At 45.6% G+C, this 143,904-nt stretch overlaps 2 protein-coding genes and 1 long non-coding RNA gene across 3 annotated transcripts; 2 read left to right on the forward strand and 1 right to left on the reverse strand.

Moving 5' to 3' along the window:
* Positions 1–17,558: 17,558 nt before the first annotated feature.
* Positions 17,559–59,350, forward strand: LOC139055401 (3-oxoacyl-[acyl-carrier-protein] reductase FabG-like). Its single transcript, XM_070532857.1, has 9 exons — positions 17,559–17,670; positions 19,561–19,703; positions 30,860–30,952; positions 32,914–33,052; positions 41,027–41,067; positions 42,092–42,161; positions 44,241–44,277; positions 52,083–52,146; positions 59,085–59,350. Exons 1-9 carry the CDS (start codon positions 17,619–17,621, stop codon positions 59,295–59,297), a joined length of 852 nt encoding a protein of 283 aa, XP_070388958.1. The 5' UTR covers positions 17,559–17,618; the 3' UTR covers positions 59,298–59,350.
* A 26,432-nt stretch (positions 59,351–85,782) lies between these two features.
* On the reverse strand, positions 85,783–92,213 carry LOC139055400 (uncharacterized). The gene is made up of 3 exons (XR_011511726.1): positions 91,829–92,213; positions 90,619–90,711; positions 85,783–86,208 (listed from the first exon to the last, which is right to left on the reverse strand). It is a non-coding gene; the product is annotated as an uncharacterized lncRNA (long non-coding RNA).
* A 7,772-nt stretch (positions 92,214–99,985) lies between these two features.
* Positions 99,986–101,082, forward strand: LOC135903587 (uncharacterized). Its single transcript, XM_070534694.1, has one exon. It carries the CDS (start codon positions 99,986–99,988, stop codon positions 100,979–100,981), a length of 996 nt encoding a protein of 331 aa, XP_070390795.1. The 3' UTR covers positions 100,982–101,082.
* Positions 101,083–143,904: the final 42,822 nt, after the last annotated feature.

The following is a 143,904-nucleotide window of genomic DNA, read 5'->3' on the forward strand; positions in this document are numbered from 1 at the left end:
ATCGATTGGAGTTCGCCTAACCTGAGACAAGCAGAACGGCCACCGAGAAAGGCTTTAACTATATTGTGCAATCGTTTACCCAATCCCATCTCCGAGAGGATGTCCAATATGGTCCTGTGCTTGATGCGATCAAAGGCCTTTTCTACATCGAGGCCTAGAAGAGCTCTAGTATGCAGCGGGCTAGCAAGAATAAGATGATGTTTGATTAAAAGCATTGCATCTTGAGTCGGAAGTCCAGGACGGAAACCGATCAGGTTATGCGGAAGAAGATTTCTGTTTTCTACATACTTAGTAAGTCTATTGAGTATGACATGCTCCATGGTTTTGCCCAGACATGATGTTAACGATATGGGTCTTAGGTTATCTAGATTTAGTTGCTTGCCTGGTTTGGGAATAAGAATTGTGTTAGCAATTCTCCATTCCTTTGGATAATCACCATTTTTCCAGAGTTCGTTGAAATACTCTGTTAAATATGTTATAGATTCATCGTCCAAATTTTTCAACAGCCTATTGGAAATGCCATCTGGACCGGCAGCAGATCTACTGTTGAGGTCGTACAGGGTTGCGCGAACTTCGCTTTCTGTGAAGTCTTGATCCATAGGCTTACAGTCTTCACCTGTATATTCAGGCGGGTCTGTACTCTCATTGCTATCCTTAAGCGGTAAATACTTAGCTGCAAGCCGATCCAGAATGGCCTCCTCCGTTGTGTCCTGACTCTCACGATGGACAAGTCGTGCTACTGCTGTTCTCCTATTAGATTTCGTGTCATTCTCATGAAGCAAATGTCTAAGTAAATTCCAATTTCCACCACGTCTCATTCGACCATCTATGGAATTGCAAAGCTCATCCCATTGTTGTTTCTGTAAATTTCTGGAGTGTTCTTCAATCTCCCTATTCAACAATGATATGCGCTTCCTGAGTCTCCTGTTCAGACGTTGTGTTTTCCATCTTTTTAACATAGATTGTTTGGCTTCAATCAAGTGCGCCATCCTACTGTCCATGATTTCGATATCCTCATCTGTGGTAATATTCTTCGTTGCCGCCTTTACATCTTCCCTGAGCTGAGTGGTCCAAGTTTGGAGTGTTTTCTTTTCTCCTGTCTCTGTCTCAGCTCTGCTTTTCCTTGCTTTCCGGAAAAGATCCCAGTCAATGTAGGTAAAATGCTTTATCTCATTACTTGGTGTTTCCAATAGTATTTGCAATATGTAATGATCGCTACCCAGCTCAATATTGGAGTTATTCCAGCCAGCGTTCGCTAAATTTGATACAAAAGTAAGGTCTGGGGTGGAGTCCCTGCATGTAGATGTACCACACCTAGTGGGATAAGCTGGGTTTGTGATGAGGGAGAGATTAAGATCTGTAGCTAGGTGCCAGGGTCCATCCCCTTTCTTAGTATTCCAGCGATATCCCCATGTTTGATGTGGGGCGTTGAAATCTCCTCTAATAATGAGTGGAGCGTGCTTAGTAATAGCCATAGTCTTATTAAGAAGTGCCCTGAAACTCTGTTTCATGTCGCTAGGGCTGCTATAAACATTAAGACAAAAGAGGCTTTGCGGTTTCCTTCTATACCTTTTCAAAATTATTTCCACAAGTATGTATTCTAATTTGTTTAGTCCAAGGTGAAAATCATGTTCTATGTAAGGTATTTTCTTATCTACGAGCGTGGCTAGCCCCCTACCCGGCTCTTTGCCCCTGCATGTCGCTTTGTATCCGGAGAGGCTAATGTCATCCGCCAAGGTTTCCTGCAGCATAATTATTTTCGGTTTGTCTGCAGAGTTTTTTATAAACTGCATGAGAGGTGCTTTTTTGTGATAAAATCCTCGGCAATTCCATTGCCACACGGCAAAGCTCCCCCTGCTAGCCATTGCTTATAGAACCCGCCTTACTGCTACCCGCTAGAGTACGCTTCGTAGAACCCCCCGACGCGCCAGGGAGTGATCTGACGCTTTCTGCTTCTGAGGGTAAGTATTCGTCGTCCTCACCTAGCGGTTCTACTTTGGTAAGCCTCTTTTCAGCCGTCAGTCTCCATTTCCATAACTTATCAACTTTGAAGGTAGTTTTGTCTATGGCATCTCTAAGTTGTTTAATCGCCTCCTTGATCTCTTCCAAAGCAGAGCACACTGTCGTTTCTACTGGACTTATTGCCCGCTTCTTTGGAGCTGGTGTGTTTTCTTCATCCTGACTGTTGTCATTATTCACCGGTTTGGCTATTGCTACTTCTGTGGAGCTAGTCTGCGAGTTCTTGCGATGTTCTACAACCTGCTTAGTAAGTTCTTCATTTGCCTTTCTCAGATACGTTACTTCTTTAATTAGCTGTTCTACCCTGGCATCATTATCTCAGACCGGCCGCCCCGCACCGCTCTCCGCGGTCCTCACAGTACCTTTCACTTTGTCGGCCCAGGTTGTTCCAGATGTCGTCTTGTCGCCAGGCGTCTGCCCTCCTCCTTCGAAGCGCACCTGCACTTCACGTGATCTGGAGCGGCTTGTGCCCTTCGACGGCGAGCGGCGTCTTGACCTTGTGGGGCTCTTTGAGCGCGTGCGCCCCCTGGTGCCCGTTTGGGCATCCCATTGCAGCTGAGGTGGTGTCGCCCCCGATGCAGATCTGTTGCGTTCTCATCGTCGAATTCGCACCACGTATGGAATTTGGTACCGCTGTCGGCAAGTCTTGTCCCCAGTTGGGTGGTCCCCTCCACAGAATTTGCAGTTAGGCACACACATGTGATTGTCCTCCGGGTTTTGAGTTCCACATCCTCTGCACTGTACCATGTCCGGTGTTGGACATACATCTGATCGATGTCCAATCTTTCCGCAAGCATAGCAGACATCAAACTGCTTCCTATACAGGTAACACCTTACAAGGGTCGACCCGTATCTGACATAATTGGGCACCTTGAGCCCATCAAACAGAACAATGACCGAGCCCGTGGATTTAATACGTTTGGCTGCCAATGCCAGTGGGTTAAAGTCATGCACAATGTTCTGCGTTATCGTGGCCTGATTGTCTCTGAGGTCAACTCTCCGAATCACCCCTTTACACGTGGTATGCGGAGCTGTCTCGTAGGCGTTCACTTCATATTCGGTTTCCACTATAACTATTGACCTGATTCGCACATACCTGGCAGCATGACTGGGGTCTGGTGTACTAACCACCACGATGTTTTGCGTGAAGTTAGGGCAAACGACATCCTCTCGGGCTTGCTGCGGAGTGAGGCCCGATGCTTCAATAATCGCCATGCCTATCACTGTGGTGCTCACTTTGCTCAAGTTGAGACCTCCTCGTGGACGGATGACGATCTTGCTGTGCTCCTCGGGCAATTGGGGCATCCTTGATGCCTTGACAATCCGATTTCTGAACATAGTGGTTGTAGGTCCCTTGTTCTTGCTGCTGTTGCCTTGCTCTTGCTAGCTCTGCGGCGATGTTTTCCCATCGCCAGCAATCCTTGTGGTGGAGCGAAATTTTCGGCTTGTCACAATTTGCCACCCTAGATCTTCTTCATTCTCTTGTAATCCGGTAGCGTCTTCATCTTCCATGCGCGTGCCCGCCATCGCGGCCCGGCGGGGCCAGTAGGCCTACTTAGGTCTTGCGCCAAGAAAGGCCAGTAAAAGTCCAAAAATGGAAGTCCCACCTTAAAGAAAGGTGTCCGCGAATTCCCGGTGACTTCACAAATCCAGTGATGCGCTTGAATCCGTGATGGTGGCAAAGACGGCTGCACAAACATTCAAAAACGACAGAGCCGGTGTGAGGGACGTCCGCACCTCGGCTTCTTCCTTGCCTTTCCTCTGTAAGAATGTATGCTGAAGATGTTTTTTTTCCAGTTTTCTCTCTCTTCACAGTTCCTTGCTGCCTAATATGTTTGACGCTTACAAGGATTTCTCAAGTAATATAGGCACTGTAGAGGATCCGATTCCACCGCCGCCGCCGTGAGCGTCTGCACAGCGAGCGGATGTTTATGTTCGCGGCGCCAGCCTCCTCGGCGTGGAAGGCACGTACAATAAAGTTTCAGTTTCACCGCCACTCGACTGCTCACCGGTTGCTCTCAAAGTTCGTTCTCTTCTTTCTGCGCGCGTCTGTCTATAGCGGACTCATTTCGCGCCTCTATAGGTACGAACGAGAGGCCACACCTTCTTTCACTGCTTAGGTGCTTCTTGGCATTCCTCATACCAGCAGGAAATGCGCCGCTTGGAAGAAGAACCTCTAATCGGTGGTATAAAAGCTGATGCGGCCTCAGGTATAAATCTCTTACATAGGACATTGCATCATCAATAGTGAGCGCATGAACTTGATCTCAGTGCAACTGCATGAACTCCCGAAACCACGTCCAATCACCTGAATCAACTTTGCATCTGGTAAATTGTGAGAAGTATTCAACTTCTCTTCTTAGATTGAAACGATCGGAAAGAGATCACTTCCGCAAAGGTTCCTCATGATATTCCACTTTAGGTACGGCATGAGTGTACCTGATACTATGCTTGTGTCTATGGAGGTGAATGTCTTATTTGCAACGCTATAGAATGTAGGTCCTTGCGCATTAACTAAGTATGCACCCGAGAAAGAAGAAGAAAATTTCCAATTAGGCGGCCTCTCTCATCACAATGGGAGTCTGCCCCCAGGGTGCTATAGGCATTTACGTCTCGAACGACTTTACAGGGCTCGGAAAGTTCACCGATGAGGCTCTGAAATTCAGTTCTGTGAAGTTGACGGCTAGGAGAGATGTAGCAGGAAGTGATCGCGACCAGCTTATAAAACAGCAGTGCTTGGACAGCTAGTGCCTCAAAGGTCATTTGAAGTTGTATTTGCTGGCTTGCTACAATTTTGTTTAGTATTATGACCGCACCACCCGATGAGGCGAGAGCATCGCCGCGGTCATTCCGTGCAATGGCATATTGTCTAAGCAAACTTTTCTCACTAGTATTGTGTGAAAACTTAATGTCACATCCATCATTGTCACGTGATGAGTTTAATTCCAATTTAGCTAAGATTGATTTATTATCGTTACTACTTAATAGCATGGAATCAACTGAGGGGTATATCTTTAGGACGTATTTCCGGAGGCGGAATAACATGCGAGCCTGAATGAACGTGTCATTTAACAGATCAGATCAGCGCATGCGTGGTCGGGGACCGCATTCCCTGTTGGTGACATTAGAATGAATTTTGCAACGTTATCGCTTTAATAGAAGCAGAGAATGTTTTACTTAAGGTAAGGTATACATTAAGGTAGAAAACAACGTAGCGGCAGTGGTTTTGTATGAGAACAAGTGTTCTGGCTTGAGTGACCGTTTAGAGCATTTTATAAAGATGCGTCCTTAACTTCCACGTCTGTCGTGTTCCCGTTGCACCAGAAAACTGCAAATAAGTAAAAACTTGATGCCATGATTGTCAGTAAATATCACGCTAATATGAATAGAAAGAGATGCTGCTTGAAACAAATGCAAGGAAACCTTATGGTCTCTATCTTAAACTCTTACGAGAGCTCTCCGGCGATACCGCCGGAGAGCTCTCGTAGTCACCATGCCATAAGCGTGCTCAAAAGTCAAGTCAGCATCCCGCCTCGCTCTAGCATTGTCACTTCCGTCGACACCAAAACACCTGCCGACGTAGAAGGCGTCATGGAGGGTGACCAACGTCTACCGCTAGACCGTGGAATTTGCGTCTCGAGAGGGATCGCTCGACTACACGAAGAAAAAACTAAAGTGTTGCTGACACATTTCAGCCAGGAGTTCAAACACATCAACAAGGGCACTGCAATCGCGTACATCGAGGAAATTCTGTAAACCAGTAATGTGTTTGTTCTCTCCAGTTCTGCCGCATCTACGCCGACGCCCATAGTTCCCGAACCAGACTTCGACGTAAATCCAAGTCTCCCCATGAGCAAGCACCAACGACTCAGAAGTCTTCTCCGACGATAAAAGGACTGCTTTTCGACGTCATCGAGGATTTGACAAGCACCAGTCGCAAAGCACCGCATAATACCCGAAGAGTGCGTTCAACCGCTCTGCCAGAGCCCTTAACGAGTTTCGACGCGAGAACGTGAAGCTATTAGGCAAAAAGTCGACGAAATACCCCGCGACGACATCATCCAGCCGTCGAAAAGCCCGTGGGCATCTCCTGTTGGACTGGTGAAGAAAAAGGATGGAACCCTACGTTTCTGCGTCGATTATCGTCGACTGAACAAGATCACGAAGATAAACGTATACCCCCTTCCACGGATAGACGACGCATTGGATCAGCTCTGCAATGCTATATACTTCTTGTCGATGAACTTCAAGTCTGACGACTGCAAATAGAAGTCGAAGAGCGAGATTGCGAAAAGACTGCTTTCATCACGCCAGACGGCCTCTACGAGTTCAAGGTCATGCCATTCGAACTGTGCACTGCACCTGCAACGTTCCAGTGCGTCATGGACACGGTGTTAGCATGATTGAAGTGGCAGACCTGTCTTGTTTAGTTGGGTGACGTCGTCGTCTTCGCCGGAAATTTCGACGATCACCTTAGGCGGCTTGCGACAGTAGTAGAGGCCATCAAATCATCAGGGCTCACTCTGAAGCCAGAAAAGTGCCGCTTCGCTTACGATAAGCTTTGGTTAATAGGCCACGTCATCAGCAAATACGCAGTACGCCCCGACCCGCAGAAAACAGCTGCCATCGCAAAGTTCCCGCAGCCCATCGACAAGAAGGCAGTGCGTAGATTTATTGGCTTGTGTGCTTACTTCAGGCGCTTTGTCAAGGACTTTTCACACATCGCTGAGCCGCGCACGCATCTAACCAAATCTGGGGTAGAGTTCAAGTGGCGAACGCCGCAGGCCGACGCATTTCAAGAACTAAAACGACGCATGCAGTCACCGCCGGTACTTGCACATTTCGACGAAGACGCCGATACCAAAATCCACACTGACAATAGTAGCCTAGGCCTCGGTGCCGTCCTATTCCAGAAGAAAGACGGGCATGAACGGGTGATATCTTATGCTAGCCGGTCGCTGTCAAAAGCGGAAAGCAATTATTCTACGACTGAAAAGGAATGCCTCGCCATCATTTGGGATACAGCGAAATTCCGCCCTTACCTATATGACAGGCCATTGAAAGTCACCAGCGACCATCACGCGTTGTGTGGGCCAGCTAAGTTAAAGGACCCTTTAGGGGCGGCTGGCGATGTGGAGCCTCAGACTGCACGAATATGACGTCACGGTAATGTACAAGTCCGGCCGAAAGCACTCAGACACCTACTGCCTATCACGCGCCCCCTTCGATCACCCGCCGGAAGACGACGAGGATGACGACGCCTTCCTCGTAATAATGAGCGGAGAAGCTTTCACTAAACAGCAACGAGTAGAGCTGGAGCTAAAAGGCCTCGTCGAGTATTTGGAAGAAACACCGTCGTAGTACCTAGGGCATTTAAGCGCGGATTGTCTTCGTTCACATTACAAAACCATCTACTCGTGAAGAAGAACTTCTCACCAGTCCGCGCCAGCTACCTCGTTGTTCCGTCAGCGCTGCGTCCAGAAGTAGTGTACGCCCGACATGACGATCCAACCGCTGTGCACCTTTGATTCTCCCGAACGCTGTCGAGAACACAGCAAAGGCATTACTGGCCGCGTTTGACCGCCGACGTCGCCCATTACGTCAAGACATGCCGAGACTGTCAGCGACGCAAGACACCACCGACAAGGCCAGCAGGATTACTACAGCCGATCAAACCTCCTTTTCGACCATTTCAGCAGATCGGGATGGATTTGTTGGGACCGTTTCCAGCGTCAACATCCGGAGATAAGTGGATCGTCGTAGCGACAGACTATCTCACCCGCTTCGCTGAAACTAAAGTTCTACCGAAGGGCAGCGCAGCCGAAGTGCCAAAATGTTTCGTCGAGAACATTCTGCTGCGACATGGTGCCCCAGAAGTCCTCATCACCGACAGAGGAGCAGAGCTTACAGCACAGCTCACCCAAGCCATTCTGCAGTACAGCCATACAAGCCACAGGAGGACAACTGCCTACCACCGGCAGACGAATGGTCTCACGGAGTGCCTGAACAAGACCCTCACCAACATGCTAGTAATGTAGGCCGACGTCGAGCACAATACTTGGGACGCGGTCCTGCCGTACGTATCCTTTGTTTACAGCACGGCGGTGCAAGAAACAACACAGATCACGCCGCTTAAGGTGGTTTACGGCAGGAACCCGACGACGTCTCCCGACGCCATGCTGCCTCACGTCACCGACGAAGAGTATCTTGACGTCGCGACCTGTCTCCAGCACGTCGAAGAAGGCCGACAGCTCACCCGCCTACGGATAAAGGATCAGCAGCGTACCGACAGCCGACACTACAACCTCCGAAGACGCCTCGTCGAGTACCAGCCCGGTGACCGTGTTTGGGTTTGTGCCCCTATACGCTGACGAGGACTGAGCGAGAAGGTTTTGCGTCGCTATTTCGGACCGTACAAGATCATCCGACGTATTGGCGCACTGCAGTATGAGGTCGTGCCAGACGGCATTTCGCTATCACAGCGGCGCCGCTCACGACCTGAAAAATAGTCCACGTTGTGCGACTCAAGCCGTACTACCAGCGTTAATGAACTTTGCGACTTCGCCTAACTGACCTTTGGACTTTGTTTCTTTTCGTTGTTTTGTCACTTTTGTTTAATAAGTCTCCTTTTGTGTTTCGCTCTTTTGTATTTGTAGAATCGGGAAGATGCCTTTTAAGAGGGAGGTAATGACACGTGCACTTATTTATCTTTATCGGGCGACCACTTCTCACCCCCTAACAAATGTTATCGCACAGCGCAGGACGTGCCTGCATGTAAAAGAAATTTCTGGAGTGTTATCGATGGTGCCATCCGCTGTCTTCCTCCGCAACTTGTGTAATCTGATTGCATGTATGCGCGACGAGAATAGTGTGGAACTTTGTGGAAGACACGCGGGTCCCAGCGGTTATTCGACGACTGATCTATAAAAGCCGACGTGCTCGACTCGCTGATCAGATTTCCGACGATCGCCGAATGTGTTCGCCTCTATCGTTGTGCTTTAATAGTAGCCTCTCTTTGTGGGCCCAGGTTCGCCCAATAAAAGCTAGTTCTGTCTTTCACCGTATTACTACTGTGTTCTTTACCGTCACTACCACGTGACAGTATATTGTTTTACAAATCACAATGGTGACTAATTTCGATATTCTTTCCTGCCCGTCTTTCGCGTAATATCAAGAGAATTAACATGCGTAGTCTTATTTGAAGATGAATTCGAAATCGTTTATTTGTTGAACTTGCCCGGTAGTATTTCCGAACTGTTTTATTGACAGCGTGTTGTTTGAAATCGACCTCTCTATGGCTTGTTACAGTTAGGGGTATGGTTAGGCATTTACCGGAAAGGACTCGGAACTTTCGACCTTCTGGCTGTCAGTTAGACAGCCACTTGTTGTACTTCGCAAGGTGTGAACTGTGGTAGCTAGAAAATACAGTATTACTGAGAATTTTCATTTTGATTATGTGTCCTGGCATGTTTGTATTGCAGCACTAATTTCAGATATAAAAGTTGAGGCTCCATGAATACCCATTCCGTCATTGAATTTCTACTTAATGGTTAAGTGGGTAGACTGCATCTAGCTAGAACGCCTCGTGTTTTGGGAAGTTCTGTTTGAAACTTGAGTTTGCGTGGGTTAGTGCTGTCACTGCAAGCCCAACATTTATTTTATTCTCCCAGAAAGGACACGTGCATTTTTGAGGAGCAGTTTGACCTGTCAGTACACTAATACTGTATTGGTAAGATCTATTAAAGGTTTTGGTTTCTTTAGTAAATGTCATAATTTGCTATATATGTGTATAATACGTTCAGAACATTAGGCGGGAAGTTTTTTGGCACCAACGAATATTACAACAGTTGTCGAACCACGGATTTCTGTAGACTCAACATTTGTGCAAAAGGCTTGTCTTCATCAGGCCGCTAGTCTTCAGAGCACTAAAAGCTAACATATGCCTTGGTATCATGGCAAAATTAATTTCCGGGGTTGCAGCTTTTAGGGCAACATGAATGAATACGACACCACGCAAAGTTTTACTTCTTTTAAGAAATATGTCAGCTTAGTTCTCGTTACCATGTAGCTTGAGCTGGTCAGTGCAAAGACACTATGCAGGACAGGAAGAGAAAACAAAGCATCAGTGCTCTTTCTCATACACCACGTCCACACTTGAACGAAGACGTTTCCCAGCAATAACAATTATGTCTGGTTTGCGCCAACTGACTCCCATCCTATGCCAGCAGATTTCCTAACTTCGTCACGGTGCATAGTTTTTCGCGCCATCGACTGCATATTTCTCTACGTATCATGCCTATAATATTCTGTTGCTCGATCGTTGTTTAGTAGTCCTCAGATTGCGTTAGCACAACGCAGTGACAGAAGTGCGTGCCATAACTGTTCCGACGAATTTTTCTTCTATAATCTTTTCATCCAGGACTCCTGTAATTGTCTTAAGTAACAAATTCCGTTGCTCTCTTGCCCTAAAAACATACCTAATGTCTTCTTGCAGTCCTTTGAAGGGGCAAAATGTGCACCCCAGATGGTAGGGCATGCTCAGATAAATTCAGCGGGACGAATTTAGATGAAAAGAAGCTGTTTGGGTGCCTGAGCCTGACGACAATAAAATTAACCTTAGTTTTTCTAGAAAAGAATGTCACCACAAAAAAATATACAGGCGATTGTTCAAATGGAAGCAGTCCTTTTCTGGATTTTGTTGAAACCTCATTTTGGTTGAATCCCAAAGAAAAAGTGTTGTGGCTACGGCTCTATAAATATTTTCTCGCAGACTGCAGGCGAATAATATCAATTCAGACTAATTACCATGGAGGATCCCCGCTGCCATATGACCTAGAAAAGTTTGAAAACGCAACATTGCACATATAATCCAATGTTCCATGCACGGGATTCGGCCATCCTTTTGCCATGAAAGTTTCGGAAATTTGGGGAAATAGCTTTGGCCTCATTGGCTCTAAAAATTAACGAGAAGCACTCATGTTTCGAAATGTTAGTAAATTAGCTGTATTTTAGGAGATGCTTGAGAGGCTTGATTTTGTTCAAACATTCCCGAAATCAGGCATATTCACATGAAGCAATTGAATCTGGAAAAAAAAGCGTGTTACATTAATTGTTTCGTTATGGAATTTCAAGTCGAGGTATGGACAGAATAAAGGGTACCGCCGGCACCTGTCACCTGTGGCGTCGACGAAGACTTGAGGTTCCTTTCCTTTACGTCAAAATATACTATAGGTTACTTCAAGAAGCACAGAGTGACAAAACGGCAACATTTAGGTAAACAAAGCACAAACTTAAAACTTTTGAAGAAGATGGGGAGGACATGTTGATATTTCCGTGACACAACAAACTATATGTGAAAGCCGGAGCTGTTTTGGTGCAAGGTATGCTCTCTACGTATTTTTACTGCTCTATCAACTTGCCATCCTGACCATACCTTTGGCTTGCTTCTTCTGCGTCGTAATTGTACAACAGGAGTGGTTCAAGCTTTTTTTCAAGAGGGTCTCATTGTTTCAGGGAACAGTTAAATCTGCAAGGGGCTATTGGAGCAGTGAAACAGGAAAGCTATAGTCCCCAGTATGGCGGTCATGAAAGCACTACCTAAATGCAGAAAGTGTTATTTCTGAATGCGATAATGTGCGCGTAAAATCTTTGCCTGTTTCAAGCAAACTGTCTATTGACCTTGGTCCTTTTTATCGGAACCTTTTCATGTCATAAGGCTATGAACATGTACCAAGAAGGCTGAGTCTGAACTATTTGTTTTGACAAGAGCACTTGTAATACCATTTCTTAATTAGAAATCCTTTTTATTTTATCTATCAGAGTAAAAGTGTTGCTAATGGGGGTAATAATTGAAGAGTCTTGGTCGAATGGTGTTTGTTTCTTTCTTGAAGAAAAGCAGAAGGCATCTGCAGTCAATCAATCTTTTCGCTAGTCAGTCTATTTCTAGTGTCTATACATGCGAGTTCTCTTTTTTGGTAAAGTATAATAAACATTCAGTTTTATTCAAACTTCATTGGCTTGTTGAGTCGTTTGCACGAGATTGTACGCATGTTTTGTACATGTCATATACAGAACACTAGTGCACCAGGATGAAACAGTGCAGAAGACATCGCGCAATGGAACAGTGCAGAAGACATTGACACAAGGAGGAAACGGGCAACCACAGCATCTTCAGTGGGTTATATGTCCTGCGATGTGCATTAATTTCTGCCCTGTTTCAAGCTATGTCTGTCTTTGCAGTAAATTGGCTTTAGTAGAGATCAACACAAACGTACAAGTAATTTTACTGCTACTACTATATCTGAAATATTGAAAGGTGTCAGTGTTGTATGTACAACTCGATTAGTCCATCGAACTAAACTTATTTCAATGAACCAAACACGTTTCCTGTTGGCTAGAGATAAACACCAGAATTATTGTTCACAAAATATTGAAATATTGCAGACAGTATTTTCACCTGTTGATATGAAGCAACAGAAAGCTGAGCAACTTCACATTGATTCATATACGGAAATGCAGCCATAGAAAATATGGACACAAGATGAATGAAAACAATGGTCTTTATATTTTTCTTCTCACTCTTTTTGTCTTTTTATGTGTATACATTTCTTTACCATGGTCTCTCCACAATTCATAGCCCCGTTCGTGCAATGTCGAACTAATGGCATGTAGTGCAATTGCATGAATGGAGCTCAATTTAGAGAATTTACGGTTTACAGAATCGCTGTTTCTTTTTCAGCAAATCCGAGCTTTCCTGCTATCACAACTTCGGAGCTCACCTTTTTCCGTTCTTGGGATATTCATTTTTAAAGACTGTACGTTCCACGGAACTCCGTCTTTCATTTAGGAGAAAGTGTCCATGGCGACCGTTCTACCTTCAACTTTCTCCGTAAAGTTAAATTTTTACAGGCTTGGCAGTGATGGTGCAAAGGCTTGATTAACAGTGTTTTGGCTAGCTTCTGAAAACCATAAAGCAAGCACACACAGACACGCACACACAAAAAACACATAGTAACGCCTATTTGCTCTGTCCCACGATTTATTTCCCAAATAAATATCATTCCAGAACAGGTAGGCTAGTCCTCCTCTAGGGCCGGTGACACCCACCACGGCATCCACAACACATCTCTCATATGCGACTTTTTGCGATATTCTACAAAACGGGTGAAAATGGTCATTCACGTTCTGTATTCTATACTGCTTTAATATATCTGCAAGTTTGCTTCATGGTAGCCCTGTTACAGAGAAATGGAAAAATTATTTGTGCGCTCCTACTGGTGGTTCCTTCGAAATGGCCAAGTGTAACATTTAACGAGGCTACAATGTAGCTTGAACACGTACACTTATTCTGGGTTGTTTTGCAAGTGATGTGCCCTGATTTTCCGCAGCGCTCCATTTACAACAGCTGTGGAGCTTCTGCCAGACCCTCAACCGTACGCTGTTGTATCATTTCTGAATGTTTGCGCCGTGAAACCATGGGACAACGGCCTTCTAGCAGCAGTAACTGCTTTGAAGGACGCCCAGAGTTGTGTTCTATGTGATACGGGAATCACCTACACAGCGCAGTTTTCTAACGTGGACACTATGCCCGGTTGTGCCACGCACACGGGCTCTTCTTCAGCAGTTTGTATCTTCAGGGTACAGATAGAAAAATGTGAACACGTGCGTTGCGGCACATATGGTTGGTCGTAGACTGCTATTCGGCTTATTTTTGCCTTGGCAAGTGGCCCAGCACTCTGACCCATGTTTGGTGCAAAAACACAGGGACAATGGCACTTGGTGATGACGTCCGTGCCATTGTGCAGACATCATAACATAAATTTTGGCTAGTTGCGAAAAAAGAAATTAAAATATTTGCAGGACGCTTACGGGCTTCGCCTTTAAGAGTGGGACGCCACATAACGCCAGTAAATGATCTATGCGGATGACACCAGTTTATTCATTTCAAACAATTCTTTCGAAAATTTTGCTAATGAACCTAATAGTGCGTTGTCTAAAATAAATAAATGGGCTCCATGTGCTCCACACATGGGCTCCACCCTAACTTAAGCACTTAACCGTCACAAATAAAAGCTGTATTATTTCACCCCCGTCACAGACAAATCCAATTGCCGCACATTGTGTTAAACAACACCAATATCGAAAAAGCAAAGTCAATTCAATCATTAGGTGTATAATTTGCAGAAAATATGACATGTGATGAACACGTGAAGTATGTGGTTAACCAATTATCAAGGACTGTTGGCATCATTCACCGCCACTGCTATTATTTCCCTACATCAGGTAACGTACTTTTATGTAATTCGTTATTTTCTTCTACTAAACTAGACTGCTAGACTAAACTATGCCTCTATGTTTACATAGAGGCATAGTTTGAAGCTATGTTTCCGGCTGTCCACAGGAACAGCTGCAGACCTTAGCAAAGTGTTAACATTGCAGAAAAAGTTCTTATGCCTGACATACAAAGTTCCGTATCGTTCCCATGCTGCAAACCTATTCATAAAGCACGACACTTTTCCTAATACATCATTATACAGCTACAAAGTATGCCGCCTTTATAAACTAAAAATATTAAAATATAATGTTGCTTCTACTAACCTGACCCCATTGCAGAACAACACCACTACCTATAACCTACGATATTTGGAACCCTGGTACGCCACCACCTGCCGAACAAACTTCGGGAGACAAACGTTAAAATGTTCATTGCCGACGGTTATAAATCACATTTTGAGGGAAACAAATAACGACATACCAACAATTTCATCAATGCGATTGGGTGCCATGTTTGTATAGTAATGATATCTTTTTTTTTTCTTTTTTTTGTCCTGCCCTGTTTTCTTCGCTTGCTTGGTTTTCTATTTTTGCTTGAAGATCAGTCAAACTCTGCATATATGTGTATCGCCTTCGCCGCACGCCACTTTGCCGCTCTGTATGCTGGGAGGTCAGAACTGTTCAAGCTGTTTTTATAGATTTTTTACCTGTTCTCCTCGTAACATTTCTTTGCTTCGGATTGAATTTCAATTTCAATTCAAAAATCCCTGACCGCTTCTCACGCTTCCCGGTAGCTGCAGCTTATGTGACCGTAATGTTTCTCGGGAAAGGCTGGCGGCGAACGCTATGATGAAGACTAGTATTCTGGCAGAAACGCGGCCAGATGTGCGCCGATCCCAGAGGTATTGCACAGCAGCGGCAAAAAATATATCATTTTCATGTTTCTGTTTTATTTCAACACATTATTTGTAGTTAGGCAGCGCTACGTTATGAAGCTTCTGGATTCTTCTTTTTATTGCGCTAACAATGGTCAGAGCTCTTTAGACAACGCACATTGCCGAAACTTCTGCAAATCCCAGGGCGGGTCGTAACTGTCGGCCAACGTAGTCGGTCATTCTGTACGGTACTTCACGCGTATCTGAGCTTGAATGCAAAAAAGAGGGTTGTCACTGCAGCTCGTGTAAAGCTCAACGTTTGCCTTCGGCAGGTGGCGCTTGTTGGCAATCATCGCGACTGTTAGTTTAGAAGGACCGCAATGGCTTGAATTTCCGAATCTTACCACTCCTGAATGATCCATAAAGTGAACCAGCCTGCTTTCATAATGAATACCTCAGCAACCATGCAGGTGAAAGCGTACCGGCAAAGCGAAACCCCGCTGTCGCACGCATGTAAACAAAGCTTCTGGTTATGGCGTCAAAACATTTTTTTTTTCATCAATGCAAGAAATGGAGCATGTGCCGACAGGAGGGCACGCAGTTCACGCGGCGCGGATGAGCACATCCCAAGGGCCAAGCGGGCGCTTACTGGCGCACGTCTTGTAGGTTCAAACCGCCATTACTCGTGAGTCACGGCAAACGCAAGAAGCCTGGGCCGTGTGCCGGTACGCGTATGTGTTGTTTGGCCATTTATCCGTGTTTGAGGAATGGAGGGGCTTCCAACCTCGACAGACTCGGCCTCCTTCTTAAGATAATGAACCATTGGGGACATATATATTCGGACAAAAAGCTCAGTGCCGTGCAAAGCCCGGAAACCAACCGCTATCGACATGTGTCACAGCTCACTGCCGTCGTTAGCTTCGTCCGCTGCCGTCGTTGCCCGGCCGTTGCGCGGAGCGCCCATGTAGCGTTCCCGACGCGGACAGTAAAATGACCACGAGCGCCTCACTTCGCAGAGCAACGGTCGAAGTCCTGGCGGGTGCAGGGTGCTTATAGCCAGTACTTTCTCAACACCTCCCCCCCCCCCGCCCCTGTCGAGGGACGCATTCATCGTCCAAGTTCACTTCGTGTCTCTGGTCGAGATGTGTGTGAAATTGTATGTGTAATCTGCATGATTTTAAATTGAGTGGTCCGCTGAGTGTCTAGACTGTATATTATTCCGTTCCCGTCTGGGCTACTAGAATGCGCTGTACTTCCACGATGAACAACCTTCAATTCTACATGCTTGCAAACGTATCCGTTACTACTTTCACTGTCCCCTTGACCAACTAGCAGTCACAGCTCCTGTGGTAACTTAGGTTGCCCAAAAAAGCATATAATGTAGATTTCTTTTAGGAAGTAATTTCTTTTGCAGGAAGTAAATTATTTGCTGTAATACAGGTCGATAGATCAGTCAATTGAAGTCAATACAATAAATCGTACTGTTCTCAGCTAAGAATATATCAGTTTAACGAATTTTTCTCGAAATGGGGACTCTTAAGGAACGCTTCTCTACTGAAGTTTCTAATGGGCGCTATAAAATACTGCGGAATCCTGCGTATTTAAGGGCAAAGTTGTGCAGCGTATCACAGCGGAACAACTTTTATGTAATGTTTCTTTTTCTCCTGACTTCGTTTCTATGCTCATCCGATAACTTTGAAAACGCGGCACACGAGTAAACCCTTTTCATAAAAAATTGTTTGCGATAACTGCTCTCTGCAAGAGAAGAAATAACAATACGCTTTTAAAAAAATAAAAGCCGAGATGGACGATGCCCATTTCTTGGGCATTTGGTGTGCGATGACCCAAGTGCGACAAATTCCCATTCTCAAGCGGCATCATCTTCTACTGCGCCGCAAAAGAAATTTATTTGTGTGAACATGCAATAGCAACTTTGAAATGGAAGTGAAGTTTGCAGAGTTCAAAAAATAGAAAACCCGAAGCCGCCTGTATCAGAAAAGTAAAATTTTACCCTAGTAAGGTTTTACTTTTCTCCATGATTGCAATGATATACACGTCCTGTTGCTGCCTTGTAGGCTGCAGTGTGTACGTGTGCGTCAGTACTATAACTGCAACATAGTTCGCTGTGTAACCTGCTAGAAAGCGACCTGACCACGGAGAAAACAAGTCTAAAACGCTAAAGCCAGTAAAATATTAGGTCGAAAGCTCAAGCCAGTTTTGACCACTACCATGAGCAGGAAAAACAGCCAAATCGGTTTTCTTTTTTTTCTCCCCTTTTTATAACGAAAGGGAAGCTTTCTGATTTCAATCCCAGGGGGCGTGGTAGCAAGCAAGCGTTTTCCTCCATAAAGGAACCGCCTCGTTGCTGACGCACCTGCTCGCCAACAAAGGCTGCGTCAGCAGAAAAACTGCTCTACGTTGGAACCACCTGCAGCTGCTCTCGACCTACTAATGAATGCTGTCTCAATGCCCAATATGCGTGGCAAAGTTGCACTCATCACTGGTATGTGATTTCTGAATTTACGAAATGCCCTTTCTTGTCTGAGCAGGTTCTACTACTCCGACCATTTCTAACGATATGGTTCGATATATAACGATATATAAAGCCTTCGTGGGCATAACTCAATGAAAATATTCTATCATTCAGTATTCGGTGACTATAGAAGCAGTGTGCTAAGCCGGAAATGGGGAGATTGCGAAATCAATTTGATGGGGGTGCTCAAGACTGACGAACACTCCACAGCTGTGCGCAAGCGTAGAGTGGCACAATTTACATACGAGCAGCGCTTCCTCTTGTGTGTGTTCTGCAATGCAACATTTTCTAAATTTGCCATCGTGCTTTTTTGGTTGGTAAAGAGAGCTCTTTCAGTGTGCATAATTATACGCAGACACAACCGATCGCTATGCACGCCATCATAACTATGCTCCATCACGAGATATTGAAAGATAGTACGGCATGCCTACATGTATATGTCGAATAAATGCCACTCCGCATTTTGTAATCATGAATACCTGCCACGGGGGCACGATATTGGCCGATAAACGACAACTCATCTGTGCGCCATGTGCTCTGACGGCAGCCTGAACGTGTGCTTGCTCAATTTATGCTTTACTCAGGGTGTTTTAAATAACACGGATCCACTTCAAGAAAGCCTGTACACGATATGTGATAGCAATGAAGTATTTTGACTGCGCAGTTGGTCATCTGCTTTTTGTTATATTTAGCGAAGCTTATGCTGCTCAGTGGTAGAAAGATTTCGACGAAGTGCGATGCACGCAAGGGTGAACTTGTGATCTCATTATTCAATATTTCGCTGACTTCATTGCATAACTGTAGCTTTTGTGACGCAAATGTCTTCAAACTCCAAATAAAACGCATAATACCTCAAACTTTGCAGCGCGATTTTCTGCCAGCCTAAAGCTACACTATTTTGCATGACCAAACATTGCATGACACACAAAAATTCGACGCAGAGAGAAGCGACGCAGATAAGGTTAACAATAAATAAAATGGCGACCCCGACATAACATCTACGATCTAGGTCGCCATTACCCGCCGCAACCCAGCACTCTCTTAATTTTAAAAACGTCGCGCTCTCTCTGTGAGCAGGCACAAGCGTCATAGCGCTATGTCCTATGGCCGTGCCACGTGAGCATGCAATTCAAAAAATGTTATGCGAAGCATGTCGTATTTAATCGGTGTCACCGTTGCTTATAGCTGATTATTAGATATCTACGTGTAGTGGCACCAATTTGCTCGGAGCACGTTTGAGGACGCAAGCGACAACGCAGTACCCGAGTGCCTCGTCACGTGGTACTTATTTAGCCCAAGTGGACTTATTTCAAGTTCTCGAAATAAAACTCTCAACACGAATATTCGAGGTCGGCGAATCCGTAGAGGTGCTTCTCAAGACCCGGTCGCCGTGTCTTGGAAAAAACGTTGCGTTGAATAGGACATTCAAAAAAAAGTTTTATAGGTATCTGTTAGAAGATGCCGTTATAGCGAGGCACAAGGCGAAAAATAGAAATCGGACACAGACATCAGTACTTGCTTGCCCAATTTGAGACTATTATTCAAAGATATTCATCTACTTCCTAATGAGCTCCCCACAACATATCGTACTAGCAGTCCAAAATGAAGGTTATGTAATTGCATCGAATGTGTTTGCTTAGCGATTAGGTACTTTTTAACGACTTAACACACGTTAATATGTTTCATACAAAGAGCGCTCCTTTCTGCACCACACTCTGGTATATCTTTTTGTGTACTCTTCTGCCATGTAAATATGTTCGAAAGGAAAATATGACAGTACCATTACTCCTACCTATACTTCTTGTACACCTTATGTTTCAGAACGACTTTGAGTGCTCTTTTTCTTCGCTCGCATCACAGGTGCATCTTCTGGAATCGGCAAGGCAACGGCTACGCACTTCGTCAGCCTTGGCTGCCGCTCTCTTTCGATCACTGCGAGGAACGCGACGGCTTTGGACGGCGTTGCAGCACAGTGCGTGGGGAACAGCGATCGCGGAGTGGAAGTAGGTTGCTGATTCATTATGAAGGCATCCTGGTTCACTTTATTGCTAAGTAAGTGTGTGGTAATTATCACCATTACAAGCCATCGTCCTCCTGCTAAAGCGAAGCAGCGATGAGTGCCGTCAAGGGCCATCTGCCGAAGGCCAAAATTGAGCTTTGCATGAGTCATGGTGACAACCCTCTTTCGACCTTCAATCTTAGGCACGCGTGAAGTACACTCTAGAATGAGCGACTACGTTCACGGAGGATTATGACTCGCGCTAAGATCAGTGGCAATTTCAGGCAACTTGCGTTTTATAAAGTGTTCGGACAATTGTCAGTGCAATAAAAATAGAAACCCAGAAGCTACGTAATGCTGCGCTGCCTACCTACACGTCCTTGGTAGGGGCGAACGAATTGGTCTGCAGTCCTGTGGTTGTCGTTGTGTCTCACGCAAATGATCAAGCCGCGATAGTGCCTTTTAATAAATTGTTTTCAGGAAGATATTGCGCATTTGCAGCACGTATAACAAGAGAAAGGAAGCAGGACAGCCATCTTATGTTCAAACCAGTGTCCTTTTTGTCTTGCTGCCTCTTTGTTGCTTGTGAAATCACTGTCCCATTCCATAGTAAGCTTCCAGAGGCCCTATAACGTAAAACTATTCCGAGGTGCTTTTATTCCAACCTCCTGACGTCAAATTCGCGAAACCGCCGACGCAAGCATCGGGCGGTCACCCGCAGGGCTGTCTGAACCGACCAATGGAACATTCTCTTAGTTTATAGGTCACTTTTCTTTGCTTTGAGAACGAACCACATTGCCTACGTTGAGCGGTTTTTCGTTTGTAATTGCCTGCCAGGAGGTGAGGAGCACGCTTAAATGGAAAATGTGTCGATGGGGTCGAGTCAGCGCACTGATAATAGCTAGGCGAACGAAGAGGACGGCGCCGGCGTCTCCGATTGGTCCACTTTCCCTTACTTAGCTTGCAGTGGCTGGGCGAAAATCGTGGCGGCATGCAACGGAAGCTTATTAATAAGGCTAAAATGGATCCTCAGCAAAGAAGCGTTGGCAGAAGGAGATTGTAAACGTGCCGAAAGTGCTCGAAAACGTTACATGGCCACTCAATAGGCTTTATTATACGCAAATAAACCCATGCTTTCCGGCAGGTGCGAGTAGCCCGTGCCTGAGCGTCCGGTGGCAACCATCTTTTATTCCTTTCCGAACGGGCAGCCTGCGGCTATTCAGAAGAAAATTCAGTTTTGTTCGGCATATTAATGCATCTTTAACGCGTGCACGTCACGTTGACGTGTCGCCTTTTTGTGGTTTTCTGACGTCGCGTGATAGGCAGATGAAGTAGGTGCAGCGCGAAAACTTTTCACCAATAGCCGAGGGCTAACGGCGAAAAAGTGTCGAATCAGAAAGGACTACATATTGCTTTTGTTCGGTCAAATCATGCATAATAAGTGTGTACACGTCATATCAGATGGGGAGCTATCCCAGATTTCGTGACGTCGCGTGATAGACACGTGAAATGAGGTTGGCCCAAAAAAGTTTTTGACCAATCGTTGACGGCTGATTGCAGAATTGGAATAGACAAGTTTGGAATAGTTGTACGTTATAGCGCCACAGCGTGCAATTTTTCTTCCATTATTTCATGAATCAGTTTTTGAAACACCTATAACGTGCGCAAGTAATCAATGCATCTCAGGACTACCTATCTATTCTTCTTCGGGAAGAGATGTAGGGTTACTTTACCTGAACACCACTGTGACAAAGCTGCGATTGATTCGTAGGAGATTTGAGGAGCACGTGGACCACTTAGTGGTGAATCAGTTGTTAAGTCTTCATATGTGGATAGCATACGTCCCCAATGGCGAAATATTTTCAGCTAAACCAAAACTGCCTCTATGATTTCTCTTGTATTTGTTCAATAAACACGGGTCAAGGTGTTGTGACCACTCACCACGGCAACATAAGCCGTTAGCAGCATGCCGCCATCCACCAACGCGTTCACACTTTTTCCATTGTGTCCCGAAGAAACAATCTGCTTGTGAACTATCCGTGTGCGTGGCACCATCATTTATAGTGTCCACGGTAAGAAACTGCCTCCATTATATAATTCACACGTTACTGAGTATATTACCCTGGGTGTCCTTCAATGGTATTGCTGCGTCAGACCATTGTGCCATGGTTTGTCTATGGAAACAGCCAGTAATGATAGAGTATCGTACGCTTGATGGCCTGGCGGAGGTTTCACAGCTGTTGAGACTGGAGTAATGCGGAATATCAGCACACAGCACTTGCAAAACAGTCCGGAGTAAAGGTACTTGCTGAAATTATATGTGTACGCCATTGAACGTGTCACATAAGCTTTGAAAATGGATAACCAGAAGGAGCCCACAAATCATTTTTCTTCTACGCCATTGTAGTGCGACGATGGACCAGAAATCGCGGAATTTTGAAAACAAGATAGAGTGTGTAAATGCTCATCTGTTTCCTCTTTTTTGCTGAATGGAATAGATGTATTTGTCCTACTGTAGGGCCCACCGACGCCTCACCACTGGGTGCTTTGATTAACGCTCTCAGCAGGCTGCGAAGGAAGAAAGTAATTAAGATGGGTGGCGCATGCTTGCACTGCAAGTACGGCTTACTCTAGTGTGTTTCCAGTCCATTTTCGAAGGCATCACCTTCACTAAGAAACTGCCGATAGAAGGAGTTATCCGCATTCTTGACCTCAAGCTCCTCCTCAGCAGCAGCCACATTTGCTGGAAATACTCACCCCCCCCCCCCCCCGCTCCAAGAAGCACCTGCTTCCCTGCACGTCGGTTCGTCGGACCTGTTCAGCGTGTCATTGCACTAGGAGCCCTCAATAATTCCCTTACCCGCTCCTGCTATCATCAAACTCACAGAAGTTTTAACAGCGAAATCCAGTGTCTTAGAGCAAGCGACTACCAGGAAGACTTATTTCGTTCACTGGCAGAAGTACCTGTTCAAGAAATCAGAACCGCCAGGGATAAGGCACGGCCTGAACTCGACAAATGAAAACTAGCTATTATCCCATACGTGCATCACATTTCCCACGGGAACAAAATATCAGCCGGGTGTCCAGGTGGTTCGTGTTGTCTTCTCAACCCTCAACAAGCTAGGCTCCTTATGCATAAAAGTGAACGCTAGTCAATCCCACAACGGCACCTTCTGTAAGAATCACACCTCGCGCCCTATGCAGCGCAGCAAGGAAGCTGTCTACGAAATCTGCACCACATGTGGAAAAAAGCCTATTTCGGGCAGACCGGATGGTGTCTAAACGACCGGTTGCGAGAACATGCGTAGAGTCAAAGCAAGAATGGCAGCAATCTCGCCATCCACTGTGCCAATTGCCGCTGCCAAGCCAGTGCTTCAAGACGCAAAGGTTCTGCGTCTATACCGAAACGGTCGACCACGTGAAATCTTTGAAACATTTGCGACGTTGCGCAAAGGCCCGATTTGCCTCAACTCCCCTTCAAGAAGCCTCCTCACCAACAAGGAATACAGATATCTACTTGACTAATTATTACGTTTTTATTCGTTTTTACCACCAGACCCATGTGCGACGGGACATTTAACCCCCCTAACCGCCACCCCTCGTTTCCCTTACCTTTTGCACTCCTTTTTCAAGCTACATATTTCTCTACCCACAATAAAAACACCGTTGGCCGTCAGCGCCCGTCCAGTGTTTCTCCCGTCTGCCCGGGTTTCAACGCTCTTTTTTCTACCATGGATGCATACCAACGAGCTCGCGTCCAGACCCTTTCAAGCCACCGTTCTGGAAGCCTGCACCGCTAGTTGCCGCAGCTGCCGCTCCGCGAGTCGCCTTCGCCGTTCTGCTGAAGTAAATATAGAAACGACGGAATGGCTAGCGGGCCGCCGTTATGAATTCCTACAGCGGTGACCTGCGAAATTGCGCCTTCCACCGAGCGACTGCCTGCCATGGCTAACATGCTGGAGGCCCAGTTCCGCTCACCGCTACCGCCGTTCCAGTCCCGCTACATCCGCGCATGTTTCGCGCAGTTTCATGCGGTAACGCAGATTAACTACACCACGATCCACGAGCCGTTCATCTGCAGTGCCACCAGCAGCCTAATATAGCGTAAGGACTTGCGGCGGAATTTTGGAATTGCTAGTCCCCTTCACTTTCAATGGAATTGCACTACTTGGACTATCCACGGACCCTTTTGACACTTGGTTTCACTGACTAAGTTATCTAAGTAGGCCTACTGGCCCCGCCGGGCCGCGATGGCGGGCACGCGCATGGAAGATGAAGACGCTACCGGATTAGAAGAGAATGAAGAAGATCTAGGGTGGCAAATTGTGACAAGCCGAAAATTTCGCTCCACCACAAGGATTGCTGGCGATGGGAAAAATCGCCGCAGAGCCAGCAAGAGCAAGGCAACAGCAGCAAGAACAAGGGACCTACAACCACTATGTTCAGAAATCGGATTGTCAAGGCACCAAGGATGCCCCAATTGCCCGAGGAGCACAGCAAGATCGTCATCCGTCAACGAGGAGGTCTCAACTTGAGCAAAGTGAGCACCACAGCGATAGGCATGGCGATTATTGAAGCATCGGGCCTCACTCCGCAACAAGCCCGAGAGGATGTCGTTTGCCCTAACTTCACGCAAAACATCGTGGTGGTTAGTACACCAGACCCCAGTCATGCTGCCAGGTATGTGCGAATCAGGTCAATAGTTATAGTGGGAACCGAATATGAAGTGAACGCCTACGAGACAGCTCCGCATACCACGTGTAAAGGGGTGATTCGGAGAGTTGACCTCAGAGACAATCAGGCCACGATAACGCAGAACATTGTGCATGACTTTAACCCACTGGCATTGGCAGCCAAACGTATTAAATCCACGGGCTCGGTCATTGTTCTGTTTGATGGGCTCAAGGTGCCCAATTATGTCAGATACGGGTCGACCCTTGTAAGGTGTTACCTGTATAGGAAGCAGTTTGATGTCTGCTATGCTTGCGGAAAGATTGGACATCGATCAGATGTATGTCCAACACCGGACATGGTACAGGCAGAGGATGTGGAACTCAAAACCCGGAGGGCAATCACATGTGTGTGCCTAACTGCAAATTCTGTGGAGGGGACCACCCAACTGGGGACAAGACTTGCCGACAGCGGTACCAAATTCCATACGTGGTGCGAATTCGACGACGAGAACGCAACAGATCTGCATCGGGGGCGACACCACCTCAGCTGCAATGGGATGCCCAAACGGGCACCAGGGGGCGCACGCGCTCAAGGAGCCCCACAAGGTCAAGACGCCGCTCGCCGTCGAAGGGCAGAAGCCGCTCCAGATCACGTGAAGTGCAGGTGCGCTTCGAAGGAGGAGGGCAGACGCCTGGCGACAAGACGACATCTGGAACAACCTGGGCCGACAAAGTGAAAGGTACTGTGAGGACCGCGGAGAGCGGTGCGGGGCGGCCGGTCGGAGATAATGATGCCAGGGTAGAACAGCTAATTAAAGAAGTAACGTATCTGAGAAAGGCAAATGAAGAACTTACTAAGCAGGTTGTAGAACTTCGCAAGAACTCGCAGACTAGCTCCACAGAAGTAGCAATAGCCAAACCGGTGAATAATGACAACAGTCAGGATGAAGAAAACACACCAGCTCCAAAGAAGCGGGCAATAAGTCCAGTAGAAACGACAGTGTGCTCTGCTTTGGAAGAGATCAAGGAGGCGATTAAGCAACTTAGAGATGCCATAGACAAAACTACCTTCAAAGTTGATAAGTTATGGAAATGGAGACTGACGGCTGAAAAGAGGCTTACCAAAGTAGAAGCGCTAGGTGAGGACGACGAATACTTACCCTCAGAAGCAGAAAGCGGCAGATCACTCCCTGGCGCGTCGGGGGGTTCTACGAAGCGTACTCTAGCGGGTAGCAGTAAGGCGGGTTCTATAAGCAATGGCTAGCAGGGGGAGCTTTACCGTGTGGCAATGGAATTGCCGAGGATTTTATCACAAAAAAGCACCTCTCATGCAGTTTATAAAAAACTCTGCAGACAAACCGAAAATAATTATGCTGCAGGAAACCTTGGCGGATGACATTAGCCTCTCCGGATACAAAGCGACATGCAGGGGCAAAGAGCCGGGTAGGGGGCTAGCCACGCTCGTAGATAAGAAAATACCTTACATAGAACATGATTTGCACCTTGGACTAAACAAATTAGAATACTTACTTGTGGAAATAATTTTGAAAAGGTATAGAAGCAAACCGCAAAGCCTCTTTTGTCTTAATGTTTATAGCAGCCCTAGCGACATGAAACAGAGTTTCAGGGCACTTCTTAATAAGACTATGGCTATTACTAAGCACGCTCCACTCATTATTGGAGGAGATTTCAACGCCCCACATCAAACATGGGGATATCGCTGGAATACTAAGAAAGGGGATGGACTCTGGCACCTAGCTACAGATCTTAATCTCTCCCTCATCACAAACCCAGCTTATCCCACTAGGTGTGGTACATCTAAATGCAGGGACTCCACCCCAGACCTTACTTTTGTATCAAATTTAGCGAACGCTGGCTGGAATAACTCCAATATTGACCTGGGTAGCGATCATTACATATTGCAAATACTATTGGAAACACCAAGTAATGAGATAAAGCATTTTACCTACATTGACTGGGATCTTTTCCGGAAAGCAAGGAAAAGCAGAGCTGAGACAGAGACAGGAGAAAAGAAAACACGCCAAACTTGGACCACTCAGCTCAGGGCAGATGTAAAGGCGGCAACGAAGAATATTACCACAGATGAGGATATCGAAATCATGGACAGTAGGATGGCGCACTTGATTGAAGCCAAACAATCTATGTTAAAAAGATGGAAAACACAACGTCTGAACAGGAGACTCAGGAAGCGCATATCATTGTTGAATAGGGAGATTGAAGAACACTCCAGAAATTTACAGAAACAACAATGGGATGAGCTTTGCAATTCCATAGATGGTCGAATCAGACGTGGTGGAAATTGGAATTTACTTAGGCATTTGCTTCATGAGAATGACACGAAATCTAATAGGAGAACAGCAGTAGCACGACTCGTCCATCGTGAGAGTCAGGACACAACGGAGGAGGCCATTCTGGATCTACTTGCAGCTAAGTATTTACCGCTTAAGGATAGCAATGAGAGTACAGACCTGCCTGAATATACAGGGGAAGACTGTAAGCCTATGGATCAAGACTTCACAGAAAGCGAAGTTCGCGCAGCCCTGTACGACCTCAACAGTAGATCTGCTGCCGGTCCAGATGACATTTCCAATAGGCTGTTGAAAAATTTGGACGATGAATCTATAACATATTTAACAGTGTATTTCAACGAACTCTGGAAAAATGGTGATTATCCAAAGGAATGGAGAATTGCTAACACAATTCTTATTCCCAAACCAGGCAAGCAACTAAATCTAGATAACCTAAGACCCATATCGTTAACATCATGTCTGGGCAAAACCATGGAGCATGTCTTACTCAATAGACTTACTAAGTATGTAGAAAACAGAAATCTTCTTCCGCATAACCTGATCGTTTTCCGTCCTGGACTTTCGACTCAAGATGCAATGCTTTTAATCAAACATCATCTTATTCTTGCTAGCCCGCTGCATACTAGAGCTCTTCTAGGCCTCGATGTAGAAAAGGCCTTTGATCGCATCAAGCACAGGGCCATATTGGACATCCTCTCGGAGATGGGATTGGGTAAACGATTGCACAATATAGTTAAAGCCTTTCTCGGTGGCCGTTCTGCTTGTCTCAGGTTAGGCGAACTCCAATCGACAACTCTGGAACTTGGGAATCGTGGGACACCACAAGGGTCCGTCCTATCTCCCATGTTATTTAATTTGGCAATGTCAAAAGTGGCTCGAGGTCTCGCGCAGATTGAGGGTATCCACTTTGCTATATATGCAGATGATGTAACAATCTGGAGTGCCGAAGGTAATATGGGACAAACAGAGACCAAACTACAGGAAAGCATTTATGTGGTAGAAACAACACTTGAGAGTATGGGACTGAACTGCTCTGCCAAGAAATCAGAACTATTGGTACTACGGAGCAGTAAGCGTGGGCGCAAACCGAACGGATATATCCCAGAGGAAGAACCCCGCATTGACATATATGCCAAGAATGGAGAACCAATCAGGCAGGTGGAGACTATTAGAGTGCTAGGCCTTCTCCTACAAGCGAATGGATCTAATTGCAGGATGATACAACACATCTCTAACAAGTCAGAAGAAGTCATTAGGCTTCTTCGTAGAGTTACCAACAAGCATAAGGGGCTAGGAGAACACAGTGCCATAAGATTGGTACATGCATTCGCCTTTTGCCACTTTTCGTACGTGGCTGGCATGCTACAATGGACACAGGCTGATAAGAACAAGCTAAACGCTTTAATCAGACGACTTATAAAGACTGCACTAGGACTTCCCATCAGCACGGCTAACGATAGCTTATTGCGCCTAGGGCTGCATAACACACTAGAAGAGATAGCTGAGGCTCAGTAGGTGGCCCACCAGGAGAGACTAATGGGGACACGACCTGGGAGGGCGCTACTTGAAGAAATTGGCGTAGAAATTAACAATCACACCAACGAAGGAGAATTATTAACACAATTGCAAGCGGGACTACGAGAAACAATAAAAACGACCCCGTTCCCTAGGAACATGCACCCGACACATAACCTTGAGAGACGGAAGGCAAGGGCGAAGGCACTCCTTCAAGACATAGATCAAAATAAGCAGCAGGCGGTGTTCGTTGACGCTGCCTGGGTTAAAAATAAGGATGCGTATACCTCCATTGTTGTAGACACTCAAGGTAACATACGGGATGCCATCACCGTCTATACCAAGGACCCAACAGTAGCAGAACAAGTAGCAATCGCCTTAGCCATTCGGGCTAATCGGTGGACACATATTTACAGCGACTCTAGAACAGCCATACGCAACTTTACCAACGGATATGTGACACGGATAGCAACAAAATTTCTAGAGAAGGTCAACAGTGAGAGGATTGAAATCCGCTGGTTTCCTGCACATCTGGGGGTTGTGGACGGAGCTCGGAGAAACCTCAATGAGGTGGCAAATGAAGCAGCACGAGGACTTTCTAGCCGTGCTCTTCAAGACCGAGCAACTGACACTTCACCCGGGGAACACAGGGATCGATTATTAACATACAACGAAATCACGAAGCATTATTATTTAAGCAGAAGGGAGTACCCATTGCCACACGGTAAGCTTTGCAGAGCCCAAGCTGTCACATTACGTTTGCTACAGACTAGAACATACCCAAGTCCAGATTTTATTAACAGGATCTATCCTGAGAGGGAAATTCAAATCAACTGTAATAAGTGCAATGGCATCATTACTCTTGACCACATGCTTTGGCAGTGCCCTCCGGTCTTCACAGACTGTGACAAGGAAGAAGAATGGTGGCGGCAAATGCTGCACAGCGAATCACTCTCTGACCAATTACGGGCAGTCCAGAAGGCCCGCGATGTGGCTGAAGGGCTCGGCCTGACAGTCCCAACGTGGGAGCGGCCGCGTCAACCTATGGTTGACCTTCAGGACCAAATAAAGTTCTTCATACCATCATACCATACGGTGACCTGTACTGCCCACTGACGCTGCACGGCGCCTGCTCGACACCTGCACCGCAAGTGCACGGCGCCTGCTCGTGGCGCAAGCACGGGACGCGCTAGCCCGTTCTAGATGCCTGCAACGCTGGTTCCGCCATCCGCCGCTCATCTTGCCACCTACACCCTTCTGCTGAATTAGGTGTAGGAACCTACTATTGCTAACCTACTAAATTTACAGGAATTCATCGTGTTTAGAGCACATGAGCCTACACACTGTTTGGTGATATTGCGCCCAGTATTGTCGGCTTTGATGGTTTCGCGCAGTATTCCGATGCTACAGTTTTCTTAGCCATACTACTGGCGATATCCCAGGGAAATTAGGTGCTTATTTCGAGGAAGGGCAACGCGTAAATGGCTTTGCCCGCTTTAGAAATTTCCCAATTTCTAGTTTAACCATACTTTGATGTGAATACAAACAGAGAAAGAGGCAGCATCAGGGTTGAGCCTTCGAATTACCACTGCCCGCCTTTGGAACCACTATTTTGGAACAGAAATAGTAACCTGAGCCACGCTATGTTATTGTGTTAAATGTGCTTACGTACATTCCAGCTTTCGGAATAACAGAACGATGTTGGAAAGGTCTGTCTGTTGATATTACTGGCGCCTAGTGCTAATGCTTTGAAATATGGAGAGCATTACTGTCCCAGCCTTCATATCCGCGCGCTCGCGTATGTACTCCCTTCTTCATCTCCAAAACAGAAATCTAAGAACGAGCTAGCCATCTGTGATGTAGTCAGAAACGTGCCTAAGAGAGAAATTCTCAATCGCATATTGAGAGATGTGACGTGCTGATGCCGTGGTGGGTGTCACCGATGGAAGGAAGATCTATCCTATATGTGCCAGGGTAAGAATCATTTGGCAAAGTAAACCGTCGGTAGAGCACAGAGGCGTGTTTCGTTTTGTGTGGATCATTGTGTGTTTGCTTTTTGGTTTTAAGAAGCTAACCAACACACTGGTTCATCAAGCTGGTCTGTAGTGTGTGTCCCTCTTTCATCCGTGAGGTTGCGCATTATTGCATACAGTATACCATAGGCTGGGATCTAATCATACCTACTCAGCATATACTTGTAGCTCATTATTCCTTTTCCTTGGTATTGCAGCTTCTTTATTCAATTGTTTTGCAAGTAGTCACCTGTACATGTTGTGTATATTGCTGATGATGGTTTAACACTTTAAAATGTTACATTTGTTGTTCTCACTTGTGTTAACAATTTCTCGTTAACAGAACTTCCCTTCTTGTTGAAGAACTGGTATCATTATTCTAGGATTAAAATCAAAGATTACTGGTTTTGTATTATTAAACAAATTTTGAGATCCTGCTTGTCTTTGCATGCACCGGAGCCTGATCAACAAATGAACCATATAAGAGCACATTGGCGCATGAGCTAATATTAGTAACTGTTTTTCACGTACTTCGTGTATCATGCTGCAGAATGGTACTTTGAATGTCGGCAGGGGAGAATAATTTAGCAAAGTTGCACAATGCAGTGACTGGAAACATGTCTTCTTTAGATACTCGTGACCACGTGTGACATTCGGAATGGGGAAGCCATTTCTGCCATTATCAAACATACAGCAGAACACCTCGGGAGAATTGATATTGTGGTGAGTTTGTTTCATCCGTAAAAATGAATGCCGGCTCGTCTTTCCTCTGTTTTTCAGGAACAGTACTTTAGTTGGTGGCCTCGCAGCCAAAATTTCACGAAGTTCTTAGTTTGAAGTAAGGATGTATGGAATACCATGACGATGCACCAGTGACGTCACGTGCGGGTGTTGTCGCTCACAGACGTCGGACGACAGCGCCTGTTCCCTCTTGTAATCTCTCTCTTTAAAACCAGCCGCCAGCGACAACACCCGCACGTGACGTCACTGCAATAACCCTATAAAACTAACACGCCGAGGATGACGAGGCCGCCTTTGACGAAGATAGGTCCACCTATCGAAACGTTGGCCAGCCTGTCTGAGGTACTTCAACCCTGTTTAAAAAAGTTTATACCACAGTGCGCTTGTATGGTGTATTTCCTGTCGTCCTTCGTCCGGGTTGCACTGCCCACCCATAGGAACATGCTCTCTATAAGAGTTCCCATAAGTTACTATAAGCCAACTGAGATAACAGCAGTCATGGAGGTATTGCGTAATGAACATTGCAGAAAGCATACGCGAATATTTTAGAAAATATCCATAAAGACGTCACAGCTACACTAATTCCCCCCAAATAATGAGGCAGATACATATCAGAAAATGCGTCAGGCAAGAAGGCACAATCTCTGCTATGCTATTCACTGCAAGCAGTCAAGCTGTTAGACTGGGAAGGGTTAGGAGCAAGAATGAATGGCAAATAAATCAGCTACCTGGGGTTTGCCCACGATATTGTCCTGTTCTACAACTCAGGAGATTAGGTGAAACAAATGATTAAGGACCATCACCGACAAAGTGCATGAGCAGGGTTAAAGACTAATATACAGTTGGTAAAGGTAACTTGCAACTGCCTCGCAAGAGAACAATAATTTATACATGGCAGCGAGACTCCATAATTTGAGCAAGAGTACATTTATGTAAAGCAAATACTCGTAGCTGACCCTGATAAGAAGGACATAAATAGGTTAATAAAAACGGCTTGGGGACACTACAGCAGGCATTGCCAAGTTATGAAGTACAGCTTAACTCCATCCTTGAAAACAAAAGCGTACAGTGATTACGTTATACCCGTAGAAACATGTGGGACACTAATTTCTAGGTTAACCAAAAAGCTTGGGAAGAATGTAAGGGCTGCGCGAAGAGGAACGTAACGTAAGGGACAGGATAGAGCGGAGCGGATTGGAGAGCACAAACAGTTGTATTCTATGCTCCAGTGGGCATTAGGATCAAGAAATACAGCTGGGCACGCCTTGCAATCCATGGGGCAGTGAAGTGCAGCCGAGGACGGTGTAGAATTAGTTGGTGTGGCTAAATTAGTAAATGTTGAGGCGTGAAATATAACAAGCAGCACAAGACAGGTGTAATTAGCCTTCGTCCTGCAGTGAACATAAATTGGCTGATGGTGGTGATGGCTACTAAGTTTCATTTCTCTTGTTACGATTGGGGCTCGTCCGAGGCTAGAAAACTTAAATTTTCATTATATGACCATGGTGGTGAGAAACGCATAGAAGAATTAGTTTGCTGAAAGTATCATGTGGATATCGGGAAGCAGATGTTCTAATTTTTGAAATGGTGACAAGCTTTCTCTTCGTCAGAATAAAATGCGCGATTCAGTACCCCGAATGTCAGCTTATTTGCCTTTTTTACACGAGCAGTTACGTTGTAAAAACCTTCATTGCTCTGCGAACTTCACATTGAAAGACCAAAGAATTGGCAATTTGGCTTCTATCAAGCAACACGGCCACGCAATGTGCCGTACTACAGCATTCTGGTCGGCTCCATAACAAAAGCAATTGATTATATTTAAGTCTCCCTGCCGCACTAATGACTTATTTATCCAATCACCACACTCTGTTTCAGCACACCACTGAGATAGAAGAACCAGAATGGTTTTAAAGCTTTATGCCTGCTGTTCTGTTTTCCTTTAGGTCAACTGTGCTGGGTCAGCGACAATCGGTCGGGTAGGAAAAATTCCGCTCGAGGAATTTGATGCCGAACTTAACACAAATCTTCGCTCCGTGTTCCACATAACGCAGCAAGTATTGCCCTACCTCAAGGAGACTAAAGGTCTGTGTGTTTTTTCTCACTTTGGCGTTACTGAATTATATTAACCCAGATGCAGGAATGGACATTATTTTTGTTCTTTTAGAAGGATAAAATATTCAAGCTTTGTACCAGACGTCTCGTTCGGCTTGTGCAAGAAGGTAATGTTCCCACTTTTGAGATATCATAGGCGCATCCCTTAACATGATATTTCACTCATCTAAAGTTGAGTAAATGACGCTAGTCAAAACAGTATAAGTTTGTGCATGTTATCAGCGTCATGCTAGCGATTTTTTTCGGTTTTAATGTGATGCCTGTTACCCCAAAATGGTAGGTAAAACTATGCACGATGCCACGTTTGTGATGACTCAACAGCTGCTAATAATCTAGGCCGTTGTTGGTGTACATAATCATTGTCTTGCGCAAGTCATAATGTGGAGGCAAATGTGTGATGGCACACTTGTAATCTCGTAAACACGTCTGTCATGACCGTTACGCCGTCATACCAGAGTAACGAACACAAAAGCATTAAAAGAAAGCGCAAGTTGAAGTAGCTGCGATCTTAGAAGCAAAGTACTGCCGTTCGGTGCGCCCTAGTCGTAGCGGCTTTCGTCGCATATGCGCACCTATTTTTTTTCTTGCAGCGCAAAGTGACCATGAGCGCACAAGAATGAAGACACTATACCGGCTGTGTCATATGCTGTCCGTCTGAGCGCTCGCTCTGTGTGCTCATCGTGTTCCTACATGCCTTTTACGCTGAAAACAAAATGCCTCCCAGCTAGTTACACTGAACGCGTTCACTTATTCAAGCAAGTTTTGCTGTGACGCCATGTTGACGTTGATTTAACTGTCCTCTACCGAGTATATGTGTTTCATAATAAGAATGGTTTGTTAGTAGACTAGGCCTGAATTCCATAGCAAGTACAATAAAGTGCGAATGGAATACACGGACGACCGAGTAGACAGACAACCAAAACTTCCAACGACATTTTATTGAGCCAAGCGTCTTTACCACGTCCGTCTTGCCGGCCTCGACGACTGCTTTCACTTTGATGTGCACGTCATGATAAACATTGCGTACTAAAAGCTGTCGCACTTTTTTTTTAATAGTTACGTATTTGTCTAAGTGTATGACGTCTGCTGATGTCTAATCAATTGCTACGTCAATGCAACGTTCAATGTATCTTGACCTTGTTAGCATAAAAAACATACTCATGATTACATAAAATAGAACCGCATAAATTGTGCTTGAAACAAGCAATGATTTTTTTAGTGCAGCTAGGAACAAGTGAATCATTCTGACGTGGCATTCCGATTGCAAGCGACTAGCTTTTTTCAGGTCTTTCGTCTGCTTCCGTGGAATTGGAAATTGGTTGTGGTCAGGCTTTCACTGCAGATAGGAAGGCGCCGATACAATGGAGATGTTCACTCGCGCAAACCATTTTTTCGGCACGTTCATTGGTTAATGCCACTCAATAATGTCATAGCTCATTGACGCGCACGCACTTTCCACCTGCACTAACGCTACGGATTTTCTGGTTAATGGCTCGGTTCACTCGGAATTACACAGTGAAAAAAAATGCCGACTACCCTGTAATCGAGAGTAGATGTAAGCCGAAAATAGCAACCGGCAATGCAGATTGGTTGGAGATGGTACTAGCCACAATCTTAAAACGGGTGTAGCGCGTGTTCGCAGTGGCAGGCCCCGGTAGACCACACCACACGACGTCATGCTGTACACTAGTCTACATTGACGCTGCCGTACTAGAAGAAGAAAACCGGCTAAAGCCGTCACAGCAGGCAGCAAAAGACGCCGGGAAGGCCGCGCACTGCCGAGCTAGAAAAAGAAAGTCCCCCGGAGGAGGCGCCACGCACCATGGCGCAAACACTTGAGGTGACGCAAAATCCGCACCACGGAACCCACGGGCCGCTGGCGTTCAAAAGAGCCCAGGCAACTTTGGTAAAGTGCGAAAACATGACAATGCTGCCCTGTATCTGGCTTTTGAACGTCGCTATTTGAAATGACAAATAAAACTGCAGCGTGCAAGAAGCTACAGCTTGAGTGATGTTGCGAACAAACATTAGGAAGAACTCGGAAGCAATAATTTTTGCAGCTTCTTTGAGTAGCAACTAGCATATGTAAACAGGTCGTGTCGAAGAATTTTCGGGCTAGAGACCACATTTTCTTAAGTTTTGACTGGTTGTCCAGTTGATCTCGTTTTGTTCTCGCACCTAACCAGGATATTCTCGTTTGTGTACCCGGATAATGACTCTGGTTTTTAGCTCAAAGTAAATTAAAGATTGGCCATAACCGAAACTGAAAGCATTTCATGCTTAAAACAAACGCTACCTATATATGCACACCGCAACAAGTATACGATTTCATGCACATCATTCCTTTAGTAGTGTGAATAGCTTCCTAGAAGCGTTCACCTATTCGCTTAAATTGACAATCTGCGTCGATGCCTTCTGCGCAGTTTTATTTGGTCGTCTTCTCAAACACGTTGTACAGACAAAGTTACTGCATATGCTGCAAAAGTTCTGAATAAACTCAGCCCATCAAATACATACTAGATGTGAAGGCGTCGATGAAAGCCACATGTTCCTGACTATTCTTCTAAGAGCGTGGCCCAGTGCATAAAGTCAGGAGGGACTCGGACGCCCTCTCCGCAGGTTACTTATAATACTGCGGCATCCAATCGACAAGCGCTGGAGGTGATTTCATGAACAGTATTGCCTTGTGCGGGGCAGTTCGGGCTCTCCAGTTTCTCAGTTTTTCTATTAATGATTTAATCGCGAAGAATCTGTTTATGTGATATGAGCAAAAACAGACAAGCAAGTACTGTTGTACTGCTGCATGCATTTCCCAAAGGCACTGCTCATGACTGTCACAACCCTCGTTCGAGTAGGATTCTTCGCGCAGCATAGTGTTTCATGAGCCACCTGAGCATGAAGGTACCTGCTCGGGAATTAGTGAAGGTCGGCCTTTGTTTCTTTAGGTCACCAGTTAATTGTCATTCGTTCATTTCTTCACTGAGTGATGTCTTGGAGCAAAAACGCATGCATGTTGCCTACTTTTGTGAGCAAGTAGGTTTGAAACGATAAAACGTCTGAGATTTTAAGTGAAACAAGGTAACTAATGCTTTGTGTTGCAGAAACATTTACTTTTTGAACACATTTTTGTAATCCGTTACCTCCCAAGTTATTCTGCAAAAAACGTTTCTGAAATGTCAATATTTTTTATGTGCTTGCTTGAACTGGCACATGAAATAAATGCCTGAAGTACACTCAGAATAATATATTCACTGCAAAACACCAATAAAAGTATTTTAATTCCAGAGAAAGTTGACTCCAATACAAAGCTTGAAGTTGGCTTTCTTTAGCGCCAATGTAGACACCAATAACTGAACGTCTCAAACACCATTTCTGTGGCTTGTGGGAGTTGTAAGGAAACCGTCTGTCAACTAGAATAACCTTTATTCGTGAGGTGAGGCCTCCTTCGGCGTACATCAGACCTACTATAACAAGGATGGCCATTGCGCGGTCTTCACAGTGCGTATGCCTTTATGTCCTTCCATAATTTTCTTCCTCTGTAATATCACTATTGCTTTCGACCAAAAGCTCAGCCTTCTTGAGGGTTTGAAGAATTGCCAGTTTTTTGACACTTTCCTTACGGAAAGATCCCGTTACGTGTAAAGACGGGGCCATTTTCTTTGTTACTAACCTCAACGATGAATACCGGTGGTCGATTCAATCTTCAGAGTCATACTGCAAGCACATCCGAGTCTGAGAAAGCACGCGCCATCCAAATGGCAGGTCACTTCCCGGAGCAAAGAAACGGAAGGAAGCGAAAGCCGACGGGTTTATAAAACGATTTATGCGGCCGATAAATCTGCTAACCTTACTTCCTATAACTTTCAAGAACACAGGCGGGCACCAGCGATTGCTCTAGAACGTTCGATAACTCACGAATAAAAACCGATGCGCTTAACCCGCTGATCGCAGTATTTCGGCTATCGCCGACTATTTGCAGCTATCGCTATGCTTTAAGCGTAACCTGGTTTTGTGGGCACAGGCTCGCCCTATAAAGGTTAATTTCGTCTTTCGCCGTATTACTACTGTGTTCTTTACCGTCATATATATATATATATATATATATATATATATATATATATATATATATATATATATATATATATATATATATATATATTGTTCTCGAGGCATTGAGTAGTGGGCATGGTGCTGGTGAAAGAGAAGAAGGCGGCGAGAAGTGCTGGCTTAATCCCCCGTAGTGCGTTGTGCTATAACTACGGGCACCAAACCAAACCAAACCTTGTTTCGATGAAGCGCCGACCTGTTTAAGCCTACCGCTACAACATAAATTTAGTGCTGCTAGGCGAACATCCCCGTTGTATTTGCATTTCCGGTTGTCCTCGTTAAAAAGAAAGATGGCTCCATTTGGTTCTGCGCCCAATATCGCCGCCTTACCCGAATAACGCGCAAAGATCCTCTGCGGCGCATCGACGATGCCTTGGAATGTCTGCAGGGAGTGGAATTCTTTTCCTCGCTGGAACTGCGCTCCGGGCACTGGAAAGTGCCAATGGCAGAGGCCGATCGCCAAAAGACAGACTTCGTAACACCTGATGGGCTACATGAATTTACCGTCATGCAGTTCGGCCCCTGCAACGCGCCTGCCACTTTCAAGCAAATGATGGACACCATTCTTCGAGGGCTGAGGAGGAAAACGTGCCTCTATTACTTAGATGACATTGTGTTTTTTTTCCACCGACTTTGCGTCGCACTTCAGCCACATCGAGCACACGCACATGCGTGCCTCTCCACTACAGGACTGCAAATAAATTTGAAGAAATGCCACTTCGGTGCTCGCACGCTTACTATTCTCGGGTATGTAGTTTCAAAAGGTGGCATCCTCCCGGACCCCACGAAACTTATCGCCGTATCTGGGTTCCCTAAACCAACCACCATGAAAAAGCTTCTCAGCTTCATCGGCCTGTGCTCATATTTCCGACGCTTCGTCCGTAACTGTGCCTCTGCCCTGGCCTCCTCGACGCAGCTTGTCACCGGCAGTTCTGACTTATCATCCTGGTCTCGGCGTGCGACGACGCATTCTCACCTCGCCTCCAGTACTGCGGCACTTCGATTCATCTGCTCCAACTGAGATCCATACCGACGCTAGTGGTGTCGGGCTCAGCGCTGTTCTTGCACAACGCGAGGATGGCTTCGTAGAGTACGTCGTGGCGTATGCCAGTGGCACCCTTACCGAAAACAAGGAGAACTACTCGGTTACTGAGAAGAACTGTCTGGCCATCATTTGGGCTATCGGAAAATTTCGTCCTTGTGTGTACGGGCGTTCATTTGACATCGTGACCAAACATCATGCCATATGCTGGTTATCTTCACTAAAAGATCCAACTGGTCGGCTCGCCCGTTGGGTATTGTGCCTACAAGAGTACGACATCCTCGTTGTTTATCACTTAGACCGAAAGTATTCCGACGCCTACGCTCTATCCCGGTCACCCCTGCCCTCTGATCCTGTCCCCTTGTCTATTTCCACCTGCGGTGCCTTCGCTCTCAACATTTCCGGCATGCCATCAGAGCAGCGCAATGACCCATGGATCTCTTGGCCTATTGACTTCCTGTCTAGCTAGTCGCCGGCGCCGATCTCTCGAACGCTCCGTCGTCAATTCGCGCACTTCATCATTCGGGATCACCTGCTGTACAGCCGCAACTAGAATTCGAACGGCCGCAACTGGTTGCTTGTTATACCGGCATCTCCACTCCGAAATCTGCGCCATGTTCCACGACGACCCATTATGCGGCCACGCTGGTGTGTTAAAGACATAATCCCGGCTCCAGCTTCGGTACTACTGGCGTGGTATGCACCGTTTCGTTCGTCAGTACGTCCGGTAATGCCACATACGCCAACGACGCAAGACGCCACCTGAACATGCCACCGGCCCCTTGCAACCTTTACAATGCCCCGCGCGTGCGTTCGACCGCGTCGGCATTGACCTATATGGTCCGCTTCCCAACACCCCAAGCGGTAACCGCTGGGTTATTGTTGCTATCGACAACCTCACGCGGTACGCTGAAACTTCAGCCCTACCATCTGCCATAGCAAAAGACGTCACCAGTTTTATCCTTCAAAACCTGATTCTATGCAAAGGAGCACCTCGAGAATTACTGAGCGACCGCGGACGCGTTTTCCTCTCCGACGTCCTTTCAGGATTGCTAAAGGAGTGTTACATCATTTACCGCACTACCAGAGCATATCATCCTCAAACTAATGGGATGACAGAACGTTTGAACCGTACCCTTGGCGACATGTCGAGCCTGCATGTTTCATCTGACCACTCGACTTTGGATCGCATTCTGCCTTTCGTCACCTACGCTTACAATACCGCCACGCAAAGCACCACTGGGTTCTCCCCTTTCTGTCTCCTTTACGGACACGAACCTTCATGCACTATGGCCAGGATTCTACCTTACCGGCCAGATGCTTCGTATTCGACGACTGTTTTAGAGCGCCTGCTTGCGCCGAAGAATGTCGCCAGCTCGATCATTCTTTCACATCCCAGGACCAGCGGCACCAAACGCTTCACCACGATTCATCCACTACGGCTACGTGCTTTGCTTCTGGCTCGATAGTCTGGTTGTGGCAGCCCTCTACTTCTCCAGGCCTTTCCTGCAAGCTGCTCTCCAAGTACCACGGTCCTTATCGGGTACTGAAACAAACATCCGCGGTCAATTACCTCATCGAGCCAATAGAAACGCCTTCCGACCAGCGTCGTCGCGGCCAGGAAATTGTCCAAGTCTCCCGGCTCAAGCAGTGCCCTCACCCCCCTGTGTTATTCTGTCGTTAGGTCGTCGGGATGGCCACTATATATATATATATATATATATATATATATATATATATATATATATATATATATATATATATATATATATATATATATATATATATATATATATATATATATAAATTGTGGTGTTTTGCGTGCCAAAACCACTTTCTGGGGGTCTCGCCTGCACCAAAGGGAAACTTTAATCCCTGGCGTAGCCCAATGGTCGCCATGGACGAAATTTCCCCTGCTGGTGTGGCCTGCAGGTGTTGTATATTATTCGTAATGGGCTCTTCTTATCCACCTTAACTTCAATTTTAGAACCTTATTTGATATTTAGAAGTTTCGCTTGACTTAGAGGTAAAACTGAGGTAATTACAAGCTGTCTTCAAACTAATTTCTCAAATGAAGAGATGGAGATAAACAGTTCGAGACTCGACCAGCTCGCTACACTTGCATGCTCAAACTGCTCGATAGAACCAATATCTAGCATTGGTACATAGACACTGAAAACAATTTTCCGTCCTACATTTCGGGCTTCACGTGAGTCATCGGGTGCTTAACAAGCAACAAAAGCCATTTTGCATTGTTGTCAATCCCCAATGACTAACCAAGTTTCCTGAGAAACAATGCACCTAATGGGCACATATGAGAAGGGCTGTATAGCATCGAATGTGTTTCACGGATGATTTGTTGAATACTGTAAACCTTGCCAGGGCAATAGCGTCATCAGTTATGACAGGAACTCAAACTCAGAAAACATATTACAGGGAGCGCATTTGAGTCATGAGTGTCAACTGCTCCATTATACGGTGGCACTGTTTGTCGTGAAATTTATAAAGACAATGTTATTACTCCTGACCTGAAAAACTAGGTAAATAAACCTCGCTTATCAAGTGTCTCTTGTACTAAGGCAGTGTTTCAAGAGTGCACACAAAGGTATACCGACTAAAGTTTGCTTAGTCGTTACAGCTGATATTTAAAAAAAAGCGATTACGGCGACTAATTCTAGTGTTCGTGCAGGAATAGAAAATGACATTGATTGCTGCTTTTAGCGGCGTAAGTAGTTATTCGCTTTCCATTGATGTAAATAAATTGCTTTTTGTTAATATTCTCTTTTTATTTCCAGGAAATATAGTAAACGTATCGAGCATTGGAACAATGAGGCCGGTAAGTGGAATTATGCTCGTTCATTGGTTCTCTGTCTCTGCGAAGTTTCCAACAAAAAAGGCTGGTGCGTCTTTTACTTTAAGAGAACTGAAACCTATGTGGACATAACAAGCAAAACGAAGATTGGGATGCACTAAAGGCATCGAAGAAACGTTGACAATGAGCTATAATATTAGTGCGCACTGGGTTCGCTCCAACAAAAGTGCATTCGACCACAGAAAACAGCACTAAAATAATCAAACAAAAATATATCCCCTGGGTATGTCAACCTCGTACCGGCGCATTTAGTATCAATCCACCTCTTCTTTTTTTCATTAAACCGGAGCCTTCGTCTTTCTGATTAGGAAAACAAACATTCCAACTCCTAGCGAAAATATATTTTGTGTGCCAGCTATTCTACAACACAATCGGACTCTAGAAAGTATGTCTGTTTCTGATTGACTTCCCGTCTGCCGAGCCTAGGTGCATTTGTTCTTAGCTAAATGACAACGCACCTGATTTTATGTCCTTAAGGCTGCTCAGAATATTGACAATGTTTTAATGTTAGTAGCTTGAGCGCCTGAGCGCGTTTGATGTGTCTGGAGCCTAATACTTCAAGGATACCTTTCGCGCAAAGGAAGTGTCCCTTTTTTTAAGTTCTCCGCCTGAGACGTCTGAGGTAGTCTGTATTTTACAAAATTTAGCACTGCTGCGACCAACCAGTTGACAAGATCATTCGGAAATATTCAGCGTTACAGTCTACGGTGTACCGTGGATAAGAGGAATAATGTGGAAGAGCAGGAAATGTTAACCTGAGCTGGTGCAAAGGAAACAAAAGGAGAAAAATTATTTTAAAAAAACTTTTCAATTCAGAGATCTCATTCGGGTACTGGAAATAAACGATTTCAGCCGGTTCTTCTGTACAGCTAGCTACAGATTGATAACCTATGTTTTAATGGCATTAAAACTTTTGTCAGCGCCGACATGATTCATTTACCTATTTCTGCTTGCTTGATGTGTACATACCTGTTTGCGTTCATGCAAGGTGCCCGGTGTGGCTTTGTCCGGCATCATCAAAGAAGCAATTGATGCACTCACACGGCTTTCAGCAGTGGGTAAGTGTCGTTCGTTTTTTTTTTTATTTTCTTACCATACTTTGCTGTATGGTATGAAAACATGTCTGTAGACTATAACCGCTACGTCAATGGAAGAGAAGATACTAAGCAAGATATGATAACATGAGCGTTCTATAGCTCATAACTACCTGTTGCTCGGCTAGCTGGTGCATGCCTGTTACCATTCGTTACAACTAGAAGCACACTGAAGTCAGACAAGCTCTGAAAAACATCTACTGGGCGTACTGCACCCTTAGAACCATAGCGACACCTCCTCAGTGAAACGAACTGCCTGGCATCTCTGATAGCCTTTTTGCTTACGTCCCTCATGTCTTCTAGTCTGTTTCTGTTATGAGTACAGTCACCTGTTGCACAATCTTAATTCGCAGCTGCTGAACGTAATGGGTCCATAATACCGTAAAAGGTAAAAATTCTCTTTCTATCGGTCGAGGAAAGTCTTGCTCCGGTGACGGCTGGCACCCCGTTCTGCTTCCAGTAGTAATTTTTCTATCCGGACTCTCGCGCCAAGCGTTTACGGCATAACAGACAAGGCGCAGTCATAATCTTAAAAAGTAGTAACAGCCAAGTTCCATCTGTCGTTCGCTGCAACATCAGTGACAAGGCATTGACTAGTCATCACAAAGTACATGGAGCTTTTAAACCACACGTGGCTCTTACGCCATCAAACACTACACATTATCAATATCTAAAAAGTACCATTCAAAATACTCTTACGGCACAGAACGCTTCTTGCACTATATGTGATGGACATTCAGCGATGCTTGAAAAATTCCATAAGAAAATTGTTCGGGCTGTCTGTCACTTCAATAAACTTCCAAATAAGGGTTTGAGTAAATCGCCTTTTCACAAGAAACAAAACTGTTCATAGAATGATATTTTTAAGGCTGCAGCAGACGGCTTCGAGAAAATAGAACAAATAATCATATCCCGGAGCACTGGTTAAGTTGAGACAACGCTTTTAGGATACCACATATAGTCCGGCTATGATTTCTAGTTTATTGTACTTTCGAACAAATGAGCGACGCATAAAAAATCAAACTGTGACCAAGTGGATGTTGCGAAGAAAACAACAAGCCTTATGCAAATACTAATGTTGATCACGAAGCACCTGAGCTGAATCTTTTGTGTATGTTCGTTTCCAATGAAATAAGCAATAATTGATGCAATTTGCGAAAACTGAATACACAAGGCTTACTGAGAGCATTAGGAGTGGACCTAGTAGTATTGTACTCCCAAGGTATAGTTAATCATTCGTTACGTTAAAGAAGCTTAAGGACTAAAAGCATAATGAAAATCGTTATTGAGGATGTGAACCTTTATTCCTAACAAGGGTCCCGCTGCCCTTGAAACTGTGTCATTATTGGCTATCTTCTATTTTGTTGAAAATAAGGCTTCGTGTTGGGAATAGTCTTTCACCTGAAATATATTCCGCGAGAAAATACCAAACAACATAAGCAAAACGAGAACAAGGTAAAAGTGGGAGCCAAGGTTAAGAGAAGTGGAGTTATCTTTTCCAAAGCATTGAGAAAGACAAGTCCACTTTTAGAAACGTTGGCTCCCCCTTTTACATTGTTCTCGTTTTGCTGATCGTCTTAAATGTGCAGTGCCTGCCTTCCTCTTGTTTTTCCCTACGAACATAAAGATATATAAACCCTGTCCTGACGCACAAGATAGGTGTGACCTACAGCGCTGCCTGTGACAAGGTTTCACCCAAAGCTAAAACGCTGCTTTCCTCAAATATATTTAATGTTTATATCTGTTGTATGCTTTTGAACTGGGCGTGCTTCGTACAGGCGTACTCGACGTACATTTTGGACAATTGCTTCAAGATGTTTTGCTTATACAGAACGTAAGCCTATGGAGGAGTGATATATATGGATGCGAATCCCTTATTGTGGATTCCATGCCGAATCCTGTGTTTGGTCATTTGAGGGACTCGTTCGTCGCAAAGTGTGTTCGCGTTTTACACGTTATAATTCGGCAACAATGAAAACTGTTAACACACTTGATTCAAAACGCAATACAGTGCGGAAATATATGCTTTTCTTACTCTTCCAGAATATGCCCCGTATGGAATTCGTGTAAACTCTATCAAGTGAGTGCCGATCTATGCTTTCTTTCCTTTTTTATTCCTCTCAAAACAGCGGCGCATGCAATGCTGGAGTCCATCGCTAAAGCCTCCGTCTACTTTTATATTTTGCTTTACTTCTCCGTGTGGGCCGCCAAACCACAACCATATCGAGATTGACTCGGGAATCCGCAGGGCTCCGAAGGGTGTGCGTTTTTTCAGTTTCACTTGGACAGTGTCCTGTCCTATCCGTAGCCGTACACACCGTATCTTCCAATTACAGTCCATCTGACGCAGAATTGTCTATTTTGCATCGGGAAGATATCAATTGAAATGGAGGCCCTAAGACGCGCTGCTTCATTTATCGTATTATGCAAATTACTACCAAATGCAGAGATCTACAGCAGGCGCCAGAAAAATCACGCCTGGTCCAGGGTTTCAAGAAAGTCGCTTTCGTGGGTGTGACAGCTCCTATTTTCGGTGGCGTTTTCATGACTAACTCTGCGCCCAGTCGAGATTAGCTTAAGCAGGTACGACAGCCTATGATAAAGGCGGAATTACATATGTGTAAATGGTCGATTGAATAGGGGGGGGGGGGGGGGGGGTTGATCACTTTTTCTTCGTTGCACCACAGAGAAAACTTAGTCTTCTCTACAGTGAGACTATCGCACCTTTAAAAGAAAGCAGAAACACCATACCAAATATTTCATAAGTGTATGACATGTGGCCACCGCTTTATTATGGCCATTTGAAAGCAGTCTCCGATGTTTCGCTTTTATATGATTTTGTTTTTCGCTGCTTGGCTCACTGAGCCGAAAATGTTTGATTTTAATGCCATTAGGAGGTTTGTTTCAAGATTGTCTGTAGCTTATTGTGCAGTTCAAAACATAACTTTTGAACACAAAATTACTCATTCTGTATTCCAAATTGGACGCAGATACTCGTGCTTAAGCTCACGCAAAAAAATTCCATGCTTTCTTTTCCTTCCTTATCTCGGTGCTGTTTCGCACTGCCGCCCTCCAGATGAATCATTACCAACTAGCGCGGTTGTAAGTTCTACTCAAAATTCTGCAGATATATCTCCAATCTGGCCACATTTCAAGAGAACGTTGTCATAGGTGGCAATGTGCAACGCAAATTTTTAATAAATCCAAGACATGGGTGCATTTTGCACAATAGAATTTCTGACACCTAATCGGGACCTCAGCCTAGTGTTCGCAAATGTATTGTAACGACGTAGGATCGATGAGGATCCGGTGCAGCACCACCAAGAAATACATTTTATCAGTCGTCAAAAAAAACCAACAACATCTTCTTCGTCTCCCCACCTAACCTAAAAACCCGTGCTGCTTAAACCTCGCCCCTATTGGCACATACCAGCGGCAATATAGTTGTGCCGAATATGGTTGTGGCATTTGCTCCCCCTTTAGAAAAGATCATCACCCCAATGATAGAGGCTTGAAAAATAGTAATAAAAACTGCGCAGTCTTGTCAGTCTTCATAGTACGGCTTCATACGAAGCACGTGAACGACCTCGAGTAAATGCCGTAGGCGCTTTGAACAGTGAGAACCACCTGGAACGACTTCATAGTGGACGTCAGTAATGCGTCGGAAAACTATCTAGGGCCCGAAGTATTTGCCCAGGAACGTTTCAGAGAGCCCACGGTGACGAATAGCTGTCCAGACCCACACTTTGTTGCCGATGTTGTATGTTACGTGTCTGTGCCTAAGATTGTAGCGTCTGACGTCACAGACCTGTTGTTCATGGATTCGCAGACCCGCAAGCTACCTAGCTGTCTCTGCTCGTTGTGTAATCTCTTAGCACCCGCCTCGTTGTCATGAAATTTATGAGGCAGAATTCGATCTAATGTTGTCGTAACCTTACGGTCGTATACGAGACTGAAGGATGTCTTGCGAGTGGTCTCTTGACGAGCCGTGTTGTACGCGAAGGTGACATAGGCTAAAACCTCATTAGAGTTCTTATGCTCGACATCTACGTGCATGCTTACCATATCAGCCAGTGTGCTATTCAGTCATTCCGTCAGAGTGTTTGTTTGATGGTGATACGCCACTGTCTTCCCGTAGGCGGTACCTCTTAGACGTAAAACGATACCCCAAAACTTGGCCATGAACGCAGTACCTCTATCCGTGACGACTAATCTGAGAGTGCCACGCCTTAAAACGATAGATTCGAGAAGAAATCGTGCCGCTTCAGCTGCTGTTGCCTGCTGCAGAGCACCTGTCTCGATATATTTAGCGGGATAATCTGTGGCGCCAATTGTCGGCCTATTGCCAGCAGTACTCGCTGGGAAGGGGCCTAGAAAATCCTCGTCTACTTGAGCAAATGGTGTGGCCGGTACTTCAACAGGGTACAGCAGGCTGGCTGGTTTGACCGATGGCGGATTGCGAAATTGGCTATCCAGACATGTATGAACGTAACGTTTGACGAGCGCAGTGAGTCTCGGCCAGTAATAATTCTGCAGAATTCGTACCAATGTGTGAGTTTAGCCCAAGTCGGATAGTTGTGGTAGGCGTATACGATTTCACGTCGAAGCGATGAAGGAACAACGTGGAAGTAGTTGCTGTCGCTAGGCGAGACGTTCGCGTAGATGACGTTGCGGCGCAAGTAGTATGATGCCAGCCGTCTTGCAAATAGCCCCGGCACGCTGTTGGTTCGTCCTCCCAAGTAATCAATAAGCGGCAGTGATTCAGGGTCATCCTATAGCTGGCGTGAAAGATCGGCAGTGTCCTCGAGCACCAGAAAGTTCATGTCGTCATCGTCTTGTGCTGCCGGTTCAACGGGAGACCGAGAAAGGCAATCGGCATCTGCGTGCTGTTTTCCCGATTTGTATGCGACAATAAAGTCAAACTCTTGGAGTCGAAGCCTCCAGTGCGCGAGCCGGCCGGAAGGATCGTTCACACTAATGAGCCAGCAGAGAGAATGCTGATCGCTAAGGATGGTGAAAGACCAACCATACAAGTACGGACGAAATTTCAGAATGGCCAATACCATTGCGAGGCATTCTTTTTCGGTGGTGGAGTAGTTAACGTTGGGTCGTGCTAACTGCCATTGTACGAGCTCCGCCCCTAGACCTACATTACTAGCGCGTGTATGCAATATCTTCGGGACGTCTTCATCGAAGTGTGCTAGCACGGGAGGTGCTTCTATGCGTCGCAGGAGTTCGTGAAATGCCCGCTGCTGGTCTTCGCCCCAATTAAAAGGGATATCTTCTCTGGTGAGCTGTGCTACAGGCATACGATACGCGAGAAATTTGCAATGAATTGCCGGTAGTATGCACAGAGTTCCAGGAAACATTGCTCGGCCTTTTTTGACTTGTGGGTTTGGGAAATTAGCTACGGAAGCAATTTTATCCGCATGAGGTCGGATGCCTTGGCTACTGACGACGTAACCGAGGAACTGGAGCTCATGAAAACAAAAATGGCACGTTTCAGGCTTTTATTTTTTTATTATTTATTCAGAATACCCCTAAAGGCCCTCTCGCAGGAGGGTATTACATAGGGGGTGGTGGTGCAGTAACGCATACAGATGTAATAAGTGAGTACTAAGCTGAAAACAAAAATTGGGAACTAATAAACAATAACGACAAAAGATAATAATACAAAAGGAATAAGATTATTGTGCTAGTAAAAAATAATCAGAAGTGTACAAGAAGAATACGTATCACAAACACACGAAAAATGGAGGGTAATTTGAGTCAAAGTGAGACCGCCAGAGCGTATTGCTTAAAAAACACTTTTCAGCCTTCGCAAGTCTTCGTCAAACGTTGCGGAAAAGACAATGACGTCGTCCAGGTACGCCAGGCATGAGTCCAGAAAGCAGTCTCCATTAGGCGCTCAAATGTTGTTGGCGCCGAGCGCAAGCCGAAGGAAACTACCTGAAATTCATGAAGTCCGTGAGGTATCGCAAAGGTGGTTTTCTCACGGCCTCTGTCATCCACCTTCGATCTGCCAATAACCACCTTTCAAGCCGATTGACGAAAAGTAACAGGCGTTTCTCAACCTATCCAAGGAATCATCAATACGTGGCAGCGGATGAATGTCCTTCTTTGTGACCTGATTGAGCTTCAGATATTCGATGCAGAAGCGCAGGCTACCGACCATCTTTTTCCCTAAATCTACAGGTGATGCCCAAAGCCGGTGGTCAAATAACGGCATCTGCCGGCATCGTCTTCAGTTGTTTTTGTATTGCTTAGCGTTCCTTTAGGGCCACACGATAACAGGTTTGTCGAATGGGTCTGGCGTCGACATAAGTAATGATGCAGTGCTTAGTACGTGGCGTGTGACCAACTGTTGACGCAGACGAGGAACGATCCTGGTACTGATAGATGAGTTCAAGAAGCCGGTTTCACTCAAGGGCCGTTAACTTAGGAAAAACGTCTACAATAGGCGCAGCTGTGTCATTTGTAGAGGCCGCCTTAGGCGCTAAGTGGCAGCCTTCTGTTTGTGTTACTTCATCGAACTAAGCCGCAGCAGCGCCTCTATGTGTCGAAGCTCCTTACCAAAATTCGTCAGCGAGAGTTCGGCGCTTCCATGGATTACATTGATAAGCGCTCTGGCAATGGAGACACCGCGATGTAGTGCTAGTGCGTTGATGTGCTCAGCGACTCCAGTCTCGTTCTACAGGCTGTCACAGAGCACGGCTACGAGAGCAACTCAGAGGCAAAAGTGTGACGCCATCCGTGGCAATACGTAAGCGAGGTTGTTGTTGCTCCTCATGGGTGACATCTAAGTTCGTGGCAAACGTCACGCTTCTGTCACCGATGTTAATCACGGCGCCGTACACACATATAAAATCCATGTCCAATATAAGTTCCTTACAACACTCAGTAAGGTTGACGAGAGTGGCGACTAAGATTGAACTGGTGATTAGGAGTCGGGCTGTGCTTTTCCCGACAGGTGTCATCAATTCACCTCTGGTGGCTCTTATGCTGGGCCCGTGCCATGGCGTCTTCACTTTGCTTAGTTCGTCGCTGCGCTGCGCTGTAAGCTTAATGTTGAAAAATGGGAGCCAGTGTCAACAAGAACGGCTACTTGGTGGCCACCAATGCGAACGGATCGCGGTGATTGGTAACCGTAACGTACGTTGTTGTCAGGGTCGCAGGAGTAGAAAGAGACGAAGTGTCGTCATCGGGAGCCATGGCGGAAAGCAGAGTGGAGCGGCCGATGCGGAGCTCCGTGGCGAGGATGGGGAACGGCACCCTCCACCAAAACGTTTCGCTAACGAAGGATTAAGACTGGCGACTATTTACAAAGTATATTTACAAGGGATAATGCAGCGCTGGCCAGTTCAGCCGACAGCTCGAGAGCCACAGAGCGTTCGTTGTCTTCGTCGGGGTGCCGGTGTGCATCGGCCACAAGAAACACGCAATATTAATATATCAGTATGGTAGACGATACCATTGAACCTTCCCAAAGCATTCAAAACATCTTCATAACGTTTCGCCGCTTCAAAGAGCTCTGATTGCTCCACTGAGGAAATTCTCCAGAGTAAACCCAGCTTCTCAGCGAACGATCCACTCAAAGTCAATGGAACGTCGTCTTCTACAACAATAAAACCTGTCTCAAAGGAAGCATCAGTTTCGTTAAGACGAAGATGGATGCAGCCGGTAGCTCCTGAAGACCGAAAAAAGTATTCAAGACGTCACAGCTCTCTTCTTCTTTCTTGATTACCTCTCGCAGATTGCTTCGTGCTATCACGAGCAATTTGCGCCTGTGTTCAGCTTACAAAGAACGGGCGTCCTTCTATCTTTATAGTTGCTGACAAGCGCTGCTCTTTCTTTCCGTTCTGTGATGGAGCTTCTACCTATAAGTTTTTAATCCCGGGCCTCTATCGCTGAGACGCTTTGTTTGGATTTGTGCAGCCTTTCGCTCTTCATACGGCAGGCTACAGTGAGATGGTTTCTTTTTGCCGCACTTTCTACATGCGCGTCCTTTAGCCGGGAATTTATTAGGCTCAATATTTCGGGCCCACTTCCCACAGTGCCGAAATGCCTCGACTGCGTAGATTTCAGCTTGGCTTTTAGAGCCTGCTTGGATTTCCGCGCACTGTTCTTTCCTTTGCTGTCGAGAGCTGTAAATTTCTAGTGTTTTGGCGTAAGAAGCGTTTTCCGAACGATACCTTTCTTGGAGCGTTTTGTCTTTTATGCCAAGGATAATTCTCCTCCCGTCAGCATATGCTCTTCCGATTCGCCAAACTCGCAGCTCTTCGTCAATATTCTCAGTTCGGTTCACCATTCAGCAAATTTTCTTTTGCGTTCTGGTTACGTGACCCAAACGAAACTCTTTGTAGGCTATGTTCAACGACGCCTTGTAGAATGTCTCAAACCTCTGCTTAACGAATTCTATGTCCGATTTGTATTCCCCTTCATCGAAGACGAAGGTGTTGCAAGTGCTGTGCATCCTCTCCAGTAACCATTGGAAATATTGAGGCTTGTACCTTTTTCAGCTATTGACTGTGGTAGGTAGCCGTGGCATGCAGGTCGCTATATTGCCTCCATGTTCACTAACTCTGCCAAACTGTGGTGTCCAAAGCGCTCGGGTGTGGCAGTAAGGTGGCGACCGGGGAACCTTGCTGATGGGGAGGCGCTTGTTACGTGTCCGGCATGCCGCAGGTCGGTTGAATCTGGAAGCCACAGGAGACAGCCTGATATACGCTTGCGGCGACGCTGCCCGTCATCCTACCGCTTCGACCATGTAACACGCACGAGACGGGTAGGGGTGGGGAAAGATGCTTTATTAGAGTAAAATCAAGATTATATGAAGCCATGAAGGCATGCCCGTGAGATACTTTGGCAAGCAAGCGTCACAGCAAATTGGCATGACACCGGAGTAGGTCGTATGAGTCGAAGCACCTCGTCATACCATCTTCGCAGTTCTGTCGTCTTGCCATCATCACCCCATTGCCGTCTTGACATTACCATCATGCTGCCTTTGTCGTTCCTTCGACTTCAGTAGTTCTTCGTCATTTAATCGTAATTATGCCGGCGTTGTCATGTTATAGTTTTCATTGCGTTGTTTTTTTTTCTTGTTGCAACTATCGTAGTGCTGATATGTGCGTATAGTGACCGCAGCAATCAAGTTGTTTGATCAGCTTTTTTTCCTGGTCTCCCGCAACATTCTCGGATATAAACTCAATTCAATTCATCGTTCCGTCGATGTCCTGCACTTGTCATACTAACACCGTCATGCGCCGTGGATTGCAGCTTCGTCATACGGTTGTTGTCATACCGTCAGCGTCATGCTCATACACTATTGGTGATACAGTCATCGGCATGCCATCGTCATCCCGCACTCATCGTCCTCGCATTCCTCACATGATGTTGTCGTCAGGCTCTTTTCATAATAGTATTGTCATCATTTCAGAATTGCCATCTCACTGTCCTAATGGTGCCATCGCCTTGGGACCTTCGTCGTTCAATCGAGTCGTTGTCATGCCATCATGATGATGACAAGCCTTGGTATGTGAGTGGTGTAGGAAAATGGTCCGATAACAGCCAGCGTGTGTCGCATGTAGCGGAAGGAAGCAGTCACGGTGGCCACAACAGATGTTCAATATAAGTAATTTCTGATATACAGTGTGTTGCTACATTGCTCGAATGCTAATGGCATTGCCATCCAGGAATATTTAGAGATGAGTTCTGCTATAATTTTTTGACATATATGACTTACAGACACATGTTAAATTGTGGAAAAAAAGGTCTATAGCCTAAAGGTTGAGTACGAACAAGCGCTACACTAGCTGTGCCTTGAGATGTGCTTTGATACATAATACGTGCGAAGCTGGTTCAATATGTTTTTCATCTTTTCTTCAGCCCGGGACCAATTGAAACAAAAATGGCGTTCAGGGAAGAAATGAACGCTCAGACACAGAAAATGGTAAGGCCTGGTGATGCGCATGATATAAAGAATGACTGTATCAACGGCATCGAATTAGAACTGATCCGAAAAGCGAAAAAAAAGAGACTATTTTGACTCGCACCAGAACTGAATCAAAACAATGCATTTTTTTCACTCACAAGAAAAATATCGGTGTGTCGTTCACGTTCTATATCTTCTCTGCATGTTTTCGTCCACGCATCACCGGTACTTGTGACTCAACTGTGCTACCTTTTTTCGTAAATATACACCGTCATCCCGTGAGTTTAAAAGTGGTGGTCACATTAGTACGCTTTTCAGCGCATTCCGGGAAGGCGAGTAGTAGGTGTAGCGATAACGTGGCAATGTTTTGCATCACATCCTGTGCACGGACCCACCAGACTGTAGTGCGTCCAAAGCACCTGCCACGTGGAGTATCTGCGACTGGGAGCGCATATACGTTTTACTTATACGGAGCTTGACTCTGTACTGTAGGTGTTGATCAGTACGTTACCGCCAATCACTAACAGGCTGTTCAGTAAAAACTGTTGCTCCTATATACAAACATGTGAGTGGGTCATTCGAACAAGGCCGTGTAACCTAAACGAATGCCACTGGCCCTCCTAATCATTACTCTTCAGTCTACTATTTTTCTCATCTTGCCTTTCTCTCTATGTAGAGTACCAGGCTGGATGGCCTCTCTGCATTTCCTCAATAGACTCTTCTGTCTCTCCTTCACTAAAGCTTCGCTTCGCATAGATTTCGGCGTTGGTGCTTGACCTGTATAATTGTTTTGTAATTACACAGGGCATGCAGCACAAACAAGAAAAGCAACCTTAGTGTGCAGCCTACCTGCAGCTTCAAGTTTTTGTACAAAACAATGTTGGCCTGTATTGCTGCAATTTTTCCTCACTTATGCAAGTACCCTTCTACTGCTTCTAACCGGTCTGAACCATTACTCTTTTTTTCTCCGGACATCAACCGCAACTGAACCGTTTTTGGTGAGCCAGAACAAAACCGGAACAATGAGTCTTTGTTTGACACTGGCTGTATCATTTATTAGAATATTCTAACTACAACCCAGGACAAAAATACCTTCTTGAAAAGGCTTTTCCAAAGCGGTTTTCCTTAACAGTGCTGGAGTTCTCATTTTTGAAGTTTCTTGTTGGTGATGTGAGATGTTTCTAGTAGGTTGAGCTGCACAGGTTCGCAAAAATGCACAATCTTCGTGGTGTTTCCGGCATAGCTCGTAGCGCGCTTTCTGTAAGAGGAGGAGGAAAAGAAGAAAGGAAAGGTAGGGAGGTCACTAAGCGCACGTCCAGTTCGCTACCCTATACAAGAGAAGGGGTTTAAGGGCACAAAAGAAAGGAGAGAGAGAGAAGAAGGTACTATTAGTACGAATGCGTGCGGTTGTCAATAACATCACGCCTATATTCACTCACTGACCGACCACTGAGGCCAGTCAGTTTTGCGAAACGTACCAGTGCCTGCGTCGCTTTGTAAGCCTGCGACGCTTTTGTGCATTTTTTACGTTTTCACCATTTTTGTGAGAAACACTTCATCAAGGATGAGAAAGAAGACACTCCCATGACCACCTGAACACGGGCAGCCGTCTGCTTCATCGGTCATTTTTGGACGATGTGCCTTTGGAAGCTCGGATAAACCCGATGGCTGGGAGAGCTCAACGCCAGCAGTCATGATCTCTGACAGCGAGTACACCGTAACCATGAGCCGCCATAAGCCATGAGCCGCATGTCGACTGAGACGACTCCATCGAATCGGAGTGAGCAGGAATACTTCATGGCTTCCTACGTGCCGCTCTCGATGTCACACAGCATGAACTCCCTCAGCAGGCAGTTTCTAACTGGATATTTTGAAAGTGGCGCCCCTGGGGGCAAAGCAGTAAGATCAGGATCAATGCTCGCAAGGTTATTCTGACAATAAATGTGACAAATTCCGTTATATTGGCGAAGTTAAAGACGACTCCGCAGTTAGGCGAAATGACCGTCGACTACTTCAGTACTTACGGGAAGGACATTATCGACTGGTTCGATTTGTGACGTGGAGCTTGAAATCAAGTATGCGGGCCTGAAGACTCCTTTGATGGTCATCGGTGCGCATGCTTGAGGCTCACCGCTTGGGGAACTCCCGATGTATCAAGGTAATATTTGCTTCTTCGACATTACCAGCATCTGTCAAAGTGAGCTACGTGATACACCGTGTACGACCATTCGTTCCAAGGCCTCTTCAGTGCCGGACATTTATAAAAATTGGACTCGTGGGCGCTGTTTCTAGAAGTAAAGTCAAGTGCTGGCGTTGCGGCGGAGAGCGTAATACCACTGACCGTGATGGGTCTTCACTTAAATGTCGCAAGTGCATTGGATCTCACGAAGCGACTTCGATGGAATTCCCGAAGATTAAACAAGAAGTTCGTATTCTTCGGAAAACGGCAAGACACTAATTTTCACGTAGAGCGGCTGCTCAATTTGTTCGCCAAAGTGAACATCGCTCGGGAGAGAAGCGCCACAAAGCCATTTCACATTAACTACGCAGCAAGGCGCAGGCGTCACGACCACCTCTATTTGTGCGTGCATCAAGGACAGTAACCGATCCTACTGGTAATTTAAGGCCGATGAGAGCACGGGGTGAATATTCACCTACGCCGGCTGATACAGACACAGAATAGTCTTTGCTGCCCTCTACACCCACGACCATGACAGCGGGCCCTGGTGGTCCTCCGCGCCATGAAGCCGAAAATGGTAGGGCCATTAAAACTGGTGACACTACGGGCAAGCAAGGAGATGGACACAACCAGAAGGAAAGCCTTCAAGAAATGCTGAAGCACCTGTTGCACTGACTGCGCATGATTCTTGGTGGTCTCCCGAATACGGCCGCTAAAATTGCCCTGCAGGTGCTCTCCGTACTGCAGCCGCTTATCACAACTCTTTACTTGTTGTAGAGTTTTGGTTTGGCGCCTGCGCTGCTCACGCAGAGGCGGCCCACACATCAGCTTCGTCTTAGCGCCTCTATATTTAGGTTCACTTGAACAAATCTCCGCAGACAAGAAACGTAACGTGATAGTGGCTTCATGGATGAGATTTTTGAATGTTTATCATCACAATCTTGAACTTCCTTTCCCCGTTGTGCAACCCTCTTTCTATGTCGTCAACAATCCTCATCACACCTTTATGTCCCCGTTCCCCCTCCCCCTATGTAGGGTAGCAGGCTAGAGCGCGTCAGCTCAAGCCGACCTCCCTGCCTTCTTGCCAATACATTCTCTCTCTCTCTGCGACGCTTTCTGTAAATTTATGCCATACTAACATGGGAGCCGTTTGTGTTATGTGGTACTGTGCAGGGAGTTTTGTAAACCGTAGATAAGGGTTTTTTGATACTGTATTGGCATTATTTGAACAATTTTTACAAAGATGGAAAGACAATCACTTGGTCCGCTATTAAGAATATGAGGTAAAACATGGACATTTAAATAAGGAGGTTGGGAAGAAGACGACACGCCTCCGTCCAGCCGCATCGCCAACGCTCGGCTCGCGCTTCTGGTCGGTGGTGTCTTCCTAGGCGGTGCTTCACGCTGCCACCGTTCCTTGACCTCGCAGCGGCATTGAAGGACACCACCAATACACCTCTTATCAAATGATGGAGGTTACTGCAATTCCCCCATCGCGTCTACCCTCGATGTTCGATTCCGAACGCTTCCGCGTATCATGAACAACACAGACCTGCCGGTGCCTTTGCCCGAGTTCGTCATGTGCACAGGGGTTCCTCGCAAACGTGACCCTAAGGTTTTCAGCGATACAGATGTAACCGACGGGTGGACTGGTTTACGTCGTACACATGGTTTAGCGCATCTAACAAGTGTGACGACGCGCGAGCTTGACGAATGTCATGTTTTATCTTATTGGCATTGCCCAGCTCTGATACCATAACTGTGAAAACTACATGCCAACATGGCCAACTTTGTGTTTTGTCGACCTCCTGTCCGCAAACAATGCCCTGAAGAGCACTTGCGAGCCCCTGCAAAGCAGACTGTGCGAAACTTACAAGAGCTGTAAGAAGTCATCGACCATTTTAAACGTGTGAATGCTGCCATGCCTGAAGCTGATAAGATTGAGCACATTCTCAAGGGCATCGACGATGGTGAATTCCACACATTCCTGGCCAGGAATCCGGGCACCACTCAGGAAGTCATCGTCTTAGGTCAAAGCTACGACTAGTTGAAGAAGCAACACACCCTAACTCGACAGCCTCAGTCGACCGCCGACTCACTATCGAGCCTTCTTACCGTTTCGGAACAGTATCCACTGCTTCAACAGATTCAAGACGTCGTGCGCGACAAAGTTTCTCGTCAACTTCCCTTGACTCAATAGCCGCCCTTTCCTCTACCTTCAACGCTCCGCACAGCCATTAGCAAAGAGGTCACTGAAGTTGTTCCCGTCGCTCACACAACCAGCCAGCAATGGCCGCACCTCATGCGTCGCGTTTGCTACGCTGCGTCGTCTTCTTACCTCTCCACCTAGTCTTTGCCATTTCCACCCGACAGCTGCAGCTTGAGTACCTACAGATGCCAGCGGGGTTCTCCTTGGCGCCGTCTAGGCCAAGCAAAGCCCGGCTACTCCGAATACGTCATCGCCTACGCGAGTCGTACGCTGACATAAGCAGAATACAATTAGAGTGTGACTGAAAAAAAGTACTTGGCTCTGTTTGGGCACTTGGCAAGTTACACCGATACTTATACGGCCACCGATTCGACCTAGTAACATGTCACCACGTGCTTTGTTGCGCGCCACGTTGACAGATCCATCTGGCCGTGTAGCGACCAGGGCACTCGAAATCCAGGGGTACAATAATTGCGTCATCTACTGCTGCGGACGCAAGCACATTGACGTAGGCGCCCTGTCTCGTTCCACTCTACTTCCTGATTCGATCTGCGGAACCACTTGAATACACTCTGTGTCATCTCTTGCTTTGATTCAATTTGGCACCAAACAACGCCATGACCCCCCGACCACTTTTACTTTCACCTACCTTTCTGGATCCTCCTCCATCCCTGTTTTCGATCCCTCCTACACAAAAGTGTTCATAATTATTAGAGGGCTTAGATGGATGGCGTAGATGGTTAGCATATGGCCACTGGTCATTCCCGCAGCTTAAGGTCACAAATATGTTTCTCCTTTTAAGAAGATACGCAATGTGTCACACCAAATTACTCGAGATACACGAACGTATTCGCCACCGCTAATACTGCAAGAAGATGAACATTTTTGTACGAAAGTGTGTTGAGGGATTCCCTGACAGTCAACTACACAAATTGTCACCTTTACGTGCGTCTGACGTTTTGCAACCACTTCCCTACCCTGCCAAACCATTCGATCTTGCCACATCGACCTCCATAGTTCGCTTCCAAAGAAACGAGATGACGGTAGGAGGATCATAACTTCTGTGGACCATTTGGCACGCTACGCCGAAACTGCTACTTTACCAAGTGCTACAGCACAGGATGTAGGCTCTTTCGTCCTACATCACTTTATCCTTCGACATGGTGAACCTGGAGAACCCCTTAATGATAGAGGTCGCGCCTTCACCGAACTCATCGAAGCTCCGCTTTCGGATTACCACATTATTCCTTGAACGAGCCTTGCACACCATGCGCAGATCAACGGGCTCACAGAACAGTTTAACCGCGCTCTCAAGTCATACGCTCGCGATGTACGGGCACCTGATCATGGTAACTAGGACCACGCAATCCCTTTTGTAACATTTGCATACAACACCGCTATACATGTTAGTACGAGATTTTCGCCTTTCTTCGTCCTTACGGACGGGAGCCTTCGCTGAACATTGAGTCTCCTTCCATACCGTCCTGACGCTTCGGAGTGCCCGCCTGAGCACGAAGCTGCCCAACAAGCCGAAGAGTGCCGTCGGCTGGCGCGCGCCTTTACATCACAAGGATAACAGCGCGATAAGGGAGGCCGCACCGACTCACTCTCAAATCCCACCTGTGCCCCAGGGGCTCTAGTGTTATATTGTTGTTGCCAAACTCCCGCGCGCTCTCCTCAAAACTAGTCCCAAAGTATCAAGGGCCTTACCACGTCTTGGAGCGGGCGTCGCCGGTCAATTTTTTGATCGAGCAACTTTCTTCACCATGCATACGACTTGCGCCGGGGAGGATGTGACCTCGCCAACGTGGTGCATCCCATGCTCTACCATTACCTTCAACCTCCAACACCGTAGGCCGCCAGGATGGCTCTTTTTTGCGGGACGACTATTAAGAAAGCGCGCCTGGGTGCAGCAACACTGCCAGCGCTCGGCTCGCTCTGCTGGCGCTGGTGGTCGCTGGTGTCTTTCGAGACAGCGCCTCACGATGTCTCACTTCCTCGAAATCGTAGCATGCTTGAAGGACACCGCGAAAAAAACTTGTATCAAGGCAAACGAAAAGCTATGCGGTGTGGTTGAGAAATGGGCTTAAGACTTGAAGAATGCTTCTTAGTTTACATTAGAGTGTGGCTGCACTGGTCCTGTGAAATATGCCCTTCTGAAAATCACATGTATTCGTTGTTTATGAATTTAAGTCGTCTGAATACGTGCGAATACCTACGGGTTAGATTGAACAGCTTCTATGCTTATTGGCCTTAGACGATGCACATTAAGAAAATAACGGGGAAAGTAAGCACCAGTTCCCATGTCACATTGAGAACACGAGTTATGTATAAACTCCATGCGTATAACGCGATACTTTACCATCACTGCACCTGGCGAGATGATAGAGCCAACAGAGCCCAAATTCGCGATGCCACAGCTTTATAGGAGTTCTCCATTGTCAAAAAAATGACATCGTAATAAAAATGAAAAATATTTGCGCCAATTATCCATAACTCTACTAATCTTCTCGCCATCGCCCAGAAGAGTGTGAGAGCTAATCATTGCAATATTTCGATTTCTTTCAGCTCCGATCTCAGATGGAAAAATCAAACCTGATGGGTCGCATTGGAACCGTCGAAGAAGCCGCCCATGCAATTGCTTTTCTTGCTTCTGACAACGCCTCATTCATCACTGGTCACTCACTGCCGGTTGATGGAGGCACTCTCCTAGTCGGACCAATTACGCCAAAGCTGGCAGTAAAGAAGGGTGCAGATCAGCCTACCGCCATTTCGAATTAGCAGATCAAACGCAGAATCACCTGCCGTGATTGTGTGTGCACTCTAATAAAGTTAAATAGCTCACTATGAGGTGTCGAAACAGTGTACATTTTGTACAGAACTCCCTAAAGATGGTTCTATTAACGGGATTTAGTCCTTGGCAAAGAATGTGGCCTGCTTTTAGGATATAGAGATAAATCCCTAAGGAAAAGTACTATTGGGCTGGCAACCATACATTAAACGAAAGAAGTTTGAACAGGTCCCGGAAGACGGTAATAGTGGTTCGCATGGAACCAGTTTGCATTTTAAAAATTCGACACAAAAATATTACGGTGGGACTAACCTCCCGATCAATGTTGACGTTAATGCGAAATACGAGGAATATATGACGCCGACAGAGTGACGATGGAATGACGAAGATGTCGGTGGAACGACTACGGCGTGTTAGAGCAACAGCATGGGGTCAATAATATGTCAATACATAAACTATTATGCTGGTATAACGGACCCAGACTGTAAGACAGCTTGGACCACTGGGACGGAATAAAAGACAATGCGGCGACAGTAGAACGCGTAAAACCACGAAGCTGGGAGGATGACAATTGAAAGACCACGACGGCATCGCAATGGCGGTGTGACAACGAATGCATTGCCACTGCGTGACGACCATGGTGCCACGACATGACAACATGAGTGTCTGATGATGGAGCTAGAATGACAGCGACCAGGACCGCATCTCGACCATGATCCCTTACCTAGGGGCACAAGCTTTTACACAACTTGGGCCATAGGTTTGGGGTTGAACTCTTGATGACTAAGGCATTAGGTGAGTGAGGTCAGGGAACTGCAATAACGACAATGAAACGACTACGACGAATCACAACATGGAGCGTATACCTAGTGGAGGCTCAAACAGGTAGACAGTGAGTCGGTGTGTCGGGGAAAGAGGGCAGACAGACAGACAGACAGACAGACAGACAGACAGACAGACAGACAGACAGACAGACAGACAGACAGACAGACAGACAGACAGACAGACAGACAGACAGACAGACAGACGGACGGACGGACGGACGGACGGACGGACGGACGGACAGACAGACAGACAGACAGACAGACAGACAGACAGACAGACAGATAGTCAGATAGTCAGATAGATAGATAGATAGATAGATAGATAGATAGATAGATAGATAGATAGATAGATAGATAGATAGATAGATAGATAGATAGATAGATAGATAGATAGATAGATAGATAGATAGATAGATAGATAGATAGATAGATAGATAGATAGATAGATAGATAGATAGATGGACGGACAGACAGGAAAAAACTTCATTCAGGTCCTGTACAATTGTCCTGTGCCACCTGCCTAGCTAGTCCCATGTTGGAACCGGAAGCTAAAGCCTCCTAGACAGAGAGACAAACAGGCTCAAAATGGTAAATTCGCATAAGTATTCGACACCTAAGCAGGACTCGAAAGAACCTGCTTGGGATAGTAGCACACCAAACCAGACTTCTTCAGCGCCAAAATAAATTACATAGGAGGCACGTTTGAGCAAATCACTCGGACCAAGCAAATCACTCGGACCAGACCAGTTTGCTGCCCAAAATATTGCTGCCGAAACCATGTCATAATGACCGTCGGATGTAATGGGTTCGTATTGAAGCAGATGGCGCCACGGCGCCACGTATCGCCGCAGTCGAAGGGAGTTCTGTATTGGACTAACACAGCAGCGGGATCGTCTTTCCTGCTTACCTAAGAAGACAAGGTGTCAACTTAAGTTACCGCCATGAAGCCTGCCCATGGCGTCAGAAATGCGTGGTTGTGAACGCTCGTCCGCAGAGAGTCTCAGGTAGAGGCAGCAAATTCATAGATGGAGCAACAAAAAGTTATCAACGAGAGGCGGTAACAATGACACTTATGATGAGCCGGCAAGATGAAGTATTTCTATAGCGGTCCACGCCGTCCATGGCCCATGTGAGTTGTTACAACCCGTGTCCTCACTGACGATACGATGAGTCTTCTTAAGAAGGTCGCTCACAGTAGTTGGTGACGTGGTCGGAGGCAACGGCGTTTGCAGACTTGCAGCGCAGTTCTACAACGAAATCGTAAAGGCGACCAGCGCACGAGCAGAGCCGGAACTGCTCGCGTGACGGTATGGCACGCACAGGCTGACAGCAACGCGGCACCCTGGCCCCGACCCGAGCAGGTGGGTTGTGCTGGACCCTTTCACGTGGCTCGCTAGAACATCGCACTCTCGAATAGGCTTCCCTGCTACCGCCGGGCTCGCACGCTCGTTCATCGCTGGAACAGCACCGACCCATTCTGTCTCGTCCGCACCTTAGCTCTGTCCTCGAACACTGTTTCACAGAAGAACACGCCAGTCTCGTCCCGCCTGCTCTAACCGCACCGACTCAGTCCAGGTTGTGTCTCAGGTTGAGCCCGTACACTCCAAAACTAGCCTGGCAACGGTAGCTCAGCTGTGTTCCGTTCCGAGAGCCGCGCACTTCCATCGAAGTTCGTCGCGAGCACACGCATTCACTTCTTCGTGGCTTCAGTTGGCTTCTTCCAGGTAGCCATACTACTTTATTAATACACTAACCCCCAACTTCAGTACGTTGTACAGACCTAGCTAGCAGTTCTTGAACGTGGAATACATGTTGAAACACAAACTAACAATCCGTTGCAAGGGACGAATCAGTGCACCACGAACATACTTCACGAATGAGACGGTGTGTACAACGACCATACGTCACAACTGTTCAGTGAAATTCACCGGCTCATATAGTTAGCGCGACGTTCTCCACATCGCGATTATATTAAACTCGAAAGTCCTACTCCATAACGAGTAAACTCCAAGGCAGCACCCTGTTATTAATAGGAAGCTTATAGCTCGGGCGCTCCTATCTAAATAGACGTAAAAACAGAATTCGTTTTTCTCGGCAACCACTGCACCAAATTTCACAAGAAATTTAAAAGAAGTACCTAAATTTTGTGACTGCTGGTTTTGAATTTTTGAGCTAAGTTGCCAACTTTTTATTTAAAATTGGCGAAAATCGAAAATTTGCAACAAAGAAAGCTATCAAGTTTACAACTCTGTAACTCAACAACGAAAAATGATAATACAATTCTGTTAATTGCATCTAATAACACATCTAAAGCGGACAAAATTGATTTGTTACGAATGAATATGAAAACATTTTGTTAAATGGAAATACAGCTTTTGCAGAACCCTTGTGACCAACATAACACAATTACGTAAGATGTAAAATGACATATTGAATTTGTCCGCTTTGAATGATCTAATGGATGCTTTTTACAGAACAGCGATATCTGTTCTTGATGCAGTGCTATGAATTTGTAAACTTCGGGCTTCTATTTTCTTCAACCTGTCAAATATTTGAAAATCTTTTAAATAAAATTCCAACCCCAAATCGAAATACGGCTTCCAACAGTTACTAGAATTTAACTTGTTCTCTCAGCTCCAATACATTTCATTAAAATCGGTCTAGGGGTTATCTCAGAAAAACGTTTTTGCGTTTTACATGTATTTGAATAGGCCGCGTCGGAGTTCGACCCTAGCTAATGCTTCCTCTTAAGGTGTTTCGCTGATTTAATGTATGTGAATCGGTTATGATCGCACTGCAATGTGAACAGTTGGCCATACAGAAAAACATGCTATTTATGAATTGCTCTCACTAGGACAAGGCCTTCGCTTTCAATTGTAGAGTAGGCTAATTGACAGATTAGCACTTTCCGCCTTGTGTAAGGTACTGGCTGCAGAGGATCTTCATGTTCCTGGAGTAGTATTGCTCCTAAGCTTCGCGAAGACGCGTCTGCCCGTAAAACACGTCTGCGCGCTGCTACGCAAGAACTAGCTGTGTTGTCAACCCTTTGCAATGCACGGCTTTCTTAGAAGATAAAAAAATTCACTCATCCGCCAGCTTTGCATTGTGACCCTTGAAACAGATGACTTCAACAATGGAACATCGCCAAGAGTGAGTACAGCTTTGTATTGTGAGCCTTGAAACAAGACTTCAACAATGGAACGCCGGCAAGAGTGACTACCGCTTCCTGTTTGACGACTCCCATTTTCGTTGTAACGGTGCGTCTGTGCAGATTGTGGATTTAATACGTCTGGGTCTGACTTCAAAAAAATCAGTTGTTAGTATGTGCTTGTGTTTGTCTTGCTTTCTATTGTGGCAACCGGGTGCGCACTATTTCAAGATGGTTCTCACGTGAAAATTCCAACTAGCCCAACATTCAACTCATTTAAAATTAGAGAGATGCTCTTTGCTAAACCTCGCATGGATTAGCATCAAAAGAAATTTATTCAGTCCACTTACAGGTGATTTTCGTCATTTATTTTCTTTAATATTGAATAAAAGCAATGAACGTACACATTATTATTGCAGAGCCAGTGTTCGAACCCGTCTGCAGCGTCGAGGTCAATCCATGCGCAGCGGGACACTCTCGTAGACAAGGAGGAAGAAGCAGGGAAAACAGGTGGTCAAAGGCAGAGAGTTAACCAGATTAAGTGTGCGGTTGGCTACATTGCACAGGAGGATAGGACAAGGGCACAAAAGCTAAAGAAATCAAGAGAACATTAACAAATGAGGGTCACATCCGCTCGCACATTCTATAGTTTTCCAATGAGTCTCATTTATTTTAAAGATCGCACTAGCGCTTGTAAACAAGTTCGGGCCGACGTCGGCTGCTGCCAGGGTCCTAGAATTCTCGCTTCGTGTAAGTGGACGGTTGTCAATATTGTGCAGAGTGTGCTGAGTACTTTGTGCATCGAAACGACAACAATCACTGAGAAGCTGCGCTATCTTCTCTTCGCATCTACAAACTTCGTATTCTGCACTTTTGGCCATACCGATGAGGTGGGAGTACACAGTAGGCGAAGTTTCAACTGCATGCCATCGAAAGAAGTTTGTAGACCCACAATTTCCTTATTATCTGTACATTTTAGCGCAATGCCTCATGAATGAAATTGCAGATTAACGCGTTTCATATTTGGCCACTTCACCCAGTGGAACGTTCCCAAGAATTACTTGCATACGGTATAGTAAAAGAAAAGAAAGCGCACCATAAAATACCTTAAGTTTCCCTCAAGCGTTTTCCTCCTAGAAAAATACCTTGCTCGTTATTTTTTTGAATTCACATGCCTACACGCATTTTAGAGTGACTGCTTGAAAGTATACGTTTACGCTCCATAAATAGAGCAGGTGTATTACCCATTGCTCAATCGGACAATATATTGCGCTGCCTGGCATGATAGCTAGAAACTTACGAATTAACGGTGGTCAACTTGACAATTGACTTCGAATTACTGGTCTCCGTTTCGAATAGTTATCCACAGTGAGTCTCTAACAACATTTGTTTCAATTTCATTGATGTTGGATAATGCTACTATATACATAAAATACTACTAAAATATTTTAACACCAATGACAGCAAATATTACCACAGGTGAATGTTGCAAGTGCAGAGCATAAAATATATAGGTAACAATGAACAGGCAAATGGTCTCATTGTCCGGTACGCGTTTGGTGTGTTGCGACGCCACAGAATACGAGCACATGGTGCACGAACCTGTGTTTCTGGCAAAGGAGAAGATGGCTGACTAGCTGACGTTTAGAAGTAGGACCCTTATAATCCCTCAGCGTAGGCAATTTAGCTATTTGGCGATGCCTTCATGTAGACAGCACCTACGGTGTGACGTCACCAGTGGAAATGCGCTATTGCCTTATCACATCCAGCTCTCGCCTATCACTTCTCTCCTTTCGGTCAGATCTGTGCTCTCTCCCGTCCTTGCTGCCCGCGTCCAAATTTTGCTGACGCTGATGTGTCGCCCCCTTTCGCGCCGCATCAGCATACCCTACGGTATGGACAAAGCATACGGGCTTTGCCGCTTCTTGAAAAGAGATAATTTCCTTAACTTTGATAGCCATCATCATCACCATCATAACCATCAGAAGCTTGGCTACGCCCATTGCACGGCGAAAGAATCTCCCATACTTCTCCAACTACACCGGTCATGTGCTAATTGTGGCCGTGTTGTCCCTGTAAACTTCTTAATCTCGACCGCCCATCTAACTTTCTGCCGCGCCCTGCTACGCTTCCCTTCTCTAGGAATCCAGTCCCTAACCCTTAATGACCATCGGTTACCCTCCCTGCTCATTACATACTCTCTCCATGCCCATTTCTTTTTCATGATTTCAACCAAGATGTCAATAACTCGCGTTTCTTCCCTTACTCAATCTGCTCTTTTCTTATCCAACCCGTAACGTTACATCCATCATTCTTCTTTCCATTGATCGTTGCGTCGTCCTCAATTGAAGTAGAACCCTTTTCGTAAGCCTCCAGCTTTCTACCCCATAGGTGAGTACTGGTAAGACACAGCAGTTATACACTTTTTTTCTTCAGGGATAATGGCAACCTGCTGATCATGATCTGAAAATGCCTGCCAAAGGTACCCCAGCCCATTCTCATTCTGATTATTCGTCTCATTATCCGGATCCACGGTCCCTATCTGCCCTAAGTGGATGTATTCGCTTGCCACTTCCAGTGCGTCACTGCCAATCGTAAAGTGTTGTTCTCTGCCGAGACTGCTAAACATTGCTCTAGTTTTCTTCAGATTCATTTATAGACGGACCCTTCTGATTTGCCTGTTTAGGTCAGTGAGCAATGCATTGCAATTGGTCTCCTGAGTTACTAAGCAAGGAAAATATCATCAGCGAATTGCAAGTTTCTAAGGTATTCTCCATCAACTTTTATTCCCAATTCTTCCCACTCCAGGTCTCTGAATACCTCCTGTAAACACGCTGTGAATGCCATTGGAGAGGTCGCATCTCCCTGTCTGACACCTTTCTTTATTGGAATTTTGTTGCTTTCATTGTGGAGGACTACGGTGGCTGTAGAGCCGCTATAGATATCTTCCAGTATTTTTACAAATGGCTCCTCTACACCCTGATTCCGTAATGCCTTCATGACTGCTGAGGTTTCGACTCAATCAAACGCTTGCTCATAATCAATGAAAACTATATAGATAAGGTTTGGTTGTATTCCGCACATTTCTCTCATCATCATCATCATCAGCCTGGTTACGCCCACTGCAGGGCAAAGGCCTCTCCCATACTTCTCCAACAACCCCGGTCATGTACTAATTGTGGCCATGCCGTCCCTGCAAACTTCTTAATCTCATCCGCCCACCTAACTTTCTGCCACCCCCTGTTACGCTTCCCTTCCCTTGGGATCCACTCCGCAACCCTTAATGAGCATCGGTTATCTTCCCTCCTCATTACATGTCCTGCCCATGCCCATTTTTTTTTCTTGATTTCAACTAAGACGTCATTAACTCGCGTTTGTTCCCTCACCCAATCTGCTCCTTTATTATCCCTTAACGTTACACCTATCATTCTTCTTTCCATAGCTCGTTGCGTCGTCCTCAATTTGAGTAGAACCCTTTTCGTAAGCCTCCAGGTTTCTGCCCCGTAGGTGAGTACTGGTAGGACACAGCTATTATATACTTTTCTCTTGAGGGACAATGGCAACCTGCTGTTCATGATCTGATAATTCCTGCCAAACGCACCCCAGCCCATTCTTATTCTTGTGATTATTTCCGTCTCATGATCCAGATCCGCCGTCACTACCTGCCCTAAGTAGATGTATTCCCTTACGACTTCCAGTGCCTCGCTGCCTATTTTAAATTGCTGCTCTTTTCCGAGACTGTAAACATTACTTTAGTTTTCTGCAGAATTATTTTTAGACCCACTCTTCTGCTTTGCCTCTCCAGGTCAGTGAGCATTCATTGCAATTGGTCCCCTGAGTTACTAAGCAAGGCGATATCATCAGCGAATCGCAAGTTACTAAGGTATTCTCCATTAAATTTTATCCCCAATTCTTCCCAATCCAGGTCTCTGAATACCTCCTCTAAACACGCTGTGAATAGCCTTGGAGAGATCGTATCTCCCTGCCTGACGCGTTTCTTTATTGGGATTTTGTTGCATGCTTCATGGAGGACTACGGTGGCTGTGGAGGCGCTATAGACGACTTTCAGTATTTTTACATACGGCTCGTCTACACCCTGATTCCGTAATGCCTCCATGATTGCTGAGGTTTCGATAGAATCAAACGCTTTCTGGTAATCAATGAAAGCTATATATAAGGGTTGGTTATATTGCACACATTTCTCTATCACCTGACTGATAGTGTGAATATGATCTATTGTTGAGTAGCCTTTACGGAATCCTGCCTGGTCCTTTGCTTGACAGAAGTCTAAGGTGTTCCTGATTCTATTTGCGATTACCTTAGTAAATAGTTTGTATGCAACGGACAGTAAGCTGATCGGTCTATAATTTTTCAAGCCTTTGGCGTCCCCTTTCTTATGGATTAGGATTATGTTAGCGTTCTTCCAAGATTCCGGTAAGCTCGAGGTCATGAGGCATTGCGTATACAGGGTGGCCAGTTTCTCTAGTACAATCTGTTCACCATCCTTCAACAAATCTGCTGTCACTTGATCCTCCCCAGCTGCCTTCCCCCTTTGCATATCTCCCAAGGCTTTCTTTACTTCTTGCGGCGTTACCTTTCTGATTTCGAATTCCTCTAGACTATTTTCTCTTCCATTATCGTCATGGGCGCCACTGGTACTGTATAAATCTCTACAGAACTCCTTAGCCACTTGAACTATTTCATCCATATTAGTAATGATATTGCCGGCTTTGTCTCTTAACTCATACATCTGATTCTTGCCAATTCCTAGTTTCTTCTTCACTGTTTTTGGGCTTCCTCCGTTCCTGAGAGCATGTTCAATTCTATCCATATTATACTTCCTTATGTCAGCTGTCTTACGCTTGTTGATTAATTTCGAAAGTTCTGCCAGTTCTATTCTAGCTGTGGGGTTAGAGGCTTTCATACATTGGCGTTTCTTGATCAGATCTTTCGTCTCCTGCGATACTTTGCTGGTATCCTGCCTAACGGACTTACCACCGACTTCCATTGCACACTCCCTAATGATGCCCACAAGATTGTCGTTCATTGCTTCAACACTAAGGTCCTCTTCCTGAGTTAAAGCCGAATACCTGTTCTGTAGCTTGATCTGGAATTCCTCTATTTTCCCTCTTACCGCTAACATATTATTCGGCTTCTTATGTACCAGTTTCTTCCGTTCCCTCTTCAGGTCTAGGCTAATTCGAGTTCTTACCATCCTGTGGTCACTGCAGCGCACCTTGCCGAGCACGTCCACATCTTGTATGATGCTGTTTGAAGCTTTGAAGCTGATGCTGTTTGCTGAGTATGAAGTCTATTTCATTTCTAGTCTCGCAGTTCGGGATCCTCCACGTCCACTTTCGGCTATCCCGCTTGCGGAAGAAGGTATTCATTATCCTCATATTGGTCTGTTCCGCAAACTCTACTAATAACTCTCCCCTTCTATTCGTAGTGCCTATGCCATATTCCCCCACTGCTTGTCTCCAGCCTGCTTCTTGCCTACCTTGGCATTAAAGTCGCCCATTAGTAGAGTGTATTTAGTTTTCACTCTACCCATCGCCGATTCCACGTCTTCATAGAAGCTTTCGACTTCCTGGTCATCATGACTGGATGTAGGGGCGTAGACCTGTACAATCTTCATTTTGTACCTCTTATTAAGTTTCACAACAAGACATGCCACCCTCTCGTTAATGCTATAGAATTCCTGTATGTTACCAGCTATATTCTTATTAATCAGGAATCCGACTGCTAGTTCTCTTCTCTCCGCTAAGCCCCGGTAGCACAGGACGTGCCCGCTTTTTAGCACTGTATATGCTTCTTTTCGCCTCCTAACTTCACTAAGCCCTATTATATCCCATTTACTGCCTTCTAATTCCTCCAATAGCACTGCTAGACTCGCCTTACTAGGTAATGTTCTAGCGTTAAACGTTGCCAGGTTCATATACCGATGGCGGCCTGTCCGGAGCCAGTGATTCTTAGCACCCTCTGCTGCGTCGCAGGTCTGACCGCCGCCGTGGTCACTTGCCTCGCCGCTGCTGGGTACTGCGGGCCGGGGTTTGATTGCTGTGTTCATACAGGAGGTTGTGGCCAAGTACTGCACCAGGGTGGCCAGTCCTGCTCTGGTGAGGGAGTACCGGTTCTGGTCACCGGGATCAGGCCACACTCGATCCAGGCCTGTTAGTGCAATTTTACCAACACGCGGATTTTTTTTTCAATCCGGTGGAAAATTGCCGGCACCGGGATTCGAACCACGGACCTCTTGCACGCGAGGCGGGTGTTCTACCTCTACTCCACCTGATTTTTTTTTCTTTATTTCCGGCTTGTCAAGTACATACAAATATTGTCAAATAAAACCGAATGTTAAAACGTCTAGTCGTTACTAAGACTGACGTGTCATGTTAAAATGGCTTCATCGAAGCCAAACTGTTGATTAATAGTATGAATATAGTCTATTGTTGAGTAACCTTTACGAAATCCTGCCTGGCCCTTTGGTTGACTGAAGTCTAACGCGTTCGTGATTCTATTTGCGATTACGTTAGTAAATACTTTGTAGGCAACGGACAGTATGCTGATGGCTCCATAATTATTTGAGGTCTCTGGCGGCCCCTTTCTTGCGGATTTAGATTATGTTGGCGTTCTTCCAGGATTCCTGTACGCTCGAGGTCATGAGGCATTGCGTATATAGGGTGGCCAGTTTTTCTAGAACAATCTGCCCCCCATCCTAAAAGAAATCTACTCAAACAGTCCTCCCAAGGTTTTCTTTGCTTTTTCCGGCGTTACTTGAGGGATGTCGAATTCCCTTAAACTATTCCCTCTTCCATTATCCTCGTGCCTGTCACTGGTACTGTATAAATATCTATAGAACTCCTCAGCCATTTGAACTGTCTTATGGATATTAGTCATGATATTGCCGGCATTGGGTCTTAACGCATGCACCTGATTCTTGCCTCTTCCTAGTTTCTTCATCACTGCTTTTAGGCTTCCTCCGTTCGTGAGAGCATGTCCAGTCCTATCCATATTATGCTTCCTTATGTCCGCTGTCTTACGCTTGTCGATTAACTTGGAAAGTTCTGCCAGTTCGATTCTTGCTGTAGGGCTAGACGCTTTCATACATTGGCGTTTCTGAATCAGACCTATCGTCGCCAGCGATTGCTTACCAGTATCCTGTCTAACGATGTTGACACCGATTTCTATTGCACACTCCTTAATGATGCCCATAAGATTGTTGTTCATTTCTTCAACATTAAGGTCCTCTTCCAGAGTTAAAGCCGAATTCCTACCCTTAAGCTTGTTCCGGAATTGCTCTATGTTCCCTCTTACCGCTAACTCATTGATCGGATTCTTATTTTGATAGTAATAATAGCATTCTTTGTATTTTAAGTAGGGCATGATTGTGAATATGCCGCATGGTCGCCGTCGTAGTTTCGAGAGTGGAGCACACTACCACAGCTATCAGAACTGTGTGCATTGTTACAGGAGATTATACATGTGAATCGGTCATGGCAGCTTAGAGACTCATGGTGGAATCTTTGGCACTTAACCATCTGCGGAGATACGGGACGCACGTTCTTACTTGTATGTTTGTGCGCCCTGTTTTAAAGGTACCCTAAGACAAAAATTAAGTTAAGGTAAAGTGATAGATTAGTGCTCGATAATGTCTAAGGCGTCAGTATTGCTGCACGCGAGTGATATTTGATTGTTTGAACGAGGCGCGTGGGCGACATCAACTAAAAAAAGGGGCGGAAGAACGAACTGCGCTCGCGCTGTGAATCGAACTGGTCAGCGCTGCAACCGCTCTTATAAATCTAACCTGTAAATAGTTGCTCGTCTTACTGACTCGTCCTTTGCATAGCATTTGGTGGAGGGTGCCGTTCCCCGTCCTCGCCAGGGAGCTCCGGAGCGGCCGCACCATCTCGCTTTCAGCTATGGCTCCCGGTGATGACACCTCATCTCCTTCTACTCCTGCGACCCCGACAACAACGTACGTTACGGTTAAAAATCCCCGCGATCCTGGCATATTTTCCGACCAAGGTAATGTCGACATTGAGGACTGGCTCAACCTGTATGTGGGCGTAAGCCAAAACAACCGCTGGGATCCTGCCATTATGCTAGCCAATGTCCTGTTCTACTTGGGCGGAACTGCTCGCGTCTGGTTCCGGACACACAGGGACGAGATATCTAGCTGGGATGCTTTCAATGAGAAGCTTGTCGACCTCTTTGGAAATTCCACCGATCGGCAGTTGGCTGCTAGACAAGAGCTTGCTACCCGAGTTCAGTCTTCTACTGAATCGTATGTCTCGTACATTCAAGACGTCATCGCTCTTTGCCGGAACGTCGACGAGAAAATGGCCGAGTTGGACAAAGTCGGCCACGTATATAAAGGGATCGCGGAAGACGCCTTCAACCTGTTGATCTTCAACAATGTGTCCACCATCGATGTCGTTGTCAAAAACGGAAAGGTTTGTCATGTGAGACGCAGTTACTAGAATTCACTAGACTTGCATTTTAACATGGACCATAATCTTCAAACAGATTGCTTTTTTCTCGACTTCTCCAAAGCCTTCGACCGTGTGGCTCACTGCCGTTTAATTTCCAAGTTATCCATTCTCAGATTTAACTGCTTAACGCTCTCCTGGATTTGTAACTTCCTAACGAATCGTCAGCAATTTACAGTCGTTAATAATTTTACGTCACCCCTTGCATATGTCAGTTCCGGTGTACCGCCGGGTAGCGTACTAGGACCCTTGCTTTTTCTTATTTACATCAATGATCTGCCCAATAATATCTCATCCTGCAAGCGCATTTTCGCCGATGATTGTGTATTATATCAACCAATTCACAGCCTTGATGACCATCGCATTCTTCAAGAGGACCTTCATCTCGTTACCAAATGGTGTGAAGACTGGCAAATGAAACTTAACTCATCTAAATGCCAACTAATGACATTCACGCGAAAAAGATCAACTCATAGGTTTTCCTATTATATGAACTCAAATATATTATCTCAGGCATCAGCATATAAATATCTAGGCGTAAATATTACACCGAGCCTTTCCTGGGCCTTTCACATTGCAGCCATATGCGCAAACGCTTCCAAATCTCTTGGGTATATTCGCCGCAACTTACGTAATTGCCCGTCTAACATCCGCAAATTAGCATTCGTATCATTTTTACGCCCTCAGCTCGAGTTTGCGTCCCTCATATGGTCTCCCTACCATGAATACCTAATCCACATGTTAGAAGCCATCCAAAACCGAGCTAGTCGATTTGTTTCCCGAAATTACAGCTACCAGTCAAGCATTACTCAAATAAAACTCGACCTTTCCCTTCAATCACTGAGTAGCCGACGTGACATAGCACTCCTGTCCTTGCTCCATAGATATGTTCACCAAACCAAGCCACCAAACTTGCCACTGGAACGCGCGTCTTGCACATCACGACGACTTTTTAATGACTTAAGCCTCACTCGCATTTATGGCAACACTAACGCATTTAACTTCTCGGCTTTACCACGAGCGATTCGGTTATGGGATTCGCTTCGTAATAGCACTGTCGCTCAAATGAGCAATGATAAATTCAGACTACTGAACCTACACTCTTCATCATAACAAATATATTAATCTGTACATATACGTGACTTTCTTGTTATTGTGGTTTCAATTTTGTTTGCTTTATGTACTCGCGCTATGTACGTTATTTCGCGCAAATGTTACATCGCCTTTTATGTTAGCGTGTATTGTACGTTTCATTCCTTTCCCGATAACTCTTTGTGTTGATTTAGCGTTTTTTTAACACTGTTTTGGAAGCATGTGATCATTACAAACATTTTTAGCTCTCACATTTTTTAGCGCTCATATATCTGTTTTCTCTTGTCATTTGTTCAATGCCGCCCCCCTTACTCAATGCTCCCCTTGGGGCCTGTAAGGTACATTGAAATAAATAAATAAAAAATGCCGACGCTTTGAGCTCGCCAAAAGCCGCCGCGTCATTACACAGTTATCCCGGCTCACTAACACGGTTGCGACGTCGTTTTGCCTTGACCTTACCGCTTCACCATCTTTAAACTGTTCGCCGCGAACTCGACACTACAAGTCCTTCGCCGTTACATTCACGCCCACTTGAACCCACCATTTACCAACCAGCTCCAGCGATCTCCATCATTCAGGCAGTTGTACGGAAAGAATTTGCAAACCTAGGTTTTCCTGCTGCTGCTCCTTCTCCCGACTTCACGCTCGACCGGTACCGACTGCTCCGCCCCACGACGATCTGTATTCCCCTCCCAGATACCGCAGCCCTGCCGAGTGGAAAACTCTGGACAACAAGCCCATTCGCTTCCGTTGCCTCCGCATTGGCCACGTCGATCATCCATAGACGCTCCTCACCAACACGAACCTAGTTGAAGTAGACGTAAATGGTGTTCCGTCGACGGCATTAATTGATAGTGGATCCCAATTACCCATAATGAGCGCTGACCTATGTCGTCGCCTCAAAACATTTCTTACGCCTGCCATCGCTGGAGCCGTACGCGTCGCCAATGGCGCCACTGTTGCCGTCAGGGGTATGTGCACTGCTCGCATAGGAATTGCTGGCCGCAAAGCTCCAGTCCTGTTCACCGTGCTGACCAGTTGCCCTCATGATCTAATCTTCTGTCTCGACTTTCTGACGACGCATTCTGCCCTCATCGACTGTTCCGCCGGTACGCTGTGCCTCGAGCTTCCTCTTCTTTCAGACGTTCGCCCCAAACAACCGAACACCCTCGGCACTACAGCGTTTCTTCGCTTTCCTCCAAAAGCCCTAACCTTCGTCGAACTGGACTGAACGGCAACCATGCCTGATATCGACTATTTCATCGCACATATACTTGATGTCCTCCTGGCGCCCGGTATCCCTGTGCCACACTCCGGCGTAACCCTTGCCGCTAATCGCATGTGTCTCCCCGTTATCAATTTTCGCTTGACGAAGCAAGTGTTGCCTGAAGGCATAGCGATGGGCACCCTGCGTTCAGTGATAGACGACCACGTCACTGCTTTTGCAGCCGACGCGTATCCAGATCCTCCTGATTACCTGCAGGGTGCCTTAAGCCTCGACGGTCCATTATGTTCCATTGTCGCTCGGGACCTCGCAACCGAACAAGCAGCTACATATTTGACACTCACAATCGACCGCTTGGTCAGGCGGCCCTTGTTAAGCATCGGATAAACAGTGGTGATGCTGTTCCAATTCACTGCCCACCATACAGCGTGTCCATGGTAGAGCGGCAAGTTATTGAGGAGGAAGTAAACAAGATGTCGCCATAAGCATTGTTGAGCCCTCGTCGAGTCCTTGGGCTTCGCCTGTCATGCTGGTCAAAAAGAAAGATGGCACGTGGCGTTTCTGCACTGATTACCGCCGCCTAAACCGAATCACTAAAAAGGACGTTTACCCCTTACCACGAATAGACGACGCTCTTGATTATCTTCACGGTGCCAAATACTTTTCGTCGATCGCCCTTCGATATGGTTACTGGCAGATTTCCGTCGGTGACCCAGATCAAGAAAAGACCGCTTTTGTCACTCTAGAAGGCGTCTACCAATTCAGGGTCATGCTGTTTGGTTTATGCAATGCCCCCGTCACGTCCGAACGGATGATCGATTCTCTGCTTCAAGGTTTCAAATGGTCAACTTTCCGTTGTTATCTCGACGACGTCCTGGTGTTTTCTGCTATATTTGAGACGCACCTTGAGCACGTTGTAGCTATCCTTCACGTCTCCCGCAAAGCTGGGCTCCAATTAAACTCATCGAAGTGCCTCTTTGGGGCGCCGACCGATTGTAGTGGTAGGCCATCTAGTCGATGCTTCCATAGTACTACCCGACCCGGAGAACGTTCGAGCAGTAACCGCTTCTGCTGCAGCTCAGTCTGTGAAAGACGCCCGGAGTTTTGAGTGGCTCTGTTCTTATTTCCGACGGTTCGTGAAAGATTTCGCTGCAATGGCTCGACCACTCACCGATCTTCTGAAGAAAGACGTGCCTATTGCGTGGGGTTCCCCTCAGGCTGCCGCATTTTCACGCCTTATCACGATTCTCACCAATCCACCGGTCTTGGCCCATTTTGACCCATGCGCACTTAAAGAGGTACAAACCGATGCTGGTGGTTATGGGATCGGCGCCGTCTTATGGCAGCGCGAACGCCGACACGACCGCGTTATAGCCCACGCTAGCCGGCTTCTGACAACCGCAGAGGGCAACTATTCGATTACCGAGCGCGAATGTCGTGCTCTCATAATGACTGTTTCAAAATTCCGCCCACACTTATATGGCAAGCCCTTCTCAGTAATCACAGACCATCATGAGCTCCGTCGGCTTTTGTCGCTCAAGGATCGTACTGGCCGGCTCGGTCGTTGGGCCCTCCGACTACAAGAACATCCCTAGACAGTGACTTACATGTTGGGATGCTAGCATCAGGACGCTGATTGCCTCTCTCGCTACCCAGTGGAAGACGCAAGCCCTACGTCTGAGACTGACACCGACACTTGTGTTCTCTGTTTTTCCACTAGCTGCTCCATGTCGCCGACGAGCAGCGTCAATCATCATTGACTGCCTGAAATCGTCACTTGCCGACAGTTCCCTTCGCTTATTCACACTTCAAGATGGTGTACTCTACCACCACTACGTTCACCCTGACGGCCCTGAATTACTCCTTGTGAACCCTAAACACCTTCGCTCGGCTGTTCTCCACGAACTTCACGACCTCCCTACGGTCGGTCACCTGGGTGTGTCACGTACCTGCGACCGGACCCGCCGACGCTTCTTTTGGCCAGGGCTTGCTCGCTCCGTTCGAAGATACGTAGCTACGTGTGAGAAATACCAGGGATGCAAGAAACCATCGACGCTCCCTGCTGGCTACCTTCAAGCACCACGGAACGGTTCTTTAGGGTTGGTTTGCATTTACCTGTCCCTTTTCATCTTTCTACCTCTGGGAACAGGTAGATCGCTGTGGTCATGAACTACCCCACGTGCTGTGCCAACACCCGAGCGCTTCTTACAAGCTGGGTCACAGATATCGCCAATCTTGTTTTACGCAGCGCGATTTTATTACATGGAGCTCCGCGACAACCTCTCACAGACCGTGGTCGGACATTCCTATCAAAAGGTATCGCGGACATCCTGCAGTCCTGTGCCACGAGGCACAAACTATCCACGTCATACCACCCGCAAACAAATGGCCTCACGGATCGTCTCAATCGCACTCTCACAGACATGCTCGCGAAATATGTCTCTTCGGACCACACTGACTGGGACGTCGCTCTCCCGTTTGTCACATTTGCTTATAATTCCTCGCGTCACGACACCGCCGGTTATTCCCCATTTTTCTTTCTGCTCCGCCGAGAACCAGCACTGCCCCTCGACACAACCCTCCCTGTTCACGGGGCACAGACCAGTTAATATGCACTTGAAACCATCGCCCGTTGTGCCCTCGCAAAGGAAGTTGCCTGTGATCACCTTCTGAAATCCCAAGAGAGTGAAAGACGCGCACTTCCTGTCTGGTTCCTTTGTGCTTATATGGTCTCCGGCGCGTCAGGTCAGCCTGTCAGAAAAACTGCTGTCTCGTTACAGAGGCCAATACCGAGTGTTTCGTGCCGTGACTCCCGCCACCTACTAGTTCATCCCACGATATCACTGGGCTGCCCAGCCCAGTGATATCGTGCACGTTACACGACTGAAGCAGTATGCCCCTCCCAGTCACGACTTTTAGACGCTCCGGGACGTCAGTTCTACCGCGGGGGGACTATGCTACACACGTGTGATATCTGATTGTTTGAACGAGGCGCTTGGGCGCCATCACTCGGAAAAAGAGGAGGAAGAATGAACTGGGCTCGCGCTGTGAATTTAACCACTCAGCGCTGCAACCGCTGTTGCAAATATAGACTGCAGATAGTCGCTGGTCTTACTGACTCATCCTTTGCGTCACAATATTATCACTAACAGAGCCTTAGAGAGCGAAGAAGTTACGTAAATGCAGGACACGATTAGAGACTCCACCGCGATATTCATGTACTTGCCCGGTGATGAGGGCACTACTCATTTAAATTCGGTCACTAGTAATCAACGATGCGCTAAAATAACGTCATTGTATTCCAATATAAAACGAAGAATAATGCTACTTAATTGTGCGCTTTTAATTCATTTATATAGAAAACGAACTAATTTACCGTGCTCTTGACAATGACGCGTGTGGTCCAAAGGTTTCCTTTTCGCTCGAATGTGAGCAGCGCGTGCAATGACGTTTCAGTAGTTTTGTTACCGCGTAGTGCTGCACTGGTTTGACAGGCTCGTGAAACCCGCGCAAACTGTAAATAGCAGAGAATTCCACTTCCATGTGATGTGGCGGGATGCTCGAATGGACAAGGCCACTTCACCAAAAGCAGCTGCAGCGGCGAGTCTACCGCACTGTCTTGGCTCGGTTTCTGCGTGGCTTCGCATTTGTGTTTTGCGCGAAAAACCATCCCGCCGTCTGACGGACGCCATTCTAGTCACTGACGGCACCAAGGGGCGGTGATGGCGTATGCAATGTCACCACTCCCTGGTGAGGTGGCAGGAGATTTGAATTGCGATAAAAGTATTCGGCCCTTCAGGTGTAACTTTCTCGTAAACTAAGTCTTTACATGGCACGAAACAAGCGCTGTGAGATTTCTGTAAGGAATTTTAAATGGTCTACGTGGTTTCTATTATTTGCCTTCAGTGTGCCTTTAAGAGCATCGTCGCAAAGGTGAGGATCACATACCTAGTAGGGATTTCTTTATTGTAAGGCCTACTCTTTGTTCTTCGTACTTCGGTCACGTTCAGTTCTTTCCAGCCCTCAATGAGCTCTTCTTCCCTCATATGCAGTAGTTCATCATCAGAGATAACTCCTCTGTTTGTGTTCATTGACCAGTATTATGTCGCAGTGATTGGCAGATTGCCGAATGCCACTAGATTTTAAAGCTTAATATGTTGGTCCCTGTCGTGAGCCTCAAGGAGGATGTTGCCGCTGGCCATTCTAGGTCCAGTGTGTCGTTGAGACGTATGTAAACCAAGAAACGTGAAATCATCTTCAATGTCCTTTGAGAATTCCGACTATGAATGTCACGGAAACATGGGAAACGCTGTTTGCGGTTGATAAAAAAGTGACTTTTCTTCGCTGCCCCTCAACACAAAGATTGTCTTTTTTTCGTAAGGGGACGATCATTGAATTGTGGAAATATCGAATCGATGAAGTGCTTACTGATTTCGCCAGCGATGCCAGCCTCCCACCAAGAAGCCCAACAAGGGGAAGTGGCAAGATTTGTGCTTACAGAAAGCCTGCCATCACCGGCTCAACGCCGCCACTATAACCCAATATATATAACAATGGTTAGTTATCGCACAAAAGGTTAACCCTCGCTGCCTAGAAGATCGTGAGTAAATAGAGAGGAGGCGAAGACAAGAAAGATTGAATGTGAGAGAGAGAGGGAGAAGGACGAAGATGGAGGAGGAGGATAGAAAAATGGAAGTACAGATTCCATTCAGCAAAATGCAATTCTTCAATGATTACTGAGCTGCAGAAGTTCATACCTTGGACAGCTAGCAGCAGCCATCACAGCTCTCGAAAACATAAAAGTGGAACTCGGCAATGCGGCACACTTCGCTTATGCTATGTCAAGAGCATCACCTGCTGCCTCAACAGCCTCACGTCCAGCAGTTTGTCGCTGACACTTGACAGCCCCTTTCTTTATTGACTAAGGCGACACCACGAGAGCGGTGCTTCAGCGCTTTTGGCCCCAATTTGCTGGCTATTTACCTTGGCGTCGCATACTAAAATTGGTCACCTATATAAAAAAATTCGCCAGAACGCATCTCACGATGACTGTCGAAGGTTGTGCGTTTTGCATTGAAGCAATATTGCGACACAGCGTAGTGCCACCACCAAGATTAGTTATCTATGAGGCGTGTACTGTAGCGAGACTCCTCTTTCTCGTTCCCGCGCGAACTCTCGGTGTCATCTAGCGGCGCCACTGCGGAGCTTGCGCATCGCCCCGACATGTATGGCGCGCCGGCGCGTGGAAACGCTGAGAAACGCGTTATGTGGCAGCCGAATTAGTCTCTAGCGATTCTTTCTAAACATGCTGAGCCATGTAGTGGCGCTGCTCAGAAGTCCATGCGTGGCCTCCGAGACGAGAAACGATGCACACCATACGTGCTCACGCTGAAATTTATTAAATCGCTTGCCATACACCCACTGTCGCATGCACAATGACCTAATTTGCCGAAAGGGTCTGTGCAGAGCGGCACATACAGAGTGCATTCATGGCGCAGCTTGCTAAATCAGTGGCGTAAAGGCTCTCATTGGGAAGCGATACAGAGCAATTACAATTGTGGTGGAGCCTACTAAAGTGTCGGGTTTGTGTTCGTGAGGAACACTTGTTGTAAGTTTTTGATTCCTGTCATAATCGGAGAAATGGAAGGGATCTTTGTTATTCTACAGTGGCACATTTACAGTTGTGCATTACTAGCTATTTAAATTGGCATCAAAGACGTTCATTGAAAAGCGGCACACACCTACTGGCGCATACGCGGTGACCAAGTGGGCCTCAAAGAGGTTGATTGAAGACCACCACAGACCGAAGGGCACATACCCAGTGCACATAGTGAGTGTCGAAGAGTTTACTCGAAGAGCGGTACCTACCCAGTCCCTTATCTACATTGATCCCTGCCGGCGTGAACGAGGTTTTTCGAGCAGTGGAACGTGTGTACACGCCGCCACATGCTAATTACTCGTTTGGTTTCATCCATGTTCCTTCAGCACAGCAACTCAATGGCCTAACAACGCTCCAGTACCCTACAAATGCTAACGCAATACAATAAATAAGACGGTAAACTTAAGCCATTTTCATTTGAGTAAGATTAGGTCTCACGTATAGTCCTAGTCCTTACCTGGGGCCCATTGGTGCAGCTTCTTTCTAGTAAGACGTTGCGTGACGGTCACCGCCCTCCACCTCTTCCTGGAGTGTCGTGAATTAGCAGCTCAGAGAAAATAATTTTCCATTGCCCTACCATACGCACACTCCACACTATTCAGCAATGTTCCTTGGCAAAAAGCCGCTTTTCTGACAGCAAATCAGCTTTATAATTTATTCTAATCATGTTCGTGTACAGCATGTTACAAAACCAAGTGGTTTGCAGCATAGCGTCGCATCAGAGACTGCTGCTGTGTCTGTAGCATTTCTAGCTCATGCTTCCCGGCCAAGGATCCTGTGCGGAGTTACTGCTACTCGCAAGATGTTGCTACAACAAGTTAAATTGATGGTCTCTATGTAATGTATTTTCTAATGCAGTAGAGTGGCAAGTTGGGCTAGTTGGTGGAAGTTCATCTTGTAATAAAGGAAGCAGTGAGCTATAAACACAGCGACAACAGAAGTAGAAGGGTCGCGCGCAGACACACAAACGAACTTTCTTGAAGGAAAGATGACATAAGTACCGCAATGAAAAAAACATGATCATGCCAATGGGCCAGCCGTTGTACTTGCTGATTATGAGTTGCAATTCCCGGACGGAAGATTGTGACGACAGCGTATTTAGATGGGCTGTCTATTTCTTGGTTCAACAGTCGCCTCACTACCTGTGGATCCAACCCGTCAAGAAACAGAACTCATGGGGTCCTGCTGATCGGCCGCACTGGATAGCCACCCAGCCTCTACGGCAGGTAACCAGCCGAGAATGCATCTTCATAAGCGCTACACCTCCACTCCAGTTTGTTCCTTCGTCCAACACGTGAGGAAAGCCGCCGCAGTCACTCAGTGGCTATAACGTAGGTTGTGCTGATGACAACAATGGCAGGGGTTCGGTTACGCACAGCGTTAGCCCCATTCTCATGGAGCCAGAGTTCAAAGACGCTTGATGGACATCAAAATACTCGAGGTGGTGAAACTTAATCTACAATTTATAATGCCATTTCTAACATACCAGTGCTTGCCCGCTTAGGAAGTCCGCTTGGTGGCTAACCTTCCTAAGGAACGATTAAGCATGTGATAATGCTGACATCCTCGCTCTGTTCACCACAGTGCATCATGTAATATGGAACCTTATAGGATTATTCTTTTTGTTTAGGTTGCTGCTGACCTAACTTTGGTATGAAAATAAATAGAAGCATGCACACTCACTTCACGCATATAGTGCAGCAATGACATATACAATGTGTTGTCAACATTTCATAGTTCGTAGTCTTCAGGCTGGTCGCTGTTCACTTTCAAACCTCTAAGTTAACTTTCGCGGATTGTTTTCGGACACGTCCAAAGTAGATGGCGGCAGCCGTTGCAGACATACCAGTGAAGCCCTTTGGGTACACCACATCACGTCACATCCACATGGTTGACCCCAAGAGCAAGCAATGGCTGGTGTGAGGGCCACCGTGGCCCAAATATCCTTAGAGAGAATTCCTCAATCGGATAAAGATTTTGGCGAAGGGGACAGACGACTGCGACGATGCGGGCACGCGTTCCCCTCTGAAGGATAGATTTTCGGGCAATGAGAACAGAGCGAAGGTCACAGAGAAGGGAAAGAGGGAGAACTACTCGTGTGAAGAAAGAGTGAGCAATGTGGTCCTCAAGGACCACTTGCCAGTAATCAATGATGAGCAATGTTCACACGTGCACAAATGTGATTTCTGTGAATATGCTAACACACAGTCAACGTTTTCTTTACTTTCTTAAGCAGCTTAATTGTACCTCAACTGACAGTATAGGTGTGGGCTTCGTTGATATTAGGCAAGTTGACGAGATCTTTTATCACGCTCTTTATAGTCTGAAGCTGAAAGAATAAGGAGGCTGAAAAGCCTATTCTGTAGCTACGGGTGGTTTCACTCTCACTGTTGGTGAGACTAGAGATATGCGTCCTTTCGTGGCATTAACACTGCGGCCGAGTACATAGATCATACATCGTCAAACAGGTATGCCTGTTTCATTTGTCCGAATCGGTTGAAACCTCCGGCGGAGCTTTGTTATCTGGTAAGTTGTTCGGATGCATATTTCCATCATAGAAAATTGTCCATGGTTGTAGTCATGACAGTTAGAAAAGGGAATGGAGCGCCGGGGTTATCGGCATGTGGTATCATTCCAGCTTGCGCGCTCTCACAGCTCAACAAATTTAGAAATGGTGTTAAGGACTCAGGGTAAGCCGCATACTTCCCACAAATATTTGACCATTATGAGGAACAGTTGTCTCAGGTACTAAAAGAGATATCCTCATAATGGATATATCATTTTCTACCAAACTTTGCGCTCTTCTAACTGTACTACACTCTTAGGCAAAGTTACATCCGTTGGGGTATATCTCTGCCAACGACCAATAATCTACATCTGCCTTGCTTGCGTTTCCTTTCTAGAAAACTCCGCACCGGCTACTTTCCTACCGGGAATGCTATGTCACGCTGATAACACCCATGCCGCTCGTTACTGGGAAGTACCGGGCTCGCCACGTTAAATAAAGGAAATGCGGGCAAGACAGATGACAATTATTGCTGTGCGTCAAAAGGGTGTAATTTTTCCTAAGAGTGCACGCCTAATAAAACCAGAGTAAAACTACTATTTTGGTGAAATTGTTCCCACTAGCACCTAAATTTCATCTTTCAAGTCAAGTTCTTTACTAATCACATAAAGATAAGTACTTTGCGCATGGCATAAAGGTGGGGCCCTATAACCCTCGTAGGAGTTGTGAAGGGCGCCGCTATACTATATGATATTATATAAGCACTAGAGCACGTGAGAATGTGTTACAGTACAAATATGGTACACACTTACCATGATTGAGCAAGTGGCGTTAGCATAAAAGAGCCAAGGTTAGTTTTGTGGCTGACAAACGGCTATTGGGCTACTAGATCTGCTGGTAATTTATTCCAGAACTTCGATGCGGCATACGAGAATGTATATTCGCATATTTTGAAGTTTATAGTACAAAACCCGCCAAGTGCACAATTTAAATTTTAGCGCAGTATTTGTCCAGACTTACAGATAACCGGGGAAAAATTACCTCGTTATCTTCGAAGACAAATGAAATAATGGTACTTACGTGTTAGAAAACATGGTTCTGAGATAATTGCACTTAAAGTTAGAAAACCTGTTTAAAAGAAAGTTTTTTTTTGGCCGTAAACACCGTTCATTCCTTTAGTAGCCAGCAGACTGGTGATCCTTGTCGAAGTAAATTTTTCGCATTTCAATGTGTTGTCTTGCTCACCTTCCTTTTGTGAGCTGTCGTACAGCTCTGTCCGCAAAGTATACTTGATTGTGGTCAACTTCTTTCAGCCAATTGACAGTGTGGCGGCCAATATTAAATCCTAAGTATTTCACATCATTTGCACGTGTTATACTACCATCATTGAATGAAACAAATGCATCCATTGTCGCAATCCTCATGTGTGAAGCCCAGCAAAGACATTTATTTGCACGCGCTCACAAACAACAAGTCTCGCAGTTAAAACTGTACAGACTAGAAGCACCTACCCACTGCAGCGCAATTTCAAGTGTTCAACACTTCCACCGCACTGTTTTCACGCACAATTTTGTCTAATTACATCAGTAAAAAATGCATGTCAATTAGAGCATGCTCTTTTTCAGTGTGCTGGCGATTCTCCTCCTCGAAGGGCACTGAAAGAGCTGCAAGCTTAGAGGTTGAAGAGCTTGCTGCGTAAGCGTTCGGCGCCTCGGCACGTCGCCGGCATCTATTTTCGTTGGCAAGAGGGCTGCATCGGTTGCCGCGAAATTTACGCTTGCCGGAGGCCTTCTTTAGGCTCGGGATCTCAACTTATCGACAGGCACTTCCCACAGACGCAGGGTGTAATGCAGCTAGGAACATGAAGCATTCGAACAGATGCGCTCCGTAGCACAAGTGAGGGAAAACGTGCACAGTTGCCAGGCGATTTCTCATGTATGTCGCTGATTCCAAAGAAGCATTTTGGTTTTCGTACTGGAAGTTTTTGGTCAGAAATATTAACGGCAAGCACGCAATGCATTTAAGATTAGGGCATGTTCACACACTACTTAATTTCGGATACAATGCTTTTCACCCAGGCATAGAACATTCTAAGAAAAGCGAGAATATGGAAAGCGCGTATAAGGAGATACACTTCCCCAATGGCAAAGAAAAAAAGTATTTTTTTTTAAATTTTGCCTTACCCTGCGCCCTAAAGTAGCGTGCGCACGTGCAGCGTTCGTATAGGTCTTAGACGAGAGAGGGACGCAAATTGCACTCTTGAAATTTTCTTTAATAACGTATAGCTTGTCCCCCTTATGAGCACTTAGTCGTAGGAACTGGCAGACAACTACGTCATCGCGAGCCCCATCATTTCATGATGCCATTCTGTGAATCACGAGAGCAATTTCTTCTACTCTTTTGCTCATTTTCTTCATCCCCTTCATGGGTGATACCGACTGGTGAATTTACAGGCCAAGTTCCAATCAGCTATTTAATAACAGGAACCAGTGAGGGTTATTCTTGAGATGGAAGCTCCTATTGCTAACTGACTTTCCCGTTCGTTGGAAACCTGTATGTTTCGAGATTTCTGTGCCGATATCTCAAATCCTGTAGTATGAAGGAACGTTTCCGCTAGCGATTTTGGAGAATTTATTCCCAGAGTAAATCAAAATGTCATTTCTAAAAATTAGCTAGATTCTTCCTGATAAATTTAGGAACGTAAAATGTCACCTGCTTTTCGTATAATTAATAAAAACATTCTCAGTAGGTCAAAAATTGGCATCAAACGAAGTCACGTGATGGTTCTATATTTTTACTTTTCTACATAAACAGTCCCTAGTGGCTATTAAGTGGATAGGGCATTCTGCTACTGACCAACAGGCTGCAGGTTCGACTCCAGCTGGGTGCAGCTTCATTCTCATCAAGCTGAATGCAGAAGTTCTTATTTACTCAAACTGGGCAGGAAAATCTGCTCCAGATGCTCCGAATTCCAATTCCAAGCCTGTGTGCTACGTTACGTCCTATAGGTCCTGCAGTTTGAATTGACTTTTGTACTCCAAATGAGCAATCTTCAAATATGGCGCAAATGTGGCGTTTTTCTTTTGCTAAATGAATTCTCCTTCAGTCACCATGCGTAGCCTAAACGAGACGTAAATATTAGTTCATACAATTATTTGGAGTTTATTGTAACTCTACTACTTAGTAAAAAAACTAACACGCCATCCCGGCCCTCCGAAAGCGGATGTCCAGTAAAATTTTGGAAAGACACTAGTACACTGTAAAATAATTTACACCCCTAAGGGTTTTTTTCGGTGTCTATAACTAACCCCCTAGCACCCTTGAAAAAGCTGGGTTTTATAGGGAATTACACCCTTATGATGGTTATTCTATATTCCAATAACACCCTATCCCCTGAGGGTGTTTTGAACAACATATTACCCTTCGACCCATGGGGTGTAAGGGTGTGATAAGGAATATATTACCCCTTCACCTATCGGGTGTAATGAGCAATATAATAGCCCTTGAAGTACGGCATGTGGAAGCGGGTACATATGCACTTCATTGTTTGTTTCCAAGTCTACAGTTAGGCTAGCACACAGAAATGTTATGTATGGTGTGCATACAATAGGTAATGTGTTTACAAACGCACTGCATAGCAACTTTGAGAGAAAACACATTATCACTTGTGAGTGTTCTGCATGAAATGGTCCCATTTATCACAGATACAGAGTGACTGCATGGAGGGTCATTTATTCTAGCCTCCTGTACAATATTTTGAGCTTGCACTATGCCTTGTGGTGACAAGTCTTGCGGCCGTTCTACATTGACGAACAGCCTCATTCAAACCAAAGTTCCAGGGCACAGGCGAGGATGATGATGCCTTTTTGTAGCTCCATTCCAATGTCCTAAGGCGAGCCATCATAGATGAAGCCATTTCTTCATTGATCACTGTAGCCATCTGCTTCTTTTCTACCTGCAAAATGATTTGTTGCAATTTAATGTCAGGAAAAGTACACGAAACATGACTAGCAGCGCTTCCCTGCATCATTCACTTTAATATTTCAAGATCACATGAAGAGCAGGTTAAACAAAACCAGCACAGATAGTGCTTACTTCCAGGAAATCGTTATTTCGAAAGAATAAGGCATTTAATCTGCCACATCATGAATGTAGGACAGACAGGCTACACAACTATATGAGGGCAATTCAGAAATTATTGCCTCCAAGCCCACTACTTTGCCAATATTACAGCAAACATTTTGAACTTTTTATCATTGATGCACTTATGCTTAAGCTATCGAATGTCACTTGCCTCGCCTTCCTATCTCTTCTTGTTCCAGAGTAATCGAGCAATTCATGGCATCCAGTGGTGACGTCCAGTTGAAACAACCGGCTGTAATTGAATTTCTGACTGTGGAAGGTTGTGCGCATATCAACATTCATGGCCATTTGACTGCAGTTTACAGGAATGCCTGTGTTGACGTCAGCACTGTGCAGAGGTGGGCAAGGACTGTGAAAGACCAAAATACTACCACATCAAATCTCCCGGATCAGCACCGAAATGGATGGCCCACAATGGCTTCTGATGAGGGTCATGAACATCAGCAGATGAGTTGACTCGGTGCAATCGCAGGTTCAAGCAACACCAGATTGCAACACTCGCCATTTCCATTGCCTCAGTGAACCACATCATTAAAGACCTGCGTTACAAGAAGACGTGCGCTTGTTTGGTGTCACGGTAACTGACGACTGACATGAAAAAGTCGAAGCATAGCCAACAAGTTCAATTCTTGTAACCCAGGAGGTTTTTAATTATGTGGTTCACTGAACCAATGGAAATAGCGAGTGTTGCTGCAATCTGGTGTTGCTTGATCCTACGATTGACCCGATTCAACTCGTCTGCCTGATGTTGATGATCCTCATAAGAAGCCATTGTGGGCTGTCCAGTTCGGTGCTGATCCTGGACATTTGATGGGGTTGGATTTTGATGTTTCTCAGTACTTGCCCACCTACGCACAGTGCTGATTTCAACACAGGCATCCCCGTAAACTGCTTTCAGATGGCAATGAATGTTGAAGGGCGCAGAACCAACCACTGGATGCCATGCATTGCTCGATTACTTTGGAACGTGAAGAGATAGGAAGATGGGGCAAGTGACATTCTATAGCTTAAACATCAGTGCATTAATGATAAAGAGCCAAAATGTTTTCAGTACTACTGGTAAAGTAGTGGGTTGTGCATCAGTGCACAACCCACTTTTGTGCCTCAGTGCATAAAAGTACATTTTGTTAAAAAAGTAAGTGGAACAACAGTGCATTTTTCTGGCAAGTTTGATGGTGCATATCTCCAAACTGACGCCATTCTGGAAATCAATTCCAAGTAGATACACCTTGTAATCTCACTGGCTATGATTCGTAAATTACAATATGTGCCCCAGATATGTGGTGGCGCTGGCAAACACTCCCAGCGTTCTACTAGGAAGCATAAATACCCAAGAAAGTGATGGGGAAACGGCGCCCGCAGTAGCTCAATTGGTAAAGCATCTAACGCGTAATGCAAAGACGTGGGTTCGTTCCCCACCTGCAGCAAGCTGTTTTTTCATCCACTTTCATTTCCATTAATTTATCATTTCTTTATTTCATTTGTTAATCACAAGTAATTTACCCTAACTTGTCCTTGGTGTCAGTGTTTGCTGGCTTCTTAGGATATGATTAATAAACATCGGGTTTCTTGGTTAAGCCCCTTTCTTTTCGGTTATATTAGCTATAATGTAATTCATTCGAAAGATAATAAATTTTTTAATTAGTTTAATATGTTTCGATTTCTTGTGCTAGATATATCTGCGTGTTTGAATATTCCTGCTCATGGACTAGAATTATGCTATACGCAACAGGACTAAATTTAAAAATTCCCCAAGACTGAAAATCATCACCCTGCATAAAAACAGTGTTAATTTAAAAACAAGCTTCAGTGAACCTTATTGAATCAGCAAATGGCCAGTGTAACTAGTCTGATCATCCTGGAAATCTTTTGTAGCTTATAAGCAAAGTGAATTTCAATTCCACATTTAGGAGTGCAAATTTTTCCAGAAGTCAGCTTTTTCTTTTTAACAGCTAGCATCCCTGCCAGTTTGCTTAAACATAATGTTGCATGACTTCAACAGTACTGCACAATCACTTTTTTCTGCTCACAGTGTCTAGTGACGTGTCTTTAGCAGCTGAGATAATTAATGTTCATGCAGATAAACATCAGGAAACATTGCCATAACTGCCAAGAAAATGCAATCATGCGTTTTGTTTACAAAAGAGCATGTGCTCTACCTTCTGCCAGGTTTGTTTTCCGTGTCAGGCTAGAACGGAACTTGCACAAGAGGCACCTTTTGCATCCATGAAGATATTTTATGAGGTTATGGTGGTGTCGAAACATGACATCAACCATAACACTTTAAACTATTTTATGAAACAGGTATTTGTACAAAGACAGAAAAGGCACCAATTTTGAATTTATCACATTTGGTTTAGAGTACCATAGTATAAATGGCTCAACTAGTACAGGTACGCAAACGGGCTAGTTGGTATTGGTCGATGACGTTAGACAATGTGAACTTGACAAAGGATGGAGAAAGAGGCGATAGCATTTGTTCCATTTCTCGCCACTTTTGACGTCCCTTGTACAAGTCTGCGCTGTCTGTCGAACATCATGGATCAACTAGTACAGCCTGAAAAAAATATGTTATGAAAGAAAACTTGACTTTCAACCTCGACAATTCTGCCTGTTAGGTATCATGGTTTCTTTAGAACTTATTTCTTTATACAAAGTCAGACCCATCAAGTAAAGCTTACTGAGAAAGAAATGAAGAACAACGTCAACACCTCTCAAGGCACATGCATCAAAGGAGTCAGAGCATCATACACATTACCTTTAGGTGCAAGAGTATTCTCTTTCTTAGGCAAACTGCATTTCTAGTTTCTTAAAGCCTATATATTTATTTGCCACAGCTATGGGAAAATCACAAGGTGGAAAAGATGTGTTGGTGCAATTTCAACTATTATGTACAACAGCAAAAGGTAAAGCACAGGAAGCCTCACTGCTGCTCTGTCTAAATGACATTCAGTTTCATTTGTCATGTCCACTCCTATCTTGATGGCAGCAGAAACAGGAAGACAGCAGCATGGTTCAGAAAGTAGATGAAGGAGCTGATATCCTAGCTGACATAAAGAGTAAAAAAAGGGAGCTGGTCAGGCCATGTAGTGCAGACGTGAGACATCATTAACTAGCGCGAAAAAGACAACGGACGACAGCTAGAAGCACACAGGACAGAACTCTAGGCTTCAACTGAAATTTTGGCTACACAGAAACATAGGATTCAGGGGATGCGACCTCAACGCATGGAAGCAACATTTATCTTTCCTTTTCCCTGCCTGACACAGAAGGTATTGGAGCCAATCGATGGGCAGGTTCATTTCGAGATACGAACACTCTTTTTTGGCGAGAGCAAGGGAAGGGGTGCTTACACACTTATCACCCGCTTTTCGATGCAAAGTGCTTCGAATATTTTCATGTCGACCTGCCTCTGGAGCCGCGTGGGCAGATGAGTGCTTTGAAACTGCTCAGTGCATGAGCACTTACAGCAATGATTGGCCAGATGGCCACCAGCCATGACAGCTGCGCTATCTTTGTTCCCCCAAGCGGTCGTTTAAACACCGACCTGTTTGGCTTGAGGACACATAGGGCAGCTTTGAGTGCCTTGGTGGCTGGTGGCCACATGGCCAATCATCGCCATATGTGCTCATGCACCGAGCCGTTTCAAAGCAATCGTGTGCTCAGGCAGCTCCAGAAGCAGGTACATAGGGAAATATACGAACCACTTTGCATCAAAAAAAGTGGGGAATAGGTGTGTAAGCACCTGTCTCTGGCTCTTACCAAGAATGTTCGTAAGTGAAATTAACCTGTTCATAAATTTGTTCCGATAGCTCCTGTGTTGTTTCTGTCCGTCGACATTCTGTGCATTCCATGTTTCTGTGTAGCAAAAATTTCAGTTGAAGTCTAGACTTCTTTCTTATGTGCTTCTTGATGTTGTCTTTTTCACGCTAGTTATTGATGTCTCAAGTCTGCAATGAGCACCAACTAGCCCAAGTGCCTTCTTCAACCATGTAATGCATAGGGCGGATAACCGGTGGCACATTCGAGTTACAGAATGGATGCCAAGAGAAGAGAAGGGTAGTCAAGGACGGTAGAGAAGTAGACTACGATGAAGTCAAAAAATTTTGCAGGCTTCACTTCGAATCAGCTAGCGCAAGACGGGTAATTGGAGCTCACTGGGGGAGGTCTTCATCCTCCGGTGAAAAAAATATGTAGGCCAATTGTGATGAAAAAAGTATACCTGTCTGGTCAGACGTCTTCACTGTCTTTTCAGCAACGTGTAGGCCCAAGACAGCCAGTCGGTTCCCATGCAATTGCTTCATGCTGACTGCAACTGCATGGGCATAAGAAAACAACCCACCATTAATACCATTCGAGATTGACGACTCAATAAAAGAACCTCTCAAAACTGCAAATACAATTAAGCATTTACCAGCTTAATAAATACATATATAAAGGCCAAGAATAGTTACAATAACCATACACTTTATAACTAGACATTAAAATAAGGTAGTGAAGCGTACAATAACCGTAGGACGCTAAGTGCAATTCATTTCAGAAATACTGTTGACAACTGACAGGACGCCTTAGGCAGGGTTCAGTCACACAACAAGAAAACAAATAGTAGTAATAATAAGCACGCCTGCGTGAAACCAAGAAACGAGTACAAGGACGAGAAAAAATTGATTAGGCTCGGTGTGCTTATTTATACAAAAAGATAAATTTATAAACAAATAGCGCAACCACGCATTCATCCGCAACAGCACGACAGCTTCTATAACAAACGAGCACAACTTAAAGCGATTGATAAGTACATAGCCGGGACGGTCGTGGTTCTTTTGTTTTGCATTAGTTCTAGTCATGAAACCACAAGCATTGCAAGCTGCCTGCGCCATTACCTACCACGGGACCTCCGACAAAAAAATAAATAAATAATAACAATGGAGTGAAAGTACACAAGCGACATTTAATACGGTTGTCACACTGCACACTTTTGGCCGCGATCGATCCTGACTGGAATCGAATTTCTGGAGGCGTTTGGCCTCGTTGCACCATCGGTGGACGGCAGCCAATCGCGGTCGAAAATTTCGATCCAGAACGCGCTCAATCGTGCTCGAAAGTGGCCGTGTGACACCGGTATAAGTCTGCGCCCATCTTTGGTAACAGAAAGAACCAATTAGTCAAACAAAAGTATTATTTCCCTGCCTGCGCCGAATACTGACGCGTAGCAGTACTTAATTCTCTACAACTCTAGTTGAGGACACGTGAACAATGAAACATTCATTTTTTTTTTCTTTTTCACATTCGGTGCCCATAGGCTACGCCTGGAGTACATATACTACACTCGCATCCAACACACCTTGCGCTGTCCTTTAAATAAGTTACGCGAAAATTACTACCACAATGACGCACCATAAAAAACGCGACGCTGAACGTGGCTACGTACATACCTTTTATATGAGCAGTTCATGCGCCTTGCAAAAGGCCCTCGGTTTGAAGGCGGAGCGCTGTCACGATCTGTACTCTGGGCACGCCGTTTCGTTTACGTAGTGGATGGACCATGTTGACGATGCATTCCGCCGAAAAACAAAATGTCCACTTCATCACTGTTCAGGCCGAATGGAAGATGTTTTCTCCTTCGCCACGAATGACGGCCGTCGTAGGCGTAGTAAACACACTGTCACAAAGAAACATCGATGTCGTAGGCCGCTGGTGCCCTTCTTTCTCACGCATAATCACGTTGCCTTCACTCCGGACGCTCACTTCGCGTCGATGAGCACAAAAGTACACGAAAACAACGAGGTGGTACAACCTAAACGAAGCAAAAAACAATCTAATTACTCACAACTTCAAGAATGTCACGGAGAACATACACATGTGCTCCCGGCGGCCCGCCGCGAGACGCAGGAAATGACGTAGCGGCGATAGCGGCGACACCCGTCGGGGGAAGTTATTTCAATTTCGGTTTCGTTTTCAAGGCATAAAAACAAATATTCTTTTAAACTATGTGTGTGTATTACCATGGTATTACTTTCAAAGCTATTTATTTTACGCTACCTCTAAGCCATTTTCTGTGTTTACGGGTAGTTTCACTGGAAATTTATTTCCAGAAACATGGGCTGATATCAAATCAAATGGGGCAAAGGTGGGCTGGTAACTGCGTGTAAGTGAATTTATTTGTCGATGCTTTCTTTTTTGTTTGTTTGCTTGGACGTTCATTTGTAAAGAGACGTGGCCCTTCCTGATTGTATAAGATACAGAGGTACTTGCGAGTCTGTCTTTTCTTTTATGCACAGAGAAACAGAGAGAGAAAAAAAGCTTTAATTGGCATTTTCAAGAAGTTCACAATGCTCATATTTCTGAACTGGAGTGCTCACTCAAATTTTAAATAGCTTGGATTAACGGCAGATATAAAAGTACTTGCATAATAGCTTTCTAAACGTATAGGCGACACCACGAAATTTCACATGTGCAGAATTACACGAAAACCTTAAGTTTCCAAGTACGAAAAGTCTTTCTTTGCCTGCTGTCGTGAAAGTGCAACCGAAGCGAATCCAGATCTCGGGGTTTTTTTTCTTTGTTTTTATGAGCGGGTGAGCGAGTGGGGCCTATGACCGCTCAAAAGAAAGAACAAATATAACAACGATTCCCCTCTGGTGGACAGCACCGTGAGTTGTCGTTGTCATAATCTGATGTCGGTCTTTGTCTTACTGCAGTTGCTTATAATAGCAGTTTGACGGGTAATGAGGAAGATATATTCAAAATCGAGGTATTTTGTGCATGCGGTAGACAAGTCATTTTCGACCCAACTACGCTCGCCCTCAAACTACCACGAGCAGAGCAATTTAGTATTGTTCCCATTCAATAGCTGTGCCTATACCATCGCCGAACCCCTTTGCTCGGCGAGGGTGCAGCTGTGGTAAAGGCTATTGAATGACAACAACAATTTCCTGGCAAAGTGTGGGAACTGTGATGACATTTCGTCTGGGTGTTGGCTTTAAGTATTCTCTTGTCTCCGCTTAGTACCATACTGTCTCTCCTCTGCGCTGTTGCATGTGAGTACAAAAAAGTAAGTGCTGCACCTTCTGCACTACTTTTGCGGTGGGTGGGGGTGGGCAGAAGGGGGCTAACGCGTAATTAGTCTTCCAGAGGGCATTGTGTCGATGGCCAGGGTGTTTCAGTGGGCATTGTGACGGCCAAAGAGGTCCAAAGAGTATTGTAGCGATGCCCACGAAGTTCTCGCTAAAAGGACTCGCACACGCCTTCCCCGCGTCCCTCTCACGTTCATTATGCACGCTCTCAAACCACCCACCGACGCGGCTGGCAAGCCAGTGACAGCAGCAGCAGCAGAATTGGAAAAAGTGAGGGAGGAGGCATAGAAAGCTTCGCTTTAAAATCTGGCAGAGCGCCCCTGTGCACGCTGTAACCTGCAATCCAGAGCTCTGGTGTTTTGACAAAATTCAATTTCATTCTGCAAAGTATTTCTTTCCCGTATTCAGCATGTGCACCTGTCCTACCCGTCTCGCGAGGGGAGACGGGCGAGTCTCGCGCAGGTCTACATATGCCAAGACATCGCGAACGTACTTGGCAGGTGGGCAGTAGCGCGCACACTTGAAAAATGCCTCACCACTGTTCCGTGAACAAAGATGGGTCTGCAAATGCCCCGCCAATTTCTGGAATCTCGTTATATCTACAATGATTGGCTTGTTATCCTATTCATGCATGCAATAATACTGTCTCCAATTTGGGAAGGGAGATATTTCAGTAAATACCGTTGTTAGTCGGTGTTGTAAATACTTTATGCATCGCAAGTTGTACGTTGGGTCTCTATACTTTCTTAGATTATTCTCCCTTTCTTTTTGAGCACTCCGTTCAGGTAGCTGTTTGTAAGCCAGTAGAACGTTCCTTTACTATACAACTACAAACTTAATAGTTTCTTTTTGTACAGCCAGCTTCGTAAATTGACGCCGACGCGAAGCCATGAGCGTTTTGCACGGCTCTTTCTGCAGATGCTGCTTGAGCAAAGCATTGTGGTGGGTGAGAAGGCTCAAGTTTGCCAACGAACCTACCTTGTTTATAAACTTGAGAGAAGCAGAACGAATTGGGGTTATTGATTCGGCGAAAGAAGGTCAGGTGGGGTCAAAGCTTCTCGAATCGGCGTATCTTTTGTCCGCGTATGGTTCGTCGCACCCTTTTCTGCCCGTTTTGTCATGCTTGAAAGAAACCTAGATGGCCGCACTGCTTTAGAGCAATTGTGGCGCGTCCAGCTGCATGCTGTCACGTGGCCTATTCATTTTGCTAGATGCCTGGCGTCCCAAAAGCAAGAGCTGCACTAGTTCTGCCTTGCTGAAAACATTTTGAACATTTTTCTTTTAGTTATGTATTCAATACTACAAAAAGTAGGTGCGCGTTTTTGGATTCCGCGGAATTTGTGCGTGACGACATTTAGGAACTGTGTGCCACCTAGAACACTGTGACATAATAGATAGTAGTGCTTCAGCAACAGGTTTTTCCCAGGACATATTTAAAATGGCTTATCAAAACAGACAGTGAAACGGAGGGGGACTCTCTTCAGGAGTTTTGTCGGCTTTGAAAGCCCGACATGTCTCGGGGGGGGGGGGGGGAGGGCTTGGGGTAAGGCAGGGCCCATTTCTGGATCAGCCACTGGTTTTTAGTGCCGTGGGACACGCCGTCTCTTCGTGCAATTGTATGTTTGTGAATGTGATAAAAACAAACAAAAACACCCTTGCACCCACCCCCAATATTCATAGTCAGTGCACCCTTTCGGTGGGTAAAAGGGTGTTATGGCATCTAGAACTGCCCTATGCTTCGCAAAAAGTCATGATGATGGGATGTTTCTTGAATGAAAACACCCTTCAAGGGTGTTATGATTCGCAGTTCTCACCATCATGGGTGTAAATTATTTTACTGTGTAGAACTGCTGAGTGGGATATACAACGCTTTATTGCTTTACAGTAACTATAGTAATGGTAATTTAGAGTAAAGGCAGTAAGCGGACTCATGGTAATTGTGGCAGCAGCCCACAGCTGGTCGTACTGTTGTTTTTTTCCTAGAGCTGCTCCTGGTATTCAAGCGACTCCTTGGGAGTGCTAAGTATGCGCTGCCGGCCCATAGCGCTGCTGCAGTAACAATAAAATCGGCTGCTAAGTTTTTTTTTTTTTAAAGAAAGGCTAGTGGTGTCACTCCCTACGTCGCAAGCTGCCGTTGCCATGGAAGCTTGCGCATCTTTACCGGGAAACGTAGGCAGGGAGCGGTCTCTGCTTCGCTCTATTTTCATCATCAGTCTTGCGCATTTTAGGCTTCTTTTGTACTTGTTCTTTATTGAAACGAATGCCGTGCTGTGTGTTGTATGCGTGATACCAAACGAATTCACGCACTTCTCCTTTCAATCGCTGAAGGTTTATCTTTTTCTTTAATCGCTAAAGTTTTCTTTTCTTTGAAGACGCGCCGCGAAAGATCCCAACCAACTAGAGGCTATCAGCTTTGTCGTGAAACAGGAATATTTATACTGACATGCTATTTTTCACCTCCGTACCCTATACTTCATATATTATATATATCCTGTACTGCGCCATGAGTACAACCTTTTCTCGCACTTGTCTCAGAAGGTTCCTCGGAGGAAAAGATAGGAAAGACAACCAGACGAGCGTTGGGTTTGCTACCCTATGTCAAAGTAGCATCCTGCTTGATTTATTGCTTGAGTGCTCAAATTTAGCGCAACATTACCAGTTATAACACACAAAAGGCACTTCTATTGAACTGCGAGCTCGAAAGAGCTGGATTTTTCGGCCAAAATGCAGACCTCACGTGAATGGCACTCACTTCGTATAATCACAACGCATCACAACTGAATTCACAACTGAACTGAATCACAACAATGAAGACTTCTTAAAAGCAGACCTGGCCTCAACAGGCATGGCAGCCGCCGCTCGCTCGGGTCAGCGTTTCCATTCGTCTCAAGAAATAAAAAAAGAGTAGACTTGTCTTACCGCCACCACCATCAACGAACACCATAATATGACGCTGTGCTAACCTACCAGGCACGAGCGTACTAGCCAACGAAGCTATGAAACACAACATTAAAAGCATACCGGGCCAAGCGGCGTTTTATTTATGCTTCAAATACCCAACGACACTTCACAAATATTTTAAATGACACGCAATCTATTTCTTTCAGATATCACACCCTCTCTTCGCAATATTTATACTGATGCACAACATTCTGTGGCTATGAAGGCAACGCTACGGAGGCAAAGCACGCACAAGTGAAATCACTTCTGAAAAGAGCCCCGCATATTAATCTATGTTAGTTGAGAATAAGGAAAGAAAAGCGTAAGCACCTTATTAGCAACAGTTAATTAACACGGAGCACGCCACCGAGTATGAATGCTAACTTATTTTGCGTCTTTTGACTTCCGCATCTGGGAAACCGCGAAACCATCGCACGTGGAAGCTGCATCGATTCAACGTCTTTTCCGAGCAACCAAAGGAACAGTAAAACGCTGCCGGACTACTTGGCGCGGTAACGCGTGTGCAGCCGCAATGTACCCGTAACATTCCCTTCATAGCCACAAAAGCTTGTCCGCGACTATAGAGCGTTTATCTGCGACAGCTACACCCTAGGCTATGAAGACTCCTGGTAGCCTGCATCGAACACATGATTTGGCTCAGACAAACGGCCACCGCATCGTGACCTGGGCCCAGCTGGATTCAAACAGTGAATACTCAGACAAATATTCCTTAAGGAAATAATCATTCTCACTCTCCCCTAGCTTCATACACAGCTTCATATGTACTGAGTAAACGAGCATCTGCGGTAGCGGCAAGTGCGACATAAACGCGAGGAGGTCACTGATGCGCGTTTGTGTTAGGCATTTTTGTCTGAAGGTTTAAAATAATGACACCAAATGGAATTTTCCATCATGTAAAGAATACACTTTCCATCACTTAGAAGTTACCTTGTCTCTCATGCTGCATTTGTCTGAGCTGTCTTGCCGCGGCCCGTCTGCAAAAGATGTAGCAGTCAGCATCGGGTAGATGACCGTATGCACATCATACCGGGTGAGGCAGCTAACTTGAGCCAAGCTTTAAAAATGTGCAAATGCCAAGTATCTGGACAGAAGGAAGGTAATGCTGTTGCTGTCGTTTGGAAATACTTAGATTAAGTTTTCTATTTCACCTAAATGACCTTACATAATGAACTTTCTCATTTTCTTTAATTATGGGGTTTTACGTGCCAAAACCACTTTTTCATTATGACGCACGCCGTAGTGGAGGACTCCGGAAACTTTGACCACCTGGGGTTATTTAACGTGCACGTACGTAAATCTAAGTACATGGGTGTTTTCGCATTTCGTCCCCATCGAAATGCGGCCTTGGAAGGAATTCTACCCCCCGACATCGTGCTCAGCAGCCTAACACCAGAGCCACTGAGCAACCACGGCGGGTCAACATCTTAGATATTAGAAGTAGATGAAAAGTGTAAATGACAAAATCGTACAGCGACATGAAAAGCTCCCGTACAGCTATGTGTGGCTTAATGCGTGCTTCCTATAGTGTTTTTCCAAGCATTAAAACAGCCCGTGAATACGCGGTCTTCCTTCCTTTATACGCGGGAATACGCGGGCTTCCTATTCCTTTATAATATATATAAAAGTAAAACTGGTATCAACAAAACACTGTTCATCAAGGAGCCGCATTACGTTTCATCTAGGAGAGACCACGCTAACAAAATTAGAGCTTACCAGTGCCGTACCAATGTGTTCAAGTATTCATTTTTTCCTAACACGATTAGCGATTGGAATGAGCTCCCTAATGAAGTGATGGCAGCTTCTAGTTTTGAAAATGCTATTGAGAGCCATATTCTTTGATTGTTCTGTTATTAATTTCTGCACATATGCTACTTTTTTTTCTGTTTTGTTAGTTAATTACTTTGTCACTCACTTTGTTTTGTACTTTCGTAGTTTCTATTCCGCTTTTGCGAATTTCAGTGCTTAAACTATGTTGTATTTACTGATGTATTCTTTTGATGTTGCTAAATATGTTTCCATTGTGACCACCTGTATTTTAACCCCCCTACGATAATGCCGTACAGGCGATGTAGGTATACCGAATAAATAAATAAAAAATACGCGCAAGGTGCCTTCAGTGGCCAGTCGCGGGGCAATTCTACGTGCATTCGTAGGCTCATTTCACGTTTGAAAAAAAGCATATATATAGGACGTATTGGGCAGCATAAGGCTGCATCGGGAGTCTTGCATGCTGCTCTATTATTTTCTAGTTGACACTTTTCATCTAACTATATTATTTGATAAGTTCATTAATTCATTAGAATAGTTATGTCATTAGACGGGATCCAAAACTTGAGTATCTCCAAACCTGCGGTATACAACGTTACTTTTGTTCGGTCTAGCTACGAGGCATTTTCACATTTTTAAAATTTGGGTGAAGTTATGTAGGACACCCTTTACAGGGTGATCCTTTTCAAGGTTTATGAAAATTTTAAAACTCGCTTGCAGCAGATAGCATAATTCTTGAGCTTGAGCTGTGCTATTCGAAGAGACAGAAATTAATAGCACCAGAAATTGAAACACAAATTCCAGTGATTAACAAAGATTCAATAATTAACCTGTTAATTATTTCCTTTGCGGCACATATTGCAATTTACGAATCTTAGCCGGCGAGCTTACAAGACGCATCCACTGGAAATCAATTTCCAGGATGACACCACTTTCGAGATATTATTTCCGAAAGTGTCGGACGACATATATGGACGTTGCATTTACTTTTGTGCTTGAATGCATAAACGAGCGTTTTGTAAAACAAACGGAGTAGCAGTGGACTTTAACGGCACGTTTGATGGCGCTTATCTCCAACGTGGCCTCATTACGAAAATTCATGCCGAGTGGATACGCCTTGCAAACTCACCGGCTACAAATCGAGAATTACAGTATATGCCGTAAAGTAACTAATTCAAAATATAGTTAGTGTTGTTTTGTTGGATATGGGGTTTCGATTTCTCGTGCAAATAATGTCCACCTCTCTGAACAATGCATGTCAAGGACTAGAAGTATCAAGAGGCTAGTTTTTTTACTTCCATAAAACTTGAAAACGATCACCCTGTATAGTAAATTGCTAAATTGCTTTGTCGCTCGCACTACGATTACTGCAGTAGAATGCACTGCAGCCTGCCATACTGGAAACCCAAGTAAAGGCGCAGCTCAAGAATGTGTTGGACATATCATTGAAACATCGAATGCGATCAGGCAAAAGCCGCCTACGTGTCCAACAACGTGGTTGTTGAGCGTAGGGCTCAAACTCAAACGATACCAAAGTGATAACTTTGGTATCGGTGAAGCGTGAACGAGAGACGACTTCACGCACAACACGCAGTCAGCTTCTCTAAATTTTTCGAGCTCCGAGTGACTGTGCTAGGCCGATGGCAGCAGAGCGGCATGCGGAAGACTGACGCACAGCTCTGACTCCCTTTGGAAGACTTTTACCTCTTAACTATTATAAAGCCGAGGCTATATAGAGAGTAAGTTTGGAGTTTGATGGGGTGCTTCGCTCCGCGCGCGCTTCGAGTCATGAGCACAGTGACGTCACTCCATCGTGATACGTCACGGAGCCTGCCAGCTATAAATCTGCTACCGAGACCTACGATCATCAGTGGACACGGCAGCCCTGCCGTGACGATGTCACCTGAAGTGCCTTTGTATGTGCAGGTTAGTGCAAAAAGATACGGTTTTCGTGGTGATTACCTTTGTCTAGTTGTGCTGCCGTGTCCACAAGTGCTGCTTGATTGTGTCTGCGACTGCTTTTCAATGGCATGCATACTACTTAAGCTATCAGGGGATGTAGAGGAAAACCCGGGGCCTATTTCTCAAGCCACCCTAAATGAAATTCTACAAACCCAAAAAGATATTTTGGCCAAAGTTACTCAAATTCAAGAAAAACAAACTTCGTCTGAGGCAGGTATAGTGAAAATGCAAACAAGACTCGATTCCATCGAAGCAAAACTCGTGGTCCTAGAGAAATCCCAAATAAGGCTATCAAACATTGAGTCTACTATGAGTGATTGTCAGGCGGAAATTGATGCACTAGCTAAACAAGTCGATGGCTTGGAAAATCAATCCCGGCGTAGCAACCTGATTGTAAGGGGTATACTGGAAGAAGCGAATGAAAACGAAGAAACATTGCTGAAAAAAGTAAATGACGACGTTTTTGAGGCAAAACTCGGAGAGAAGTTAAGTACCATTGAGAGAATACACCGTCTTGGTAAGGTGAATCCGGGTAATCATCGTCCAGTTATCCTTAGGATTGGTGATTTTAGGGAAAAAACCAAGATTATGAATAATTGCTATAAGCTTAAAGGAGGGAAAATAAGCATTTCAGAGGACTATTCTAAAAGAGTGCATGATATTCGGAAAAAACTCTGGAATACCACTGTTGACGAAAGGAAAAACGGGGCCAAGGTAAAGATGGTATTCGATAAGATGAAGGTGAACAAAATCCTTTACGCCTGGGATGAAACTACGAAACAAAGGTACAAATGCCATACCCCTTCTGGGAGTGGCAATTGACGCAGGAACATAGGGTCAAAACCGTTCAAAGTTATAAATGTGAACGCCAGAAGTATATTAAATAAACTTGTCGAATTAGAAAGCCTAATCATAGAACATGAACCTCACCTAATAGTAGTCACCGAAACTTGGCTGCACAAGGATGTACTCGACACTGAAGTCACCCCTCCGAACTATAAAATAGTAAGAAGGTATCGAGAAGACAGAGGGGGGGGGGGAGTTGCGATAATTATCAAAGACAACATAGCATTTTCTGTACTTCCAGATGTGAATGGCGTAGAAGCACTATGGGTCAAGATAAAATTAGATACACAAACAGTCTTCATTGGGGGTGTTTACAGGGCTCCAAATGCTCCGTTGGACGTCCTGGTAAATCTACGAACATTTATGGACACTTACCTGCCTCAGGATAGTAGGAAATTGTTACTTGGGGATTTCAACCTACCCGGCATTGACTGGTGTTCGCAATTGCCTGGAACACGAGAAGTGCCTAGTTGTGAGCAGTTACTTGAGCTGGCTTTTTGTCATAATTTAGTTCAAGTTGTGTCTGGTTACACAAGGATATGTCCTACAACATCATCCATACTTGATTTAATTTTTGTTTCCGAACGAATACACAGTTCTGTCTGCGAATGTGAAACACTGGAGGGCTTGTCAGATCACAGGATGGTTTTGTTGTCATTAAACGCATCACCAGATGTCATAAGTACTTCGTCCAAAAAAAGTTTCTTTAATTTTCATGACGCTGATGACGCTGCTGTGATAGACTGTCTTGATTATTCATATTCAGAGTTTATGCAGCTGTATGACTTAGGTGCTAGCACGGACCAACTATGGGAATTCTTTTCGCAATTAGCAGAACGGTGCCTTAATCACTTTATTCCTAAGAAAACTAAGCGCACGAATAAAAAGAATCCCTGGATAACCAGAGATATACTTCATCTCAAACGAAGACTTAAACGCAAACGTAAGGCTTACTCACCCAACCCAAACCCCCAAAATAAACTATGTATTCGCCGCATGAGTCAGGATTTAAAGAGACTTCTTAAGGAATCAAAAGACAGATTCTATAATGTGACGCTCACAAAATTTCTTCGCGAGTCACCTGGCAAATTCTGGCGCTATATAAATCCGTCTAAAGTTCTGCACCCTGCTCATACCGAGGAGAACGCCCATAAGCGTGCTGAAGATTTTAATCTATATTTTTCATCTGTTTACGTACGTGATAATGGTATACTGCCTCCTTTTAATGTTGACACTGAAAGACCTCCTATTTCTGATTTACATATTGACGAGCAAGGTGTTTTAAATCTGCTATTACATATTGACATTAAGAAAAGCCAAGGTCCAGATCGTATCCCTAATGAGTTTTTATATAGATACGCTGAATGGGTATCTAAATACTTGTCCAAAATTTTTCAGTCTTCTTTGAGTAGCGGATGCTTTCCAACTGATTGGAAGCGAGCAAAAGTTATACCGGTTCATAAAAGCGGAAATAATTCTGTTAGTAATTATCGCCCGATCTCGCTCACTAGTACAGTTTCGAAGTTACTTGAACACATCATATCCAAACACCTACTCGGCTATCTCGACCAGCATGATATCCTGTATTATCGTCAGCATGGCTTTCGAAAGGGACTGTCCACGATTACCCAACTGATAGAAATAGTTCTTGACCTCGCAGAAACAATAAATTCGCGTGGTCAAACAGACATTATCTACCTTGACTTTGCAAAAGCATTTGATAAAGTTTCGCACCAAAAATTGTTACATAAGATAAATGCGGTCTTTCAAAATCGAACACTCACACAATGGTTTTCTGCGTATATATCCTCCCGTGAACAGTATGTAACTGTTAAAGGTTGTCAGTCCAGCATACTTCCCGTTGCTTCTGGTGTACCGCAAGGTAGCGTCTTAGGCCCACTCCTATTTTTGATCTTTATTAATGATTTACAAAGTAACATTGATGTTCCATTAAGACTTTTTGCAGACGACTGTGTGATGTACAATACCGTAAATACAGTTGATGATCAGATTAAACTAAATTTAAACTTGCAAAGAATAGTGAAATGGTGTAACGACTGGCAGATGGAGTTAAACCTTAAAAAGTCTGTGTTCATGTCAGTAACTAGAAAGAAAAACGTTCTTGACTACAATTATCAAATCAACGGTTATATGCTTGAAAGAGTCAATCAGTATAAATACCTAGGCATAACATTTACATCAGATCTACGATGGAACACCCACATTGAAATTGTCATTTCCAAAGCTTTTAAAACACTATGGTACCTGCGACGCACCATGCACAGTGCTACTCCGGATGTAAAGTGCCTCGCTTACAAAACCCTAGTCAGACCGATAATCGAATATGCTAAAGTAATATGGGATCCTCACACTGCAACTAATTGTCACAAGCTTGATAGGATTCAGCGACTCGCTGTAAGGTTTATCTTTAATAAATACCGCCGGAACCACTCTCCAACAGAACTCTGCCAACAAGCCCAACTACCTATGCTAGAAACCAGAACCAGATATGAAAGACTAAAAACTCTTTACCTCATTATCAATAATTATCTCAAAATAAATAAATCAGATTACTTTGAGATCAAAACTAATGAAACATCAAGGCATCGACATAGTAAGTTTATCCCATTACCGACTATAAAAAATAATTGTTTCAAGTTTAGTTATTTTCCCCGAACTTGTAGAGACTGGAACTCTCTTCCAGATTCTGCTGTTCGGTCGACATCATTAGCCGAGTTCCTACGCCGCTTAGAAAATTTCATCTATGGCACTAGCATAGGGCGAAGAGATCAGATTGCTGCTGTATAAGATTGCTGTTCTGATTTCTGAGTGATGCATTTTTGTTTTTGTTTATGTGTGCACTTCACGAGATGATCTTTCTTTTCTTTTTTTTTCCTCTAAACTAATGTGTAACCATGGTTTTTCAATATGTACTGTACTACTTATTTTGCTCTTCAGTTCCGTTTTTTCCACTCCTGTTATAGCCCCTCAATGAGGCTGACAGTATTAATAAATGAAATGAAATGAAAATAAATTACACTCCTTGGACGCAGGGACCACATTATGAATTCCTCGTGTGCTTTATTAGACCCGCATATCTTTGTTTTTCATTCGCGCTCATCCCATCACCCTGTATGCCCTGAGGTATTAACACTCGCATTAAAAGAAAGCGAAAAAGAAGTGCAAACGTTGGTAGCATGACGAGGCCAATTCAAGTAGAATAATCATTACAGATGCATCCAAAAGGCAAATAATTGATATTTCGTATTTTCTGTGGCAACCAATTGGTTTAGCATTATGAGGTCGACCTGACAGTGATATTGCCTTATATCGGACTTGGGCTTACATATGAATGCTGTTTGAGGAACAATGATTGTGCCGGAATTCAATGTCAGGAAACGGAAGAGACAAGCACCAATAATATAACTGTTTGTCTAGTGTTGCATTATTAAGTATACAAAGACCCCTGCATACTAATCTACAAACACGCCTGCATACTAATCTCTAGCATTGTCATGCATACGCTTCATGGTAACTAATTGTAGCCACTGTTAAGCTACTGTTCAGCTATTATAATTGAAGCTGCGCCGACAGAATTGCTTAAGTGCAAGATCAGAAGGCAACATCACGGTGTAAAATTCTAGCCTGAACACGTAGCTGTGTGACGTGTTCAGGCGACCAAAATATACAAATATGTAGAAGAAAACAAACAGTGCTATTGCCAAGACGAAGTGAAAGTGACGGACACAGAAACGTATTCACTTCATCCTGTCTCTAGCACCGTTAGAGTCTCTTCTAAACCTGTGCCAAGCAGCCCAGTTCAGAACGCTCCTGCAGGTCATCTGAATTCTTTAAGTTACTGAATGGAATAAGTGATGACACACTAGCATATGTGGTAGCTCGCATGTTTTCAAAATGCGTCACAAGAATGCTTAATTCCTTAAATTATGATTTCTAAGTGCACACAGCAGCATAACTAGCTACGGTGCTCCCTATTTCCTGACGAGGGTCTCTGTTTGTTTCCTAAGATACTCCTTGAGTTGTCGGCCTATTCGTCCCACATAACATCTGTAGCAGGGAGTAGGATGGCGCAATCAGCAGCAAGCGCACTTACTATGAACTCCAGCATGTATTTCTTTAAGCAAACTTCGCGTCGTGGCCTGGCGCGCATGACCTTTTCGTTTATGCCCTGATTGCTGGGCGATGAAAATGAAAAAAAAGTTGTTCCAAATCTGCCAGTGATTTGCTTGTATTGACGACTGCCTTTGTGTACATAATGCATAACAGTGCAAGGCCTGGCCTCTTTGAAGTTGTCCGACCTGACACGTCCCTTATTCTCAACTCCGTGAAATGTTTCTAGGTGACGCATGCCAAAAGGCACTGCGAACGCACTGAAAAGCAAACGTTGCACTTGGGTCTGGAACCCCCGCTTCCCCTCCAATTTCTGGCGGTACCAAGTGTTAAGAGTGCTCTCCGGTGTTCCGGTAGCAAACACACGTTACGGTTATAAAGTGTGCTGATGGGAAACGGCAAAACACGTTTCCGTGTGAGGCATTGCTCCAGCACGATGCGGATTACAGATAATCTTCAGGCACAGCTTTCGATAGTCCCATCGATTTATATTTCCTCCCGTTAGGTTGCATGCACCACAATTTAGTGTAGCTAAGCAGCATGTTTATATCGTGCTGATGTGAGGACATAATAGCATCCTTAGTAATCAACCAACATATTACGCGGTCATTCGCAAAAAGACCTCATTTAGATGAGATGCTAAGAGGCATATTGTTAACGTCGACATAAAATAAGAGCGGTCCAAGTGCGCCATTATACAAATTTACACCCGTTGGGGCTTATCTTGCTACACAACAATAATCATCTGTCTTGCTAGGATTTTCTTTCTCGAAAACGCTGTGCTCGCTACTTTCCTGTCGAGAATTCTCTGTCATGCTGATAACACGCATGCTGTTCCTGACTTGAAAGTACCGGGTTCGCAGCATCAAAAAAAAAAAGGAAACTGCGGGCAAGACAGATTGCGACTATTGTTGTTCCTCATACTTATCTTTCAGACGGTAAAAAATGCAACAAATAGCACACATGAGAGGACAACGGGACAGAGCGCCACTCAGAACTACTTTATTTTTACAGGAGACACGTGCATATATACCGTCAGTCAGCACCTTTCACCAAACTTTTTCTCTGACTTATACAATGATGAGGACGTTTCACTAACACACAAGCTACCTTTCTTACTGTTATAAAATGCTCCCATTATTTGCGTAGATTTCATATTTTTGTATCTGGCCAGAATGCTAGGGAAATAATGGAAGCAGTTCATATGAATAAGCAAGGTAGCTTGAGTGTTAATGATACATCCTTATCATTGTATAAGGCACAGGAAATGTTTGTAATAAAGGGCGGCATGTTACCGCTCTTGATGCTTGAGTGTGATTGTTGCGCAGGCGCATACTGATGGTGTATACGTACGTGGCTTCTGTAAAAATAAAGCATTTCGGAGCGGCTCTTTGTTCCCTTGTCCTCTCATGTGTGCTGCATGTTGATTTGTTACGCCTCAAACATAGGTATAATGAATCAATACTAACTTGCCCAGCGAGGAGTTCTACTAAGCCATAATTCTTGTACAATAAGCCCTTCTATGTACGTGTCATCACCCTGTTTCATTGAAGAATGAATTTCCCCTACCATCTTCAACACCTGTCACGCCAGAAGAGTCGCTTTCTGCATCAAGAATGGACTGGCTCCCGTCAAAGTGAGTGCCCTCTTTCACCCGGTGCTGCCATCGTGGGGAAATGTGAAACAAATTAGCAGAATTCTCAGGTCGGAGCTGCGGTGCCAAATTCGCCTGTGTAACGATCTTCGCACTGCGTGCCTGACACAACATCCTCCCTTTCTTGCTGGAAGGAATATTCGTTCGATCAAAATATTGGTCTCCCAGGTGACAGAACAAGTCTAGATGTGCATGTTCAGCTCTCTTCTCAGTGATGCAAGGAAAAACAAGATGAAAGTTTGGGTTGGCTTATTGATTGTGGGGGACGTTCATCTGGCAGAGAAGGTGACGTCTGTTGTTCAGAAAGGACTCAAGTTTCGTTTAGAACCAAAGGTGCCCCCGCATGAACTGGTCGCAGCCAATCGGCGAGCTACTAGAAAGACAGATTATAAAAGCAAGAAAGGTGCCTTCTTTAGGGAGTCTACTGCCTTCTCAAATCTGGTCAACCTAAGCCTACACGAGGTATGGAAATGTCAACCGGAGGCATTCTTTCATTCTTTAGCAATAATAGCTTAACCCTTCTTCAAGCTGATAAAGAGGGTGCATTTATTGTTATGTTGGATGATGACTTTTCGAAATGAGCGGCTCAGACGAATGAAAATAATTTCTCACCCGTCCCAGTAAAGTCTACAAAATAAAAACTAGAGCAGTAGTGCCGCGTGAACGGCTCGTTTTGACTAACCCTGCTAAAAGAGATAACAAAAGGAAAAGTAATGCGCTCAATGTGTTCTTTTCGGTGAAAATGAACAAGGAAGGCTTGCTTTTCAGAACGGTAGTTACTAAAAAATGGTCGTGGCATAAGCAGCTTAGCTTTTACTTGTTGATACACATAAGTAAGCTTGATAGGCAAGATATTTTTTTTAACGAAAAGTTCCGTTGAGGTCTGTGAATTTAGAAAAGTAATGCTTACTTTGGTCGTGCCTTTTCTGTGGACTATGTTGACTTATTACATTCCGATCCTTATGAGGCCTTATTTTCGGCAGTCAGGGAGTGCATTGAAAGAACCGATTCCATTTCTTTTCATAACTAGGCCAGTATGTTGAGTGACGACTTTTTAGCCCTTTCAAAAGTTTACTTAGAGTCGGCTTTCATAACTTTTTTACCAGCTCTTCTATTTGCAGAAAGCTGGCTTATGCATTTGATCCTGCGTCTCCCCATTGCTATGTAATATATTCATTTCACAAATGGACCATGTTCTGCCCCAGTTTTGCCAACAAGGTTAATACAGTCTTCAGATATGTTGACAATTTTTTCTAACTTTAATCAAGGAGGGAAGCTTGAACTTCACCGAGGCTGTGGGAAAGGTTTTATCCCTATTCAGACAACATAGAAAATGCCTGCATTTTAGGACTGAACTGCATGAGGGTAATTTTTTACAGTTTTTAGCCTTAAAATTTAATTCTGTTCAGATCGGCTCCGTTGGAGTATGCTCAGCGGGCAAAAAAAGGGCTTCTGCCATCGGACACCCCCCATTCGAAACTAGTGAAAAGAGGAATTGCTTTACTCTGCCTTGAATCTGCGCTCAGAAAATCTTGTATTCACAAGATGCAGTCGAGTTTCGAAAACCACTTGGCCGGGCTGGCTTCAGCTGGGTTCACTCGTTCGCTCGTAACTGGTGTTTTGGGAATCCGCAAAAAATGATGGGCTGTGAGAGCTGGGGCAGAGGAGCTTCAAGGAGAGGTGAGACCGATGGCTAGGCCATATGGGCACACGTTGGCCCGCAATTTGAAGAAGGTAGCGAGCACGCAGGGTGTTCCACTCGTTTTTACAGCTCCTAGGAAGTTCGGAGGCCTTTGCTCTCGGATAGAAAAAGGAAAGAAAGAAAGACGCTGTGGAACCAAGCTTGGGTGGCAGTTCAGCAAATGTGTTGTATGATTTCTCTATAAGATTCTCCACTTCTGTGGTTGTTCCTATATGGGGCAGACTGGACGCTGTGTAAATGAGCGTACCAGGGAACATGAACGAAAAGTTGAGCCAAAAAAAAGAGAGCCCTAATATGCCTAAGCACATTATAAAATACTCCTCGCGTTCTTTTAAGCAATGCTTTCTGATGCGCGGATTCTGGCCTGAAGCAAAAATACGAAAGCTAGGGAAATAATAGAGGCATTTTATTTCAGTAAAGATGGCAGTTTTGTGTTAGTGAAATGTCCTTATCATTGTATAAGTTAAACACAAAGTAAGGAGAAATGTCCTTTACTTACCGCACTTGATTAAGTGTGCTTGTTGCGCATGCGTTGACTGAAGGCATTATGTACGCGCCTTCTGTAAAAATAAAGTAGATGTTATCGGCGCTCTTTCCCATTGTCCTCTCATGTGTGCCGTGTGTTGTTTTTTGGCGCCCTAAATATAGGTATATTGAATCGATACCAACTTGGCCAGCAAGAAGTTCTCTAAAGATGATGATGATGATGTATGGGTTTTTTTGGCGCAAGGGCCAGGTATGGCCAAAGAGCGCCATGTCTGTGCTAATGGGTTTGCAGTGTACTTATGATTACTATGAAGTTGCTGTGACGTGGCTGTAAAGGGGCCTTAAAATATACGCACTAAAGTGCGTAAAATCTGAACAATAAAATTATGGCGATGACGTATGACTTGTACTATGAACATTTAAATGCATTTAAAACGAATGATGCGATAGGTAAAATATAGCAGATTATAAGAAATGCTAGAGCACTACTGCCTCCTTAGGGCCCTTGAAACACAAGGGGCTGGAGGCATGTGCTATGCAAAACAATTATCGCAGAGGCATCCTATGGAGAGAGGAGGCGCTACGAATGCATGGGACTAACAACATGTAAGACCACATCTCTGATGAAACCTAGGACTGGGTCTGTATTAAAAAGTGTTCTGGACCAAGACGCATTGTACGATGAAGAGGAATGTGCTGTCGGTACGCTAATGAAAACTGTCGCTTTCTCTCAGGTTCGGCTTCCCGACACTCCAGGAGGACGGGGAGTACGGTCAGCCTCTCCCCGCATCTACCACAGGTTGGAGGCTCACTTCCGGTGAGTAGAAAATTATGGGTGCGAAATGTGTGTCCTATTCGTAGACGACAGAATAAGACATCTGTTCGGCGCGATTTTGTGGTAGAGGGCCAGATTCCTAACTGTGGTTTTATCAGGTGGAGCTTATTATCCGTATCCGTGTCCCACATGCGTTGCCAGTGGTCTCGCAATCTCCTTCGCAAGAAAGGTCTCAGATCTGTGACAGGCACCGCAGCGGTAGGGTTAACAGCTTGCGATGCGATTGACGTGGCCATCTCGTCCGCCAGAACGTTACCCTCAATGCCTCTGTGGCCAGGCACCCAGCATATAATGATACGCTGGTTAGATACGTACGCTTTACACAAGACGGTGTAGAGTTCATTAAGTACAGGATTTTTGTGTGTATAGATTGACATCAAGGCCTTAACGACGCTTAGGGAGTCTGTATAGATCGCTGCTTTTGGAAGTTTTGATTTTCTTATATGCTTCACAGCAGAGAGTAATGCGTAGGCCTCGGCCGTAAATATGCTTGTTTCCGGATGCAGTACGTCGGATTTTGAGAAGGATGGGCCGACGGCTGCATAGGATACCCCGGCATTTGACTTCGAAGCGTCTGTGTAGAACTCTGCACAGGAATGCTTGTGCTGGAGTTCTAGGAAACGCATTCTGATTTCGATCTCGGGTGCATGTTTTGTTACTTCTAAAAAGGATATGTCAAATTCTACGATCTGCCACTCCCAAGGTGGTAACAACTTGGTTGAATGCATTAGACAAAGCTCGATGAGTGGGACACGCATTTCATTACTAAGCTCCCTCACACAAAGCGAGAAAGGCTGTATTACAGAGGGACGGTTATGGAAACATGTAGTAGATGTCATATCGTTAACAGTGTTCAAACATGGATGTTGATGATTGGAGTGTACTTTTAGGAAATAAGTAAGGCTGATGTAAGTACTCTGTAGATCGAGGGACCATTCATTTGATTCCGCGTATAGGCTTTCAATCGGGCTTGTTCTGAAAGCGCCAGTGGCTAAACAGATACCTAGATGGTGGACAGGATCTAAGATCTTTAGTGCGCTAGGAGCGGCAGAGTTATATACGACGGCGCCATAGTCCAATCGTGATCGAATTAGGCTCTTATAAACATTCATCAGACACCTCCTGTCGCTGACCCATGTTGAGTGGGATAGAATTTTAAGCAAGTTCATTGTACTTAGACATTTTTCTTTAATATATTTAATGTGCTGTATAAAAGTGAGCTTGGAGTCAAGTATAATACCTAAAAATTTGTGTTCTTTGTTGATAGGTATTTGATGTCCACTCAGCTGAACACAAGAATCTGGAACCAGGTCTCTCTTTCTAGTAAAAAGAACACAAGAGCTTTTGTGGGGATTGATTTTAAATCCGTTTTCGTCTGCCCACTTGGAAACCTTGTTCAAGCACTGCTGTACCTGTCTCTCACATACTGTGAGGTTGCAGGATTTGAAGCCTATTTGTATATCGTCTGCGTATACGGAATAAAAAATGGCCGGTGGCAGTGAAGCACGTAGTGCGTTCATCTTAACGATAAAGAGAGCGCAGATGAGTACGCCTCCCTGGGGTACACCAGTTTCCTGCGCAAATGGACGTGACAGTGCGTTACCGACTTTTACTCGGAATGTACGATGTGACAAATAGCTCTCAATTGTGTTCAGCCTATTTCCACGGATGCCAATTTCCGACAGGTCTCGCAAGATCCCGTAGCGCCATGCCGTGTCATATGCCTTCTCCAGATCGAGGAATATCGATAGGAAAAACTGTTTATGTATAAATGCATCGCGGATATTTCCTTCAATGCGCACAAGGTGATCAGTAGTCGACCGCCCTTCTCGGAAGCCACACTGATAAGGATCGAGCATATTGTTGAGCTCAAGGAAATGTATAAGTCGGCGATTTATCATTTTTTTCAAAAGCCTTACACAGACAATTTGTTAGAGCTATCGGATGGTAACTTGCCGCCAAGGAGGGGTCTTTTCCCTGCTTCAGGACAGGAACCACAATCGCCTCTTTCCATGTAGATGGGAGGTATCCCACAGCCCACAGAGTGTTGAAAAGTGTAAGTAGTGTAACTTGTGTGCCAGTATGTAAGTTTCTGATATGTCATACATCATTCTGTCAGGTCCCGGTGCAGTGCTTTTGCATGTGTTCAAGGCAGCTCTCAACTCGGCAATACTGAAAGGCCGGTTATAGGGTTAGTTCTGTCTGGATGTTCTAATTAGTGGCTTACATTCTTCTCTTTGTTTATATTTGAGGAAGGACTGAGAATAATGGGTTGAGCTCGACACGCTCCCAAAGTGCTCCCCAAGTGAGTCTGCCTGATCTTGCAGAGTATCGCCTTGTGTGTTTACCAGAGGGAGTTATTGTGCTTGTCGCCCTATTATCCTAATAACCCTGTTCCAGACTTTGGCCTCATATGTATACGTGTTGATACCCGATGGAAACTTCTGCCAACTCTATCTTCTGGCCTGTCCGCGCGTTCTCCTGCCTTCGGATTTTGCTTTTTTAAAGTTAATAATATTCTCCGCAGTGGGAGAGGTGCGTAGCAATCCCCACGTTTTGTTTTATTTCTTACGGGCAGTCCTACATTCGTCGTTCCACCACGGGACGCGCCGTTTGCATGCGAAACCACTTACTTCAGATATGCATTTAGATGCGGCATCTATAACGAAGGCTGTAAAATACTGCACAGCAGCATCAATTCCTAAAGAGGACGTGTCATTTCATGAGATCCTGGTGTGAGAGTTCGGAATTTCTCCCAGTCGGCTGCATCGACTTTCCACCTAGGAGCCTGTGGTAGACATTCGTTTCCTTTATATGTTCTTAGTAGTATAGGGAAGTGGTCGCTCCCGTAAGGATTGTCGTTAACTTCCCATTCAAGTTTAGACAGCAGTGACGGGGAGACAAGGCTAAGATCTATTGAAGAAAATGTTCTGTTTGCAAGAGAATAGTATGTCACTCCCTTCTTATTCAGAAGACAAGCACCAGAAGAGAAAAGGAACTGTTCCACAAGACGTCCTCGCGCATCTATACGAGGGTCGCCCCACAGGTAGTTGTGTGCATTGAAGTCGCCAAGAACAAAATAAGGTTCTGGCAATTCATACTCATCTATAAAGGACTGAAATTCATGCTTGCTTAATTTGTAATGAGGGGGTATATAAAGCGAGCAAATACTGATGAGTTTGTTTAGCAGAACAACTCGCACCGCCACTCCTTCAAGGGGCGTTCGCTGCTGTAAAGGTTGACAGGCTAAACTTTTATGAGTGAGAATCGCAACACCACCGGTTGATGCGACGGCATCATCGCGATCTTTGCGAAACTTAACATACGTTCGGAGGAAGTTTGTGTGTTTGGATTTTAGGTGTGTTTCCTGTAAACACAGCACCTTCGGATTATGTTTGTGGAAGAGTTCTTGCAAGTCATCAAGGTTTGTAAGGAGACCTCTGATGTTCCATTGAATAATTTGTGTATCCATATTTTATGTAAGTAAGTGCTGTGTGTACGGAAAGGGAGGTGATGCCTTAGGTTACAGAGCTCTTTCGAGGCCCTGTAACGAGGGTTCTGCCCTTTCTGCAGCGTTCGAGGGAGCCTTGCCGCTCCTTAGGCGCTTGGCGCGCCGTGGGGATAGGTGTAGTGTCCATTACCTCTTGTGAGGCGCCGGACACGTGCTCTTGCGAGCGAGAAGTTTTCAGAGAGAGTCCCGCCTTGGAGGGCAAGACCCCTGTGCCCACCAGCCCGGAGGTCGATGGGGCTCCCTGAGGGATCTGACTGCGACGGCCGTTGCCAGCGCTGGATGGGGCCGGGGAGGTTGGGGTCGCCTCGGCTGCGCCTACCTTCGGGGTCGATGGCCCCGTCTGCTGTGTTGGCGTAACAGTCTTAGCTGCAGCCGCCGAGGGGGCGGATGGCGTCACTGCCGCCTCACTGGGTGTGGGTCGGACAGCCGACGGAGGCCGTTGTGGCGCTGCCCCCTGACGCGCCACTTCGGCATATGTGTTCTTAGGCAGGTATGACACCCGCCTACGTGCCTCCTTGAATGATATATTTTCTTTCACTTTGATCGTGACAATTTCTTTTTCTTTTTTCCAAGATGGGCACGACCGCGAGTACGCGGCGTGCTCTCCATCACAGTTTACACAATGCAAAGAGTTCGCGCAAGCTTCAGACGTGTGTTCATGGGCACTGCATTTTGCACACGTTTGGCGGCCTCGGCAGCTCTGCGAGCTGTGGCCGAAACGTTGGCATTTGATACATCTCAGGGGGTTTGGCACGTATGGCCTAACACGGAGCTTAATGTACCCTGCCTCGATTGACTCGGGCAGGACACTCGAACTGAAGGTGATTATCAAGTGTTTCCCGAGGGTTGCAATGTGGGCTTGTTGGTAATGCATCTTCAAGGGGAGTATGGTAGCGCGATTCAAAGACGGGACAAGAGAAGACAGTATGGTAGCGCTCTGTGTGTCCCTTTGTGTCTTCTCTTGTCCCGTCTTTGAATCGCGCTACCATACTCCCCTTCAAGTGTTTCGTTTGGATATCTTTTCCATCTCGCCTTATCTTAATTCTTTTGACATTTATAACATTCTGTTCACTGAAGCCCTCCATGAGCTCAGCCTCAGTGAGCTCCAGCAATTCATCGTCCGAGACAACGCCCAGGGTGGTGTTAATAGTACTGTGCGGGGTTACTGTTAGTTGGTTATCCCCAAATGACACAAGCTTAGACAGTTTCTCGCATTGTTTCTTATCGCGGAGCTCAAGGAGGAGATCACCGCTTGCCATCCTTGTCGCCTTATAACCGGCTCCAAACACATCAGTCAAAGTCTTTGATACAAGGAACGGTGAAATTGTGCGCACTGGTTGGCCGGGTTTTTCCGAGTGAACTACATGGAAACGTGGGAAGTTGTGGACTTGGCGTCCGAAAAACTGAAAAGCTTCATCGGTGCGCCCTCTTTTCTGAGGGCGATCAGGGAGTGGAGGAAAGGAGCTATCCATAAATATATGTGAAATTTCGGCAGCAACGCTAGCCACCCACCATGGAGTCCAACAAGGGGATGCTGCAGGGCCTGAAAAACAGGGCCTCCAAACGCCAGCTGTACGTTGCCGCTATAACCCAATATGATATAACCAAGGTTGGCTACTCACACAAGGTTAACCCTTGCTGCCAGGAAGGTGGGAAGTAATAAGGAAATGAGAAGGAGACAGGAAAGGTGGAAAGTAAGGAAAAGACGAAGGTTGTACAGAGAGAGAGACCGGAAAAGGCAACTACCGATTTCCCCCGGGTGGGTCAGTCCGGGGGCGCCGTCTATGTGAAGCAGAGGCCAAAGGGGTGTGTTGCCTCCGCCGGGGGGCCTTAAAGGCCCAAACACCCAGCATCAACTCAACCCCAACGATCCCCCTTTCCCCAGACACGGTTAAGCCGCGCACGGCTACACGCGGGCGGGTCCAACCCTCGTGTGCTCGGGTACGTGGTGTCGCAACGCACCAAACGCCTGCTGAAGCAGACGCCCCTGCGGGATTCTCTAAAGATAGTTGTTGTGTGGCAAGATAAGGCGCAAAGGTGTACATTTGTGTAAAAGTGTACTGACTACTACGGGGCACCGGATTAGATGGGTGTTAAGGTTGAATTTATTTCATTAGCGTTTATGAATCCTATACGACATATTCGGAATGGTTTTATGAAATTAGCTACATTAGTATGATGTTTTATGCACTGAGCTTAGATACCAAAAAACTATGGGGTTTTACGTGCCAAAACCACTTTCTGATTATGAGGCACGCCGTAGTGCGGGACTCCGGAAATTTCGACCACCTGGGGTTCTTTAACGTGCACCTAAATCTAAGTACACGGGTGTTTTCGCATTTCGCCCCCATCGAAATGCGGCCGCCGTGGCCGGGATTCGATCCCACGACCTCGGGCTCAGCAGCCTAACACCATAGCCACTGCGCAACCACGGCGGGTGAGCTTAGATACCAGTAATGTTTGATGTCCTTTGGGTAGTGCTTCAGCTAAAACAAGGAAATTACGGTGTGTAAGAAATCCTGCGTCTAAGTTGGAATGCAAGTCAAGTCGTTGTCAAAGCAAAAAATTGCGGTATCAAATGAGAATGTTTTACTGAAACCATGTTGGCTAAGTTTAAATCAATTGTTAGATTCAAAATAATTATTAACCTCTGTGTAAGTTACATGTGGCACTATCTTATAGGGAACTGAAGTGTAACTAAAGAGCCTATAATTGGAGTGGTTATGTGCATCACCACATTTATAAATTGGAGTGGTCTTAGCCGTTTTCTAATCTTGCGGATCTGGGGCCTTGTAAAGCGACTGAGAAAAAATTAGTTCCATAATTATATAACACTACTCACTAGTACTGTGTAAAATCTTAACGTTAATTCCATGAACACCACGTAGTGATTTTAACTTTTATTTAGTTACGATTGATTTATTACCGTTATTTTTAAGTAGTATGGGATCCATCTGCGGGTATTCTTTCATCGTATTTCCGGAGGCGCAGTAACCGGCGAGGATGGCGAAAAGACCTGAACGAAGGTGTCATTGAGCACATCAGTGCATGCGTGGTCCGAGATTGCGTTCCCTGTTGATGACATTAGAGTGACTTTTGTAGTGCTACCATCTTGAACAGGTGTCCAGAATGACTTACTGTATTCAATAGCTTGAGAAGGGCAACTTTTTTTGAAAAGCTTCGCAGACATTAAGGTATAAATATACGTAGCGGCAGCGGTTTTGTATGCGAACCAGTGATCGAACCTTCCTGACTGTTTAACGATAAGAAAGAGGCGTTTCCTTGTGGTATTTAGTCTGTTAAGGTGTATATTATGCCATTGTGAATATTTGAATATATTGGGATATACACGTTCGAATGGAATACGTCTGACAGCCAAATAGTCCGCAACAGCGGACTCGTCCAGCACACGATCCTTGTTGTCACAGGAGCACCAAAAATGCGTTCTCAACAATTCGAGGCTTCACCAAGTGGGCGAGAGCTTGTATATCCAGGCCTAACACCATGTTTACAATGATCTGGCCGCTGTTATACCGTATTAAAAATGTAAGCCATAGTCTCGAAAAAACAGCTGCGAGATTTATAACTTTTTTTTCTATTTTGCGCGTCATGCCATTTGGGGACGTCATGCGAAAAGGTGAATCGGACGAAGCCTCGACGGGAATTGGTGCGGAAGGCAAACGGAGCAGTTAATCAACTGTGCGGATGTTCACGACATCCCATTGTCCGGCAGCTTCAACTATGCAGTGCAGAAAAGCCGAAAGCCTACTATATATATATATATGCGTGTTTGTGTGTCTGTGTATGTGTGTGTTTAAACCAACACCGCCTGCACACGTGTTGTCTAGCCTTCCCCCGTCTTTTGGTGCTGTCTCCCAGTAATCGTCTAGGGACAACATCCTGTCAGGATGTGCAATTAGGGGTGTTCTGCTCTGAAATGTAGTCTTGATTTTGACGGATGCCTGTCGGGTCAGGAGGCATCATGACGAAAGGTCATGAAACCGTCTAGAGATAACATCCTTGCAGGGCGTGTATTTAGGAGAGTCTTGCTGTGTAATGTCGTCTGGGTTTTCACGGATTCCTGTTGGGTCGGGAGGCATCATGACGAAAGGTAAAAAAAGGACATTGAGAAGAAGCCTTCCGGGAGGGAAGCCGAAACGTTTTTTCTGTATTCTTTTGGTGGTTGGTTTCCTTTTTGATCTTTTGTCGTGTTTTGGAATATGATCGGAAACTGCGCCAAACGTACGACATAATCCATCTATACGTGTTGGTGCACAGGGAAGTAACTGTGCAGTCGGAGTAGGGCTTGAAATGGGCTAGTTTACCAGCTATTATGCGCTGTTTCCAAAGCTTAAGACACAGCGATTCAAGCTATGTCCGTGAAAACAGTGCAGAACTTTGCAAGGAAACCTTGCGACACTGGTATGAAATAGCTGGGTATAGGAGATCTTCTAAAAACTTGTTTTCGATTTGCTTTCTAGAAGTTTGTACAGCCTTTTAAAAGATGTGTTTTTAAGGCCCGCGTCGCTCATGTTCATGTTTCATCACAAAACTGTAAACAAGTAAAAGATTTATGTCGTGATTTTCAGTGAACGTCAGGCGAACAGGAATAAAAAGAGATACTCGTGCAAACTGTAACGAAGAAAAGTAGCCTGCCTGTGCCACAGAACCATCGCTACCGGCATGAGCTCGTGGTTGCTGTCTTTCTCCGAACGCTTGTCACGGCTACCCGTTCGCACCCGTTGCTAATAAATCTCTTAGCAAGTGGTGGACGTGCTGGATTTCGACCACCCTGGAACTTCGGAGTCGCACTCTACCCCCCATCATGCCCAACGACGCACGCACTCCTCCAGCTCCTCCAACGGCGCCGACCACCTTGGTTTGTGCCGGTGCCATGCGTCAGCGAGATCCCCCTATCTTCTCCGGCACAGATGACAAAGACGTTGAAGATTGGATCTCGTCTTGTGAGCGAGTGAGTGCCCATAACAAGTGGGACGACGTTACCAAGTTAAGAAACATCGCATTCTATCTTATGGACGTTGCGAAACTATGGTTTCTAAACCATGAAGCCGACCTAACTTCGTGGTTGGTCTTCAAAACCAGCTTTACCCAAGTTTTCAGTCAGCCAGCAGTAAGATCCCAAGAGGCCGGACAGAACTTCACGAGCTACATTGAGGACATTGTCGACCTTTGCACATGGGTGAATGCGTCGATGTCAGAAGAGGAGAAGATCAAACATATAATGAAGGGTATTCAGGACGACGCGTTTCAAATGTTATTATCGAAGAGTCCTCACACTGTCGCTGCAGTGATGGAATTGTGCCAGAGTTACGACGAGTGGCGCAGGCAACGGCTTCACACCCGACGTCCTACCCCGCCCGCCGACTCTCTGTCAAGCCTTGGAGTCGACGACAGCCATGCTGATCTCTTTGTGAAAATTCTGGAATTCGTTGGCGCAGAGGTCACCCGCCAGCTATGTTTGATATCTTCTGTCAAGGAAACACCACCTGCTTTGCATCCTACGATCCGCGACTTCATTCAAGAGCAAGTATCTCAAGCAGTTCCTCCAGGCGCTGAGCAGACACCATTCACGGCTCCTCTCATTTACGCTGAAGCAGTTTCCCGACATCGTCCACAAACGCCCCTGCCACCCTCTATGCATCGATCACCGACATTTCTGCCGCCATCTATGCCGCTTCACGACCGACGGCATTTTCCTCCTATGCCACTCCCCGACCGACAGCAATTTCCGAATCCTCAACCACGACCCGTACCTTACCCCCACCAGTAGCGCACCTTCGATGACCACCCGATATGTTTTGGTTGCGGTGGTGCTGGTCACGTGGCGCGCCATTGTCGTCGTTGCATTCTTCCTCATCAGAACATCCGGCGAGCGCCACCTTTCCCCGCTCCGTTTTCCTCTACGCCTTCCAGCCTTCCTACCTCTTCCTTTTCCCCTGACCGCCCAACCACCTCTACTCGCCGCTCGCCATCTCCCCATCGTCGCTCGCTTTCTCCGATGCGGTGCCATCCCGTGTCCACCGAGCAGGAAAACTGATGGCCGCAGTCCCCGAGGCACAAACTGCGTCCACTCGCAATGCCCAAGTCCTCGTCCCTCTCCCGCCAATGTAATTGAAGTCTCTGTCGAAGGAATCGCCGTCCTGGCACTTGTAGATACAGGAGCCGCCGTATCCGTAATTTCCGCCGAACTCTGCTACACGCTACGATAGGTTTTAACGCCTCTCTCCGACTTCTTCCTTCGAACCGCGAACGCTCAAAATATAACGCCTCTCGCTGCCTGTACTGCTCGCGTCTTCATTCAAGGTCTACTGTATACTGTCGAATTCGTCGTGCTGCCCTCGTGTTCCCATGACATTATATTAGGCTGGGACTTCCTTGCAAACAATAACGCCGTTATTGACTGTCGTCACGCCGATCTCGAACTTTGTGCAATTTCTGACGTCGAGACTATCGAAAACGACCTTTCTAATGTTAAACTCTTTGTCTGCGAAAACAATTCCGTCCCTCCACGCTCTTCCCTGCTTGTGCCAGTGTTGTGCGCCGCCATTTCTGATTCCACTGTTCTTTTTACGCCCTCTGAAGTGTTCAATCGCCGCCGATCTTCTCCGCTTCCCTTTGCTCTCCTTACTATTCGCAATGGTGTCACGAAAATGGTCGTCGTCAATCCCACGGCGTGCCCTTTAGCTTTATTTCATGGTGAATGCCTAGGCCTTACTCAGCCGGTCGACACTTGTTGCATCTTTGACGCTCCTGCCGTTTATGCTTCTGCGGACCTTGGCGCACTTACTTGTGACCCTGCGGTTGATCAGTCACTCCTCGACGCTTTCCACTGCTCCATCGACGATGGTACTTCATCTTCAAAACGAAGCCAGCTTATTGCTCTCCTGCAGAGGCTCAGCGCTACTTTCGACAGCCATGCTTCCGGTTTGGGCCACACATCGACCGTTTCTCACCAGATATATACCGGCAGTCATGCACCTTTACGGCAGCGCCCTTACCGAGTATCCGCCTCTGAGCGCCGTGTCAGTGACCACCAGGTTGCTGACATTGCGTGGCGTTGTGCAGCCTTCCAACAGTCCTTGGGCATCACCGGTCGTTCTCGTTAAGAAAAAGGATGGCTCTATTCGATTCTGCGTTGACTACCGACGTCTGAACAAGATAACGCGGAAGGACGTTTACCCGTTACCGCGCATCGACGACGCCCTCGACTGTTTGCAGGGAGCTGAGTTCTTTTCTTCGCTGGAGTTACGTTCCGGATACTGGCAAGTCCCTTTGGCAACCATCTGATCGACCTAAAACAGCATTTTTAACACCTGACCTGACGGATTGCACGAATTCATCGTAATGCCCTTCGGCCTGTGTAACGCTCCAGCCACTTTCGAGAGAATGATGGACAATATTTTACGCGGCGTCAAGTGGAGCACATGTTTATGCTACCTGGATGACGTAGTTGTCGTTTCCGCTGATTTCCGAACCCATCTTCGCCCTCTTGAGCAAGTTCTGAAATGCCTTACTGACGCGGGACTTCAACTTAACTTAAAGAAATGTCGTTTCCGCGCCCGAAAGCTCACTATTCTTGGCCATGTTGTATCGCGAGACGGCGTCCTTCCGGATGCAGCCAAGCTCCGCGCTGTCACCGGCTTTGCGCAACCAAAGAAGTTAAAGGAGCTTCAAAGTTTCCTTGGTTCATGCTCATACTTCCGACGTTTCATTCGAAATTTCGCTTCCATAAGTGCACCCCTGACAGCCCTTCTAAATGGCGACAAAGAGCTTTCCGCTTGGTCGCCCGCCTGTGATGACGCCTTCACGAAATTACGCCGCCTGCTAACCTCGCCACCTATACTCCGCCATTTCGATCCTGCAGCCCCCACAGAGGTCCACACCGATGCCAGCGGCACCGGACTTGGCACCGTACTCGCGCAACGAAAAGCGGAGTTTGATGAATATGTCATTGCCTACGCGAGCCGAACTCTGACAAAGGCCGAGGCTAATTACTCTATTACAGAGAAAGAGTGTTTAGCCATTATTTGGGCCCTTGGAAAATTCCGTCCTTATTTGTATGGTCACCCTTTCGATGTCGTCACTGACCATCACGCCCTTTGTTGGCTGTCTACCCTTAAGGACCCATCTGGCCGACTTGCTCGCTGGGCCCTTAAGCTACAGGAGTACGACATCCGCGTTCTCTAGCGTTTCGGCCGCAAACACACGGACGCTGACACCCTTTCTCGCTCACCGGTATCCGCTGACTGCGCTTGCCTATCCACCCTTGAGCCCACACTTCCATCTCATGCACTGCGCAACATGCCGTCGGAGCAGCGTAAGGATCCCTGGATCAGTGCTCTCATCAGCATCCTTTCTGATCCATCCACCTCTTCACCATCTCGCACTCTTCGCCGCCAGGCTACCCACTTCTGTATTCGCGACGGCCTTCTTTATCGTCGTAATTACCTCACTGACGGTCGCAAGTAGCTTCTCGTGATACCCCGCCATCTCCGTGACCTTATCTGCGACGCTTTCCACGCAGACCCTCAGTGCGCACATGCCGGCCTCTTCAAGACCTATGCTCGACTACGCGTCCGATTTTATTGGCGCGGCATTTATATTTACGTAAAGAAGTTAATTCGCTCCTGCGCTCAGTGCCAGCGCCGAAAATTACCTCCCGGACAAATCTACCCGTCACAACCCCTTCCCTGCCTAGTTGGCCCTTTGATCGTGTTGGTATAGACATCTACGGACTGCTAACCTCCACTCCAGCAGGCAACCACTGGATTATTGTTGCAGTGTATCACTTGGCCCGCTATGCTGAAACAGCTGCTCTGCCGACTGCCACCGCCCGCGACGTTGCATTGTTTCTGTTACGACATTTCTTTCTTCGCCATAGAGCCCCTCGCGAACTTCTCAGTGATAGTGGCCACGCCTTTCTTTCCGACGCTTTGAAGGCACTACTCGACGAATGCCGAATCGTTCACCGCACCAGTACAGCGTACCATCTACAAACTAACGGCATGACCGAGCGCATCAACAGTACTCTTGGCCATATGCTCTCCATGTACGTCGCCTCTGATCGTTCAAACTGGGACCAAGTTCTCCCTTTCGTGACGTATGCGTACAATACTGCGGCCCAAGCAACTACTGGTTTTTCCCCTTACTTTCTGTTATACGGACGAGAACCTTCTACTACGCTCTATACCATTCTTTCATATACACCTGACGCATCCGAAAGTACTCCGCTATCTGAAGCTGCTCGTCATGCCGAGGAATGCCGCCAGCTTGCCCGCTCTTTTTCCACCGAGGACCAGCGGCAGCAGCAATCCCGTCAACCTGCCGGCCGTTCTGCACCAACGTTTTCGCCTGGCTCTCTCGTATGGCTTCGGGTACCCGCTACTACACCCGTCCTCTCCTCAAAACTTGTCGCAAAATACCTAGGACCCTACCACGTTCTGGAGCAACCGTCCTCCGTCAATTACATCGTAGAGCCCCTCACGCCATCGACGGACCTACGCCATCGCGGCCGCGGACTTGTCCACGTCTCTTGCCTTAAGCCGTACTACGACCCAATAGTAGTCTCTTTACCTTAAGCCGCCAGGATGGCGCCTTTTTCTGCGGAGGGTGATTGTAACGAAGAATAGCAGCCTGCCTGCGCCACAGCACCATCGCTACCGGCATGAGCTCGTGGTTGCTGTCTTTCGCCGAACGCTTGTGACGGCTACCCGTTCGCGCCCGTTGCTAATACATCTCTTAGCAAAACAATTGCAAAACGAACCTATGGTCTCTATCTTAGACTCTTACGTATACTTTTTTGCAACCCATAATTTGACAGATTTTGTTGTTTTTTCCGACCAGTCTTTTGTGTAATGTGAGAATAATTACCATGGGTAGTCTTACTTGAAGAAGAATTCGATATCATTTATTTACTGGACTTGCTTCGCAGTATTATTGAACCGCTTTATCAAGATTGTAGTGCTTGCATTTCGCCTCTGCATGGCTGGCTACATTAGAGATACGGTTAGTTGTTTACCAGAAAGAATCCCGAATTTTCGACCTTTGAATGTCGGTGAGATAGTCACTTCCTGTACTTCGCATTGAATGAAGTGTCGTAGCTAGGAAATATAGCTTTACTGAGAATTTTCATTTTGGTTCAGTGTCCTAGCATGTTTGTATTTCAGCATGAATTTCAGAGATGAGTTGAGGCTACATGAAAGTACATTCTGTCATTGAATATACACGTCATGGTTAAGCAGGTTGACTGTATCTAATGGGAACTCCTCGTGTTTTGGGGAAGTCACATGTTTGCAGCTTAGGTTTCCGTGGTTTGGTGCTGTCAATATAAGCCTAACAGTTCTTTTTTTGTCCCATAAAGGAGACATTGCAAGCATTTCTGAGGAGTGATTTGACCTGCCACTACACTTATACTGTACTCGGTAAGTCCTATTACCGGGTTTGGTTTTTTAGTACATGCTATAATTAGCTATAATTGTGTATGATACGTTCAAAACATTAGTCGGGAGGTTGTTTGACAACACATGTTTACAAATGAATAATTTTACCAGGTTTTTAGAGTACTAGTGATTCAATTGTTACTCACTGCTAAATATTTCTTCGAATTCAATGATGACCCATTCAGCGAGTGCTGCTCTCCTGCATTATTGTACAAAACTTCAAATACTGCTGACCCTATATGAAAGGTGTACAGCAGTCGGAGACAGGTGCTCACAGCGACAGTTTCGTAATGTTTACAAAATATGTTCACCATAATATTGTATGATTCGCTAAAAAGCTTGTTGCAAAATTCTCGCTTCCAAGAGCAGATTATAGCAAAGTTTATTTCAACATTCGCTATGGTGAGAGCGGCAGCCACTACAGAGGTTCGACTAGGACTACGACCCAGTCCAAATTGCAGGGACAGGCAAATGCAACAATGCTAAGATGCATTTAACGCCAAAAATATTTTTTTCACAGAACACCAAACAATAATATCAGACGTATTGTGAGTACAAATTGAATAAAAAGACATTTACAATGCACAGTGTATAACACTGAGGCATGAGATGAATGCTTTATATTGCGATAGACAAAACATAAGCACTAAGGGTAGAATACGTAAATAATACTAATGAGATGAAACGATATGGTGTAAAGAAAGTACAAGCACTGATTCAACAATAGCATAATAAAATCGGTAAAGTGGCCTAAACAAAATATTATATCAAGTGTGAGTTCAACAACGTACAAAAAAGCCATGAAGGGCCGTAATCGATATTTTCAAATTGTTAGCTAATGCAAGTGAAATGGGTAAAGCAACTGGACACTTCTTTCCGGTAATTAGTGCGCGTGCGTGCAATGCCGCTCGTTTCAACAACACGAGTGTTATAAGGTGAGTGTCGTAAGAGTGGTCGAAGAGCGGCTTTCTGTAGACTCAACATTTGTGCAAGAGGCTCGTCTTCATCAGGCCGCTAGTCTTTACAGCACTAATAAGAAACATATGCCTTGGTATCATGGCAAAATTTATGTCCCTTATTGACGCGTTAAGGGCAACATGACTGAATAGGACAAAAAGCAAAGTCTTATTTACTTCAACAAACATGTTAGTTTAGTCCTCTTCATCACGCAGCTTTAGCGTATCAGTAGGATGACGCTACGCAGGCCAGTAACAGACTACAAAGCATCAATTCTCCTTCACATACGTTTCGTCCACAGCAGGGCGAAGGCCTTTCCCAGCAATCGCAATTACGCCTGGCTTGTGTCAACTGACTCCATCCTATGCCTGCATATTTCCTCATTTCATCATGATGCGTAGTTCTTTACGTCCTCAACTGCATATTTCTTTACATATCATGTCTGTCATAGCCTGTCGCTCGGTTGTTGTTTAAAAGTACTTAGGGGGTGTTAGCACAACGCGACGATGGCTCTTTATGAGAATAATGCTAAGTTGCCGGTCGTCGGTGAGTAGTGCGTGCCATAAGTGTTCCGAGCAATTTTTCTTACATAATTTTTTTTGTTGATCCATAACGACTCTACTTGACTTAGGTAACATATTTAGTTGCCCTTTTGCCCTAGAAAACATAACTGGTGCCTTCTTGTAGGCCTTTGAAGTGGCAAAATGTGCACCATGGACGGTAGGGCATGCTCAGTTAAATTCAATTGGACATGCCCGGCGCGCAACATTATTTACATGAAAAAATTTTATTTGGCTGTCTAAGCTTGACGACAAAGAAATTAACCTCAGTTTTCTCGAGAAAAATATGTAATTCCTAAAGATACAAAAGCTCCTGTTTAACTAGAAATAGGTTTTTTTCTGGATTTTGATGACTGTATTTTGGTTGAATCCCAAAGAAAAAGTATTATGGCTACGGCTCTATAAATAATTTATCGAAGACTGCAGGTCAATAGCATTTATTCCAACTAATTACCACGGAGGAGCCCCACTACGATATGAAAAAGAAGAAATAGCAAATGCAACACTGCACATATGCGCCAAAGTTAAGTTTTGTTCTCCGCATCTGTTAACAGCACGGAATTCGGCCATCCTGTTGCCATGAAAGTTGTAGAAATTTAGGGTGAAGAGCTTTAGCCTTATTGGCTCTGAAGATCAACGAGATGTGTTCATGTTTGGGCATCTTAGTAAATTATCTCTACTTTAGGAGAGGCTTGAGAGGGTTGATTGTTAAAAAATTCCCAAATTAGGCGCATTCACATGAATTACTGGAATCTGGACAAACATGTAGCATTATTTGATTGGCTACGGTATTTCAAGTAAGGGGATGGACAGAATAAACAGTACTGTCTGTAGCTGTCACGTGTGGTGTCCATGCGTACTTGACGCTCCTTTCCTTAATGCCACAAAAATACTACAGGGCGGTTCAAGGAGCACAGACTGAGAAAGAGGCAAAATTTAGAAGAACGCAGCAAAAATTATTAAGAAGATGGGGACGGCACGTTGAAGCACTGTTGACTGAAACTTTCAGTTTACATGGCTTCACTAGAAAGAATATTGCACAACAAGTCATATGTGAAGTCGCACCTGTTTCGGTGCAAGCTGTGCTTTCTATGTATTTTTACTATTCTATCAGCTTGTCATCTTGCCGGAACTTCTTCCTGCTTGATCTGCGTCGTAATTGAACAAGAGTGGTTTGAGCTTGTTTCAGAAATGCTTCATTGTTTCAGGAAACAGTTAAATCTGCAAGTTTTATTGGAGCATTGAAGGCGGAAAGCTATAATCTCCTGTATGTGGTCGTGGCAGCTCTACCTAAATGCAACGAATGTAATTTCTGAATGCCATATTGTGTGGGTGAGATATTTGCCTGTTTCAAGCAAACCATCAATTGATCTTAGTCCTTTCGGTCAGAACTTTTTCATGCTCTAAGGCTATGAACATATACTAACAAGGCTCAGTCTGAATCATTTGTTTGGCAAGAGCACTTGTAATACCATTTCTGAATGAGAAATAATTTATTGTTTATCTATTAGAGTAAAATTATGCTAATCGGTGTGATTATTGAAGACTTAATGGAATGGCGTGTTTCTTTTCAGGAAAAGCAGAAGGCATCCGCAATCAACTAGTCATTCCCATTCTCAACCAATCATCCCACTTGTCAATCTATTTCTAGTGTCTAGACAGGCGAGTTCTGTTATTCTTGTAAAGCGCAAGAAACACGCAGTTTTGTTCAGACTCAGGTAGCTTGTTCTTTCTTGTGCACGAAATTGTATGCACGCTTTGTACATGGCATGTACAGGGGCGCTATAACGTAAAACTATTCCAAACTTTTCTTTTCCAATTCTGCTATCAGCCCTCCACGATTGGTCAAAAACGTTTTTCGACCACCCCTACTAAACCTGTCTGTCACGCGACGTCACGAAAACCGCGATACCTCCCCATCTGATATGATGTTTACACACGGATTATGCATGATTTGACAGAAAAAAGAAAAATAGTTATTTTTGATTCGACCCCTCTTCGCCATTAGCCCTCGCCTATTGATAAAAAGTTTTCGGGCTGCACCCACTTCACCTGCCTGTCACGCGACGTCATAAAATCGCAAAAACTTACCGCGTCAGAGTGACGTGTACGCGATAAAGATGCATCAATATGCCGAACAAAATTGAATCTTCTTCGGAATAGCCGCAGGCTGCCCCGTTCTGACAGGAATAAAAGATGGCTGCCGCCGATCACTCAGACGCTAGCCGCTCGCACCTGCCGTAGAGCATGGGTGTATTTGCGTATAATAAAACTTCTTCCGTGGCCGTGTAACGTTTTCAAGCACTTTCGGCATGTTTACCACCTCATTCTGCTAACTCTTCTTTGGTGAGGGTCAGCTTCAGCGTCATTCTTAAGCTTCCGTTGCATACCGCCGCGATTTTCGACCAGCCACCACAAGCTAAGCAAGGGAAAGCCGACCAATCGCAGACGCCGGCCCCACCCTCTTCATCCGGTTATCGATTTTCAGTGCACTGTCTCTGCCCCAGCGAATCCCTCTCCACTTGAGCGTTCTCCTCGCCTCTTGTCAGCCAATTACATACGACAAGCCGCTCAGTGTAGGCAATGGCATTCGTTTTTCAAGCAAACAAAAGTGGCCTCCTATGGAAGAGGAGAGCGTTTGATTGATATGTTCAGACAACCCTGCAGGTGACCGCCCGGTGCTTGCGTCGGCGATTACGCAAATTTGACGTCAGCAGATTGGAATAGAAACATACTGGAACAGTTTTACGTTATAGGGCCCCAGAACCCTAGGGCACCATGGGAACACTGACACGAAGATGAAGCGGTGCAAAAGACTCTGACACACCTATGTGCATTGATCTCTGACCCGTTTCAACCTATGTCTATGTTCCTATGGGGTACAATGGTTTCATTACATATTAACACAAACACCCAAGAAGTTTTACTGTTACTACTATATCTAAAATGTTGGAAGTCATCGATGTTATATGTACAACTGCCTTTGTCCATCGCACTAAAAACCCTATTTCAATGAACGAGACAATTTTCTCGTTTGCTGGAGATAAACAACATAATTATCAGTTACAATATATGAAAATGTTGCCAAAAAAGTTTTCGAGCTGTTGATAAGAAGCAACATAACGCTGCATAACTTCGTATGAATTCATGGTACAGAAATGCAGCCATAGAAAACATCGAAACAAGACTAATTAAGGCTATGATGTGTTTGATTTCGTTTCGCTCTTTTTGTGTTTGTTATGTGTATACACTTCTTTTACTACAGTCTGGCCGCATTGCATAGCCACGTTGCTGCATTATGATGTTAATGGCATGTAGTGTAACAATAAGAACAGGGCTCAATTTACAGAAGTTACCTTTTACAGAAATCCCCTGTTTTTACCTGCAAGATACGGGTAATTAAGCTATCACAACTATGGAGCTAATGTTTTTCATTTTTCGGATAGCCATTTTTAAAGACTGTACGTTCTATGGAACCCCGTTTTTTATTTACGGGAAAGAGTCCGCGGCGACGCTCCAGCTTCGGCTTTCGCCGCATACTTAACAATTTTTTTACAGGGCAGGCAGCGGTAGTACAAAAGCTTGATGAGCAGCGTATTCGCTAGCATCTTAGAAACAAAAAGCAAACACACACACACGCGCGCGCTCGCGTGCGCACAGACAAAGGCACGCATAGTAACGCCTACTTGCTCGTCCCACAATTTACTTTCCCAAAGAAATCTTATGCCAGAACAAATAGGCTAGGCTTCCTCTCCACCGGTTATACCCACCACGGCATCAATACAACACATCTCTCAATATGCGACTGCGAATTTCTCTTTTACGTAAGCTTCTGACTACATCGAAAATGGCTAGCTGGTTCTTCGATTTATGTGTTCGAGACGAAGGTGAAAGGGCATACGTGCGTGATCGGCTACGAAGGCTGGGATTGTAATGCCCTACATAATTCGACGGACTGGGGGTAGTCACCGGTAAGGTCAGCAGAAGTACCTTTGCCACATCGTTCCTTCGTGACGAAAGTAGGGAACTAGGTGACCACGTTTAACGCCACAAAAAGTAACGTGTCTCGGGATACTGTTTCTGTTCAAAGTCAGTTGCTCCAAAGGCAGGCAGCGGTCGTCCGATGGATCGACCACGGTGATGCCTGTTTCTGTTTGTAAGTGGAAAAACATTACGTTGAACTACAACTTGCGAAAGTTCTGATACGGACAAAAAGAGGCCCATCTACGTCTTCTCTTTCGTCGAAGCAGCAGAATGCTTCTGAAAACTGTAGCACCGGAATACTGCATGACACCACCAAAATCTGAAAACAAACGGCTTAATAATGTAAAACAGCCTGTAGTCTTTCATGGTGGGCACATGTCGCATTGGTGTCAGTGTAGTATGGTAAATACATCTGTTGCAGGTGACGGGTGAAAAGGGTCGTTCACGTTGTGTACTCTACCTTGCTTTAAAATATCTGCAAGCTCTGCTTCATGGTAGCGCGAGTAATGAAAAAAATATATATTTGGGCGCTCCTTCTGGTGATCTTATTGAAACGGTCAAATGCGACGTTCAACGGCGCTCCAATATAGATTAAACCGTTACATTTATTCCGAGTCTGTTTTGCAAGTGCTGTGCGCTGATTTTCCGCTGCGCTCCTTTTACAACAGCTGTGGAACATCTGCCAGACCATCAACCGTACGTTGTTCTAGCATTGCTGTCTGTTTGCGCCGTCAAACCATGGGACAACGGCTTGACTAGAAGCAGCAACTGCTTTGAAGGACACCCAGAGTTATGTACTAAGTCATGCCTGAACCATATACAAAAGGCAGCTTTGTAATGTGGAAAATATGCCGAATGGTGCCACGCACACGGACAATTAACGAGCAGATTCTATCTTCATGGTACACAGGAGAAATGCGAACGCGTGCTCTACGGCGCACATGGCTGGCCGTATATTGCTATTCGGCTTTTTTTTCACGTGGCAAGTGGCAAGTGACCCGTGTTACGGCACAAGAAGACGGAGAATGGTAGTTCACAATGACGTACGTACCATTGTGCACCCATCGAAACATGCATCTTGGCTAGTTGGCAGAAAAGAAATTAAGATATTTGGAGGACGCTTAAGCTTCGCCTTTAAGAGTGAAACGCCATAAACCTGAATGCTCCCTGACCGCTTCTCACAGCTTATGTAACTGTAATGTTTACCTGGAAACGCTGGCCTCGAATGCTATGAACTAAGGACATTATTCTAATTGAAACCCGGCCTCATGCGTGGTCCGATCCCAGCGGTAGTGCAAATCAGCGGCAAAAAATTATATAGTTTTCATGGTTCTTTTATTGTAGTCCACCTTTAGTATTTGTGTCTGAGAAAATTTAACACAAAAGGCATGCGCTGTCGGTGTTCCCAATATTCCGAGGAAAATCTATGAGGAAAACTTTGAGGTATGAGCAAATTCAATGACACAATGGTGTGGCAACACAACCCGAATATACGGCATATCATACATCAATCCCTGACATATATATTAGCATATGTACTCTTATATCCGTTTTTCGGGGACTGCATTTCACTCACTAACAACTGAACAGCAAAACGCACCCGCATAATTGGAACTTACTGGAATGGTATCGATGGCTCTATTTGTTGTATGTTGTCATTGAAGCTTGCGTATTCTGATTGTATGCGCGAGGCTAATTGTGCAGTGATTTCTGGAAAACACGCGTACACTAGCGACGACTCTGGAATCTTCGACGACTCATCTAAAAAGCCGACGTGTTTGACCGGCAGATCATATTTTCGACGATCCCCGACTGCTTTCGCTGCTATCGTTGTGCTCTAAATGTAGCCTGTCCTTCTGGGCATAGGTTCACCAAATAAAGGGTTAGTTTCGCAATTGACAGTTATGCTACTGTGTCCTCAATCGTCACTACCACGTAACAATATTCGCACGAGATGCGTTCAAACCACGCGCGCCAGCCGCCTCCTGCTCCCGTCCAGTTCAGTAATGCTACCTGGGAAAGATGGCGGCAATGACGCGGACAACACGGGCTCACAAGACCCGTGCGATCGAACGTCTCATCAGCACGCGAAAAGAAGGAAACGTAGGCGTAAATAACCCTTCCGAAAAGACTGTACGTTGTAGTGAGACTCTCGCTTGGCTGTATGTTGGGCACAAGTTCGCCCAGCGTAAACTCATTAAAGTACCTTCACTCAACTGTGCGTTACAATTCTGGTGTGAGTGCGGGGTATCGTTCCAAGCCCGTTTCAAGCCCTTCTCGAGTTAGAGAAAGAAGCCCGGACCCACTTCGAATCGGACCCATTGAATTTACTCCTGTTCACCAACACAGCAGTCGTCACCAACGTGGTGAGACCCTGAGTGTTTCCCTTTGCCGGATTCTATCGGAGCGTCAGCAGCTGCTAACGGAAACACTACCGAGATGACAACTCAAATCATGCCTACTCGCATCATAGTTAGCTCGCGAATGATGCCAGAGTCTTTGGAAGGTAACACATTTGAAGACGCAGAGGACTAACCATACCGTTTTGAGCGCGTCGCGGAGTTCAATGTATGGAATGGTGAGTGCCAACTACGAAACGTTTGCTTCGCGTTAGAGGAAAGCGCGCGAACGTGCTTTGAAAACCATGAAGCGACATATGTGTCGTGGTATGCTTTACGACGGGAGTTGCTTGCAACTTACCCGAGTACAGACCGCAGAGAGAGGGCCGAAGCTGCCCTGCATGCAAGAAACCAGCGAAACAATGTAATCGTGGCCATGTATGTAAATGACATGGGCCGCCTATTCCGCCAAGCTCATCCGAACATGAGCCAGGACAAGAAGCTACGCCACCTAATGCGTTGCGCAAAGCAGGAACTGTTCGCTGGGTTTGTTCGAAGCCAGCTGCGCAACGTCGATGAGTTTCGTTCTGAAGCGACAACAATGGAAAGTACATTCCAGTAGCGATCCCCGATGTGCAACCGGGAAATTAACATCACCTTTGTAGATGCAGTTCCAGCCGCCGTTGAGAACAGCGTGGAGGCCATACGGGAGCTCGTGCGATGCGTAGTGCGAGAAGAGCTTCAGAGGCTACGGTTTGACCAGAAGGCTCCGGCGCCCCTTTCGCTGGCAGATGTAGTTCCCGAAGTGGTCAGACAGGCGGTCCCGGAACCACAGGTCAGTGCGCAGCCCCAAGCGCCACTACTGCGGCAACCGAGCGTCTCATATGCCGACGTACTGCGGCAAACTCCCGGGCGTGCTGACGTCGCAGCCACTGCCTCTAAGAACAGCTGAATGTCTCGAAATTCGCCGCCATCACCCGAGAGAAGATTCAGAAAAGCTGTTGTATGGCACATTCCTGACCAAATACCTCTTTGCTACTAATATGGTGAGGCTAGCCACCTCTACACAATGAGTCACAATCGCCAGGCAGGACGTCCTGGTTTCCCGGTGAACGCACTTTCCCCTGAAAATGGTGAGCGTCCATTTGAATTCGAAGAGTGCCTGTCCATTCGTCAAATCTGTTTGTAAGTTCTCTGCATCATTCTGTGTCTCTGCATCGTTAACTGCATCGTTAACTGCATCGTTAACGATGCAGTTAACGATGCAGAGACACTCAAGGCGCACTGGCACAGTCGTCGTTCTGCAGCTATGCTGACCGGCCATGGTGGTGGTGGTGACAACTTTATTTCACACAGGTGAATTGTGGACACGCAGGTCCTTGGGCCCCCGCACGGCCCCACTGCACTCAAAAGTTCATGTCCCGGAGGCTCATGACGCTGGCAGCCCGGCCTGTGTCGATGGCTTGCTTGGCGGGGTCCTCGGAGCGCAGTAGGGTCTCCCAAGCATCCCAAGTAGTAAAGTGCTCCAGGCCCCGCGGGGGAGGATCCGCCGGGCAGAGGAAGAGGATGTGATCGAGAGTGGCTTTGGGGTGGTGGCAGAGGGTACAGGTGAGGTGCGTGTTTGGAGCAGCCTCCAAAGTGTCTGGTGGTAGTTGTCAAGGGAGCGATGGGGTAAGGGGTAGAGCCGACGCTCGGCTTTGCAGGCTTGCGTCAGTTCACTGATTGAATGCATGCGCTCCCGTGCGCGTCTAGTGTGCGGTGGATTAGAGGGCCGCAATAGGTGCAGTTTTCGCTTCGCTGAAAACTTTGTCAATGGGGAAGTATCATAGTCGCAATCGAATCCTCACCAGCTGATTCACCACCAAGTATTCGAAATGCATCTCAGATCGGATTTCTTCTAGCAATCAATCGCAGAACCGTCAAAAACCTTTCTAGTGAATGTAACCCTGCATGTCCTCCAGAATAAAAAAGTAGGATGGGCTCAGATACTTTTATTACTTGAGAAACTATAGATTCAATGAATTATTGGAAGCTTTCTATCGAAAAATTGCAGCGATTTCATCAAGGACAAAAAAGCGAAGCGCTTTTAGATTACAGAAAAAACGATCCGTAGTGTAGGACTCTGGAATAACTTGGACGACCAGGGGCTCTTAACCATGCAGCTAAATTTAAGTACACGGGCGTTTTCGCGCTTCGCCCCCATGTAAAATAGAGGCAAAAAGGCATGAAGATAAGACGAACGCTGGTCATATACAGAAGACCACTCTTCCTTTTGTCAGGTTCAATTTTTCTTGGTATTTACATGCACTGCAAGTATTAAACACCTTTCTGCAAACGATTTGTGTAAACGGCACTATAGCTGCTAGATCATTTCGTTGCCCAAAAAGACAATGACAAATACGGAATTGCAGACTAGTACGTGTGCCATTACATATGATATGTAGTGAGGCAGCGCTGCATTATCACGCTTCGGTTTGAGTTTATTATTCTTTCAAGATATATAGCTGTCTGTTAATAGTATACGGGCGTTGGTCCCAAAGTCAAAGGGGTGCAGCAGGACCCTCGGTTAAGAATATTGGTAAAAAATTACTAATTAATACAGCAGTGTAAAGTTATGCCTTATGTAGGTAAGTAACAGTGAACGAAGTAGTGAAACGGAATTCATACGATTTTTATACAAGGAGTCCTACCTTAAAAAAAAAACAATTCGCGCATTCCCAATCGAAATGGTTATGACCTATTTAATAAATTAAGTACACACTTTATATACAAAGTAAGTTAATCAGGACAACTAGTTATAGAAAATGAAATTTTAAGTCCATATTTCAATGCATGCAAGGATGATGTTGATATAAGAGCATGGGGTAAGTCATTCTACAGTTGAATCGCTGAGAAGGAGGAAGTCAGCTTGCCAGAATTCGTGCTGCATTAAGGTAATAGGACGTTGTGATTAAGGACAAATCTAGCGCTATTTGTATATGTGAGCCAACTAGAATCCATTAGTTGAAACGCGAGCTGTCTGTTAAGTAACCTAAATGTAGTTATAAGTAAATGAATTTTGAACAAGCCAGATATAGGAAGAATGAAACTAGCCTGAAGGAGCGGAGCACCATTAGAGTAAAACGTACTGTCGGTAATAATGTCAATGGCCTGCTTCTGAATGTGCTGTACGGACGAAAGGTGACAGTTATATGTATTTCCCCACTTAGTAAGGTCATATGTAAAGTGACTATCTATGAAGGCAAACTATAAAGCCAATAGGACAAAAACAAATGGACTAGATTTAATGAGAGCTCTTAAACCAAAAGCACTTTTCGCCTAGCAGAAGCAATATGAGCATTCTGGATTCCTCTTTTTGTTGCGCTAACACTCGTCCGAGTTCTTTAGAGAACGCACATTGCCGAAACTTCTACAAATCTTAGCGTGAGTCGTAATTGTCGGCTAACGTAGTCGGTCATTCAGTGCAGTACGCTCCGCGAATGTGAGCTTGAATGCAGGAAGAGGGTTGTCACCATGGCTCGTGTAAAGCTCTAGTGTGGCTTTTGCCAGGTGGCGCTTGATGCCAGCCATGGATGGATGGATGTGTGTTGTTTAGTGGTGCAAGGGCCAGGTATGGCCAAAGAGCGCCATGACTGATAATGTTGTGTTAAGCGCTGATTTGTGAGTGGCGATGGTGGGATGTAACATGGCTGTAAAGTGGCCTAAAATCAATCAGTGTCATGAAAGCGTAAAATAGTACAAAGCATAAAATTATGGTAGTGATACATGTAGTGGTCTGTGGATATAGTACGCGTGATAAGTTGTCATGGAGCTAAAATGCAAGAATATGTAACTAGCACTTATGCCTCCGGGGAGCCTTTGGGCCTAAAGGCTGGGAGGCAGGTGCTTTCTTTATTGCACCTACCGCAGCAGAAACCTCTGTTAGAGGCTGTGCTACGGATTTCCTGGGGCTATAATATGAAAACTATGTACATCTTTTAAAAATCGAAACAGGCATTCATGTTTAAAGAGAGGTTCTATACCTATAATCATTTGAGGATGGAATGGAATTAGCTGCCGATGTGGCAATGGAAAATGCTTTTTCCTATTAGCGTCTAATTGAGTGCATTGCAGCAGGATGTGAAGCACGGTTAGTGGCTCACCACATTTATCACACTTGGGTGGATCGCCACCGGACAAGAGGTATGCGTGTGTGCTGTATGTGTGTCCTATCCTGAGTCTGCAAAGTGTTACTTCTGTGTGGCGATTCTTTGATACCGGCGGCCAGTTGCCTAGATACGGCTTGATAACATGTAATTTATTTTCTGTCTTTTTATCCCACAAGCGCTGCCAGAAAGCCCTTAGCTTTTTTCTTATTGAGGGCTTGAGGTCCATTACAGGGACAGTCGTGCAAGTGTTGGAAGCGTTTGCGTGGATGGATGTGGCTAGCTGGTCAGCCAACACGTTTCCCTCTATCTCTCGGTGCCCTGGCACCCAGCATACGACGATAGGCTGCTTGGACTTATAGGTTGTGCATAATGCTGTGTAAAGAGATAGAATTACAGGGTTTTGATATTTCCTGACAGTTTTCAGAGTATTTACGACGCTCAAAGAGTCTGTGTATATAACTGCCTTTGGGATATTAAATTCATTTATGTGTTTAACGGCAGCCAATATCGCGTAGGCCTCTGCTGTGAAAATACTTGTGTTAGGGTGCAGAACACCGGCATCTGAAAAGGATGGACCGACCGCTGCGTAGGATACGCCAGAATCACACTTCGATGCGTCTGTAAAGAATTCAGGAGAGGAGTATTTGTGCTGTAACTCGAGGAAGTACATTCGTATATGCGCGACAGGCGCGTGCTTTGTAACAGCTACGAAAGATGTATCACAGTCTATTGGTTGCCACTGCCACGGCGGGGCCGTATAGCAGGGGACATAAGGTGGTATTCAAGCAGTGGAACCCTTGTTTCTTCAGCCATGTCTCTAACACGCATGGAGAAAGGCTGTGCCACTGTGGGCCGGTTGTGGAAAAGTTGACAACTGGACAAATCGTTTATGGTGTAATACGCGGGATGCTGACTGTTTCCGTTCACTCTAAGAAAATACATGAAAGACGAATATGTTCTCTGCAGATGCAGTGACCACTCATCCGATTCAACGTACAGGCTTTCCACTGGGCTTGTTCTAAAGGCGCCTGTGGACAGGCGAATTCCTAAGTGGTGGACAGGGTCAAGCATTTTTAGAGCAGTTGGAGTAGCCGACTGGTAAACTATGGCTCCATAGTCTAGTCGTGTGCGTATGAGGCTTTTGTACAAGTACAAGAGGCAGTTTCTATCACTGCCCCAGGTTGTGCGTGAGAGCACCTTTACGATATTCATTGTTTTCATGCACTTGTCTTTAAGATATTTTATGTGCTGTACAAAGGTTAGTTTCGCGTCTAAAATTATGCCTAAGAATTTATGTTCCCTGTTTACGGGCAGACGCTCACCATGCAACACAATTTCAGGATCAGGGTGCAGGCCTCTTTTTCTAGAGAAAATGACACAGGAGCTTTTCTGTGGGTTCAGTCTGAACCCGTTCACATCAGCCCATTTGGAGACCCTGTTAAGACAAAGCTGGATCTGTCGCTCACAGATTGCAAGAGAACTTGATTGAAAACCCATCTGCACATCGTCAACATACGTCGAATAGAAGATGTTATGTGGTATGTGTAGACGTAGAGAGTTCATTTTTACTATAAAGAGTGTGCAGCTGAGCACCCCGCCCTGCGGCACTCCAGTTTCCTGTACAAATTCTGTGACAGAACAGTGCCCACTCGAACACGGAATGTCCGATTCGACAGATAACTTTCGATAACATTGAACATATTTCCGTGTATACCTAACTGTGAGAGGTCTCTCAAAATCCCAAACCGCCACGTTGTATCATAGGCTTTCTCCATATCTAAGAATACTGATAAGAAAAACTGCTTATGGACAAAAGCTTCACGGATACGTGCCTCGATACGTATGAGATGGTCAGTGGTGGATCGACCCTCCCGAAACCCGCACTGGTATGGGTCCAGCAATTTGTTTGATTCTAGGAAGTGTAGTAGGCGACAGTTAATCATTTTTTCGAATACTTTGCATAGGCAACTTGTTAATGCTATAGGCCTGTAACTCGATACAGAGGAAGGATCCTTTCCGTGTTTTAGGATTGGAATTACAATAGCCTCCTTCCAAGCAGAGGGGATCTCGCCGGAAGACCAAATAACGTTGTATAGGTAAAGGAGGGTTTTCTGTGTTTCGGATGGTAGTTGTTTTAACATCTCATATATTACGCGCTCTGAACCTGGGGCGGATGTATTACAACAGTTTAGTGCTGCCTGCAGTTCTGCTATACAGAATGGATCGTTGTACGCAGCACTTTTAGCAGATTTTCTTTCTACTTTTTGCTGTTCTATTTGTGTTTTGTATTTTAGGAAGGTTTCGGAGTAGTGTGAAGAGCTCGATATGTATTCAAAATGTGCACCGAGAAAGTTGGCTTGGTCTTCAAGGCTTTCTCCGTGGCTATTTACTAGAGCTAAGGAATACGTTTGTTGCCCATTAACTTTCTTCACTCTATTCCAGACTTTTGTCTCATCTGTGCACGAGTTGATGCTTGATATGAACTTCGTCCAACTCTCTCGTCTTGCTTGTCGGCGCGTTCTCCTTGCCCGGGATTTGACATGTTTAAAATTTTCCAGGTTTTCAGCAGTTGGAGAATCGCGAAATATCGCCCACGCTTTGTTCTGGTTCCTCCGTGCTTGCCTGCATGCATCGTTCCACCAGGGAACACGCCGTTTGGAACTCATGCCGCTCACTTGAGTGATACATTTGCATGCGGCATCAAGTATAAAAGCTGTAAAATATCTGACAGCGTCATCTATGGTTATACCGGACAGCTCAGTCCCAGTCATATGTGTAAGAGTTCGGTATTGTTCCCAATCGGCTGAGTCAACCTTCCACCGAGGGACCTGCGGGGGAAGTTGATCTTCTTTCGGGGTTGTTAGGATTATTGGGAAGTGGTCACTCCCATACGGGTTGTTAAGCACATTCCATTTAAAATAGGGTAAAAGCGTGGGCGATAAAATGCTAAGATCTATGGCAGAGTATGACTTGTTGGACAGGTTAAAATATGTGGCCTCCTTCGTGTTCAGCAGACATGTTCCAGAGGAAAAAAGCACCTGTTCAATGACGCGACCTCGCGCATCACAGCGTGAATCGCCCCACAAAGTACTGTGTGCATTAAAATCACCAAGAATAAAATAGGGGTCCGGGAGCTCATCTATTAATGACTCTAAGTCGCGTCTGTGAAGGTGATGATGTGGTGGTATATACAGAGAACAGATTGTAATGAGTTTATTTAAAAGTACGGCTCGAACGGCCACGGCCACAGGGGCCGTTTGGAGCTTTAAATGCTGACATGCTATACTTTTGTCAGCAATAATGGCTACTCCGCCAGATGCTGCGACAGCATCCTCGCGGTCTTTGCGAAACGTAACATACTTTCGGAGAAAGTTTGTGTGTATAGATTTTAAGTGTGTTTCCTGTAAACACAGCACTTTTGGATTATGTTTGTGGATGAGTTCTTGCACATCATCAAGGTTTCTAAGGAGACCTCTGACGTTCCACTGAATTATTTGTGTATCCATTTTTATAGTAAATTGGTGCTGTGCTTACGGAAACGGCAGTGATGCCTTAGATTACAGAGCTCTTTCGAGGCCCTGTAACCGGGGTTTTGCCCTTTCTGGAGCGTTCAAGGGAGCCTCGCCGCTCCTTAGGCGTTTGGTGCGCCTTGAGGACATGTGTAGTGTCCATTGCCTCTAGTGAGGCTCCGGACACGTGCTCTTGCGAGCGAGAAGTTTTCAGAGAGAGTCCCGCCTTGGAGGGCAAGACCCTTGCGCCCACCAGCCCGGAGGTCGATGGGGCATTTTGAGGAATTTGGGTGCGCCGGCTGTTGCCAGCGCTAGAAGGGGCGGGGGAGGGTGGGGCAGCCTCGGCTGCACCCACCTTCGGGGTCGGTGGCCCCGTCTGCTGGGTAGGCGGAGCAGCGCTAGCTGCAACCGCCGCGGGGGCAGATGGCGTAACTGCCGACTCACGGCTTGTGGGTCGGACAGCCGCCGGAGGCCGTTGTGACGCTGCCCCCTGACGCGCCACTTCGGCAAAGCTGGCGTTCGGAAGGTATGCAACCCGCCTGCGTGCCTCTTTGAATGATATGTTTTCTTTTACTTTGATTGTGACTATTTCTTTTTCTTTCTTCCAAGACGGGCATGACCGCGGGTATGCGGCATGCTCGCCATCACAGTTTACACAGTGGAAAGCATTCTTACAAGATTCAGAGGAGTGTTCGTGCGCGCTGCATTTCGCACAAGTTTGGCGGCCTCGGCAGCTCTGCGAACTGTGGCCAAAACGCTGACACTTGAAACATCGGAGGGGATTTGGCACGTATGGTCTTACACGGAGCTTGATGTACCCGGCGTCGATTGACTCGGGCAAGACACTTGAATTGAAGGTGAGTATTAGGTGTTTGGTCTCAAGTTCTTTTCCATCTCGCCTCATCTTAATTCTTTTGACATTTATAACATTCTGTTCGCTGAAGCCCTCCAAGAGCTCAGCCTCAGTGAGCTCCAGCAAATCATCGTCCGAGACAACGCCGCGGGAGGTATTCATCGTGCGGTGCGGGGTTACAACTACTTGGGTCTCCCCAAATGATACTAGCTGTGGCAGCTTCTCAAATTGCTTCTGGTCGCGGAACACCAAGAGGAGGTCACCGCTAGCCATCCTTGACACCTTATATCCTGGGCCAAAAACTTCGGTAAGGGACTTAGATACTAGGAAAGGGGAGATTGTTCGTACTTGTTTAGCCGGTTTTTCTGCGTGGATTACATGAAAACGAGGAAAATTGTGGACTTGGCGTCCGAAAAACTGAAAGACCTCTTCGGTGCGCCCTTGTTTCTGAGGGCGATCAGGGAGTTTAGGAAAAGCGTTTTCCATATGTACAGTTGGGTTTTCGGCCGCGATGCCGACCACCCACCATGGAGCCCAACAGGGGGACGTGACAGGAGCTCCTGATATAGAAACCCTGCCAACGCCAGCCGTACATCGCTGCTATAACCAAATACAGCATAACCAAGGCTGGCTAGCTACACAAGGTTAACCCTTGGCGCCGGGAAACTAGGATGTGAGGAGAAGTGATGAGAAGACAGGAAAGATGTAAAAGACGAGAGAGAAAGACGAAGATTCGAGAGGAGGACAGGAAAAGGCGACTGCCGATTTCCGCCGGGTGAGTCAGTCCGGGGGTGCCGTCTATGTGAAGCAGAGGCCAAAGAGGTGTGTTGCCTCCGCCGGGGGGCCTTAAAGGTCCAAACACCCAGCATCGGCTCAACCCCCAGGATCCCCTTTTCCCCAGACACGGCTAAGCCGCGCACGGCTACACGCGGGAGGGTCCAACCCTCATGTGCTCGGGTACGTGGTGGCGCAACACACCAAACGCCTGCTGACGCAGACGCCCCTGCGGGGTGATGCCACCCATCGCGACTTGTACTTTAGCAGGACCACGATGGCTTGCAGCTCCCATCATAAGTATCTAGGAGTAACGTTCACTTCTGACCTCAGATGGAATCAACACATTGACGCTGTATGTGGTAAGGCCAGCAAAGCGCTCTGGAGCCTAAGACGGAATATAAGTGCGTCGACACCTGAGGTCAAAATTTTAGCCTATAAATCGTTAATACGTCCTATCTTGGAGTATGCTAAAGCTGTATGGGATCCCTACACTAAATCCAACCAACAAAAGATTGACAGAATCCAGAGGTTAGCCTCAAGGTTCATATTTAACAAGTATCGCTACTGCCAATCCCCCACTGAACTTTGTAAGCTTGCCGACTTACCTCCGCTAGACTTACGTACCAAGTATGAGCGACTGAAACTAATCTACCGTATCATTAATGGTCACTTGCTTGTCGACAAACACAACTTCTTCAAAATCTCGACAAATGAAACATCCAGACATCGTCATAGCCAGTACATCACACCCCCTCAGGTCAGAAATGACTGTTTTAAGTACAGTTTTGTCCCGAGAGGCATTACGGAATGGAATGCGCTTCCCGACTCTGTCATGTCGGCCTCATGCACTGAGGAGTTTTTGCAATGTGTACATGTTATTCTTTTCGCCGCTAACTAATATGTAACTTTGTCAAAGGTGTATCTGTTCATTTCGTTTCTTATTTTGGGGGGGAAGTTTGTAAGGTGCATAAAATCCAAACCGATTCGCGTCCCTGCTGAAATGTCTGCTGCTGTTCATTTACTTGCTTTTGTTGTCATACTGTATCCTTGTATGTGTTTGTATTTTCCACTCCTGTAAAGGCCCTTCATGGGCTGACAGTATTATTAAATAAATAAATAAAATAAAAATAAATAGCTCCGATAATTACCGCTCCCTTAATTAGCAATAAAGTGAACCAGCGTGCCTTCATAATGAAAACCTCAACAATCGCGGTGGTGAAAGCATACTGGGGACGCGATGTCCCGCTGTCACATGCATGTAAACAAAGATTGTGGCTCTGGTTTCAAAACATTTTTTTCGTCAATACACAAACCATGGAGCATGCACCAACAGGATGGCACGCAGTTGACACGTCGCGGATGAATGAGCCCATACTGAGAGCCAAGTGGGCGCTTGCTGGCGCGCGTCTTGTAGGTTCAAACCCGCATTATTCGAGTCATGGCAAACGCATGAAGCGTGGGCGCGTGCCGGTACGTGTACGTGAAGTTTGGCTTTTGGACGGCGCGTTTATTCGTGTTTCGAGGAATGGAGGGGCCTGAAGCCTCGATAGGCATGGCCACCTTCGTCAAAGAGTCGATCATTGGTTATATTTCTATCGGGAGAAAAAGCTCAGTGCCGTCCGCAGCCTGGAAACCAACCTCTATAAACATATGGCACTGCTCACAGTCGTCGTTACTTTCATTTGCTGCCATCGTAGCGCGGCCTGTGGGTGGAGCCTACCCGTAGTGTTCCCGACGCAGACATCAAAGCGGCCACGACCGACTCTCTTCGCAGAGCAATGGTTGAGCGTGCTGGCAGGTTCAGGGTGCTTATGGCAAGTACTTCCTCGTGGTTTGAGGGGCGCATTCATCGACCAAGTTCACTGCGCGTCCCTGGTCGAGATGCACCAACTATCATTGTGTGTGAAGTCTGCATGATGCTAAAGGGGGTGGTCAGATGAGTATCTGGAGTATATTTTCTTCCGTTCTTATCTGGTCTATCAGAATGCGCTATACTTGCACGAGTGAGAACAACATTCAATGCTACATGCTTGCAAACCCATCCGTTACCACGGCGGCTCCAACTTCTGGGGTAAATTAGTTCGGCTAAAAATACAAATAAGCCAGATTTTTGTTTTTGAAGTTACTTCTTTTTCAGGAAGTAAATTAGTTGCAGTAGGACAGACCGACAGACCAGTTCAATGAAATCATTACAAAAAACCAACAAATGGTGCTGTTCCCTGCTAAGAATGTATCTATTTGACAGCTTTTTCTCCAAATCGGGGAGTGTTAAGGAAAGCTTCCATACTAAAGTTTCAAGTAGGCACGATAACATATTGAAGAATTCTGCGAAGTATCAAAGGGCAATGTTGTGCTGCGTATAACAGCAAAACAATCTTTATGTTATTTCTCTCCTGACTCCGTTCCTTTGTGATCAGACAATTTTGAAAGCGCGCCACATGTGAAAACCCTTTGCAGCAACAAATTATTTTCGATAACTACTCTCTCCAAGAGAATAAATAGCAATACGGCTTAAAATAAAAGAAAGAAAAGGCGAGGCGGCCGATCCACATGTCTGAAGCATTTGCTGTGCGATAACCTAAGTGTCACAAATTCTCCTTCTCAAGCGTCGTCATGTTCTACTGCGCAGGAAAATAGATTTATTTGCGTGAACATTCAATAGCAACTTTGAAACGGTAACCAACTCTGCAGAGTTGAAAAAATAAAAACACCCATGAGTAGCTGCGTAAATGTCCTGAAGCCGCCTGTATCAGAAAAGTAAAATTACTACCTAGCGCGCTATTCATTTCCTCCATGGTTCCAATGTTCTACACATCCTCTCGAAGCCGAGTAGGTTGCAGTGTGTGCGTGCGTGCGTTTCTGTGTGCGGACTGTAACTTCAATAAAGTTCGTTGTGAAACGTGCTAGAAAGTGGCCTGACCACGGAGAAACAAGGCTAAACGCTTAAGATAGTAAAAGATCACGTCGAAAGCTGTAGCCGGTTTTGATCACAG

The sequence above is a fragment of the Dermacentor albipictus genome, chromosome 2 (assembly GCF_038994185.2).
Source record: "Dermacentor albipictus isolate Rhodes 1998 colony chromosome 2, USDA_Dalb.pri_finalv2, whole genome shotgun sequence".
NCBI classification, from domain to species: domain Eukaryota; kingdom Metazoa; phylum Arthropoda; class Arachnida; order Ixodida; family Ixodidae; genus Dermacentor; species Dermacentor albipictus.

Coding starts and splice junctions, on each gene's coding strand:
- LOC139055401 (XM_070532857.1), top strand. CDS start 17,619: ATGAATGCTGTCTCAATGCCCAATATGCGTGGCAAAGTTGCACTCATC. Junction 44,278..52,082: donor ATTCGTGTAAACTCTATCAA/GTGAGTGCCGAT, acceptor TCTTTTCTTCAG/CCCGGGACCAATTGAAACAA. Junction 52,147..59,084: donor ACGCTCAGACACAGAAAATG/GTAAGGCCTGGT, acceptor GATTTCTTTCAG/CTCCGATCTCAGATGGAAAA.
- LOC135903587 (XM_070534694.1), top strand. CDS start 99,986: ATGAGCACAGTGACGTCACTCCATCGTGATACGTCACGGAGCCTGCCA.